Below are 144,179 nucleotides of genomic sequence, written 5' to 3'. Positions count from 1 at the left end.
AGTTAGAATAAATGTTTCTTACCACTGAACCAAACAAATAACAATGAAATATTTTGCACAATAATTTATTTATTTCTGATTTCGGGGGGGGGGGAGGGGGTGCGGCTAAGCCCCCTGCATCCCCCCAAGAACCGCCCCTGGCATCAAGATTAGTGAATAGTGTAGAAAATATATAAGAATTAATTCAAGAACTCACCAGCTGATTAATGTTCTAGGAGTTGAGATATAAACAGTGCATTGAGGAGGAGATAAACTTGAAATATAATGGTGAAATGATGAGTTTTTGAGGTTGTATTTCTTTAGGTAATGAGTGTTGCCCAAATCGTAGTTAAATTTTGAGCTTTAGTCAACTGACAAGATTGTTTTTCTACTGCTACGTTAGGAATAGAATTGACGGAAATGGACGTGAGTGACACGGCGCAAATTGCAATCTAGATCATGTAAGGATCATACTTCAAGCAATGTGACTGTTCTGAAATTTTGTTTCCGCTTTGTTTTACCTGAATCCGGATTTTTGGGCTTTCTTGTGTTCTACAGGCGTATTTAGCATATGGAATTCCACATAGCTCACTAAGAAGAGGAGAATTTCAGAAGGTGCTGCACTTTTACTGGACTTGTTACATATTTGGTAAACATGCTGATATAGCCTTTGTCTTCTAAAAACTAAGAGTAATTTACATGGTGACCCTTGTTTGACAACATTGAGGTTGTTTGAACTCGAGTCATAAGTACAACCCCTCAAAAGCTTTTACATCTGCTTATAACTCTGATCATAGTATTTAGAAGGTTGAAAATATTGTCTTATAGTCTGATTTCTGGTGTTACATTTTAGACGGTGAATTGACAGGTTTTCCGGTAAGTGCAAGCAGCCTACAACATAGGGGGTCTGATCATAAGTGCAGATGCCATAGAGCATTCGATATTTGGCTTGTTTACTACTCGAGTTGGAGGGGTAATCGCTTCTAACTTTCATCCTTGATTAACAAATTTATCTTATGCTAAATGGTTTTGAGTCTTAAACCAAGGTCGTGAGTACAACCACTCTACTACATCATATTATGCGGGTCACAATTTCATCTGTCTTTATGACCAGCAATCCTGAGCAATTTCTTGCTCCAAGATAATGGCCGTAATTATAAGGTTGTTGATGTTCGGGAGTCGGATAAAAGACTGAACACAAATGTAGTTAACTATCATTTTTACTATAACTACCGTGGCTTAAAACCATACTATCAGAAAGAAATGTGAAGAAGAATAGCAACTCACCAGTTTAAAACTCGGTCTTCCTAAGTCACAGTCTGCTCTTTGTTTTGCATAATGCACCGGCACCTTTTCTGACCCTGTGGTAAATTTCCTTGTTGAAACAGCGGCCCTTCTTAAACTGTTATCAGTATAAAATGAGTTATACTGAATCACATGGAACTAAAATAAAACGAACTCAATTAAATTGATGTGCAGTTGAAGATTTACACAGCTGTTGTATTCACAGACTGTGATCATACAACGTAGAACAACAACCATGTAGAGCTTGTGTCGCTACAAGTATTGGTTTTAGGGTGCAATTGAAAATTTATGTGTGGGATTATAGTGTTGGGTGTGTCAGGCTTAGAATTGGGTTGTAGGATGCATATACTATTATACGCGTTTAAGGGTGGGATTATAGTGTGGCAGATGATTGTAGGGTGTAAGTCTCCATTAATTTTGCAGTGAGGGCCAAACTGGTTATCGAAGGTTGCAAATTTAATGGATCTCGATAATTTAGTAGGCTATGTGTGGAGATTAGCTTGGCTATATGGCCATCTTCTCAAAAACTTGAAAGCTCATATATCGGGATTATGATGGATGTTCTATCCCTGGATTTTGGGACAACCATATAATGGACGTAAGAATAAGCTAAACTCTAAAGTAAGAATAGTCTGGCCAATTCGATACAACATGTCGCAACCAAGGATAGTTAGTGTCATCTACCTTTTCCCCTCGCGGTCATAACTTAGGAAAGTGTTGTGTATTCACCTGGTTTGTTCATCTCTGGTCCTGAACCCCATTAAGTACACCTGTTGCACATCTCTAGAAATTATATACTAAGCATCAAGAAAGAAATTCAAGAAGTAAAACTCACAATAAGTTAAACATTTCTCACAACTATATACTGTACATCAAACTGAAATTCATTTTTTTGCCAAATAATCAAAGACACAAGAAAAAAAATACATACAAGAAGCAAAACCTATGTGCGAAATCGGTGAGAAATAACGGGAAATGTTGATATAATCTCTGATAAAACGAGTGGAAAATAGGAATAAATAAATTGTGTTCTCAAGAAAAAAATCTTACATAAAACCCACTTCCTGTGTCCCGGCTTATAAAAGCTAAAGCTTTAAGCTACACTATTGAACCACCATAACTCACGTTGAATTTATATAATCTCTCCCCCAAATCTAACTACTTATTGTCATTCGAACGCCACTCTAATGTTACTCTCGCACCTTTCAAAAGTAAAAGACTATAAAACATTAGATCACTAAAAGTTTAAAGCTCCATTGCTATTTTCTAAAATTTCAGATTCAGCATTAGGTTCATCAACTACAAGGTAAAATATGGTCTCATCTCAATTGGCTTATATTTGTTTGGTGAAGACTTTTACGCTTAAGAAAACTTGCCCATCCCAACCAACTTCCATAACATATATGGCAATATAACTGATGTACCTTATGGAGGTAAAGATTATCTTCTATTTATTCCAATCATATTGCTTTGACATTCATAGAGATCATTAGTGTTTGCTTAAACATTGTCATTTACTTGATATCCAAATGATAGCAAAGATATCTGGGATGATAATTTCTCTTAATCCGAAGCCAGGCAAGGTTTATTCTTGTTGGTCTTATTATATTCAAGAACTTGTGATGTATATGATTTATGATATTTTTTTGATAATATGTACTTTATGCTCTTGATTTTTAACAGCAAATAGGGTGACTGGAATGACCCCGGTGCTGACACCAACTACAGGTTACAGTGCAGTCTTAGATTTAAACATAGTACAAAAAATAAAAATTTGACTAAAGTATATTTGCTTTATCTGATTGTTTTGAACCTGAAATGCTATTTAGCATTAAATCAATGAGAGGAGGAGGAATATAGGCGATAAAGAAAGCAATGGAGAAGTTAGGGGAGCGTCACAAAGAGCACATTGTAGCTTATGGAGAGAGCAAGGAGAGGAGGCTCACTGGTCATCACGAGAAGACAGATCAACACCTTCTCTTGGGTACATATATAGTCATTCTTTCAATTTGTCTACTCGTGATAGTTAATTCTTTCACTTTGCGTTGAACTTTCCAAACTTTCTTAGTTAGGCAATATAAATGCCAAGAGTACAAAAGTGTATGTAAGGAATGGTAGAGTGTTCTCTCCTTTTAGGATACTGTTGATTGATTCTTTCTCGAGTAGCTTATTAGTTCCATGTAACATTGAGTTTGCCCTCGTCCAATGTCATTATTCATGTCTCGCATTTTGTTTATATTCTTTTCCCAGTGTGAACTCCGCAAGTTTGATGAACCCATTGTGGTGAATCTTATTAAATTTTGTGCAGATGGATAGTCAATGGAGCAAGTTGTTTTGATGATTTAATCGTGTTAAAGTGTGTGGATTGAATCTCATGATGGTTACTATCTATAAAGAAGACTTCAGCTCAAAGATTGCTATATGCTCTTAAAATTTGTGGCAGTAATGAACTACACTATGTTGGATACCATACATACATCAATACTCTATAGTCCAACCGGATTGGAACGGATCAGATTGCTATGTGCTCTAAGAATTTGTAAGAGTAATGAACTACAGTATGTTGAATACCAAACATACATCAATACTCTATAGCTCAAACGGATTTAAGCGAATCGATCACAGCCTCGATAAATGTGGAACTAACCTTTCACATGCATCAATACTCTATAGTCCAAACAAAATTTTGGGCTGAATGTAACCCTAAGAAATGGTCACAAAAAAATCTCAATTACGCGTTGTTTTTGTAGTGACTTTCGTGAGTTCGCTACGTTTAAAAACTAAAACTATGTTAATATAAAAAACAGAGTGTCGCACGCATACTATGAGTAACTACTTTAGCATCTTTCCTAGCATCTTTCCTAGCAAATGTCAAACTTTGTATATTCATCAATGGTTTACAAATCACCAAAACTATTAAGAGCTAATTTAATGTAGGTTCTTAGCAATTAAGTTGTCAAAAGAAACCACTAAAATAAAGTTCGTCCCATTGCAAAGAAAAGTTTGTTCTTAAATGATCAAGCTCGGTTTGATATTAAGAATTAAGTTCTTTGAAAAAAAAAACAAGAATCTTTTTGGCACAAAAGTAAATTAACCAATTAATTTCATTAAATAATTAATATTGATTTTATGGAAAACCATCAAATAAAATTCTTGCGTTGTAACCAAAAATGTTTAATTCTTGAGATTGTAAAAAAATGACGTGGTAAAGGAAAAACTTTATAAAAAGTTTTTCAATTGCACTTGCCTTAAGAGTGAACAAGTCGACTCTTCAGCTAAAAATACTTTGTGAACGCCATTTCTCACCTCCAAATATATCCACAAGTGACAAAATATAAAACCCGATAATTATAAGTGAGATGCTGATTTATATAGGACAACAATAAGTTCCCAATGAGATGCAACTTGGTGAAGCCTATGAACCAGAGTACCTGCCGAAAACCATAGTCGATAAACATTATGTACAACACTAAACTCACATAACACCATCACATGAAGGGATATGGAAGATAAAGGGGGGAAGATATGGAGAAATGGTACGAAGAAAAATGGGAAGAGGAGGAGTAACATGAGAGCATATGGAAGAGATGTGAAAATGGAGGACATATAAGAAGAGAATGGGGGGGATATGGAAATTATAGGGGAGGAGCAAGGGAAAAGGGAAAGAAGAGGACCATGAAGATGAAATAGACAGACGGTATAGAATGCAGCGACGTAAGAGAGAAAGAGGAAGACGAAGGAGAAGAAGTAGGAAATGAATAGGAAGGAGGGAAAGAGAGGGAGGAGTAGGATGGGGTCGGGGAGAAGGAGAGTACTATGTGGAAAAAGGGGATGAGGAGAGGAGGTGGTTGAGGACGTGAGAGAGAGAGAGAGAGAGAGAGAGAGAGAGAGAGAGAGAGAGAGAGAGAGAGAGAGAAAATATATGAAAAAATGTTAAAATTTGAAGAAAGCTAGACTAAAAAATAGAATTTATTAAATTTTTTTGGACTTCAGTTTCATTAATGTATCAGTTAATAGAGACAATCTTAATCAAAATGACAATTTCTTAGAAACGGCATGAGTAACTGATGGAGGAGACCCAAGAGAAGGTGGGGGAGACAAGAAAATAAAAGAGGGAAGAATAGGAAACGGGACAAGGAGGATGAGAAGCGGGAGGAGGAGGTAACATTAAAGAGACAAGAAAGATAGAAAGAGGGAACGAGGAAACGAGGGGGAGAGGGAGACAAATGAGGGGAAAAGAAGCACAAAGGGGTAAGAGGAGGACAACATGTAGTAGGAGGAGAATGCGGATGAACCGTCTTATACTCTTATGGTTTATCTAAAAATGGTTTATAAACATACGTTTTGAGTGAAAACGGTTAAAGCTTTATGAAAAAACCGTGGTTAAGAATATCGATGTGTAGTTGTACAGAATGTCTTATGGTTGATCTGAAACATGTTAATTTATTTGGGTGCAGTGTGTTTATAAACCTAGGTTCTGACTGAAATTGTTTAGAACTTTCTGAAAAAACCGTGTTTAAGAATATCTATGTGTAGTTGGACAGAATATGTTTTATGTGTTTACGTTATTTTGCAAGTTACAATATAATACTATGTCTTATGTATTCCATGTAATTGTGTTATTTAATAATCTAAGCAAAAAGCGCTATTATATTCGAATAATAATGCTCTCGGGAAAATAAAATACGAATTACTTAGAAATGGTTGTAATTTGGTTTGCTAAAAAAAAAACAATATAACAAGAGTTTCAGTGTGATAGACACTCAACATGTACAAACAGCCGAAACAACTAAATATACGCTAACATGCACATGAAACGTCAATGATCAAAATATCAATTAAGATAAGCATAATGCGACTATGAAAGCTAAGCATAATGCGACTATGCAAGCTAAAAATACATGCATACGAGGAAAAATTGGAGGAGTAATAATACGAGAGGAAGTGGAGGAGGAGGGAAAATGGAAGGTATAAAGGAGGAGGAAGGGGAAAGGGATGAAGGTCGACAAAGAGAGTAAGGGTAAAGAATAAGAGGTAGAGAGGGGAAAAGGAAAGGATGCGGACGATAAGAGAAAAGGGAAAGAGGAAGGGAGGGGGAGGAAAGTGAAAGATATGGAGAAGGAGTACTTGAAAAAATAGGAGAAGTAATATGAGAGCAAGTGGAGGAGAAGGGGAAATAAATAATACATAAGAGGAAGATAGGAAAACATAGAAGGTATATGTAAGGAGAAAGGGGAAAGGGAAGGAGGACTACGAGGTTGAAGAAAAGAAGGTGGTTTAGGATGCGACGGCGTTGAAAAGAAAAGAGGGAGATAAAGAGGATGACGAAGTAGAGGGTAAGGAAGGTTAGGGAAAAGGAGAAGGAAGAGGAAGAGCGGTCAGTATGGGGAGGAAGAGGAGGAGGAGATGTGATGTTTATGTTATTTGTAAAGTACAATATAATACTAATGTCTTATGTATTCCATGTAATTGTGTTATTTAACAATTAACCATCTAAGCAAAAAGTGTAGTTATATTCGGATATTCATGCTCCAAGCAAAGTTAAATACAAATTATTTACGAATGGTTATAATTTTGTAAGCAATTGATTCAACCATCAAAATAATATAACAACAAGAGTTTCATTGTGACACTCAACATGTACAGACAACTGAACCAGATCATATATTCATGTTCCCAACAAAGTTAGATAAGAATTTTTTTTTTGAATGTGATCTTGTTTGCAATCGATTCGAACAACCAAAAAATTGTAACGACAAGACTTTCATTGTGACCGCCCTTCAAAATGTATAGAAAACTAAACCAAATCAAGATTCGCTACTACGCATTTGGAATGTAAGCGATTAAAATAACTTGGGGGACGGCGCGCATCGCGTGTCGTACAACCAACTAGTATAAAGAAAGATCCAATAACACAACATCAACTAGAGTATTCATAAGAGTATTTGTGGATGTTAAATGACAAACTAAGGGATAGATGGCTGATTAGCTCCATGATCGGACGGGCTTACAGTGCTACGTCTATAGCTACTGCTAATCTACTCTACGACTAAGAATCTAAGATCTAAGGATAGACTAAGTTGTAGTTGTAGTTGTTGTTGTTTGAGTTGGTTCGTTATTCCTTGGACAGTGCCTCCTTATATATATATATATATATATATATATATATATATATATATATATATATATATATATATATATACGAGAGAGAGAGAGAGAGGTTCAGATGAGTCCATAAATTTGGTTGAGTCCCTAAGTCCTCATATAAACCATTAGATCCTATAAGATGGATGGATGAGATTTAAAGTATAAACACACTCACCTACTACTAATTAATGCGTCTTTCTCATAGTTTCAATTCCCAATTACCTAATCATTACATTCTCTTTCTTATCAACTAATTTATTCAATTAATATCTTGTAATTTATATTTTAAATATCAAAATATATTTGATTTAAAAATCAAATTTCAAACCCGCGTAAAATAATATCGGGTTTATAAAAGACTCCGTAAATTTTCGTTTGGACTCCGATTTAGGTGAAACAAAATCCTAAATTTATTATTTTTTCGAGCCCGTTGCAATGGTCATATTTTCGTATAGCATTAAGTTTTCGAAATTGTAAGTACTGTTAATTACTCGAAATTACAACTTTTTTTGCTTGAAGTTAATACCCTTTTTGCTTAAAATTATACCATCTGTTTGAAGTTAAACTCAATTTACTTGAAATTAATTAATCAATTTACCCATATACTTGAAATTACATCCATCTAGTTGAAGTTTCCTCATAGCAGACTAAAATTACACTAATAGTGTATTGAAGTTACACCGGTTGAGTATTGAAGTTACACTGATTGTGAATTAAAGTTACACTGATTGTGAATTGAAGTTACGCTAATTGTGTACTAAAGTTACACTAATTGTGATTGAAGTTACGCTGCTTGTGAATTGAAGTTACACTGATTGTGAATTACAGTTACACACTATTACTTGAAATTACACCCTTTAAAAATAATATTACACCCTTTAAAACTTAACGTTACACCCTTACAAACTTGAAGTTACACCTTTTAATAGCTACTATTGTGTTATACGGAGTACATAATGTTATATGTACATACAAGTATATGAACAACATAAACCACCTCTTAGATTTAACATAGATACTTTTCAAAGGAACTCACTTTAACAATTAAAATTACACACTTTACACTTACTAACCTTTAAAATTACACGTTGTATAACTGAAGTTACACATTATATATCCTTGAAGTTACACCTTTTAACACCGAAGTTACACCCTTTAAACAATAAAATTACACTCTTACAAACTCGAAGTTACACCCTTTAATAATAGCTGCTAATGTGTTATACGAAGGACATGAGAAATTAAAATTACACATAAAAAGATATGTGATCCTAGAAACGAAAAGATAGTTACTATTCTTCAAACCCTTGCTTCCGTTAATTTTGTTGTTGTGTTTGCAAACTTCAGTCAGCAACAACAAATAAAAGAGAAAAATTAGGCCCTTCATAGTTTGGTAAACATAACTTGCAACTATATGCAGGTGAAATAATTCGTACAAAAACTCGATCTTCTGAAAAACGATCATAAAAAAACTCGCTAATGCATGAATATACATTATCTACTTCATTAAAGTGACTAACCAATTAGAATAAAGTAAATGATAATGCACTCAGACCGACATTTTATGTCAAATTGAAATAATTACAACTTGATTATTTTAACTAACTATACATGAAACCCAAACAATTAGCCAATATCAATTAACATCGCAAAAGAACGCCCAAGTTTAGTATATTGGAATCAATTGATTTAATTATATAGAGGATGAAATTGATATATTTTTTAGCCCAGTATTTATATATAATAAAGATGAATGAAAAAAAACATTAATTTTTAACCGAAATAAAGAGCAGAAATGATAAAATGTGAAAATAATTGATCTCAAACATCATCTAGAACATATGAAAATAATAGTAGAGGTAGCAATATTACCATGCAACACCTCCTTGTTACCAAATTTGAGGGTGTCAAATCATCTATGACATAAGCAACAAATTAATGTTCAAATTTGTGGTCGACATGGATGAACATGGAGAAGAATATTTAGGTTTTCAGATTTGGATAATTAGGAGAATAATAAGGTTAGATGGAGGATTAATTAGTACATAGAAAATTGCATTATGAGAGAGAAAAGTTTACACTGATACACATGATTACATAGTGAGTTGTGTTTTTTCTTTTAATCTCAGCCACCCATTTTGTATGATCTAATGGCTTAGATTAGGACTCAAGGACTCAACCTAAATAGTAGGACTTATATGATCTCATCTATATATATATATATATATATATATATATAGAGAGAGAGAGAGAGAGAGATGAGTTCAAATGAGTCCACCTAAAATGGTGAGTCAACTAAGTCCTAATCCTAGTCATTGATCTTCTAAGATTGATGGTTGAGATTTTAAAATTTTAAGATGAAAACTTTAATGTTTTATAATTGAAACTTTAATTTATGAGTGTAACTTTAATTCTTTACAATTATAACTTTAATATTTAAAGTCATTATATAAATAAAAATTTAAATTTATGTTATAAAATTTTATTTTAATGATTTATAAATGTAACTTTACTGTTTTAGGAGTGAAATTTTAATTCTAAAAATTGAAAGTTTAATATTTTTAGCTGATTTCTAATATAAAAATTTGAATTTTTTAAATTTTACTAATTTATAAATGTAACTTTAATATTTTACGACTGAAAATTTAATGCTAAAAATTAAAACTTTAATTTTTTTAGACAATTTCTAATATAAAAATTTGAATTTTTTTAATTTTATTGATTTATAAATGTAACTTTAATGTTTTACGACTGAAACTTTAATGCTAAAAATTGAAACTTTATTTTTTTAGATAATATCTAATATAAAAATTTGAATTAAATTAATTTTACTGGTTTATAAATTTTATGTAAATATTGTCATTTTATGAATGTAACTTTAATGTTTTACGATTGTAACTTTAGTTATAATTTTTGAAACTTTATTTTTTTTAGGATTGTAACTTTATATTAATTTGAATTTATGTAATGTAATTTTAACAGTTTATGAAACTTTATTCTCTTAGGAATGAAACTTTAGTCCATGTCATGTGAAAGTTTAAACTACTATACGTGAAATAAATTTTAGTGCGGGTCAAGTGAAACTTTAGTCAATATCAATGAAACTTTAGTCCATATCCTTGAAACTTTAATCCATATCACCCATCATTACCACCAAAATGACCCCGTTGCCACCTCCACAACAACCAAACCAACCACCACCATCCCACCAGCCACCATGACGTCCCCCCTGCAACAACCGCCACCACGCACCACCAATCTGAAAAAAAAAAAAGAGAGAGAAAAGGCCAAGACATGACCACCACCACGTCCCGCCGCATCACCTTCCCCGTCGCCATATTGGTCATTTTTAATTAAATTTTCGATTGAATATGAAAGATCTCATATTTTTGACACAAAAGATAAAAAAAAATTAGTAAATTTTCGAAAAAAAAATGAAAGATTTCATAAATTTATTTGTAGATCTGAAATTTTCGAAACAAAAGAGAGAAAAAGGAAAATTTTTGAAAAAAAAAAAAAAGAATGGAGGCGGCGGCCTGACCCACCACCCCCACGACATCACCACTCCCACCAGCCCCACACATGCAAACAACAACCAACAATCACTCCATTTCTTAGATCTAGAAAAAAAAAACAAAAAAAGACAAAAAAAAAGAGGCGGCAGAAATGGTGAAGCGGTTGTGTCGGGTGGAGGCCGAGGGAGGCAGAAGAGCCGAGATATGAGGCGGCGGGAGGAGAGGAGATGCAAAGGGCGGCGGGAAAGAGGGGAGGCAGACGGGATGGTGATGGCGCGGGCGGTGGTGGGGAGGCTCGGTGGTGGTGCCGCCAAAGGGAAGAGAAGTGGTGATGACTGATAAAAGCTTTAGGGTTTAGAGAGAGATAGGGAGTGTTTAGAGAGAAGAAATGAAGAGAGGAAATGAAATGGGAGGTATTGAGTATTTAGGGTTTGTAGTCTTTTATATGCCAGCATTTTATTTGACTCTAATCCTAGCCATTCATTTTTTAGATCCAATGGCTTATATTAGGACTCATGGGACTCACCTATACTAAGGGGACTCACTTGAAGCCATTTATATATATATATATATATATATACAACGTCTGGATCCTTGAAAACTACTCCTTAGTGGCGAGGCGGTTGAATAACCGCCAAGTGTTCTTGAAGCTTTGTTCAGGCGCTTGATATAGCATTCCCAAGTTCAGCGTTCTTCTTTCAGGACCTCGTTCATCTTTCGTGTGGATCAACATAACTCGGCCCAATAATTTGTTCATTATTATATAGGCCCACATACTCTTAAAGTATTTAATTTATTACCTTAACTAAATTAGGCGCCAACACTTTGACTATCCATAACTCTTGGTTAGGAGTTTAAAAAATGATGTATTTTTTCAAACCAAATATCTCATAAAGGCAGTGATTTTGGAAAATAAATAAAAAGTACCGCTTTCTGAACTCGTAATTAGGTATTATGGTTAGTCCTTTTTTACCGAATAAACTTAGGCTGACCGTAATTCCTAGCTATGAATCCAGACAAACGTGACTTTTTTTTTTCAAATTGAAGATATCGTAAAGTCGATCTTTATTAAAAAAAAGAAGAAGAAAAAAATGCCTTTTTTTTTGAACTCGTAACCGAGAGCTATGGACGGTCTAAGTTATTTTGCTAAAAATAGGGGGCTATACCTTAGAAAACGAAAAAAATTAAGGGGTACAAGTGAGTAAATCCCAAAAAGTTATAAAATGAAATCATGTTTTTTTGTGGTAGATAAACTCTCCATGCATCACTCAATTCTCTTGATTAGTTTTATAGTGTAGTTTTTTTTTTCTTTAAATCAAAATATAAAATTATGTGAAATGCGAAAAATTAACAAACTGTAATTTAGAGTTTGTAAGTATACTCCCTCCATTCAAATGAATTTCATACGCTTCGTATATTTTAATCAAACTTATGAAATTCCTTTGATTATAGGATGAAGTATATATATATCTTAATAAATAATTTTTTTATATATATCGTGCACGCATTGCGCGAGATTTATACTAATTAAAGATTAAACATTTAGTTTTGTTTAATGATAACGTTTTAACCATTTTTATATATATATATATATAGATATATCGTCCCGATGGTTTCCAAGCTCTCTTTTATCAAAAAAAATTGGCATCTTATTTCATCTTCTCTATGTGACATGGTCATAAATGCACTCGAAGGTAAAGGTATGCCCGAAAGCCTCAACGACACGCACCTAGTACTTATTCCAAAGGTGAATACTCCTGAAACGATTACACAGTTTCGACCGATCAGCTTATGTAACGTTGCCTACAAGATTATAAGCAAAACAATTGCGAATCGGGTAAATCGAGTCTTACCCCATGTCATCTTGGAAACACAAAGCGGGTTTGTCTCAGGTCGTCAAATAACATATAATATAGTTGTTTTCCAGGAAGCAATCCACTCTATGCGTCGAAAGAAGGGTCGAAAAGGTTATATGGCTATTAAAATCGATCTAGAAAAGGCTTATGACCATCTTCGGTGGAGCTTTATTCACGCGACACTTAATGATATGGGTTTTCCCCAACTTCTAGTGGACGTTATAATGGAATGTGTATCATCTGCCCGAATGCGAATATTATGGAAAGGAGAGCCCACTGGACAATTTAATCCTTCGAGAGGAATTAGACAAGGGGATCCCTTATCATCATATTTATTTGTTATGTGCTTGGAGAAACTACAACAAGCTATCGATCTTGAGGTACGCAATAAAAATTGGAGACCGTTTCTACTTTGTCGTAATGGTCCAAGCATCACCAACTTATTTTTTGCGGATGACATGGTACTATTTGCTGAAGCTACCGAGGAACATGCCTTAATAATAAAATATGTACTCGATAATTTCTGTAAAGCTTCGGGGGAAAAAATAAGTGAAGCCAAATCTCGAGTCTTCTTCTCCAGTAATACGGATCAAGTCACCAAAAACGCGGTTAGTACTAGTCTTAACTTCGAAGAAATCGACGACCTTTGTGTTTATCTGGGTATGCCTACCTTTAATGGAAGAGTTACTCGTCCTACCTTCGCTCATCTCGAAGGAAAAATTAATAAAAGGCTGGCGGGATGGGCTACTAAACGACTATCACTGGCTGGGAGAACCACTCTTGTACAATCGACCCTTAGCACAATTGCAAACTATAGCATGCAATCAGCGAAAATTCCGCACTCTATATGCGATACCATTGATAGAAAAACTCGTAGATTTCTTAGGGACGGAGATGACAATAAAAAATCGATTCATCTTATTTCTTGGGAGAGTTTACGAAAACCGAAATGAATTGGAGGTCTAGGTATTCTTTCAGCTAGACAGGCCAACGCGGCCTTTCTCACTAAACTCGGATGGAGAGTTTTAGCCGAACCCACAAGTCTTTGGTCACGGGTACTTCGCGCGAAGTACTGTAATAACTGATGCAATATTGACATTTTTCAACCGAGAACCAACATGTCTAATGTGTGGGCAGGTATCTTGGAACAATCTAAAACCATAGTCTGAGGCACAGCAACCGCCGTCGGTAATGGCAGACGTACATCCTTCTGGAACCATGCGTGGGTTGACGGCCTACGGTTGTCCGATTAAATATTAGCTCCTATTCCGGACCAAATGCTTGAGGTGTGAGAGCAATGGTTGGAAATGGGATGAGTTTTCTAATTTTTTGCCGCAAGAAATTCTACAAAAAATTGCTTCGATTTATCTTGTCATGGATCCCGACCTTGAAGATACGCTATATTGGAGTGGAACGTCATCCGGTAAATTTTCTATCAAGTCTGCTTTGGGTTTATTGAAAGGTTTTGATCCATCGTCATCGCCTCAACCTACAGTTTGGCGAACGATTTGGCGAATACCAGTCGAACAGCATATTAGAATGTTCATTTGGTTCGCAGCCCTTAGTCGTCTCATGGTGAATGTGAACCGTGTGCATCGAAATATGGAGATAACCCCATGTGCCCCCGCTGTGATAACCGAGAGGAAACCACGGAGCACCTGGTTCGTTCCTGCCCCATTTCTCCGGCACATTTGGAGTTTGATCGGTATTCAAGCTTCGCACACCTCCTTTTATAACTCTCCTTTCTCTCTGTGGTTGTCTAAAATGCTAGTAATGATGTATCTACATCCGTAGCGGACTGGCCAATGCACTTTGCGATTACGTGTTGGTGGATTTGGAGGTGGCGGAATAATGTGGTCTTTGGCAAGGATAATGAAAATCAGGTCGATCCTCAAGAATTTCTATTTAGACAATTTACGAGTTCGAAGAAAGCATTTGATTTACACAACATTTTCATTCCTCAACCAAGGAATTCAAACGTCGAGATATATGTCCGTTGGCTCCCCCCTCCACATGGCTGGGTCCAATTGAATACAGAAGGAGTATCTAAAGGAAACCCGGGTCCAGCAGGAGGAGGCGGTATATTTCGTGATGAGACGGGTAACTTCATTACTGCTTATTACTTCTCTTGTGGTAATTGTTCGTCTATGAAAGCTGAGCTCCTAGCCCTCTTAGCCGGACTACAAAGGGTGAAATCGTTGGGTTTGAAGAAGTTATTGATTCACATGGATAACTTGCCTTGTGTTAAGCTCGTTCTTGAAGATCAACTCGTAAGTAATAGCCTCAAATTCATAGTCCAGAGTTGCAAGAAGCTTATAGCAGAGCCACATTGGATGGTTATGTTGTAGCCGGTGTCCTCCAGTTAGTGCGGATAACGTTATTGCACGTACACTTGTACGGACAAGTGGGAGCTTGTTGGGGCTGGTGTCCTCCACAGTTAGTGCAATGACATATAAATCTCTAAAAGGATCAAAGGGTATACTTTTGTATTATTATCAGTTAGTCCACGTTTATCAATAACGGTTGGCTTGCTAGATAAGTTTGACGTTATTGTCATACAGATGGCGGTGATCAACTGGTCCCTAAAAGTCACACCTATAGGATACGTTTGAGAGATGTGGCGGTATAAAAATACAGTCATGTTGATGCCTAATATGACTAAGCGGTTAGTCGGAGTTATTGACTAATAATTAGTCAAACGCGATGTTGAGATAATTATTTAATACGGATTAAATAATACTAGCTAAGGTGAATTAAGCGGTTAATTCGTAAATTGAATATAAACGGTTATATTTAATTAATGTATATTGAATTAATTAATTATACAATATTGTTATTGTCGGGCAAGTATTAATATGTCGACTAATTCATGTTACTAGTCGATATTTTATTATCCGATAACGAGTGACGATTTATAATTAAAACCCGTCATATACATTTTAGCGAAACGAGTCGGACCACGAGTTAAATAAGGAGAAAGTGGAAAGCCCACTCCCCCCTTGAGCTCACGGTTTGGCCGAGATGAACAAAAGGAGAGACCTTCTCTCCTTTTGACCTAATCATCATCATTTGCACAAAAAATAGGGTTTTGGAGCATTTCTCTCTAAAATTCTAGATCTCACATCAGAAAACTCACAAATAGCTCTCTCAATATTGCAAGGCAATTAGAGAGTAATTTCTAGCACAAGGGGCATAGTCTCAGACGATCTTGGGTGCAACAATTAGGAGGAAATCTATATTGATTTCTGTTCTTAGGCCGAAATTCACAGGACCCGAGGTTGATTCTTGTTCTTTTATCGTTTCTCTTGTTTTTCATTTATGACAATTAATCACATGATAAAATTGCGTTATAGTCCTTAATTTTAAGCGGTTTTATACGGATATTACCCTACAAGTGATATCAGAGCGAGGCCACGTAAATTTTTCATCGTGATTTTCATAAAACGATTTGAATCGATAGTTTTTACCTTGAAAACCGTGCGGCCGAAATTTTTTTACACGGCTGTTTTGTTTTTTTGTGTTGTTTACAGTCGGCCGAAATGTTCAATCATTTGGTTTTGTTTTCGATTTGTTTTTGCATATTGTTATTATAAACGATTATTAAAAGCAATATGTTTAAGGTTTTGTCAATTGAAGTTTTAATTTAATACGGATTAGATCAAAATTGCAATTGGTTTTTTGTTCCATTGTTGAATGCCGCGCTGAAAGATAAAAAAAAATTTCATGTTTTTTTTTTTCGGCCATATAGTGTAAACAATACGGATTTTGTGCACTCGCTTGATTGTGAAACGGTTCACACACGTACCATTTAGTTATTTTGAAGCGGTTTAAAGTAACGGATTGTAATGGATTAAAATTAAGTTGATAAAAGCGGTTTTGTCATATAATTTTAAGTGATAAAAGGTGGTTTGAATAAATTTAACATAATTACGGAATTATGTCACGAATAAATTTTGTTTTAGTTGATGCATCTTTTATTTATCGTTACTTTTGAATGCCATGAATGTTTTTATTACGTATTTAATTTTACAAACGGTTGTAACTTAGTGTGGCCTTAGTAGAACGTGTTACCGTAATGATGGAACACGGTCTTGGTTGTATTTTGAGATCTCGCATCTCCGTTTTGGTTTTTTCCTTGTAATTACAGTTTTAATTTAGAATGTAAATAGGTTTATATTTTGTAAATTTTAAATTGTAATTTTGTGAAGACCAAAGTTGGAGATCGGATGCTCACTCCCGCTGCATGGATCAAGATGGAACATCAAGACAAGCTTCTCGGGTCCAACGGTGGATTCCAAAGTTGTATTATGTTTTATTTTACTAGGATAGGCCACACTAGGACCTTTATTTACGTTTTGCATTTTTTTTATGTTTTTCATCGTAACGATAGTTTGCATCATATTCCGCCTAAAACCAAACCACCTAATATTTGCATGAAAACTGACTCATATAGAGGTTACGCGTTAGTTTTCTATGACATTCAGATGTCACACGGTCATATTAAGCCATCACCTAAGTTAATTCATTCACGTAATGCTAGATTTTGTTCACTTAAAATGAATTAAAACTAAGTTGATGGGATCTTCCTCGTATAACCAAAAATTGAGAATAGTCTTTATAGGTCAAACTCCAATGAATCCCTTCTTCGTCGGTAGGCATAATATGACCCCTTCTACGTCGGGTAAGTTGGAACTGATTGACCTATTTTATCTCAACACTATGGTCACTCGTACGATCCTGTGATTATGGTGGACTAAAAGATAGGATTTACGGAAATCTATCGACCAAGAGTTCTAACGGTAGAACTAGCCAAACAGTTGGCTTATCAATTTACAGAAATTGAGTCTTGGGATCATTTGTATAATTCTTGAGGTAGATCGATTATACAAGTGCAATGAGTCTACACGTTAAAATGAATTTTAATTAGACTTAAATCACCTCGATGAGTTGCTTATTTCGTTTTGTTTTTCTTTCTTTTTCAGTGTCGAACACGATCATTTAAACTGCTAATAACAAAATGGCTGGCCGTATGAACGACCCAATGCCAAGTGCCACATTGGACCGTGAGTCCTGACTTCGGATCTTCATGAATCAGATGAATCGATCTACTAGGCAAGAATGATGGATCAAACTTCATGGACCGGGAGGCGGCATTACGGAATGCTTGCCATTGCTTGACGGAAGCTCAAATATCGATAGAGCCCATCCCGCCAAACCCAGGCCCCACGGCTGGAGCTAAGGAGATCGCCACGTATAGCGATTTCGTCATGGAAGCGGGTGCGATAAAGAACGTACTCATTTTTGCAATGGAATCCAATTTGCAGAAACGCTTTATAGCCCAAGGTGCAAACAAGATTTTCACCACGCTCACTATGGAATTCTCGAAAGCACGGAGAATCGTGACCTATGAGCATACCTGTCGCTTCTTTGAGGCGAAACTCCGTAAGGGCCAACCGGTTAGCCCACACATTCTCAAAGATGATTGAGAATGTCGAGAAACTGGAGGCGCTTGATTGTAAAATCGGCGAGAACATCGTGATTGACCGCATGCTTCATTCACTCCACGATGGTTTTGCGCTCTTTAGAGCCAATTACTATATGAATGATTTGAAGAAAAGTCCTCATGCACTACAGTCCCTTCTCGTACAGACCGAGAAGGACATGAAGTTTAGTGGGAGCATGAAACAGGATGTTCTCATTGTGTCAAACAAGGGCAAGGGTAAGGGCAAAGCTCGAGCGGACCTAGCGAGGGTGCCGAAGTTTAAGAAGTCGGGATCAGGTAAGAGTGGGCCTGGTGAGTCGAGCACCTCACTAGGCGTGACAAAGAGCAAGACCGGTAACATGGAATGCCATCATTGCCACAAGACTGGGCATTGGAGGCGTACATGTCCTGTATACCATGAGGACATAAAAGCAGGTCGCGTTACTCCTGTTGGTATGTCTACTTCTTCTTCTTTTATTCATATGATTGAGATTAACCACGCAAGTTACGGAACTTGGGTACTAGATACTGGTTGTGGTACTCATCTGTGCAATCATGTGCAGGGGCTCCGAAACATCGAACCCCTCGTAAAGGGTGAGGTGGACCTGCGTGTTGGGAATGGAGCACGAGTGGCTGCCGTCTCGAGGGGAACATATGTGATCCAGCTTCCTAGCGATTTGAGTTATTTTTATATAATTGCTATTATGTACCCAGTCTATCCAAAAATATTATTTCAGTTTCTGCACTTGACAAACTTGGTTTTTCATTTGTAATAGAGAATAATAGCTGCATTTTCTCATTACACGATATGATTTATGGCAAGGCAGTCTCAATGAATGGAATTTATGTTTTAGATCAGACCACTGAAATATTGCACGTAACGACTAAAAGGATAAAGGTTGGTGACAAAGATCAAACTTATCTATGGCACTGCCGTATGAGACACATTAATGAGAAACGCGTTAAACAGCTCATAAAGAATGGAGCTATCTCGGCCTTTGATTTTCAATCATTTGGCACGTGTGAATCATGTCTCATTGGTAAGATGACTCGAATTTCCTTCAAAGGTGTTGGAATGCGCGCTGCTGACCTATTAGGACTCATACATACGGATGTGTGTGGACCTATGTCAATCACCGCACGAGAAGGCTATTGGTATTTTATCACTTTCACGGACGATTTAAGTAGATATGGCTATGTCTACTTAATGAAGCATAAAAGTGAGTCCTTTGAGAAATTCAAAGAATACCAGAATCGGGTACAGAACCAACTGGGCAGAAAGATTAAAACACTACGATCAGACCGTGGTGGCGAGTATCTTTCACACGAGTTTGATCAACACCTTAAGGACTGTGGGATTGCCTTACAGTTAACTCCACCTGGAACACCTCAGTTGAATGGTGTGTCCGAACGGAGAAATTGAACACTACTTGATATGGTTCGATCCATGATGAGTCACACCGTATTGCCTGATTCATTGTGGGGTTATGCTCTTCTATCAGCTGCTCTAATACTTAACCGAAGTCCGTCTAAAGCTGTTGACAAGACACCATATGAACTATGGAAGGGAACGGTCCCTAACTTGTCCTTTATACGGGTTTGGGGTTGCGAGGCTTATGTCAAGTGGAGACACGAGGATAAGCTCGGCCCGCGATCGGTCAAGACATACTTTATAGGTTATCCTAAAGGAACATTTGGTCATTACTTGTATTCGCCAACCGAACAACGTGTATTTGTTGCGGCTAGTGCGACATTCTTAGAGAAGGAGTTTCTCGAGAATGCAAAGAGTGATAGAACCTTCGAGCTGTCGGAGATTCCAGAACCAAATGCCGAGCAACCATTGGAGGAACCAGTTCCTTCAATCCCGGCTGCGGTTAGTATTCCTGAGGAACCTAGGAGGTCGGGAAGAGTCTCTATTCCACCGGACAGATACATTGGTATGGTCGAGAAACATGACATAGATGATATTCTGCTCTTAACGAGTAGTGAACCCGGAACCTATAAAGGTGCCATGACTAGTTCCGACTCAAAGCTATGGCTTGAGGCCATGCAATCCGAGATGGACTCCATGTATGAGAACAACGTATGGGATCTTGTTGACTTGCCTGCTAAGGTTCGTCCCCTTCAATGCAAATGGCTTTACAAGATAAAACATTCTGTGGAAGGTCAACAAGATATCTATAAAGCACGACTAGTTGCTAAAGGTTTCACCCAAGTGCCAGGTTTGCACTACGATGAAATCTTTGGACCCGTAGTCATGCTGCGTTCCATTCGGATTATCTTAGCGATTGCTGCTTTTCATGACTATGAAATTTGGCAGATGGATGTGAAAACCGCCTTCTTAAACGGTTATTTGGAGGAAGAGTTGTACATGGTACAACCCGAAGGTTTCATCGATCCTGAACATCCTAAGAAAGTGCGCAAGCTTAAGCGTTCCATTTATGGACTTAAGCAAGCTTCTCGGAGTTGGAATCATCGTTTCGACCAAGTGATAAAAGAAAATGGATTTACTCGATCGGTCGAGGAACCATGTCTATATATCAAGTCGAGTGGGAGCAAGATTGTCTTCCTAATATTGTATGTTGATGACATACTCCTGATTGGGAATGACATACCTCTCTTAACTTCGGTAAAAGTATAGTTGAAGAACCATTTCCAGATGAAAGATCTGGGTGAGGCACAAAGAATTTTGGGCATCCGTATCTATCGAGATAGATCACGTCGGATGTTATCTCTCGATCGAGTCTTATATAGACAAGATTCAAGAGAGATTCAAAGATGACTAACTCCAAAAAAGGGGTTTCTTCCTATGGCTCCAGGGGTGCATTTGAGCAAGTCTCGGGCACCGAGACACACGAAGAGAAAGAGCGCATGACCCAGATTCCTTATGCTTCGGCTATAGGATCAATCATGTATGCCATGATATGCACACGTCCGGACGTGGCATATGCATTGAGTATGACGAGTCGATTCCAACAGCATCCAGGTGAATCACATTGGATGGCTGTCAAGAACATTCTTAAGTACCTACGGAGGACTAAAGATTGGGCATTGACTTATGGAGGCGATCAAAAGCTATGCGCAACCTTCACGTAGATGCTAGCTTCCAAACGGATCGAGATGACTCGAAATCTCGATCCGGATTCGTTTTTACTCTTAATGGCGCTGCAGTCACTGGAAGAGTTCCAAACAAAGTGTTACAAAGAGATTCTACGACGAGTCCGAGTACTATGCCGCGTCCTCGAAGGCTGCAAAGGAAGCGATATGGATGCGTCAATTCCTACAAGGACTATCTGTAGTGCCTAGTTCGAATGACCCGATCACCATCTATTGCGACAATAGAGGGGACATCTTCCAGGCTAAGGAGCCTAAGTCTAGCAACAAGTCTAGACACGTACAACGGAAAGCTCATCTAATCCGAGATTACGTGGAGCAAAAGGAGGTAGTGATAGAAAAGATTGCTACAGATGATAATATAGCAGATCCTCTCACTAAACCATTACGACAAGATAAGCATGAAGGGCATGTTATTTCCATGGGAATTAAACGTGTTCCTGAGTTGTAGTACTCTTTTATGGATTAGATTCTTTTTCTCGTGTACTCTATACGACATCATCGTTTTGATATTTATATATTTTGTTTTTCATGTGGAGTTGTACGACTATCTTGAACACCACAAAGTGAACTGGCAAACATTATATTTTTGGTCCTTAATTGCCCAAGTGAGCTGATAACTCTGGCAATTATTTTGTGACATTGGTTGATGGTGGGTTCAACGAGCCATAAGTCAAACGGTTGACTGACCAATCACAGAGGCGAGTTATACGGATATCTCGTAGGACACAATTGTGACAACGACGTGGAGTCCTAAATGTTTTATAACATTCGGTGCCAGGTCGTGGATAGGACCTCCATGGTGATCCTAAGAGTCGATTCTTTTGACTATCGACTGTCTCTTGAGACTAAGGCAGATTTTGGGTGATTTTGGTTTCTTTCTCACGGTCATCCGTAACAGGGGGCCAAGTAGATTTTTTCTGGGTCATTTCATACTGTGCTTAGATCGGCAGGAGTCGAGTTGAAGGAAATATTCAGCCTTTATCGTACTCGATATTTCTCGGGGCCACTCGAGGAGTCAGAATCGAAATGCATGGCCATGCTCGAATACGGATTCGTTTTATCAGTTAAGTTACTCTCTAGTCGGGGAAACCACTCTTGATACAGATCGATTGCAAAATACGACCTTTGCGGATGCAGATCTGCAAATTGTTTTACATTGAGTGGGAGAAATTTTTAAATGGATATGAGAATCGGTTATCGCACATACACTTGTACGGACAAGTGGGAGTTTGTTGGAGCCGGTGTCCTCCAGTTAGTGCGGATAACGTTATTGCACGTACACTTGTACGGACAAGTGGGAGCTTGTTGGGGCTGGTGTCCTCCACAGTTAGTGCAATGACATATAAATCTCTAAAAGGATCAAAGGGTATACTTTTGTATTATTATCAGTTGGTCCACGTTTATCAATAACGGTTGGCTTGCTAGATAAGTTTGACGTTATTGTCATACAGATGGTGGTGATCAACTGGTCCCTAAAAGTCACACCTATAGGATACGTTTGAGAGATGTGACGGTATGAAAATACAGTCATGTTGATGCCTAATATGACTAAGCGGTTAGTCGGAGATATTGACTAATAATTAGTCAAACGCGATGTTGAGATAATTATTTAATACGGATTAAATAATACTAGCTAAGGTGAATTAAGCGGTTAATTCGTAAATTGAATATAAACGGTTATATTTAATTAATGTATATTGAATTAATTAATTATACAATATTGTTATTGTCGGGCAAGTATTAATATGTCGACTAATTCATGTTACTAGTCGATATTTTATTATCCGATAACGAGTGACGATTTATAATTAAAACCCGTCATATACATTTTAGCGAAACGAGTCGGACCACGAGTTAAATAAGGAGAAAGTGGAAAGCCCAATCCCCCCTTGAGCTCACGGTTTGGCCGAGATGAACAAAAGGAGAGACCTTCTCTCCTTTTGACCTAATCATCATCATTTGCACAAAAATTATGGTTTTGGAGCATTTCTCTCTAAAATTCTAGATCTCACATCAGAAAACTCACAAATAGCTCTCTCAATATTGCAAGGCAATTAGAGAGTAATTTCTAGCACAAGGGGCATAGTCTCAGACGATCTTGGGTGCAACAATTAGGAGAAAATCTATATTGATTTCTGTTCTTAGGCCGAAATTCACAGGACCCGAGGTTGATTCTTGTTCTTTTATCGTTTCTCTTGTTTTTCGTTTATGACAATTAATCACATGATAAAATTGCGTTATAGTCCTTAATTTTAAGGGGTTTTATACGGATATTACCCTACAGGTTAGACTTGAACATACCTACCGGGAAGCAAATAGGGCAGCTGACCTCCTCGCCAATCGAGGTGTTCTGTCTAGCACGGAAGTACTACATTTCGATTCTCCTTTTAATGTTCTCCGTACTATTCTTAGAGAAGATATTTTTGGGGTGGTTGTTCCCGTGTAATAGCTAGTAGTTAGTTTCATCGGAGCTTTCCCCTCTTAAGTACCAAAAAAAAATTAAAAAAAAAATTTCTAAACTGATTCTTATAACGTTAACCCCACTTTTGTCAACATAACTGTTCTAAACAAATCACGTCATCATGAACAAGTAGTTTTAATCCCGTAGACTCTTTTGAGCAATCCAATTACCATCATGCCCCACGTGGAACCACTCACATGAAACATGGAGTAACTGTTTGTGTGTACGAAGCATAATAACATGGTACGCGGGAGATGGTATTTATCCTCCTAAACTTTGTGAACCTCCCTGAATATGAAGGCCTTGTGCCACCGAAGATTACAATGGTCAATTAAAGGTGATTACTTAATTGTACAAGTAACGCTTATATATCATGAAATATCAAATGTACATATAAGATTGCTAGAGTTCATAAAAGATTGTTTGGAACTAGGAAATTACATGCCCTAAAGGATAAAATGGCTAATTATCTTCAAGATAGGAAGGAATGGTCGTAATTGCTACTATGAACTAAGATGATAAGAAAGATAGATTAACTAATTGTTGTAGTTTATTTCGTTGTGTCTGTTATTCTTCTTCCTGATGGCATATTTATATAGAAATTCCTCGCTCGTTCCATCCAAGTAGTTGTAATACTACGGTTTTACGAGTCTTTGGGTACCTTATCGAGTGGGGCTTACTCTGTCGAGTAAGTATGTTTTTATACGAAACAGTATTCTGTCTGATGGGTACTCGATCGAGTATGTATGGCACTCGATCGAGTAAGGGGCACTCGATCGAGTAAGTTACTTACTCGATCGAGTAAGTTACTTTTACGGGTTGTTTTAGTCGGGTTTTGTTAGTAACGCGTGATTGATACATTAAGCTTTCTGTCACTTTCTTCATCATTTGTACTTTTTTATAAAAACCTTTCAAAAGAGAAAAGAAGTTACGTTGTCTACGTCGTCGCGTTACCATCAAATCCCAAGGGCTAAGGTTGTCGGATCGTCACGTTCTTTACACCGTTGAGTTCGTCGTGTCGAGGGTAAGATCCTTATATAGTTTTCAATGATGTCAAGAGGGGGAATTGTTTTTATGATTTGCGACCGTCTCAAGTTAATTCTCTCTAGGCGTTCTATAGTTATAACTTTGAAAAGATTATTAGTTTCTGCGCTCAAGTGTTCTATAATTTGGGAAGTATTATGTTGAGAGGGAACTAGACTTAGACACAAATCATAGGAGACTTGTCATCATCAAAAAGGGGGAATTTGGTGGACCTTTAGTCCTAATTAGTTGTTTTGATAATGACAGTAATAATTTGTATGTGGACTTAATATTATAAACATATGCGTGTAATTGTGTGCTTAAGTCTTTATTTAGAAAGGAACAATTACAATGACGCAAGCTTGAAGTATTGGACCAAGGAGGTTTTACTTCAAAGACATTTGATCGTAATATTCAAGATCAAGACCAAATAACAACCACGAGACTCAAGATGAGAGACTTGTGAAGAGACGATTCATTTACTGAAGATCTACTGAAGATTAGATAGTATAGGTCGTCATCCGGTAATGGTTTTACTTTGTTTGATTTAAAGGTTAGTGAAGTTATGACCTCATAGCCATAACTTCATTGCTAGACAAAAATGATGCGTTAATTTTTGGAAAATATATTTTTAGTGATTTATAAAAATAAGAGAGTATTTATTTTAATTGGAATTAATTAATAAGAATTTAAGTTGAATAAACTATTGGTTTGTAACACGATATTTATGTCGTCATGCAACCTAGGGTTTTAACTAAATTCTATCTCGATTTGTTGTGGACTATGGAGGCCGATTGGACCGAATGGGCCGGCCGAACCCTAGTGGCCGAAACCCTAGGAGGCCGAATTCCTCCATTCCTTGCCTCTTACTTGTTCATCAAGTCGTTTAGGGTTTTATACATTCCAGAATATTCTAAACCCTAATTCTCTACAACTATAAATACTCTCATTCATTCAACAATTAAAAGTGACACACACATCTACACTTTTAGAGAGTTAGAGAGAAAAATATTTTAAGCAAAATTCTTTGAGCTTTAATTCTTATTTTACAATTTGCTTATACAAAAGTTGCGCATCATATTTGTCAATCACTCGAAGAGAAATCGTTATAGGATACTAAGTACACAAGATATTGTACTCACTCGCATAACGTGAGATTAGTATTTATCGTTGTACTTTTCTTATTAACGTAAGAGCAACCTAGAGTATTTAGCGATACTCAATCTGAGTTATAATCATATAGTTGATTATACGAGTGGATTGATAATTTTTGTAATCCGGAGAAAGGTACTAAAAATTATTAATCGAGAATAGTGGACGTAGGTTTCGACTTGTCAAACTGAACCACTTCAAAAATCCTGTGTGTCTCTCTTTATTTTTGTTATTTCGATTTTGCGCTTATTATTAGTAAATTAATTAGTTGATTTTAATCTATAAAATCAAACAATTAATTTTACATCATATATTTCGAAAAAGTGGTCATCGTTTTAATACTCAATTCACCCCCCCTCTTTCGTATTCGATCAATAGACTCCTCAATTGGTATCAGAGCCTCGTGCTCTTGATAAGCCTAACGGCTAGAGTTTGTTCTATTTTTTTTGAGTCTATTTATCTTTTTTCCGCTGCATTTATTTTTTATCAAATAGATTCCAAACACCTTAAGTGTCCTATATTCAATGGGAAGAACTATGGTTTATGGAAAAATATGATGACCCATTTCATTAAAGGAAACGACTGGGAGTGTTGGTTGATTATCAAGAATGGTCCGAATAAGATCTTACTTGTAACCAATAATGGCACTACCGTCTAAAAGAAAGAAGAAGATTATATTGAGGCGGATTATAAAAAGGCTGAGAAGAATTCAAAAGCAATAAGCTTATTGCAAAACGGTATGATTGCTACTGAATTCGATCGTTTCTCAACCAGTTCATCTGCCAAAGAAATATGGGATGGTCTAGAATTAGCCTATGAGGGAACCACTGTTGTCAAAAAGCAATGTATGGCATTACTAATGCGAAAATACGAGCTGTTGGCCATGGAGCAAAACGAGTCAGTTGATAGCATGTCCTCTCGCTTTTCTAGCATCATCAATGAGCTAAAGAATTTAGGAAGAACTTTTGACTCCGAGGAAATTGCTAGAAAAATTCTCAGAAGTATGTCTCGCAGATGGAGACATAAAGTATATGTCATAGAGGAATGTAAGGACCTAACTTCGTTATCCTATCAGGAGCTACTCGGAACCTTAATGGCTCACGAGATTACTCTGAATCAGGATGAGGAGGAAGCTGGCACAAGCAAAAAGATGGCCTTACAAGCTGAGTCTAGCAAGATTAATGATTCTTCAGATATTGAAGATGAAACCGTATTGTTTGTTAAACGTTTTAGGAAAAAGGCTTTCAATCAAAATCAAAATAAAACAAATAACAAATCAAAACAAACTCCCAAGAAAAATTCTGAGTCAAAATGGTCTTTCTCTAATCGTGGATGCTTCAAGTGTGGTGATAATGATCACATGATCAAAGATTGCCCTACATGGAAGAAAATTAAAGACAAAAATCAACGTGACAAAACAAAGAAAGAATTCAAGCAAGTTATGATGGCATATTGTTGGGGAGACTTGGACTCTGAAGATGGCGAATCCGAAGATGATGAAGAGATCGCAATCTTTGCCTAAGCGGCGTCGATCTTGACCTATTCTCCGACAAAATGACAATGAAAGTAATGCTTCAAATGCTGAGATGTGTCTTGTTGGAAATTCAAATTCAGATTCAGAGGATGAAGAGGTAAGTTTTCTTGAACTCAAAAAGCAAGTTAAGAAACTTTCTAAGGATAATTTAATTAAGTATTTTGAACAGTCCGTTGATCATTGTCATGAACAAAGTCTGGAGTTAAAAGACCTTAAGGAACAAATTCTAGACATTGCTGAGGAAAACCAACTTCTAAAAGCCAAAGCCAAAAAGCTCAAATCTAAAGTTATGGCTACCCCAGCTATAACTTCAGACATGACAAATGCTGAGAAAAACGCTCTTGAATCAAAAGTTAAGGCCAGTGATGCCATAACTTCAGAGCTCAAACTCAACATTAAGCATCTTCAAGCTAAAGTTACAGCTAGTGATGCTATAACTTCTGAGTTGAAGAAAGTCAATGAGATTTTAAAAGATGAACTTAATGGCAAAAATAGTGTGGTTTCCGAACACAAGAGAGAAATTACATTTCTCTCTAAGCAATTGGAAGAAGCTAGTAATAGTATGTCTGACCTTAAGGAAAAATATGAAAATGAGAAACGTGTCTTGAATGAACGTTTTGATAAATTTCGTGAAGATTTTGAGAAAGGTAACTCTTCCAAGGATTCAAGTGTAGATCATTCGAAATGTGAAAAAGAAATTGAGTCTTTGAAAGAATTACTCTTACATGCACGAAAAGTTCATGATAAATGGGAAGGAAGCACAAAAGTTTTAAACTTCCTTACTGAACAGTCTGATAAAAACATGAAGATGGGACTTGGTCATGAATGCTATAGCCGTAGAGACCATGATAAATGCAAATCTAATCCTTCTGATCACGATTTCAGAAAAAGAAAATATGTTAATCTTCCAGAATACTTGATTTGCAATTACTGTGGCTCTACTGGACATATTCAAGTCAATTGTGTCAAACTTGCTTTGGATAAGCAAAAGAATGTCGAAACTGTTAAGACTTGTGATTTCATAGTTGAAGATGATGTCTAACTATAGATGAATCTAACGACAACGAAGAACGCAATAATGAGCTTAGATGGACTTATGATATGGCTTTTGATTACTCATCTGTTCCTTCAAAATCAAACAAAATAAATGAGAATCGAAAGCATACATTCAAGCCTAAAGTTCATAACTCTAAACCTAGAGCGTCTCATGAAGGTACTAGACCTAGAGCTACTTTTGTTAGAACAAAACCTAGAGAACCTTATGTTCCGATTGTTAGACAAAGACCAAGACAACCCAATGTTAAAGCCAAAACAATAATAAGACAAGTATGGGTTAGAAAGGATCAAATATATAGAGTCACTAACCATAAAGGACCCAACTTAGCTTGGGTACCTAAAAGTTGTATTTGATTCATTTGCAGGTAGTAGTGAAAGAAAATAATCTATGGTATCTCGACAGTGGATGCTCGAGACACATGACAGGAGACCGAAATTTTTTTCTTTCACTAGAGCCCTTCTTTGGTGGCAAGGTTACTTTTGGAGATAATAAGAAGGGTAGGATTATTGGAGTAGGAAAAATTGGAATTTCAACCTCCCATTCAATCGATAAAGTATATCTGGTAAGTGGTCTTAAACATAACTTACTTAGTATTTCTCAATTATGTGACAAAGGAAATAGAGTTGTTTTTCATGCCGATGTTTGTCGTATCATAATTGAAGGTACTAGTAATGTTTTACTTGAGGGTCACCGTATGAGGAATGTGTATATGATTGACTTAAATGTTGTCAATACAAATTCCTTCTCGTGTATGAAAGCAACCTCAGATGAGTCTTGCTTGTGGCACAGTACAAGAGGTTTGCACACATTAGTCCAACTATTTTAAAGAAACTTAAGTCTATGGATTTAGTTGAAGGCTTGCCCTCAATTAAATTCGAGCAAGAGACAATGTGTGACTCATGTGCCCGTTGCAAACATGTTAGATCCTCATTTAAACCTAAAAGAGTAGTTAGCACTAAACGACCACTTGAGATGGTACACATGGATTTATGTGGACCTATGAAAGTTAGAAGCCGTGGTGGATCAAAGTATATATTTGTTCTAGTCGACGATTACTCAAGGTATCTCTGGCCAATCTTTCTTTCCTCTAAAGATGAAACTTTCGATGAATTTGTGGTATTAATGAAGCTTGCCCAAAATAGATATGATAAAAAGCTTATTTCGATTCGGACGGATCACGGCACAGAATTTGATAATCAATTGTTTATAGAATTTTGTAGGGATAATGGTGTGGGGCATAACTTCTCCGCACCACGTACCCCATAACAAAATGGTGTCGTGGAACGTATGAATCGAACCCTAGAGGATATGGCTCGTACTATGCTTTTGTGTAGTGGCCTGCCTAGAAGTTTTTGGGCAGAAGCTGTTAGTACCGCATGCTATGTGCATAATAGAGCTATGATCCGACCTATTTTGAAAAAGACTCCCTATGAACTCTTAAGAGGGAGAAAACCCAATATATCACATCTCCGTTGCTTCGGGAGCAAATGCTTTGTTCACAATAATGGAAAAGACAATTTAGGAAAATTTGACCCCGAAGTGACGAAGCTGTTTTTTTGGGATATTCGGATCATAGTAAAGCTTACAAAGTGTTCAATAAAAGAACCTTGCGCATAGAAGAAAGTGTTCATGTTCGCTTTGACGAAGATAATGTGTTTGATAAAGTTGAACAGGAAGAAGAGGATCCAGATGAGCCCGATTTCTTTTTAGCAAGAAATGGGCCCTTAAATGAAGATGAAAATATTCAAGGTATCAATGATGAACTAGATAATTCTGCAAACGATTCTAAGAGAAGTGATGAGTCCGTAGTTAATAATACTATTGACCCTTCCTTAGATAAGGAAAAAGATCTTGAAGTTATACCTAATGATGTTGTAACTTCCGATCCAAATCATGAAATTTCTAATGAAGTTAGTGATACATCTGAAGAATATCCCGAGTCCAACTCAGGGGGAACAAATCATGATTCCTCGTCTGCAGATGGTGCAAGTCCATCAAATGATAATGAGCCTAGAGTTCTCAAAAAGTGGAAACATCAAGGCTCCCACCCTTTGGACAAAATCCTAGGGGATCTAGAACAAGGCATTAAAACTAGAAGGTCCTTGAATAATTTCTGCTCGTTCTTTTCGTTTCTATCAACCATTGAACCTACCAATATTAAAGAAGCTCTTGCGGAACCTGATTGGATAACTGCTATGCAAGATGAGCTTCAACAATTCGAAAGCAATAAGGTATGGCACTTAGTGCCACGACCTAGTGATCGAACTGTTATTGGTACAAGATGGGTGTTCAGAAATAAACTAGACGATGCAGGACTTATTACAAGAAACAAGGCACGACTAGTTGTCCAAGGCTACAATCAACAAGAAGGGATCGATTATGACGAGACCTTTGCACCCGTAGCAAGACTTGAGGCTATTCGTCTCATTATTGCCTTTGCTGCTCATAAAGGAATGAAATTATTCCAAATGGACGTTAAGACTGCATTTCTTAATGGTTATTTGGAAGAAGAAGTTTATGTAGAACAACCTCCCGGATTTTTAGATAGCAAGTTTCAAAACCACGTTTATAAATTAGACAAAGCTTTATATGGTCTGAAACAAGCTCCAAGGGTATGGTATGACAGATTATCCAAGTTTTTATTACAAAATAATTTTATAAGAGGATCTGTCGATAAAACCTTGTTTCTAAAATCCGAGGGTTCTAATTTACTTGTTGTGCAAATTTATGTAGACGATGATGCGTGTCATTTATATGATGTTCTACATCTCTTTTTACACGCATTTCAGAGCTCAATTGTGCTATATATGCCCATATTTCTCTATTTTCCTCTACTTTCGTGCTTTTGTACTTTATTGCAGAAATGTGGAGAATTTAGCGGGAAATCAAGCCAAATCTGTTTCCGAGTAAGCTGCATTGCAAATGACGTAAAGGAACCGCTTAAGGAACAAGCTTGGTGCGCAATCCAAGGCCCGAAAGACAAGTCCACGAGTTAAAAGAAGTCAAGTAAGCGGCTCGGCCCGATCGACCGACCAACCTAGTCGATCGATCGACCAAGGCTCGGTTCCCGAAGCTACTGTTTTGCGATATTCATCGATCGACCGGCATCTTGATCGATCGACGGACTTCGATTCCAGACGAGATTTAGAAAGCCCGTGAAGTTTTAGGTTTTGGAATAAGTTGTTGCGTTAGTTCCTATATAACGTAATAGCAGCATATCGAACAGGGGGATCTAGCTTTTATCAGAGTTTTTACATCAAGTTTTATTTAAGTTTCTCTTCATAATAACTTAGCTTAATTTCGCAATTAGGGTTTGATATATCGACTTTGCATCGGATCTTTCAGTTCTTAATCTTAATCTTCCTCTGAATTTTCGGTATTCATTCTGCCCTATTTCCGTTTATTGCTTTTAGTAGTATAGAATTGATAGTTAGCGTTCCCCAAAGCCAATTATCGCTTCATTATTATTGTTATTTACATCAAACATGAATTCCATAATTGTCATTAGTTTATATGTTGTTTTTACCTTTGTCATGAGTAGCTAAACCTGTAGTGCTAGGATGTAGGCGAGTTATGGCTAGGCGGCAATAGGTTAGATATGGAATGAACCCGCGTGTCAGTCGATCGACTGACATAGTTGGTCGATCGACTGACCTTGTAAGGTTACTTTCGTTTTAATTGTTTTTAATCTTGTATCTGACGAGTTGAATGCATGCGACCAGTTAGATACCTCTTTTGTGACTGACCCATTAGACCGAGAGGTAGGGTAGTTATTTGACCATCAATTAATTCGACTAAACTGTGCTAAAGATCGAAAGATAGGTATAGTTTAGACCATTAGTCACTTTTCAGGACGAAAGTTAGTATTAGTGACATTAGGGACCTATAGCGAGATCGAGAGATGCTATCTGTTAGGAGTGGACCGAGAGGACCTCTTATTTCCCGCCTTACTTGTGTTTGATTCAGACCGACCTAGTTTGCTGCCGCCGAAGCTGTAATGACCCGACCATCCTAGTACCTTCCTTTTATCTGTTTAATCCACATCTTTAGTTTATTTTCTTCTTATTGTTATTAGTTATAGACCAATTCAACCAACCCCCACAATAGTTACCTTAGACTGATCATAGAACAACCAAAGTTTACAACTGCCTCCTTGTGGATCGACCCTGTTACCACTAGCCTAGGTTAGTCTTAATAGGAGTTTATAAATATTATCTTTGGTACTCACAGCGACGGGTATCAAATTTTGGCGCCGTTGCCGGGGAGGCAGCGCAGTTTTATCTGTTTTTTTATTTAGTTTATTTCTTGTCTTAAGGAGCTTCGGTTCCTTGAGACCGTTATTATGTCTTTCGTTCTTCTCTTTCCGCAGGAAGAGAACGAAATCTTTGGTGTTTATTTAGCCAGACTTTGGGAGTTTATTGAGCCCAGACGAGATGCATTTTCTGAACTCCAATTGTGCTGGACTATCTTCCGGGGTGTGAATGACCCTACGCGAGCATACCTAGAATCTATTGGTAAGTGGGATTTCGAAGGAATCCCCGTAAATGAGGTATTAGAATTCTTTAATTGGTTTGCTGCTGAATCTCTTAAACCCAACTTTTCTCTTCATGTTGACTCAAATGAGGGGGTGGGTGAGACCTTAGAAACCAATCTAGGAAATGCTGACGGAGACATAGAGGAGACCATTAGCGTGGTTGACAATCCTTTTTATGAGGATAGTTTAGAACCCATTTATGATTCTTGCACTGATAGTGAGGCCGATTTGGAGGATCTCTTTGAGAATCTCCAACTTGACGAGTCTAGCGATAAGGAGAGTGAGGAGGAAAATTTTGAGAGTCTTGAGGTTAATTGGGATGTGTATGACGATATTATAGATGAACCTATTATAGAGGACCCGATTGACCCATTTGACTTTACCGCCCCATGCATTTGGGACGATTATCCACCTTCTCCCTTAGTAGACCAGACTCCTCCACCTCACAGTTCATACCCGTCTGAGCATCTTAATTCTACTCGCGTTATTTTTGAGTTAATTGCTCCTGAGCTCTTTAATTTTCCACCTGCGGATAATTTGAGCTTTTATATTCTCGCCCTTAGGCGGAGGGCGAATTATTTTGTGAATGATTTTAGGAGCCATCATAGGAAATTTGTTAGACTTAAATGTTATTACATTTTAATTTCCTATACTATCACTTTTTTTATGGTGCTACTTACATTTTTGTGTAGCACATGCGCAAATATTTGACAGGTTGTTGCGCGCTTTGAGCTGTTTTGATTGTGATTAATTAGAGAGCCTCAAAGAAAAGAAGGTCGAGCTGGGACCTGACTGAAGCTAGCGCTACCCGGGAGGCAACCCGGCGATTTTATTTTGCTTTTTATTTTATTTCAGTTGTAATAAATGGTTTTATACCATAGACTATCTCAGTAAGCTTAATTTTGTTAGTTTGCGGGCTGTTTTCATTGCATTTTGCAGGAATTCATCGAGGACCAGTCGATCGAGTAGTCATTCTACTCGATCGAGCACCTTAGCTGAGAGATCCTCTCGATCGAACAGATAACCCACTCGATCGACCCCCTGCAGAACTGAAACCACTCGATCGACCTAGTTTCCATTCGATCGAGCAGTTTTTGAGCGCCCATTCATTCGATCGACCACTGTTGGACGGCCATCGAGTGTTTTTGACTCGGATTAGTTTCCTGAGACGGTTTTCCGGGCCCTTAGCAACCTCCCATGTTCATGGTCGGTTTGGGGAGGTCCCCTTATTCGCGCATTTTGTGAGTTGTCCGCTTTTTACTCTCTCTTTCTCCTTTAGTTTGCATTTCCTTTCCATGTTTTGGTACAATGGGGGCATTGTACGGTTTGGTTTGGGGAGGTTATGCATCCATATCTGCGTCTGCATATTGTTTTTATTGCATTTCAGTTATCACGTTTTATTTATGTTTGCATTGTTGTTTATTTTTGTTTAAATGCATAAAAATCTCATAAAAATTAAAAAATTCATAAAAATTCAAAAAAAAAAATTTTATGTTTAATTTAGCATATAGGTTGAGTCGGAACGGTAGATTTCCATGATGATATTGCTCTATAACTGTCTTTTTGCTTAAGCCTTGCATTGAACTGTTATCTTTTAGCTTTGTCTTATTGCATAATCTACGAGTTAATGTTTAATTAAGCTGAACGAATAGACTTGACCTGAAATTTTGGCAACCTACTTATAATTTCTAAGATTTAGAGCCTTATAAACTGGTGTCATTTGTGACCAGTTTCATGTAGGATTGTGAGTAGTTACTCCTTGCATATCATGTATCATTAATTTGCACATATATGAAATTCAATTGCTTTTTGCCGTCATACATTCGGGTTAGTGGTTGGTGTCACATGCAGGGAGGTGCTTACATTTTCCCTTTCTTTCATTTTTACCCATAAACTCCACATTAGCCAAATTTGCCTGTTGACCCTTAACTACATTCCAAATTTAGCCTGCCTTGTCAAGCTAGTTTAGATTGTTCTGCGGTATATTGTCTATTGTATCAAATGTTGGCGCATATTCTGTTAATTCTTTTCCTTTGCTTTAATTTCTAGTTTAGTTGAATCAATTCAAAACCCCCAGTTCTGTGACACCCTGACAGACCGAATTAAACAGATAATTAGCAAAATAGCCTCCCTGTGGAGATCGACCCTACTTACTGCTAGCTTCTGTTAGTTGTTTTTAGGTATTTTATTTTTGGTGTAGAAACGACCGCATCAAATTTTGGCGCCGTTGCCGGGGAGGCAATAGTCCTAACTTTAGTTGTTTTTGTTTTCAGTCTTTCTCAGTTTAAGGGACTTTTGTTCCTTAAACTTTTCTTATATTCTTGTTGTAGTTTCATCTTATGCGCAGTCACGGGGTGGAGAATTACTACCATTTGACTCTGGGTAGAGAAATCTTTGCGCGGGTTGAGACGAGCACGAAGGATATTGTCGACAGAGGAAGAGCTGAGTACTCTGTCAAGCTATCTAGAGCACGATCTGTTTGAAGAAGACCAACAGTCTTCACCCACCTCTTCGGCTGAAACAGTTACCTCTCCAGAAATCTCAGTCATGGCCGAGGAAGCGAGTATAGCTAGTTTTTCGGAGCCAACAGCCGCCGACTTGTACAAAGGGTTCGAATTACCAGGAGAAGCCAGGAAATTCGAACCAAAGCCTCGCCTACATTACTATGGTCGAGAGAAACCGGTTTGGGGAGCTGCAAATGAAGATGCGGCTAAGCACATGGAGACTTTCATTGACTCTCTTGCAGCGCCATTCCCCCACCAAATGGCGTGACCCGGGATCAAATCAAGGAGACCATGTTCATCTTTTCCCTTCGTGATGCCGCAAGGGAATGGTATAGGGATTTGGATAAGACCGTTCGGAGATCACGATTGGAATACACTGGCATTGGCGTTCTACAAGAAGTACTTCTCTGCTTCAAGGACGATCGCCATTAGAGCTCAAATTACGGGCTTTAAACAAGGGCCAGATGAGAATTTCCACGAGGCATGGGTCCGATTCAAGAAATTGGTGCGGACCATACCGCACCATGGGATTGCAAAATGGAGTTTGTGCAATCATTTCTACAATGGGTTGTACGACGATCGAGGGCCATTTTGGATGCTGCTTGCCATGGGAGATTTGCTGAAAATTTAGGAGCAACCAAGGGGTGGAAGATCATTGACGATCTAGCTACCCACAAGGCCGAGTATGGGAATTCGAGAGGGAACCAGAGGAGAGCTGTTGAATCCTCCTCTGTTGCTGCACTTGAGGCTCTTACCGCGAGATTCGACAAATATGAGCTAGGGGGAGCATCTAAAGGTGGGATCTACCAAGTCAATGCTGTGCAGGACGGTCCCTTCGTCTGTGAAAGGTGTGGAGTTGAGGGCCATGTCTCGAAAAACGCCCTAGCCCTTTTGAATCATGTGTCTTTGCCTTTCAACACTATAGGCAGAACAACTCTTACTACGAGCCACCGCATCCGAACTTGAGTTGGAGAAGCCGAGAATGTCCAAAACCCAACTCAACCTCCGCCACAAAGCAGAATGTAGTATGTTCCGCCTCATCAAAAGCAACAAAAGCGTGCCGAAGCCTCCTTATGTGCCGCAGCAGCAACAATCACAAAATTCTGAGTTTTCTGAGCTCAAGAATCTGCTGCTAAAGGAGTCCCAAGCAAGAGAGGCCGGGATGAAGCTACTTGAGAGCCAAATTGCTCAACTAGCTAGCAAAAGCAACACTCGAACTCCCGGACACTTACCCACTCAACCCGAACAAAAGGAGACCCTAAATGCTATCACCTTGAGGAGCGGGTCTACCCTTGACGGTCCTGCCATGGTTGAGAATGCTGTTGAGAAAGATGAGCCAGAAACAAGCCAAGAGAAAGCTTCAACGAACAATTCAAAGAAAAAGACGTCACAGAAAATCGATCGATCGATCGATATACCTAGTCGATCGATCGAGGTGCGGGTTCTGAGAGCTTCGAATCGGGCATTCCATTCGATCGATCGGCGAGGAGGTTGGTCGATCGACCAATATCGCTGATCTTGAAGAATCTCGTCCTTTAATGCCAAATAATTTACGAGATCACTTGTTCCGGTACCACGATCCGAAGATTTTAGGGCGGGCCGAATGCGATGGGTCGGTCCCGGCTCCGAAGTTCGATCCAATGACGGTCAATGGGTCTCATTTGAGACGGTCTAAGGAAGGGTCTAGCTTCAACAAGGAGAAGGTGACGGACTTTCAGCCAAAGTCCAAGGACGCCGGCGCACGCGAATTAGAAGAGAGGGCTAAGGTGCTCCTTACAGCCCCATATCCGGAGAGACTCGTGCCGACCAAAGAACAGGTATCTTTCAATAAGTTTGAGAAAGTTATCCGTAGTCTTAATGTGCAAGTCCCCTTCCTTGAGTTAGTTAACCAAGTACCCGCTTACACCAAATTTATGAAACAACTGTTGTCAAAAAGCGGTCACTTGAAACAAGTGCACACCTGTTATCGCACTCACAAAGGAGTCTTGTTCTTATCTGTCTCACACCGCGCCCCTCAAGTTAGAGGACCGGCAGCTTTTTCTGTCCCTTGCAAAGTAGGTACCTTCTCAATTGAGAAGGCATTGTGTGACTTAGGGGCCAGTATAAGTGTCATGCCCTTGAGTTTAGCTAGGAGACTCAAGTTGACCCGGTTTGCAATTACTGAGATGACAGTTCAGATGGCTGACCGATCTGCGGTCGAGCCTATAGGAGTCCTAGAGGACATACCCGTCCAGATAGGGAAGTTTTTCTTCCCTGTCGACTTTGTAGTCCTAGATATGCCTGAGGATGAACATATACCGATCATCTTAGGAAGGCCGTTTCTGCACACCGCCGGTGCAGTTATTGACGTCGGTTTAGGAACCTTGACCTTCAAGGTTGGGAAACATTCTATCGTTTTTGCCCAACCTACTAAAAAGAAGGATGCCATGTGGCTCATTACTTGTAATACGGTCTCGAAAAGAGATCGTACTTTGTGCTTCCCGAATTGCTGTCCCTATTCCTATTCTTTGTGTTAACCCCTCCGCCCCGATCGGGAGCAAAAGGAGGAAGAATCATTGTTTTAGACATCGCAGAGCTGGTTTGGGAAGGAAGAGCGCTGGATGCTCCAGTGCGACAGAGCGGTCGTTTCAAGAGGAGGTCTTGGTTGTCTAAGCTATGGGACTGATGAAGAAGTAGAAGATGAGCCGCCCAAGGTGAGATGGGGCTGATTTGGACTCATGGTTCCGAGGGAGTCCTTGATTGGGAAGATGACGACGCCGATCACCAATTCTCCGTCTGTCGAAGCTGGGAAGGGTGCAACTGATAAGATGAGCACCATTGAAGCTACCTCTAGTAGCCAAAAGCCGACGAAGTGGGCCATACCATGGTCCTTTTTGATCAACTACTAGTTGATCAAATTCGTTATAAACTTCATTTTATTGCTTTCGAACCATTTTTTTTATTGCTTTTGTGTGCGCGAAAACTTCGCTTTTATTTTCGTTTGCTTAGGATTTTTAAGTACTATAGACTTCGTTACGGGTTTGCAATTTTGGCGCGTACTATTGTGCATTTGCAGGTATTTAGAGCTTATAAGCTCAAATCATTGAGCAATTACGAAGAAATAAGACATCTGCGAAGAAGTGTTTTCGATCGATCGATTGGTATCTTTGGTCGATCGATCAACTGAGACTTACGAGAGCTCTTGTTCTCGCCATTTAGTCGATCGATCGCCTCTCGTAGGTCGATCGATCGATCTACTCTTCTTGCTATATGCGTCCACGACCTCTCCCCTGCTGTGATTGGTCGATATGCGGATTTAAGGGAGTCTCCTACTCCACTTTATTTTCCGTCGAATTGTCTATTTCTTCTTTTGTCTCATTTATGCACAATATTTACGTTCCAAAATTGCTTTCTTCCGTCTTATGCGTGGTTTTGATTGTCTTTCGGCACTCTTGTCGGTAGCATCTGCTCTGCTCTCTGAACCTCCTAGCTCACGCTGGTTTGGGGAGGTTTCCTTTTGCGCTTAAAGTCTTGTGAGTTCCCAAGTCTTTCCTTTATGTCATTGTGTTTTATTTCCCATTTCTCGCAAATTCCCGTTTCTCCATTTTTCTTCATTACATGATTTTGCACAATGGGGACATTGTGCGATTTGGTTTGGGGAAGGGTTTTGCGTCGCATATCATATGTTTGCATTCACGTTTACTTTTTGTTTTGCATTGTTTATTTCATTTCACATATATATACAGAAAAATCAAAAAAATTGAAAAATTTCAAAAATTTCCATAAAATGCACGTTTATTTTAGCATATAGGTCGAGTCGGAACGGTAGTATTTCTATGATGATTTAGCATTTGCAATTGTTTTGCACTGAGCCTTGCTTGACTTACATGTTACTAGTAGAATCATAAGTGCATACCTACGAGTTTTCGTTAAATTTATTTGCTGAGCCTGAGACTTGACTTTAATAATTGGCAAGCTACATCATATTTCTGAGTTATTAGAGCCTACAACTGGTGTCATTCATGACCAGTTTATTTAGGAATGTGAGTAGTACTCCTTATGAGGCATGTTTCCTTAATTTGCATAATTATGAATTTGATCTACTTAATACCTGTATGCATTCGGTTTGTGGTTAGTTGACACATGTGGTAGAGGTTTCCTTTTCTCATTTTACCCATAAGCTCCACATCTGCCAAAAATATCCCTTTTTGTCCCATTTTCTACATCCTACATTTAGCCTGTCCTTTGTCAAGCTAGTAGTCTGTGTTTTTGGGATTGTTATTCATTTTTGGTGGCATATGCTCTGTTGAGATGAAAAAGGAAAGAAAGAAAAAGAAAAAGAAAGAAAAAAGAAAGAAAAGAAAAAAAAAAAGAGAAAAATGAAAATGAAAAAAAAAAAGAGTTTCTATATCAGCAAAGCGATCGATCGATTGCTCATTCAATCGATCGATCGACGTGTGCGTGAAACAAAAGAAAAAGAAAATCAATTCGCATACTTTATCCTTATCTTTTGGCGATTTTTTGCTCCCATGATTCATTTATATCCTATGGGGAGTTTTATTGATTTGATAGTTGGAGATTGTGAGTTTTGTGCTCGTTATAGCACCGTTTCGTTCGTTATTGAGCAAGAAGTTGGATTTTGTCACTTGGTTCCGTTTTGGTACTAGCTTGATCACCTGTACCTCCACTTTACCATAATATGTTTTGCCTCTTCTTACCCATACCTCACATTTCCATAATTATACCTCGGCATGTGTCAATGGTCATCTGTTTGGTTGGAATGCATATGTACGGTCATAGAGGTCATCTTCATAATTTATTGCTGGCATGTCTTCATAGGTCGTAGTTAGGTGAGAGTCACTACAAAATTAATTCTTTCTATCTTACGAATATATCACCTGTTCTTAATTGAGTGATTTGAGCGACCCGCGAGAGTCCGATTTGATAAGTCTCTATAGTCAACGGTTCAGCAGTTTTTTTGACGACTTTATAATTCGTTTGCATGATTCATATTACTAGTTGATTGTTGGTTATGCATTAAATTGGTTTAGGCCTTACAGTTTGCATTTCGCTCTGAGTTTGAACTCGTTCCATTAGGTCATTAGATCGAGTCTAGTTCTTGCTTGGGGGCAAGCAAGGTTTGGTTTGGGGAGATTTGATGCGTGTCATTTATATGATGTTCTACATCTCTTTTTACACGCATTTCAGAGCTCAATTGTGCTATATATGCCCATATTTCTCTATTTTCCTCTACTTTCGTGCTTTTGTACTTTATTGCAGAAATGTGGAGAATTTAGCGGGAAATCAAGCCAAATCTGTTTCCGAGTAAGCTGCATTGCAAATGACGTAAAGGAACCGCTTAAGGAACAAGCTTGGTGCGCAATCCAAGGCCCGAAAGACAAGTCCACGAGTTAAAAGAAGTCAAGTAAGCAGCTCAGCCAGTCGACCGACCAACCTAGTCAGTCGATCGACCAAGGCTCGGTTCCCGAAGCTACTTTTGTTTGCGATATTGATCGATCGACGCCGCATCTTCAGTCGATCGACCAGACTTCGATTCCAGACGAGATTTAGAAAGCCCGTGAAGTTTTAGGTTTTGGAATAAGTTGTTGCGTTAGTTCCTATATAACGTAATAGCAGCATATCGAACAGGGGGATCTAGCTTTTATCAGAGTTTTTACATCAAGTTTTATTTAAGTTTCTCTTCATAATAACTTAGCTTAATTTCGCAATTAGGGTTTGATATATCGACTTTGCATCGGATCTTTCAGTTCTTAATCTTAATCTTCCTCTGAATTTTCGGTATTCATTCTGCCCTATTTCCGTTTATTGCTTTTAGTAGTATAGAATTGATAGTTAGCGTTCCCCAAAGCCAATTATCGCTTCATTATTATTGTTATTTACATCAAACATGAATTCCATAATTGTCATTAGTTTATATGTTGTTTTTACCTTCGTCATGAGTAGCTAAACCTGTAGTGCTAGGATGTAGGCGAGTTATGGCTAGGCGGCAATAGGTTAGATATGGAATGAACCCGCGTGTCAGTCGATCGACTGACATAGTTGGTCGATCGACTGACCTTGTAAGGTTACTTTCGTTTTAATTGTTTTTAATCTTGTATCGACGAGTTGAATGCATGCGACCATTAGATACCTCTTTTGTGATCGACCCATTAGACCGAGAGGTAGGGTAGTTATTTGACCATCAATTAATTCGACTAAACTGTGCTAAAGATCGAAAGATAGGTATAGTTTAGACCATTAGTCACTTTTCAGGACGAAAGTTAGTATTAGTGACATTAGGGACCTATAGCGAGATCGAGAGATGCTATCTGTTAGGAGTGGACCGAGAGGACCTCTTATTTCCCGCCTTACTTGTGTTTGATTCAGACCGACCTAGTTTGCTGCCGCCGAAGCTGTAATGACCCGACCATCCTAGTACCTTCCTTTTATCTGTTTAATCCACATCTTTAGTTTATTTTCTTCTTATTGTTATTAGTTATAGACCAATTCAACCAACCCCCACAATAGTTACCTTAGACTGATCATAGAACAACCAAAGTTTACAACTGCCTCCTTGTGGATCGACCCTGTTACCACTAGCCTAGGTTAGTCTTAATAGGAGTTTATAAATATTATCTTTGGTACTCACAGCGACGGGTATCAGACGATATTATATTCGGTTCTACTAATGAAAAATTGTGCAAGTATTTTTCAGATCTAATGACTTCTGAGTTTGAAATGAGCATGATGGGAGAATTGAAGTACTTTCTAGGCTTACAAATTCAACAAACAAAGGATGGTATAAAGATACACCAACAGAAATATATCAAGGAACTGATTCGAAAATTCGGTATGGAAAATGCAAAATCTTACGATACACCTATGGTACCTGAAAAGAAGATAACTATAGATGAACATGGTAAGTGTGTCAATGAGACTACATATCGATGTATGATTGGTTCACTTTTATATTTAACTGCAAGTCGTCCTGATATAATGTATAGTGTATGTGTTTGTGCGCGATATCAATCGTGTCCTAAAGAGTCACATATGATTGCAGTTAAACGTATCTTGAGATATTTAATTGGTACATCTAATTTTTACTTATGGTATCCACTTGAGTGTAATTTCGATCTAGTAGGGTATTCAGATGCAGATTATGCAGGATGCTCTTTAGATAGGAAAAACACTTCTGGGTATGCAACGTTTGTTGGACCTTGTATTATCACATGGGGATCAAAGAAACAAAATTCAGTTGCAATGTCTACTGCTGAAGCCGAATATGTATCTGCTGGACTGGTATGTTCTCAATTACTTTGGTTAAAGCAACAACTATGTGATTATGGTATAAATGTAGGTCGTATGCCTATTATGTGTGACAATACGAGTGCTATAGTAATTTCTAAGAACCCTACTCAGCACTCGAGGACCAAACATATAGATATTCGACACCATTTTCTACGAGATCATGTAGAGAAAGGCAACATTTCACTTGAATTTTGTAGTACCGAAAGGCAATGGGCTGATATCTTGACTAAGCCATTAGCTAGAAAACGCTTTGAGTTATTGAGACTTGAGATTGGTTTAATTAGCGATAATTAAATCCGTCATACTTATGTCTGGGAATCTGAATGACTGACTAGGAAGATGAGATTGTACGATTGTGTCCGTATATTTTTGTTGCAAGTTTAATTATGTTAAATAATGTTTATTTTACGTGTTATATCTTGCTTATGTGTATGGTAATATTTTATATTCTGTATGATCACATATTCTTACAAAAATTCGACAAAATCTACAATAAAATGCCTAAATATAATAAAGATAATTCTATCTTATTATATTCCTACACAAATTTCTATCCTTGCTATATCTTGTAACCACCTCTTACAATCCTGCCTAAACACAAACTAGAGGATTCTTATCTTATTCCTATCATATAAGAATTAGGGGATAATACCAAAAACGAAAAAAAAAAAAAAGTGCCGGAAAAATAAAATAAAAAAGCACGAAAAAAAAAGTTGCGAAAAAAAAGCACGAAAAAAAAAGAAAAGAAAAGCACGAAAAAAAAAGGGAAAGTGCGAAAAAAAAAAGAGGAAAGTGCGAAAAAAAAAGGAAAGGAAGGCACCGAAAGAAAAAAAAATAATAAGGAAATTGGTATTATTCTCTATCTTTAAGTATTCTATTGTTACCAAAACACAAATTCCTTATGCTATTTAAACCCTTTTAATCTCTCCATAATTCTCATCAATTCAATTATCTTCTTCCCTAATACTTTTTCAAAACATTCAAGATTAATAATGACAAATCAACCTACAACCCGTTTTCAATCCAAGAAACATGTTGTTGTTAGAAAGAAGGTAACCCAATCACCCCCGAGAACCACGCGCTCCGTCACACCGCCCGAAACCCCTCGCTCCCCACGGTCCGCCGTCGACCTACCCGACAACCTCACAAAAAGACGAAAATTGATTAAGGGTAAGGGAAAATTAGTTTCGGAAACTGAGGTAAGCTCGAAAACTGAGAGCTATATACTTCAAGATGGTTCTTCACGTGTTCTTTACGCACAGCATATGGATGATTACACCAACAATGGACTGAATAATCTTCGATTAACTCAAATAGAACGAAGGAATATCAATCAAGTTGCTCAATATCGCATTCACGCAGGACGAGTATATTCGATTGATTGGTTAAAGAAATATAAAGCACTTGGGTTTTTCAGGAATTTTCTCAAAGATCAAGGATGGGAAAATATTGTTGCTGTAAGTGGTCCAGTCTTTCCTATTGAGGTATATCAATTTTATGCTACTGTTCAATTTAAGGAAGGAAATTTATTTGCTGTGGTTAATGAGACATCTATACGTGTCTCACCTGGTGATTTCTGTGACTTGGCTCGAGTTCCTGAAGGAGGAATCGAAATTAATCCAAGCGTAGAATGGGGAAGTATGTCACCTGATGACAGGTTAATAGTGAAACGGTATTTCAAACAAGATGCGACTTCGTCTGAGACTATTTTAACAACTAAATTGTCGCCATCTTTGAGGTTCTTTTTGAACTTTCTTTGGACTACCATTGTTCCTCGAAAAGAAGGTAGAGATAAATTCGGGGTTCATGAGATGATTATTATGAAGGCTTGGCTTGAAGGAGAAAAGGTTAGTCTACCTATGCTTGTGTTTCATAAAATTATACAAGCTAGTGTAACGGCTAAGATGGATGATTTAGCTTCTACTTTAAGTTTGCCTTATGGGAATTGGATCTCACGAATTTTAGAGAAGAAAGGAGTTATTGGGAAGCATAGTTGTGGATTTATAACAAATGACGAGATGAGCGATCCTTATTTATATTATATGAAGCTCGTTATTAATGGCCCGGAATTATGTTTTGAAACAAAAGGAGAAAAAGGAGAAAAAGGAGGAAAAAGCAATATAAGTTTTGAGATGTTGGATTCTAAGATGGAATCAAATTTTACTTCTATTCTTGGAAGGATTAATGAGCAAGACAAGAAATTAGGTGAGTTGTTTGAGCTTATTAAAAAGGAAAGAAGAGTTGATACTAGTGGACCAAGTAGTATTAGCCCGGCTCATCTAAACACCGTGTTAACACGATTTGACACGAAAATCGATAATGCTCTTAAGGCTGCCGTGCGAACACACTCCGAGTCTACTCTTATGAGGGAAGGTTTGGATAGTTTGGTTAAGTTTGGTGATGAGCTCTTGCAATCTGGAAAGGAGATGAGGTCTGAGATGCATACGATATATGAAGCAGTTAAAGCTATGGCTTTGAGGATTGGTAACTTCGATACTCGATTGACTGCTGAAGCTGCACTCCTAGACCATTGTCACGCGCGACTCGAGGACTTGGAATTTCGGACCCGTCCTAGGTCACAACCGCCGAGCCCACACTACCCGTGACCATCTCGCCCTAACCAATCCAACCTAGCCTTATCTTTTTAATTCCTTTGCTCACAATAAAAATCCATTCTTATGGATATTAGCTCTTTCAATTCCGCATTTTATTCCTTGTGTGATTGCAGGTTTATAATATTATTATGCTAATTAAGAACTAGATTGCGTTAAATATAATATGTTTTTCATGATTAATTCTTGTCTCATAATATATTATTCTAGTCGTTTTATGTTTGTTCTCATCTTTTCAATGATGCCAAGAGGGGGAATTGTTTTTATGATTTGCGACCGTCTCAAGTTAATTCTCTCTAGGCGTTCTATAGTTATAACTTTGAAAAGATTATTAGTTTCTGCGCTCAAGTGTTCTATAATTTGGGAAGTATTATGTTGAGGGGGAACTAGACTTAGACACAAATCATAGGAGACTTGTCATCATCAAAAAGGGGGAATTTGTTGGACCTTTAGTCCTAATTAGTTGTTTTGATAATGACAGTAATGATTTGTATGTGGACTTAATATTATAAACATATGCGTGTAATTGTGTGCTTAAGTCTTTATTTAGAAAGGAACAATTACAATGACGCAAGCTTGAAGTATTGGACCAAGGAGGTTTTACTTCAAAGACATTTGATCGTAATGTTCAAGATCAAGACCAAATAACAACCACGAGACTCAAGATGAGAGACTTGTGAAGAGACGATTCGTTTACTGAAGATCTACTGAAGATTAGATAGTATAGGTCGTCATCCGGTAATGGTTTTACTTTGTTTGATTTAAAGGTTAGTGAAGTTATGACCTCATAGCCATAACTTCATTGCTAGACAAAAATGATGCGTTAATTTTTGGAAAATATATTTTTAGTGATTTATAAAAATAAGAGAGTATTTATTTTAATTGGAATTAATTAATAAGAATTTAAGTTGAATAAACTATTGGTTTGTAACACGATATTTATGTCGTCATGCAACCTAGGGTTTTAACTAAATTCTATCTCGATTTGTTGTGGACTATGGAGGCCGATTGGACCGAATGGGCCGGCCGAACCCTAGTGGCCGAAACCCTAGGAGGCCGAATTCCTCCATTCCTTGCCTCTTACTTGTTCATCAAGTCGTTTAGGGTTTTATACATTCCAGAATATTCTAAACCCTAATTCTCTACAACTATAAATACTCTCATTCATTCAACAATTAAAAGTGACACACACATCTACACTTAGAGAGTTAGAGAGAAAAATATTTTAAGCAAAATTCTTTGAGCTTTAATTCTTATTTTACAATTTGCTTATACAAAAGTTGCGCATCATATTTGTCAATCACTCGAAGAGAAATCGTTATAGGATACTAAGTACACAAGATATTGTACTCACTCGTATAACGTGAGATTTGTATTTATCGTTGTACTTTTCTTATTAACGTAAGAGCAACCTAGAGTATTTAGTGATACTCAATCTGAGTTATAATCATATAGTTGATTATACGAGTGGATTGATAATTTTTGTAATCCGGAGAAAGGTACTAAAAATTATTAATCGAGAATAGTGGACGTAGGTTTCGACTTGTGAAACTGAACCACTTCAAAAATCCTGTGTGTCTCTCTTCTCTCTCTCTTTATTTTTGTTATTTCGATTTTGCGCTTATTATTAGTAAATTAATTAGTTAATTTTAATCAATAAAATCAAACAATTAATTTTACATCATATATTTCGAAAAAGTGGTCATCGTTTTAATACTCAATTCACCCCCCTCTTTCGTATTCGATCAATAGACTCCTCAGAACTCTTGCTCTGACTCCACCATCTCTATATAACCATCATAAATATATCGAGGATTGGGGTCCCAAATAATTCCCTGCACATACAATTATAATTACCATAGTGCCCTAAGGTAGCAAGGTCTACCAATAGTAGTAAAATAAGGAAGGGGTGAGATCAATATCATCCAAGACATCTTGTACATGAATTAACTGGTGGCGATCTTGGACGAAAATTGAAGTAGCAAATATTTGGCGGCCTTGGGCCAGTAGAAGCCAAATACCAATTCATGTACTCCCTCCTTTCAGGCCATTTGTTTATCAATTTCATTTTTGGGTGTCTCAGTCAATTGTTTAACTTTCTATTTTAATACGACACCCTACTCTTTCCTTGTCTTTGTGTGTCAAAACAAATATGTAGAAAATGAAAAAGCAATGGGGAGTACATACTAACCTCTGGAAATCCAAGTGTTTCTAAGACAGGTGAGCAATTCAGAAGTTCCAACACCACTTCTACCCATTCGTCTTCTGACTTCTCACCTAGCTTCAGATGTGTAAGATTATGGAACACTGGCAGTTGATTCCTTGAGTCCTGGTGACACAAAACCTTCATGCAAAGAGCAACGGACACAATCAGACCAAAATTTAAAGGTATCTTGGCAGGCACCCAACCTTGACGACTCTCACTCTCATCTATGATGATGGATCACTGGTTGGGTCAGCTGATAGAGTAGGATGCACACGCTCTTAACCGCGTGCATGGTATTGAATCAAGACCGACTCACCAAAATACCACAATTTTGAAAAGGTTAGTGAAGATTATTTTGCATAATTTCAACGTACTTTAAAGCCAAAGAATTTTTACATCTTTGCATTCATTTGAACTGAAAAATTTAGTGGTACGTAATCACAAATAAGGTAACAGTTGAAACGATCAAATATAACGTAAGAGTTCTAGAGATCTACTAACCGTCATGCATACGCACTGCAAACTTAGACGCTGAACATTTGACACAGCTCTTAGTAGTGTAAGGATGCTATTAGAAGATTCTTCACCAGTGATGATACGGTCCGAAATGTGAAACGAAGCTCCAACAAGAGCCTCCATACTTGCAACAGAGTACTTCATTGCTAAGTAATCACAATATTTAAAATACTGTAAATTACGAGTATCAATACTGCAAATGGCATCGTTGCTAATGCATTCGCTTTCCGTACTCACATATAGAGTCAATTTCTTGAGTGAAGGTGACGATATGATAATCGATTTCCCATACACCCACCAGCAATCCATATAAAGTTCTTCAAGTACAGGGCAGTTTGAAACTAGCCTAGTCACAAAGTCATCCTCGAGTATGGTAATCGAACACAACTCAAGTTCTTTCAAGTTTGGAAAACTAAAGGACGGCATACTAGAAATTACTTCAAAACCAAGATTTGTATCGAGCTTCAACACCTCTAATGTTTCACAAGTAAAAAGAGCTGAGGGAAGCTTATCAGGTTTCCTCACATGAAAACACAATTCAATCTCCTTAACACCACGACAACTTAACGGAAAGCTTATCCATGCATTAACATGGGTAGATTCCAAATCAGGGAAACAATGTACACCGCAAGTTTTAGGCCGTTGATAATGGTGATGCGCCTTGATTGACACGTCTCCTCCAAATGTAAGTGTAAACTTGCTAAGATGAATGGTTTGGGATGCTTGGAGTACATTATCCACAAACAGCTTAAAAATTTGAAAACGTTCAATAAGTTGGGGATTATTATCGGCACAATGAGATATAGGTGAATCGTCAAAATCAAGGGTTGTCCTCCGCATAAAAGCAGCTCTCATCCTCCTTGATGATAGGCTAGCAACAGCAGCATCTTTCGTCGCAAGTAATGAAAGTATTTGACAAATCAGATCATCTGGTATACTAGATAACCCATTTCTACAACTTTCACTTAAGCTCAAGCCCATGATATTTTTTAATTCTAGATCAGAAAAGAAAAATAAATAAATGAGTTTCATTGTATTGAGGACTTATATCATCAAATTTAACAAACTTTAACACCATAAATTAAATTTTTATAATTTTGTTATTACATATGTTACATGTAATTTTAGAATCAAGATATCTTATCAAAAAAACTACTCCCTCCGTCCCGGTCAATTGTTGTCCTTTCGTTTTGGCACAAACACCAAGGAATGAGGAAAAGGCCAATAACTAAATGACAAGTGGAACAAATTGAATGAGAATGATCAAATTACTCATCAAGTTCATTCTTAAAATAGAAAGGACAACAAATGACTGAGACATCCCAAAATGGAAATGGACAACAAATGACCGGGACAGAGGGAGTATAAATTGCAGACTCAGTTTGAGATTGGTCACGTGGAATGAGCCTAAAATTAGTAAGTATCCCTATTATGCTTACAAAGGGTCAAAACATATCACTTGTGTATATAAGAATGTATAAAAAAAAAAACAATATAGTTGTCTCATTTATACACAAGTGATATGATACTTTCCCGGTTGTCTCATATACAAACAAGTGATATGATACTTGACCGTTTAAGCTTAAGACGGTAGTGCCGTCTTAAATAAGAATTTGTGGCCTAAAAATTCCTCTTTCCCGTACGACCTAATTGTAGGAATGAATAGAATAAAAGGACGATAAATTATGAACTACAAGACCTTGTAGGTATTAGATAAAAACTAAATCTTTTGATGAAATTAATAGAGTCCGAGAAGTTGTAAAAATCTTGTTGGATTTGGACTTCCATTAGTCGGTTTTCTTATTTATGAAAACGGGTTGAATGTGACCGGTAAAGCCCACTAAAGTTATATGATCCATTGGGCATAGGTCATGCTCGATCGATGCGTTAAGTACATAGTGTGATGTGATGATCTTGATAAGTGTAGAAAACTGCTTTATTATACGATGGGCGGCTGATGGGGGCCCAAATACGGTTCTATTATGGCTAGGTCTCTTTCCTCGTCTAGAATACCTCTAACCTATATAAATAGGTTATTGGGTTGACATGCCCCATTGATTGTCAACATAAGGAAAACCTAGAAGAGGGAGGAGAAGATCCTAGTATACTAATCATCTTATTACTTATTATTATTATACGCTTCAGACGATCTGACTATTGCTTCCGCTAAAGGTATGTACCCTATACAATGATCCTTATAATTTATCTTACATGTGGTATCAGAGCTAGATTGTATTAGGGTTTATTGTTCAATAATTATTTTTCCCTCTTCTCCTGATCGGCAATAATTATTGATGATTATCTAAATTTTCATCCGATCACTTTTAACACGCTTATGATTGATATTTGTCAAATAAATTACACGTGGTTCATGTTTCATGTTTAATGAGGAATTCTAATGAATACACATGTTTTCCTATAAAGTTAATAGCTAAGCAATAAGTCGTTTTTATCAAAGACGTCATAGTGGCTTGTACTTTTGGTTTACTTCTAGTCTATCTTTCCATATATTCTCACTGCAAGCTTACCAAAATTCCCAAACTTCATAGTGGCGTTGTATTGTGTTTTCACAAAACACCTTCTAATGCTTTTGATCTGATTTGTTTAATGCAAAACGGATAGTGAATTGTTATTATTGAGTAAGTCAAAATCTTATTGATGGTTGGATTTAGTGCATCCAAATTCCGGAAAATATAAACACGTACACCATTAATTGTTACTTTTCGGATATAGGTAAAAGACATAATAAAAGTTTGTTGTCGATACAAAGTTTCAATGGTACATGATTCTATAGTTTCTGTATGTTTGTTTACTCATATATATAACTTGTACTTAATATCATGTAATCGTGTGTATGTCAACAACAAACGATAGATTACATAGGTTTTGTAATAGCATGTGTAAATATATGGGTATTGTTTCGGTGATTTATTTTAATTGCGGTGGGTAGCTTGGCCAAAGCGGGCTATCTATCAATATTTAAAATAATTCATAAGGATTCCTAATGTTTGTGCTTCTTAAATTAGTTTCTATAATTTTCTGCCCAAAGGGGGAAGTTGTATAAGTTAATTTAAGTAAGTGGTTGAGTAAATACAAGTGTAATAATTTGATTTCTTGGAAATTTATCTGCCCAAAGGTGATTTATTTTTGAGAAATTTCCTTGTCTATTTACTTGGAGGTAGTTATTATGTCTTGTGTATTCTGCCCAAAGGGGAATGCATAAGGTATAATATGATTCCTGTTGGAGGTAGTTATTGTGTTTTGTGTATTCTGCCCAAAGGTGAATGCATAAAATATAATATGAATTCCTGTGAGAATATTGCGACTCCCCTAGCATATTCTTGTGTAAAGTTATGAAAAAGTTATACCCATATCATGCTAATAGTGGCCTTGATCTATTGTTTCAGTCATTTTCTTTGAGCAATGAAAGTTGTGCTATTAAGAGTATAAATGAGAATACTTTTGTTAAGTGGAAAATGATGTTAAGTTGGCCATTGGTTTATTTGATTAATATATGTATATATCGACTTAACTGGGCACAAACCTCTTGCACTCGTACATGAGAGTACTCAAGCTTAAAATGACTATCACCTTTATAGGTGGGAATTGGTACATGAATTATGTATGTTGACATTGAAGAATTCGATGTCTGGGAATTTCAAGGTTTTCTAATGGGAATTGATGCTAAAGAATTTAAAAAAGTCTGAAAATTGCGGAATTGATGGACTGTCTCATTAATTTAAATCATGTATGATGTGATTAGTAGTATTGAAGTGCATATCATCTTACTAAAGACAAAGTACCCGTTGTTGAGTTTATTCCTTGTCGGTTAAATTCTTAATTCTCTTCCCGGAAAGGAGTCACTTCAAATAGCTTATCGCCCAAACCGATACATGGACCGACAAGAACTTATTTTATATGGGTGAGTATTGAAAAGGAAATAAGGGAATGAGATAAAGGAAAAGCAGTGAACTTATTCATTAAGCAACTTTTTTCGAAGGGGAAGTCAGGTAACATTTATACAAGAATATTTGTAAAAGGTCTTGAGGTTAAGACTTAAGAGTAATAAAGAATCTAGTATTACTACTGGAGTTACTTGTTGGTTTTGCGACCAGACTAACCATAAATTGAGAAAGTGTTTAAAATACAAAATCTGGTTAGCAAGGATAATAAAGACATGTAATTTATTGGCCTCAGTTTGTTTTGAATCATGTTTAGTAGATGTGTCACCTCATTTTTGATGATTAGATAGTGGATCATTTGTTTATATTTGTATTTTCCTTAAAGGGTCCCAAAATAAATAAACACCAAGTAAGGTTATAGTCAGCGTGTCCGCAATGAATGGCGAGAAACTTGATGTGGATTTCATCGAAGTTGTCTTAAAGCTTAGTTCAGGATTTTATTTGACTCTAGAAAATTTTCTTTATGTGTCGTATATGAGACGATATTTGATTCTATTTCGCAATTTGACATGTGTGGATTTCGTTTGGTTACTTGTAATTAAAGGTTGAATTATTTCATAACTCTCATATGATTGAAAATGCTTTCCTTTGTGATGTTTTGCATTAATTGGATTGGATTTGATTTTCCATTACATTTTCTTGAATGTTGAGAGTGTTGGAACTAAAGTAGATTGACCAAAGATTTTTTTTTTATTTTATTTTATTTTATGGCATAGGATTCTTAGCCATGTTTCCAAAGAGAAAATTCATGGATTTGTCAAATGTGAAATTGTATCTGAACTTAATTTTTAAGGAACTCTTAAAGGATATTCACACTAACATTAGTGAACCACTACTATTTGTGGAAATACGTCATATATCATGTTCATTGATGGTGATTCTAGATGTGGTTATGTTTACCTTATAAGTGGTAACTCTAAGGCTCTTGTTAAGTTTAAAGTATTAAGGTTTAGAGCTTCTTATGTATGACCATTATTAAGACTGAAAGATGATACCGAGTTGGAAAGTTGTTATGTCAAATTAAACATGATGATTCATAGTTGTATATGAGTTTTTTTTTTGTTTTATACTTATTGTTGGACAATATATGATGCCAAGTCTTCTTGAACAAAACGGTGTGAATAAAACCATGTGACTGAGCGTTGTAATTGTACCAATAAGGATAGGGTGAGGAGTTTGCTTCGAAATACAAATTAACAGCTTATAGCTAAAGTAAAGCTTTTAAATCTGCCCTATATATCTTGGACCCAGTACCTGAAAACTTTTTTTAAGTGTCTTATGAACTATGGATGGATGAAAGCCAAGTTTGAACTTTTTTTTTTTTTTTTTGGGTGTGGGGCTGACAGTTAAGTTGGGAATTTATATTTATAATCTTTCTGGAAAATTTTGATCCTAAAACCACTCCTAAATCCTTTTGTTACTTATCCTACTGTAGATTTTAAAGATTAAAATTTGTAGAGTATATAACAGTTAAATTTTCTAGAGAATGGCTTAGAGACCTGTTGTTGTAACAGAAGGCTTATTTGTCTCATCATGAGTTTGTTGGTCTTTTATTTATGCATTAGAAAAATATTTATTTATTTTTTTCTAATGGGGGAAGTATGATGACCAATAATGTCATTTCACAACCCTTATGTTGTTGTACATTTTAAAGTGTTTTAAAAAAGGCTTTAAGCATTTAACTATGGTGATTTTGTTATCTATATAGGGGAAGTTGATTATGTCTTGAGTGAAATAGTTTAGATTATAACTTATAAACAAGGTATTTATTTTGTGCAAGCAGATAAATCATAAGGAGGTTATATATGTATGATGAGATGCAATCGATAAGATACCTAATAAAGTTTAGGAGTTAATTGTTACTCCAGTGAGTTTTGTTTTTTAATCCAGTCGGTTGTAAAGTGAATCTCTAAAATAAAGTTGGATTTTGAAGGTGTTGTTAGAAACATAAGGAGAGATTTGTGACACAGGGTTATACTAAAGAGAAGGTGTGAATATCAAATGAAACAGTTTTACCTATCACTTCAAAGGATTCTTAGGTCTTTCACTGTTCATGATTTAAAGTTATACTAAAATGGATATTCTCATTGTTCTGTTTTGAATGATTTTGTTGAGAAAGTTAAAGAACATATGGTATGTAAATTGAAGGAATCAATTTATGAATTGAAACAAGGTTTTTTGTCAGTGGTATATGAAGTTTTATAAGTTTGTGAAGTTTAATGGACTTGTTGAAATGTTAATGATAATTGCACATTGTGGACAGCGGGCCGCCCACGGGGGCGCTTGGTGAAGGGGCTCGAAAACAAGCGTTTGCATTTTGTATGGAGTCGCCACCAATTTTTATGGGAAATTGGAACCGTTCGAATACCTCGTGTCATGTCAAGACACAAAGTAGTGACATGAACACTAAGCAATCGTTACCCTTAGCATTCTATGTCTAGAATGACTCTCGTGGATGCCAATGAACACGGGTGCTCACGGAGATCTGGAGTAAGGGGTGAGGGTACGTATTAGGAAGCTCTTTTGATCGAACACCTAGTCCCGCCCGCCTCGATAGCGGCCTCTACTAATGATTAGGGAAGTTATTCGTACTTGATATATCGTCGGCTATATGCATGCAATGCAACATCCAAGTTTTAATCCTAGCATGTGAGAATTAACTAAGTCGGTTGACACACGTAATTAGCACACAATTGGGTCGAAGTTGGATTTAATGCTCATTTACATGTGAAAGCATACAAGCAATGAAAGAAATAACTAAAAATTATAAATTACAATAATGAAAATTACATTAATTACATTGGAATAGGCGATTTATGTCGAAAATACCTTTAAAACGGACAATTTGAGAAAAAGAAATAAAAGAAGGAATTACGAACGAATGAAGGTGATAATACGAATAATAGTTGATTAATACGTAAACTAATTAAACTACGTCAAGGCAAAAAAGGAGTTCGAGAGACAGAACTCATCCTGAACAGCGCAAAGAACACTGCGCCCTTTGGAAGAGGCGCGGCCGATTCTTTGCGTCTGTTCCCAAGGGTGAGTTCTCAGGCTGTGTGGCCGAATCGCAAAACCGTTAATGTTAATTGGTAAATTTTAATGGATTGATTAGATTATTACTCGGATGAAAGTGATTTAATGGATTAATTACATGTGAATGATGGTCATAAAAACAGTAAAACATGGATGAGACGGAAATAAACGGATTAATTATGTGAAGGGTCGATGTTAATGAATAATTAATTAAACTAACTAACTAAACGAATTATTAACTAAACATGATGAATTGACGACGGATTAAGGACTAAACAGATGAAAATATATCAACAATGAATCCCAGAAACTCAACATGAACGAATTGAATCTCTAAAACTCGAATTGAATATTAATGACGAAAACCCGCAAATATTGATTACTTGGGATTTGAGGCGGATTTATGACGATTAAAACATGTGGATGAATGATACATAATATACATATGAATTATTGATGACTATCATGCGAACGAATTAAAGAACAAACAGAAAACAAAAAGGAAAGACGAATTACAGGAGACGGAGGAAGAAGAAAAGAAGCTGAATCTGGCGGCCCTCACGAAGAGGCGCAGCAGGCGCGCGCGCTCCCTTCGAAGAGGCGCAGCGGTTGCTGCGTCTTTTCTCGACGTCTGTCTACTGGAAATCCGCAAAAAAGGTTTTAAAGACGGTTTTAGAAATCGGTTTTAATGAGGTACTTTCGACATAAACCTTACAATTGTTATACAATAATAATAAAATACAATAAATAAAAGAGAGATTAATACACCCTCAGACTTACATGTTGACGGAACGAGAAGAACTAAGAAGATCGATTAGTGATGCTCGACGCGAATGCAAGGAAAGAGTGCCCTCGAAAGAGGAAAACGATTTAACAAGTTGATTAATTAGATTGATTGAGTGTAGTGGTCAAATTGGTCGGTCATACAACGGAGAGGCTGGTACCCGGAAGGATCCGAGCTTACGTGGTCGAATGTTCAAGCACGTAGGCGCCAATTAGTAAGAACGAAGTCTAGAATGCAAAGGGAGAAGAGAAGGGCGGACACTCGCGTGAGAAATATGAGGAACGAAGGCTCCTATTTATACTAATCACACGGAGGAATAGGGTTTCGGAGACTCTTTGGAAGTGAATCTCGGAAAGATATAAAAAAGATACGTAAATCATGCAAAGAAGGGCACTGGGAAGAGGCGCAGCAGCCCACGTCTCTTGGAAGAGGCGCGACACTGCTTGCGTCTGTTCCCAGAGGTTTCCTCTGTTTAAGAAAGATTTCCGTGTTTAAGTTATGGTAGGACGGAATTAATTCGATTATCTTTAATATCTTATGTAAATATTACGGGATATTATTTGCCAAAAGATAAAATTTGAGAAATATGGAATAGAATTATCCGGAACATTCCGAACATTCGACTCGGGATTTAACATTGCATCGAAAAATGGAGACGGTTTTTGATCCGGACTCCGAATGTACTCTAATTACTGCCAAAACGACCGTATCGGGACGTAGATGACAACTAAGAGGTTGACATTAATATTTGAGCAATAACTTGACGATAATCTTACGAATTATCACAAATCGTTCCGCGAACCAAACATGCGGCCCAATCATCACCGGGTGGTCTCGCGAGGGGTGCGAAACGAGGTGTCTCTGAGCCCCCACTTTGACCGAGGCTTGGACAAGGCGAAAGTCAAAGTATAGCCATCAGGTCAATCGAAGATTACAACCTGACGACTATGGCGACGCGAGGCGGCTCAAGGGGTCTGAGCCAAGGACCTATCGTCGGGAACATTTTAGAGTCTGTCGACTATCGGGGAGGGTCGTTTAAAGTCCATTAGACTACGTAAGGAAGCTCGCCAGCCATAAGAAGAGACCATACCTGAGACTTCTTCTCGAGATGCTTTCGGAGGTGCATAGGAGCTAAGGTTTGAGCTTGGGAGCTAAGGGTAAGACCTAAAAGATATATAAGGATTGTGCTAGGGTGTGGGACCCTAAAGGAAAGCATTGACGGGAAGGAGGCCAAATATGAGTTTCGACCTAAGGGTAACTAAGGTTTGAGTATAGGAACTTCCGGAGAACGACACCCTGTCGAACTCCGCGGGGAAACAAGAAATATTGAAAGCAGCAGGACGTCGGTAGAAACTGCTGGGGGAATCCGCTTGCGTCGGTCTCAAACGAACTCAGGCAAGAAAACTTGAGGTTGAATCTGCTTGCGTTGGTCTCAAGCGAACTCTTGTTGGGGAATATACTGACGACTAGGAACATCTTGATCGTCGGGGAAGAAGTCTTGCGTGAGCGATCTTTGCAAAATACTCTTTGCTACCGGGCAAAACAAACTGAGCAATACTGCAAAATACTGCTGCGCGGGATAAAACGGGTTTGGACAATACTGCAAAATACTGTCGCGCTGGATAAAATGCGGGCCGAAGCGAAAGAAAATCGTCGAAACGGACCAAAAAGGATAAAATAGCATTGAAGAAGAGGCGCACCAAAGATGGGCCCACAAATAACGAACTCATAACGAATTTTCGAAAATTCGTGTGGAGGGAACAAAAGGAAGAGGCGCAGCAAGAGCTGCGTCTCTTGGAAGAGGCGCAGCGCCTGCTGCGTCTTTTCCCCAATTTGGCAATTCCTGCGTAAAAACGCGAAATCAGAAGGTTTATGTTTCATTATTTCGAAACTCATTTTTCTTCAATTTCTCTCTCAAATCTTCACCATTTCCGTCGAGGTTGGATTCAAAAGCTTGCTTTAAATATGACTAATCGAGGTATGTGTCTTAATCTTGCATTAATCATCCGTATTTGTCGAATTTTGAGCCGCGATATCTAGGGTTTTCGACCCTTTTGATCGAAAATTTGGGCCTTTTCCCCCAAATGGATTTGTCTTGCCAAATTGATGCTAGGAATGGATAATAGGTAATGTTAGGAACATAACCATGTATTTGCTTTGAATTCTCATCGAGTTTTGAGCCCTTGAGCGAATTTTGAGACGGTTTCACAGCTAGATCGTAAATTGCTTCGAAAATGGCCTTAGGATTGCCCATTTGTGATGAAATTTGATATTTGGGATCCTTGGATGATGGGTAAACTTCCTACCATCTCGAAAGTTTGGTTTGTGACAACTTTTTCAGGGCACCTTTCTAGGGCATAACCGCCATTATAGCGAAATGCTGCCGAATTTTCGACTTGAACCCGAGACTAGGCTTTGACTCGGACTTGACTTGACCCAATTTGTCACATGAGTGATTGAATTGGCGAGAACATGGCCAAAGATGGCCAGAAAGGACAGTTTTCAGGGCTCCGGAGGCTCGAAAACTTCTTAACAAAGGCTCGCCGTCATGTGACGCGGCCTAAATTTACTTTATCGTTGCAGGTGATGAGGCTTCCACTTCCGGGAGGACTCCCATGGAGGTAGACGCCAGTGTGGTTGAGGAGGCTTTGGAGCAGGCTTTCACCGACGCGGTGATGGCCGCTGCAGACGAGGTTCCCGAGGAGGAGGCCGCTGATGAGGAGGAGATTCCGAGACGGGCCCACCTCGGACGAGGGGGTCGTCAGCTGAGAGGAGCTCCCGCGTGGGCTGAGACCTGGGAGAGTAGGCACCTTGTGTGGGCTGCAGAGGGTCATTTGTCCTACAGGACGGTGAAGAGCTTGGTAAATAGGAATTCCCTAACTCATTACCTACCCCTTTCTACTTTTGTTCAAATTTCCTTTCAAATTTACTCAAAACTAAAGATAGCTTTATTTCGAATCATAATAGGAGGCTGGGAACATCCGGTCGTTCTCGGGGTACACGACGGCGATGGAGCACTACGAGCGGCTGTCGGCGGAGGAGAGAGCCATGATCGAGCGTGGAGCGTTCGGTCCTCCTGGTTCAGTCCGGAGGGATATCGTGAAGAGGAAGTTGCGGGCCAACCTTAGCCTGGTCCGCGCTTTCTTGGATCGATTTTGGGATACGACTTCCACGTTTCACCTGCCTTTTGGTGAGGTGGGAGTCACCTTGGAGGACTACGGCATGATTTCTGGTCTGCCGTGTGGGACTGAGGAGATGGTGTGGCCGGAGACTGGCATGAGGGCGGATTCGGCCGAGGCGAGGAGGTTGATCGGTGGAACCCGTCGCCGAAGGTGTTGCGGTGCTTAGGTTTGGTACCCGTACCTCGTTCGAGATTACTTTGCGGGGAAGACCCCGGCATCGGTGGTGATCGATGGGAGGGAGACGGCTCCCCCTCCTTGTACAGCTGAGCAGAGGGCTCGTCTGTGGCTTTGGTGGTTCTTGTCTTCGATTTACCTCGGAGACAAGGGTGAGAGGTCACGTCGACGAAGCTTCTCCCCTTTCTTTCGACCCGAGCTCCCTAGGGCGTTGGGGCCGGTCATCTTGGTTTTGCGGTCCTCATCCGCTTTATGAGGGCCATGGTTCGTCCGGGAGTTGATGGAGAAGGGACTTCTCCTGGTGCCGTCGGACACAGGCTCTGTTGGAGGTATGAACCTTCCTTTAGACCAGAGTCAATTTCTTTCTTTATTGACGACCGACAGATCGTCATTGATTATTATGCTTTGTAGGCGTGGGTATACTCTTACTTTCCGGGCCTCGCGCCCAAGAGGACGGAGCCGCTGGAGAGGGCCTACCCCGTGGTGAGGGATTGGGTCCTGTGCCGGACGAAGAGCAAGCGTTCTTCTCACAATGTCTACCGGCGGGATGTGAACGCTCTTCAGCTGATCAGCGTGAGTATCATATTTGTATGCATTTATTCTTCTCATACTTTGTTTTAAATTGATCATAGGAATGACCTTTGCCTTTATATTGTCGCAGTGGGTGCCCAGACCTTGGGCGGAGTACGCTGGAGCGCCTCCTTTTGTCGTTGAGGTCCTTCAACCTAGGAGCTCGAGTTGGCTGCTGTTGTGGACGTCGATGGGTCATGTGTGGTATTTGGGCGAGCGGTTAGCTCGTCAGTGTTTTCGGGGCGCGTTGACGGTTCTCGTCGATCCTCCTAGGACGATGTTTAGGGAGCCTTCTGAGGCTGAGAGGGAGGCGGACTTGGCTGATGCTAGTGGCGACGACCTTCTTCTCCCTGACGAGGATTACTCGGCGTTCCTTTATGGGATGTTGGCGTATTGGCCGGTAGTGGTGAGTATCTCTTGTTTCTTGTTGGATTTTGATTTTCGAGAACCGCGACGAAAGATCATCGATTAACGAGAGCCATTGGTCTTTGCAGGAGGTTGAGGCGGCGGGCATCGAGCCCCCAGAGTTCCCCGAGACCCTCGAGTACACTGACGTTACTGGGAGGACGACGATCTCCGAGCCGCGTGACTTTGACGTGGGCGTGACGGATCTTGGCCTAGATGATCGGCAAAAGATCGATTCGGAGGGTGAGTTCTTATTTTGCATAGTTTTCGTGTAAGAACACATTTGATTGAACTTGTTCGATTTCGAGAATTCTTTTGAAACGCAGGTCGCGCCATCCCGGTTTGTGGCACTATGGAGGGTGGCCAACCGGCTACGAGCTGCGGCCATCGAGGCACTCGTCGGCGGTCGAGGTCGTCAGGTATGAACCTCATTTGTTTTTCCTTGGTCTTTGGTTTTTCAGTTTTGTTTGAATTGATTGACATGAGCCAATTTCTTGTTGTCCACAGGCCGATCGTGAGCTGGAGCGAGAGTTGACCCAGTCTCGGGAGGAGGCGGCTCGTTTGTCGAGGGAGCTCGAGTTTCGGGACGCCGAGATCGCCGTTCTTATGGCGAGGGTTGCCGAGCTGGAGGGTGCCCAGTAGTCTGCGTGGTTTTGTAGACTTGATTTTGAACATTTTTGGATTTGTTTGGGGCGCAAGCCCCCGCTTTTTTTGGACTTGTTTGGGGCGAAGCCCCCAGCTTGCTTGTATATTTGCTTTTTTGTTGTATATACGACGGCCCGAGTGCCTTTTCTTTTTGGTTGTGTTATTTGTACCTGCAGTTAGCTTTTGAACAGTTTGTAGACAACGGTTTACGCCGTCATCATCTTTGCCGAAATTTACATAGAAAATCACGTAACACATACATTTTTATATACACATAAGGCCTTTAATTAGTGCAAAATGAGACTCGAAAGGACGTGAAAATGCAAAAAATTTTGTCGAAAATGACCGGACGGTAGGGAGGGTTACCCCCGAAAAAAAAAGAAAAAGAGAAATCTGTAAGTTAGAAAATGGAAAAGATAGAAATTAAGAAAATGAAATGACTAAGCAAATGTTGAAATAAAAAAGAATTAAAATGAAAACTAAATATAAAAAGTGTGAGAAAAATGGCGGAAAATGTTGATGTCGCCTCGAAATGCGCGTTTGCGGATTAAGGCAACCTGAAGCATGGTAAATTTCTCGGATTTACCAAAATAAAATCCCGTAGGAATAGGAAATTATTCGTTTATAGAATTAGGAAAGATCCAAACGCGAAATCACGAGAAGTGAGGTCAGGAAGAGGCGCAGCATGAGCTGCGTCCCTTTGAAGAGGCGCAAAGGCGTGCCGCGCTGTTCCCAAGCCTCGGTTCGACAGATTTTTGGAAACAGCAATTAGTATAAATAAAAGCGTCGACGAAGCTTTAAATCATATAATTCTTCCATCTCTTCTTCGTCGATTCACACATAAAAACTCCCAATAAATTTTCAAGAGAAAATTATCATCATGAATACCTTAGAGATTCGCTTGAAGGAATGGACTAATGAGTTTTCGAACATTGAGAAACATGACATGGGTGCTTATAACCTTGGGTCTTTGTTGAGTTTGAAACTTATTAAGGTTGTAAAACCGTTCTTGGATGCTTGCCTTGATTATTGGGACCCAAACTATCATGTTTTTGCGTTCCCAGGAGGTGATATTTGTCCTTTTCCGGAGGAAATTGCTGCTATTGGCGGGTGGGACCCCGAACATTTACCTGCCATCCCTTCTACTGCTCAAGGGTATAAGAGCAAGTTTAGAGATTTGCTTGGACTTACTAGACTTGAGGTAGATCGTCTCGTTACTTCGAAAGGCGTGAGGATGCTAGATTTTATAGACCGATTCATCAACAGGGCCGACCCTACTGTCTCTTATGTTGCTAGGAGGAGAGCATTTGGCTTCTGTTTGCTTCATGTTTATGTCTTTCATGGGCATGTTGACGAAGATTTGAGAGGTGATCCCCGTCTATTGGGTCTTATTGAGCAAATGGAGCTGCGCAGGAGCCCAGCTTGTCTATGCTTAGGAGAGATTATCCCGGGTTTGGATAATAGGAAATCCAACCGCGATCTACCGTTTTTGGGGAGTCCCGTTATCCTACCGGTAAAAGACACCCGTCTTTCTTTCCTTTTTGTTTTTTTTTTTTTTTTTTTTTTTTTTTTTTTTTTTTTTTTTTTTTTTTTTTTTTTTTTTTTTTTCGTTTTTTTGCGGGTGTCTAATACCTGTTTTTTTTGGTAGGTTTGGCTTATGGAACGGCTCCGATTGCTCGAGCCCCCAGTACATGCACTTTCCTATCATGCCCGTATGATTTCGATGAGGACACGGCTGTACATGGTGGACTTCACCCGGTCTGCGATCGGAAGAACAAGTCAAGAATGATGATGGCCCGCCGATCGGTGGGTCGTTCCGTGGTGGCACCTCAAGTCCGTCACTGGAGTGTCTTCTTTGGATCCTACTAGGTCCGTGCGCATTCCCGGATTGGAGTTTATGGTATGCATCTTTCCTGAGAGATTGATGAGGCAAGTCGGGTTGAAGCAGATGATCCCTAGGCTTGACACCGTTCCGCAGACCGCTATGGCGCCGACTACGAGAGCCGAAGAGAGTGGGCTATGAAGTGGGCCCAAAGAAACATGTGGTTCTTGAACTTCTCCTCCAATGCCTTGTGGGTGTCGGACTCTTATCCGAGGTGGAGGAAGGCCGCAACTTTGGAAGAGCGCGAAGATCGAGGAAGCGCGAGCCCGTTGACTACAAGGTGCGCGAGGGAGAGAAAGAGAAGGAGAAGCATCTGATCAAGGAGAAGAAGAAGCCGGGTTCCAAGTCATTCATCCTTCGAAGAAATCGAAGACTACTCTGTCGCGCAGAGATGGTGGTTGGCAAGAATGGAAGAGTCAGGCCTCTAGAAAGACCGTTGGTGATTAGGTCTGAAGTGGTGCAAGAGCGCCCGGCTCGAGGTCGTGACAAGAAATATGACAAGAACGACAAGGGCAAGGGAAAGATGGAGGAATAGCCCAAGTCTTATTTATTATTTGATTATTATTATTGTTGTTGTAATAAGAAAGGAGGGATTTTTAGAATCCTAGCCTAGTCTATTTTTATTATTTGCCGTATTATTATTATTAGAAATTGAATGAAATAAAAAGGTTAAGTGGTTATGAAACCGTTGTGATTTTCTTTAATTATTCTTGTCGAATTTCAAATGCAATGCAAATGTCCTTCTATTTACATTTTGAATATAATGGTGGGTTGAATCCCGTGAAGGATTGCCTACGTATTCACTTAAAAAGCGAAATCAAACCCTTGCGCGTAGTTCGAGTAAATGTAAAAGAATAATTGTTCGAAGCAAGAGCTTGTAATGAACATAGAAAATAAGCATGAGCCTTTGCTTACTCTGGAGGTGCGAATTTAGTTTGTTTGATGATATGAGGATGACAAGATTGCCAAGATGCAAGAGCATAGTGACATTCAAATGGGCCAAGGGCCGTTTATTTAGTGCCACAAGAGTGACACGTAGGTTTACGCGAGGCGCGTTTTTGTTCCTGTTCTAGGCATAGTATCGTTTCAGTTGGTCGAGATTTGTGGGGTTTGAGAACTCATTCCCGTCTAGATCTGTGATTCTAACCGCACCCCCTGGGAGTATTGATTTGACTAGATATGGTCCGGCCCAGTTAGGTTTGAATTTTCCCCTTGGGTCGACAGGTAAAAGAGCTCTGACCGATTTGAGAACTAAATCTCCTTCTTTGATGTTTCTTGGCCTGACCCTTTTGTTGAAATCTCGTTTGATACGTGCTTGATATGTTTGGACATTATGTAAGGCACGAAGCCTACGTTCATCCAGGAGGATGAGTTCTTCATATCTATCCCTCTTCCAATCGGCCTCCGGGATTTGACTCTCTAGTAGAATACGCAAGGATGGTATTTCTAGCTCGACTGGTTGTACGGCTTCCATGCCGTAAGTCAAATACAAAGGAGTAGCCCCAGTGGGCGTCCTGACGGATGTTCGATACCCCCACAAAGCGAATGGTATTTTGCTTGGCCAATCTCTATAATTGTCAGTCATTTTCTTGAGGATTGTGACGACATTCTTGTTAGCCGCTTCTACCGCGTCGTTAGTCTGTGGTCTATAGGGCGATGAGTGATGATGCTTGATCTTGTACTTGGCTAGCAATTGTTCGGTTTCGGCTTGGAAGTGGGACCTATTATCGCTAATGATCTCATGTGGGCAACCATATCGACAGATGATGTTATTTTGTATGAATTTGGCTACATTTTTGGCCGTAAGAGCGGTGTAGGAAGCCGCTTCTACCCACTTGGTGAAGTAGTCAATTGCTACTAGGATGAAACAGTGACCTCCTGTTCCAGCTGGGGTTATTTTCCCAATTATGTCAATTCCCCATGCGGAGAATGGCCATGGAGATGTCATCGTATAGAGCAACGAAGGAGGGACATGTTGTACATTCCCGAAGATTTGGCAATTGTGGCAATGTCTCACATATTTGATGCAATCGGATTCAATTGTGGTCCAATAGTACCCTAGACGTGTGATTTTCTTTGCCATCATAGGTCCACTCATATGAGGACCGCATTCTCCGTCGTGGACTTCTTCCATCACCTTTCGTGCCTGTGAATGATCAAGGCAACGTAGGACTACACCAAGAGGTGTTCTTTTGTATAATTCTCCTTGCATGAGAACGTATTGTGAAGACAATAGGCGTATAGCTCGTTGTCCCCTCTTGTCCATATCTGGTGGATAGGTACCATTAAGCTTGAAGTTCAGGATTGCTTGGAACCAGGGTTCCTATGCAACTTCTTTTTCATCGGTAATTTGATGGACATAAGCCGGCTCCGACCGTCGTTCGATACACAAAGGCATTTCCATCATGTAATCTGGCATGTTTATCAAAGATGCAAGTTTCGCAAGAGCGTCTGCAAATTGGTTTTCTTCTCGAGGTAGGTGTAAGTAGGTTACGTGATCAAAGAATTGAGCGACTTGGTCTATCCTAGCCTGATAGGGTGCTAGGCTTTCACTTCGGATTTTCCAGGATCCCGTAACTTGGTTGATGATTAGTGACGAATCTCCATGCACTCGGAGGTTTTTAATGCCTAAGCTTACTGCCGCTTGTAGTCCAATTAGACAAGCCTCATACTCTGCGGCGTTGTTTGTCACCTCGAAGTCGAGTTTGACAGCAATCGGTGTATGCTCACCTTCAGGAGAAATGAGCAACACTCCTATCCCGAATACTCTTAGGTTTGATGCTCCATCAAAGTATAGGTCCCAGGAGTCTACATCTGTTTGAAGTATATCCTCGTCGGGAAATGACCAAGTATCTATGGTTTGTGCGTCGTTGATGGGATTTTCTGCGAAGAATTCGGCGACGGCGCGACCCTTTATTACTTTCAGTGGCACGTATTTGAGGTCAAATTCCGAGAGCATCATGGTCCATCTTGCCAGGCGTCCGTTGAGGACAGGTTTCTCGAAGAGGTATTTGACTGGATCCATTTTGGAGAATATCTTGACGGAGTAGCTAAGCATGTAATGACGTAGCTTCTTTGTTGCCCACACAAGAGCGAGGCATGTCTTTTCGAGTTGTGAGTATTTGCACTCGTATTCCAAGAACTTCTTACTTAGATAGTAAATAGCTCTTTCTTCACTTCCTACGGTTTGAGCTAGCATGGTACCCATGGCGGTTTCGTTTACCGTGAGATACAAACCAAGAGGTTGATCTTGTTGTGGTGGCATGAGCACTGGTGGTTTAGCCAATATCTCCTTGATTCGGTCGAACGCCTTTTGACAATCATCATCCCACATGGCGTGGTCTGTTTTCTTGAGTTTCTTGAAGATAGGCTCGCAAATCATCGTAAGTTTCGATATGAATCGACTTATGTATTGAACTTTTCCCAGGAATCCTCTGACTTCTTTTTCTGTTTGAGGTTGTGGCATTTCAATCAGAGCTTTGATTTTGGAAGGATCTATTTCTATACCTCGTTGGCTAACGACGTATCCTAGGAGTTTGCCAGACGTTACCCCAAATGTGCATTTCTGAGGATTGAGTCTCATGTTGTACTTTCGTAGCCTTGCGAAGAACTTGCGAAGGTTCGCAATATGTCCCTCTCTCTCCTTGGATTTGACGATCATGTCATCTACATATACCTCAACTTCTTTGTGCATCATGTCATGTAGGAGTGTAGTTGCGGTGCGTTGGTATGTAGCTCCGGCGTTGATCAATCCGAACGGCATTCTCAGTATAGCAATAGGTTCCCCATTGGGTGACGAATGTGGTCTTATGCATGTCTTCCATGGCCATTTTGATTTGGTTGTAACCCGCATATCCATCCATGAAGGATAGTAATGCATGGTCTGCAAATATTGTCCACTAATATGTCGATGTGAGGCGGAGGAAGTCATCTTTTGGACTCGCTTTGTTCAAATCCCTAAAGTCAACACAAACTCGGATTCTCCCATCCTTTTTGGGTACGGGTACTATGTTAGCTACCCAGTCAGAATACTCGGAAACTTTGATGAACCCGGCTTTGAATTGTTTGTCAACTTCTTCCTTAATCTTTAGAGCCCACTCTGTTCTCATTCGTCGAAGCTTCATTTCACGGAGTTTGAAACCCGGCTTAATCGGAATTCTATGTTCGGCAATATCCCTGTCGATCCCCGGCATGTCTTTGTAGGACCAAGCGAAGACGTCTTTGAATTCATTTAGGAGGTCTATGAGGTCGGCCCGTTCGGTAGAGCTCAAGGTAGTCCCTATCCTAAGTTCTTTGGGTTCTAGTTCAGTTCCTACATTGATGGGTTCGGTGTCCTCAATTACTGGTCCCCCTTCCCTTTCCTGTAGTATTTCTTTGGCTACGTAGGGAGGTATTTCGGTCAAGTCTGGGTTTTGGTCATCCTCAGTATCATCATAAACAGAATTGCACTCAAGATAACGCAAAGAGTAAGCAGAACCTGATTTATTCATATTAAGATTCGAGTAAAGTTGAAACAAAGAAGCCAACTGATCCATGGTCAAGGCGGCAAAGGAACGATGTTGGGGCATTCCCAAACTACCGTGACTACTCGATGCTAGGCTAGGATGAACGAAGGGAGTGGGGATGACGGTGAGGAGTAGACTCTCTAATGACTTCTCTAGACTCCGACTCCGACTCCGACTCCGACTCGAACTCGTCGTCTTCTGGTTCTCCTTTGAACATCTCTCCTTCTCCAGTAGTGAGCTTGAAGAGTCTTCCTTGGTTGTTGGTCCATTTGATGGATTTCCTCCATCCTTTCTGCTGCTTTGTGTCGATTTCTGTGATCAACGCGGTGGGGTTGAAGCGATCGTCCTGAAGTATCATAGTAATGATCTCATCCTGCGCGGCCCTAATGAATCGGTCCTCTCCAAATAATAGGCTAACGGCTTGTTCGTCGAAGCAGGGTGCTTGACGGGTTTTGACGGTAGGAACCGTTTCGGGAGGGATGAAGTAGCAATCGTGAAAGATCTCGATTCCGGCTAACTTCCTCTCAAGATAATGCCAAGGTTCGGGAAACCCATGAAAGAGTTCTGAACTTCCTTCTTGGACGAAGTATCCATTTAAGGTGGGGAGATATGGCCTCATTTGGGCTCCTACATACTTGCGATTTTGGACTTGAGCAAGCATTTCGAGAACTTCTTCTGTTGTGGGTTTGTACCCTAGTCCAAGTGGTATTCTCGATGAGTTGCCTTTCTTGTATGGTGCAAAGGTGTTCTCTCGAATCGGGTTCAAAGGCATTCCAGGGAAGTATCCCTGATTTTTGAGTATGTGGTTGACCACCAAGTTAGAGTAGGGATTATAGTACAAGGGTGCCAACTCACTTTCTATGACATTTACACTTTGGAAGCCCCCAAGTTCGTATATGGGATCTGCAAGGACTTGATTGTTTGATTGCTTCTCAATTATTGCCTTGATAGGCGACGAAGTGATCGTCACTACTTTGCCATTGAGTGGGATCTTGATCTTTTGGTGAAGGGTGGATGTTACCGCTTTGGAAGCGTGAATCCAAGGCCTTCCCAGAAGTATGTTGAATGAAGCTTCGATGTCTACTATTTGGAAGTTGACTTTTCGCTCGATTGGTCCCGTGGCTATGGTTAGGCTAGCAAGTCCAACCACTTTTCGTCGTGTACCGTCATATGCACGTACACCTTGGTTGGTGGGAGTCCAATCCGACTCTTTCATGCCTAGTTTGTATGCCGTTTTGAGGGGTATGACGTTGACCGCGGAGCCATCATCTACCAAAGTCATTGGCACATTCTTCTTTAGACAGATGACAGTGATGTATAGAGCAAGGTTGTGACTAGCGCCAAAAGGTGGCAAGTCTTCATCTGAGAAAGTAATAGGATTACTTAGCTTCGGTGATTCTTGGAAGACCAAGTTGACTACATCTTCGGGAGTAGAGTTATGCGCTACATTCAATTTGGCCAAAGCTTGCAGTAAAGCTTGGCGATGCGGAAATGAGCTTGCCACTAGTTGCCGTGAAAAAGATCAGCCTTGGTTTTCTGTAATTGCTTGAGCAAATGATCAGTGGGGTCGTCTTCGTTGTCATTTGGTGTGATGACATTGGTTGGACCGTTTTGAGTGGTGCTTTGGTATGGGCGACCCGAACGAGTTAGGTGATCCACATCTTGGTCTTCACCATTTTGGACTATTTCTTTGACTAAGGAGTTTTCAATGAGGTATTCGTCTTCATCGTCATCGGCCCACACCCCATTGATTGCAGCTAGTTCCTTCATCCTCATGATGTCACTTTCTAGTTGTATGATTTGATTGACTAGCTTGTCGACCACGGCGACTACTTCTTGCATAGTGGCATTTTGAGAGAAGGTCAATGGTACGCGTTCTTTAGGCGTTGCCTTGGGATCGCGTAAGGTCGTTACCATGTTTTCTAGTTCCCACACTTGTCTATCTACACTCCTTGCCCATGCGATGAAGTCGGAAATGGTAGGGGAGATGGTAGAGTAGAGTCTTTCTTTCTCAATTGCATGAATTTCATTTTCGGTGGGAGAAATGAGATGTGAGCAATCTAAGGTAGATTCGTCACTTGTAATCACTAGAACTCCAAGAGGATTCTGAGTGTTGTTGGGTTTACCTCCTGGTGGAATTGGAAGTCGACCGTCTTCAATCATATCCTGAAGCACGTGTTTCAACTTGTAGCATTTTTCTGTGTCGTGCCCTTTGCCCCTATGGTATTCACAGTAGGAGTTTTCATCCCAGAATTTGGACTTTCTTTCAGGTTCGGGAGTAGGTCCAATGGGTTGGAGTTTACCTTGCTTCATTAGCCTTTTTAGAGCGTTGGAGTATGTGTCCCCAAGGTTCGTGAACTTCCTTGGTGGGCTAGTCTTCTTGGATGGCTCGAGAAGGTTAACTTCGTCGGTCTTGCTAGTAGAGCTGTATGAACGACTTGTGGACCCTTGGTATCCTCGACCTACCGTTTTGGACAAGAGTCCTTTACGGATGTCGTCTTCAATTCGTGTTCCTAGTACAGTTAAGTCCTTGAAGGTCTTGATGTTTTGATATCTCAAATGGTTGGCATATATGGGTTTGAGATTATCCACGAACTTTTCCACGAGGGTGGCCTCATCCGGGCGTTCAACTAGTTGGGTACTAGTCTTCCTCCACCTACTTAGGAAGTCGGTGAATCCTTCTTTGTCATTTTGGGTAAGAACCTCTAGAGTGCGCATGTTGACTTGGATCTCGGCATTATCCGCGTATTGTTTCAAGAACTCGATGGCGGCGTCCTCCCAAGTAGCGACCTTTTTGTGATCTAAAGTGTAGAACCATTGCTTTGGGATGGTGTCAAGAGATGAAGGAAAGATCCTTAAGAACATCTCGGGTTTGATGCCTTTGATAGACATGTAGTCCTTGAAGGCGCGGATGTGGTTCAAAGGGTTCTCATGTCCTTTAAACTTAGGGATATCCGTCATGCTAAAGTTAGTGGGCAATTTGGAATTGACGGCTTCATACTTGCGATTGTTCTCCCCCAGAAATGTCATCCCCCTTAAGGTACATCAATTGCTCCTCTAGGTATTGGAGTCTTTTCTCATTGCATTGTTCCTAGGACAGGATTCTCATCTTTAGATTCGTCATCGGAAAATTGTAGCACTCCACCTTTAGGGGGAGGTAGCTTTCCCTCTACATCAAAGATACGGCCTTCGATAAGCTCAAGGCGGTCATAGGTTTGTTCTTGGGTAATTTGCATTTGGGCTATCGCGGCTAGGATTCGATCATTACTTTCTTGAATTTGCTGGAGGTTCGTATCATCACTTGACCCAGGCATCTTGGAAACTGGATAAGAGATCGGCGACGAATCAAAACACGATCGACCATTCTATCACACTTGCTAAAAGAGGAAAAGTTTTGACTCGTGAAGTGGGTGTGTGCCACTTGTGTTGAGTGAGTTTTGAAGAAAGACAAGGTCTTTGAAAATGTGTGTCCTAGCCAACTGTAGTGTAGTTGTAGGAGTGGACTCGAGGTGAGGTTTGAAATGGGCTTGTGGCCCGAATTTTGACACGACAAACGGACAGAGTTTTGACCGGATTTTGCGCTAATTAAAGGCCTAAATTTTCGAAATTCTTGATTGAAATTGGGTTTTTATTTTTTTGAAAATTCGTCATGACTTGTTTTGAAATGGTGATCATGTAAGGTTTACATATTTATACAAGCATTATAACGGGATGCTGAGTGCATTTAAGAGGGTTTTGGTTTAAAGGGTGGGTTGCCATACCGAACCATCAAACCCGAAGTCTGTGGAGAGGCTCGTGCCAAACAAGAGTAAGGCCGATTCCTAGTCCATTTCCTCAAGTAGTGAAGGCCCTTGATACAAACAAGAGTAAGCATCATGGTATGGATGACGTCAATCGCTATCCGTCCTTAGGCCCAAATAAGAATTAGGACCGTTTAGACGGGACGATTGGTCGAATGGGTTGGGTTGGGCCTAGGAAGGCCGATTTAAACGGTCTAGGAAGACCGAGTTATGAAAACTGACAATTGTCTTGTACAAACTATTCCCTAACCTTGTTCAAGTTTCACCCTTTTGGCTACACGTAAGTGTATTATCCCCAGCGGAGTCGCCAAACTGTGGACAGCGGGCCGCCCACGGGGGCGCTTGGTGAAGGGGCTCGAAAACAAGCGTTTGCATTTTGTATGGAGTCGCCACCAATTTTTATGGGAAATTGGAACCGTTCGAATACCTCGTGTCATGTCAAGACACAAAGTAGTGACATGAACACTAAGCAATCGTTACCCTTAGCATTCTATGTCTACAATGACTCTCGTGGATGCCAATGAACACGGGTGCTCACGGAGATCTGGAGTAAGGGGTGAGGGTACGTATTAGGAAGCTCTTTTGATCGAACACCTAGTCCCGCCCGCCTCGATAGCGGCCTCTACTAATGATTAGGGAAGTTATTCGTACTTGATATATCGTCGGCTATATGCATGCAATGCAACATCCAAGTTTTAATCCTAGCATGTGAGAATTAACTAAGTCGGTTGACACACGTAATTAGCACACAATTGGGTCGAAGTTGGATTTAATGCTCATTTACATGTGAAAGCATACAAGCAATGAAAGAAATAACTAAAAATTATAAATTACAATAATGAAAATTACATTAATTACATTGGAATAGGCGATTTATGTCGAAAATACCTTTAAAACGGACAATTTGAGAAAAAGAAATAAAAGAAGGAATTACGAACGAATGAAAGGTGATAATACGAATAATAGTTGATTAATACGTAAACTAATTAAACTACGTCAAGGCAAAAAAGGAGTTCGAGAGACAGAACTCATCCGAACAGCGCAGGCACATCGCGCCCTTTGGAAGAGGCGCGGCAGCTTTGCGTCATTCCAAGGGTGAGTTCTCAGTTGTGAAGCCGGAATCGCAAACCGTTAATGTTAATTGGTAAATTTTAATGGATTGATTAGATTATTACTCGGATGAAAGTGATTTAATGGATTAATTACATGTGAATGATGGTCATAAAAACAGTAAAACATGGATGAGACGGAAATAAACGGATTAATTATGTGAAGGGTCGATGTTAATGAATAATTAATTAAACTAACTAACTAAACGAATTATTAACTAAACATGATGAATTGACGACGGATTAAGGACTAAACAGATGAAAATATATCAACAATGAATCCCAGAAACTCAACATGAACGAATTGAATCTCTAAAACTCGAATTGAATATTAATGACGAAAACCCGCAAATATTGATTACTTGGGATTTGAGGCAGATTTATGACGATTAAAACATGTGGATGAATGATACATAATATACATATGAATTATTGATGACTATCATGCGAACGAATTAAAGAACAAACAGAAAACAAAAAGAAAAGACGAATTACAGGAGACGGAGGAAGAAGAAAAGAAGCGAGAATCGGCGGCCTCACGAAGAGGCGCGGCGGCGCGCCTGCGCTCCTTCGAAGAGGCGCAGCGGTTGCTGCGTCTTTTCTCGACGTCTGTCTACTGGAAATCCGCAAAAAAGGTTTTAAAGACGGTTTTAGAAATCGGTTTTAATGAGGTACTTTCGACATAAACCTTACAATTGTTATACAATAATAAAATACAATAAATAAAAGAGAGATTAATACACCCTCAGACTTACATGTTGACGGAACGAGAAGAACTAAGAAGATCGATTAGTGATGCTCGACGCGAATGCAAGGAAAGAGTGCCCTCGAAAGAGGAAAACGATTTAACAAGTTGATTAATTAGATTGATTGAGTGTAGTGGTCAAATTGGTCGGTCATGCAACGGAGAGGCTGGTACCCGGAAGGATCCGAGCTTACGTGGCCGAATGTTCAAGCACGTAGGCGCCAATTAGTAAGAACGAAGTCTAGAATGCAAAGGGAGAAGAGAAGGGCGGACACTCGCGTGAGAAATATGAGGAACGAAGGCTCCTATTTATACTAATCACACGGAGGAATAGGGTTTCGGAGACTCTTTGGAAGTGAATCTCGGAAAGATATAAAAAAGATACGTAAATCATGCAAAGAAGGGCACTGGGAAGAGGCGCAGCGAGCCACTGCGTCTCTTGGAAGAGGCGCAGACTCCTGGCTGCGTCTGTTCCCGGAGGTTTCCTCTGTTTAAGAAAGATTTCCGTGTTTAAGTTATGGTAGGACGGAATTAATTCGATTATCTTTAATATCTTATGTAAATATTACGGGATATTATTTGCCAAAAGATAAAATTTGAGAAATATGGAATAGAAATATCCGGAACATTCCAGAACATTCTGACTCGGGATTTAACAGTTATCAGAAAATGGAGACGGTTTTTGACCCGGACTCCGAATGTACTCTAATTACTGCCAAAACGACCGTATCGGGACGTAGATGACAACTAAGAGGTTGACATTAATATTTGAGCAATCACTTGACGATAATCTTACGAACTGTCACAAATCGTTCCGCGAACCAAACATGCGGCCCAATCATCACCGGGTGGTCTGCGAGGGGTGCAGAAACGAGGTGTCTACACACATATATTACAAGATCAGTGGGAGGATATTGAATTGATATTCCTCATTCTTTATGTTGATGCTATTTTACTTGGTAGTAATGATCTTGGATTGTTGCATGACACAAAAGCAAATCTTTTCATTCTCTTCGACATGAACGATTTGGGGGAAGAATGTTTTGTGCTTGGCATTAAGATTGTGTGTGACATGTCTAACAGAATGTTGGCTAGGATTATCTTAAGGGAGAAATAAAGTTGAATAACCTGGTGTAACTCTCATATCTAAAAGTGACAATTTAAGTAAGAAAGAATGTCGTCCTTAAAGTATACTTGATGAGAACACTATGTAGGAAATTCTTTATGATAGTGTTATTTATAATTTGATGTATACTGAAGTGTGTATTAGACCTTCGAGGCTGTGTTTGATGATGTGAAATCCGGTACAGGATTTGTTTCTATGTTAACTGGTGGTGTTATCTCTTGAAAGAATATATCTAGTTGTCTACCTATGTTATGGAGGCAAAGATTACAGCCTGTTATACATCCACTCATCATGTCAAGAAATTGAGAGATTACATTTATAGCTTTATGGTCATTCTTCATATCACACAAGCTATCACTATTAGTTGTGATAATAGGGGTTTAGCCTTATGCACTAAGAAGAATGTAAAATCTGGCAAATCTAAGTTTTTGATTTGAAAATTCATAAAGTTAAAGAATGGGTTGAACTTGAAAATGTCGAGTTTGTGTCTCTTTTAAACTAAGGAGATGATTGCGGACCCATTTGAAGGAAATGTAAATCTATATACATATTTAACATACTCATATATGTCTAATTAATTTGTCATAAAATTAAAACGGATTTTATGCATGCAAACATTAATAAAAGAGAAGAGAAATAATGTCCTTACATTGTAGTATTTCGGTTTAGAGGGCACAAAAGAGATCACCTTTCTCTCTTGTTCTTGAGCTTATCCTTATGGCAGAACAAAGATCTAAGTATAAGATCTCTCCCTATGTATTATACCCAAGGCTTCTCTTAATTTGATTAATATTGCAAATACTAGTATAATATTAATCTTATGAAAAATTGAACCAAAATTATTTGGTTTTATGCTCCTAAAACCGGGTAGGAGAGGAGAGATTATGGAGGATTTTCTCTTTCTAAAACTCTTATTTTTTGATGAATAAGAATAATGATTCACTAGTTTTTCTCTAAGTGAATAATAGGTAAAATAAGAAGAAAAATCACTAGGATTTTTCTCTTCCCAAAACCGGTGGGAGTGGAGGAGAAGGAGAGCCAATGCATGCCCATATTTGTCTTCACAAGATGAATAGGGTTGCATGGCTATTATAGCTTTTTCATCATTGTGTTTTCCATTTTAAATATAAACATAATGTTAGCCTAATGCTCCTCCATTATTTCGGCATTTTGACATAATATGGATTCCATATTATTTTGTCAATTGTCAATATGTCACATGTCATGTGTGACATAAATTTGTTATGTATTTTTAACATATTAAAAATCAACGTATTAATAAAAATACGTCACATACAAAAATCGACTTAGTAATTTCATAATTACTTGTGCCAAAATATTTTACCAATTTATAAATCGTATTTATAATAATTCATTCAAATCCAATTGTCACATTAAACAATTTATTTCATCCGAGTAATTATACAGTTTAATTACTCAGACCGTATCTCATTTAATCACATTTCAATTTGATACGTAAATTTCACTTCCAAAATCGTCCGTCAATTTTCAAGTAATTTAATTAACTCGTAACATTATACGATTAATTAAATGATCAATTAAGAGTATCGCCCTATAGGTATGACCTAGGGGGTCAACTGATCACCACCGTCACACGACAGTAATGTCAAACTCTAGTCAGCCAATCATTACCGATATATGTTGACCAGTTGACAGTAACAATATTACTTCCCAATTGTATTCTTTAAAATGAGATTTAATAATGATATTTAAATCATGTGATCGCACTATCGTTGAGGACATATTTCCCAACAATCTCCCACTTGTCCTCGACAAGTGTGCGTCACCAATTCTCTTGTCCTATTACTATCTCCCACTCAATGCAAGGTGTCTTTCAGGTCGTACTTGCAAGTGATCATATCGAGAGTGGTTTCCTCGATCTGGAGAATAACTGATTGACCGGATTTATCCACTCTGGATACCTTCCGAGCGTGGCCACGCATTTCCAGTTCATTACTCCTCGAGTGGCCCTGAGATATTGTTATAACCCTGACTAGGGGTGGACAATTCCTATCGCACTCATTCCCTTCGACTAGCCACAGCCATCATAACCCAAAATATGCCCATTTGACCCCATTTACGAAGGTCGTAGTAACACAAATCAAAGTTAATCTGAAACTGTGCCATCTTAGGAGAATAGTCTTTAGTCAAAAGAATCGACTCATTTTGAATACTATAGTAGCTCTCGCCACGACCAGGCTATATAAATTTGCCAGAACTCTATAAGCGGTCATAAGGCCCGACAAAATGTTCCTAACAGTCTGCCTATGTGATCGACTAGTCATCTCACATGACTCTATGGCACTTGAACTTGCCATCAATCGCCTCACACTCTAGTCACTTCGAGACGTCACCTCATACAAGTGACTATGGGCAAATACGATGTTAATCCATGTTCACTTTAACGGGGTTCAATTGTCTCTACAACCCGTTGGGATGTAACAAAGTATAAATTAAAGATAAAAGACAAATGAGATTATGAACATGAACAAAAACCACACTTTTATTTCATTTCAAAATCTAACAAAAACTTGGTACACGTTTAAGTCCCATGGACGTAACATGTCCATCATGCTTAGCCTGCGATAAAGGCTTGGTGAGCGGATCGGCTATGTTGTCATCCGTCCCAACCTTACAAATCGCAATTTCCTTTCTTTCAATGAAATCTCTTATTACATGATACTTTCTAAGTACATGTCTAGATCTATTACTAGACTTTGGCTCCTTAGCTTGGAAGATCGTCCCACTATTATCACAATAGAGAGTGATGGGATCATTGGCGGTAGGTACTACTTTTAGACCTTCCGTGAATTGCTTGATCCACATAGCTTCCTTGGCAGCCTCGATGCCGCAATGTACTCACCTCCGTTGTTGAATCCGCGATTCTGACTTCCTTGAAGCTTCTCCAGCTTACGGCACCACCATTGAGCATGAAAACAAAACCAGCTTGTGATTTCATGTCATCTCTATCTGTTTGAAAACTTGAGTCCGTGTATCCATTAACACGCAACTCAGTGTCTCCTCCAAACACAAGGATAGAATCCTTAGTTCTTCTCAAGTACTTAAGGATGTTCTTGACAGCAATCCAGTGACTCTCACCTGGATTTCCTTGATATCTACTCGTCATGCTCAAGGCATACGAGACATCAGGACGTGTGCATATCATGGCATACATGATTGATCCAACAACGGAAGCGTAAGGGATCAACTTCATGCGTTCAACATCATGGGGTACGAAGGGACATTGAGTCTTGCTCAATATCGTTCCCGTCACCATAGGTACCAAACCCCTTTTGGATTTGTCCATGCTGAATCGTCGAAGAATCTTATCAACATAAGACTCTTGACTTAGTGCCAATATCCTCTTGGATCTATCTCTATAGATTCGGATACCTAATATGCGTTGTGCCTCTCCTAAATCCTTCATTTGGAAGTGGTTACCTAACCACTTCTTAACAGAAGACAACATTGGAATATCATTTCCAATGAGTAGTATGTCATCGACATACAAGATTAGGAACACAACATTGCTCCCACTAAATTTCATGTATAAACATGGTTCCTCAACGTTTCGAGTAAAACCATTTTCCTTTATTACATTATTGAATCGATGATTCCAACTTCTTGATGCTTGCTTAAGACCATAAATGGATCTCTTAAGCTTGCACACTTTGTTAGGATTTTTAGAATCAACAAAACCTTCGGGTTGTATCATGTACACCTCCTCTTCTAAATGCCCATTTAGAAAAGCGGTTTTGACATCCATTTGCCAAATTTCATAATCATGAAATGCGGCGATCGCTAACAAAATCCGTATGGATCTTAGCATGGCTACGGGGGCGAAGGTCTCATCATAATGGAGACCTTGGACTTGGGTAAATCCTTTTGCCACTAGCCTAGCTTTGTAGACATCGTCATGTCCTTCTATGCCATTTTTGACCTTGAATATCCATTTGCATTGGAGGGTCTTGCCCCTTTAGGCAAATCTACCAAGTCCCAAACTTGGTTTTCAAGCATAGAATCCATTTCGGACTTCATGGCTTCAAGCCATAAGGTGGAATTAGGACTAGAGATTGCGGCCTTGTAGGTGGCGGGCTCGTCACTTTCCATAAGCAACACATCGAGTGTTCCATCTTCCTCGATAAGTCCCACATATCGATCGGGATGGCGAATTACTCTGCCCGTCCTTCTTAGTGGAGGAGGTACTACCGCGTTAGACGACGAAGGAACATCTTCTTGCGTCTCTACCTCGGTTTGTGGCTCTTGAACTTCATCAAGTTCAAAATTTCTCCCACTCTGTCTCTTAGAAATAAATTGACTTTCTAAGAAGACAGCCTCACTAGACACAAACACTTTGTTTTCTTGAGGTTTGTAGAAGTAGTATCCTCGACAATGCGAGGGGTAACCTACAAAGGTGCATTTTTCGGATCTTGGGGCAAGCTTATTGTCGGCTTTAGTCTTGACGTAAGCATCACATCCCCAAATTCTCATATAGGATATATTAGGAACTTTTCCCGTCCACATCTCATATGGAGTCTTTTCGGTGGATTTAGTGGGACTATTGTTCAAAGATCTAATTGCGGTTTGAAGCGCAAATCCCCAAAACGAGTTCGGTAACTCGGTTTGGCTCATCATGGATCGAACCATATCAAGTAGGGTTCGATTCCTCCTTTCGGCAACACCATTGAGTTGTGGTGTTCCGGGTGGAGAAAGTTGTGATATAATACCACAACCTTTCAAGTGTGAATCAAATTCAAGGCTTAGGTATTCACCACCACGATCGGAACGTAGTGCTTTTACCTTTTTGTTCAATTGGTTCTCTACTTTGTTTTGAAATTCCTTGAATTTCTCAAACGCTTCACTCTTATGTTTCATTAAATAGACATGCCCATGTCTACTTAAGTCATCGGTGAAGGTTATAAAGTAGTCATAATTACCACGAGCGGTGATACTCATTGGTCCACATACATCGGTGTGTATGAGTCCCAATAGCTCACTAGCTCGTGTCCCTTTACCACTAAAAGGATTACGAGTCATTTTGCCAAGTAGGCAATATTCGCATGTACCAAATGATTGATAATCAAATGGTGTAATCACATTAGTAGAAATTAATCTTTTGATGCGATTCTCGTTTATGTGACCTAATCGACAATGCCAAATGAACGCTTCACTTGGGTCACTTGTTTTGAGTTTCTTTGATTGAATGTTATAAATATCATTTGTCGGATTTGAGGTCTCTAAAATGTAAATGCCATTTATGGAAGAAGCTTGGCCAATAACCAAATCATTCCTAGAAATAGAGCAACGATTGTTCTTAATGACAAAACAAAAACCGTCCATGTCTAGCATGGCGATTGAAATAATATTTTTAGAGAGCGTAGGAACATAAAAACAATTATGCAAATACAACTCAAAACCGTTTGGCAAAGCTAGAACATAAGTTCCTTTGGATTCGGCCGCTACTCGAGCTCCATTTCCAAGTCGAAGATCCACATCTCCCTTGCTAAGCTTCTCCACATCTCTTAAACCCTGTAAAAGATTACAAAGGTGAGAACCACAACCGGTATCTAGTACCCATGTCGTAGTGGAAGTATAATTTATATCAATAACATAAATTTCTTTAGGAATTGTACCTTTTGGAGTAATGAGTCCCTCCCTTATATTTCGCAAATACATAGGGCAATTCCTTAGCCAATGTCCCATGCCATAGCAATAATGGCACTCATCATTAACTTGCTTGAAGTTCTTGATTTTCTTTCCCTTCTTCTTGAACCTCTTGCCCTTTGAAGCAAGAACTTGATTGCTAGAGCTCCCACTAACTTTGGCATCTTTATCTTCCAGAGACAAAGACCCTATAGATTGTGTGAGGTAGTCTTCCTGAGACGGACTCACACGAGGTCTAGTAGTAGTGGGTGGTTTAGAAGTGGTGATGAAATTAAGGTTTCCATCCGAACCTATCCCGAAATGAAGTTCTCTAGTTGTATCGAAATTATTGTTGGAGCATACGTCGTCAAGAACATGGTGATATGACTCAATAGTAATTGGTGCGGTAGCATTTGATGGATTCATTGCACTACAAATATGGAGGAAAGGAAATATCAACATTTGTCTTTTTAAATCATACTTGCAAATTTAACAAGATATGAACATTTATATAGTGACCTCTACCCAACTATAATAAATGATTCCAAGACCCAAATTCATATCGACTTAGGCACGGTATGGCCGATGAAACCCTTATCAATATAACTCGGTGGATTAACTTTTAATCGATTCTACTTTTAGAACTCTTGGTCGATAAAATTACTCTAATATTTATCTATAGCCCGGAACACATGCAACTACGGTCGCGAATACTTCCGTTGAGCTCAATCCAAATTTCGAATAAATGTGTCCATAATCCAAATCCATATCAACTTGGGCACGGTATGGCCGATGAAACCCTCATTAATATGAACTCGGTGGATTAACACTCATCACCCACTTCCCCTACGTAACAAGGTTTGTACCCCGGTAGGGCCGAGTGCACTCCCTCGCGAAATAGGTTTTCATGGTTTCTACTATTTGGTAAGGCTATGTCTCAATTGTTTATTTTAGCGAGAGGTCATGTCAATTTATTATCTATCACGTTTTAAGTGAACTAAAGCGGTGAACTACGATAATTTGAATTGACACGGTCGATAAACTCGATAAAATAAGGATGCATGTTTTAGTTATGGCGATTTAGCGATGCATGTGACATAAAATAAAATGCAAGCATAAAGATAAATAAATCCTAGTATGGCCTTTCCTAAAATAGAAAAACTATTAATCTATTACATATTCGGAAACCAACTCCATTGGTCCCTTGAACTTCGGTTGTGGCACGCATCTCGAGGTAACACCGTCTTTATGTATCGCCATTCTTGAAGAAATCCGTCTTTTGGAACTCCGGAATGAATAAAATTACATAATAAATTACATAATTTCCTATTATACATTTGTAACTAAAATAAAATAAATCTATTAAATTACAAAACGGTGATACGAGATCACAATAAAAATTACAACGGAATCGATATTCCCATACATTTCGGGAAATACCAATTAAAATCTAAGGCCATACTAAGTAAAATTACATAATTCAAAATTACATAAATTAAAAATTATGACAATCATAAAGAAAAATGCAGCATTATAATATGTATGAACATGCTCAATTTTATGCTAAATCGCCTTTTAATTAGCCAATATCGTATATTACTCGGTTTTTACGGATTTGCGTGATTTCAACATTTTATAATCACAAAAATACATAAACTCATATTTATGCATAAGTTAATTACCCTAACCTCTTAGGACTCAAAATATAGTCTTCACTAATAATTTGACCATAATTAACTTTTATTTACAAAATTGTTCATAAATGGACCAAAAATTACCAAAAATAAGCTATTAAACTTCAAATAAATCCAAAATTTCAAATAAATTTGAAATTTGAAATTTAAATTCATGAACATTCTGGAAAAATTCCATGACACTCATAATGTTCAAAATCTTAGGTTAAAAATTTCGAAATTTTTCCGGAAAAACAATGTTGCGGTTTATCGATATTTAATATAATAATCATAAAATCATGGAAAAATTATTTTCATTAACTTTTCAATTTTAGATCTGAAAAATATAATAAAATGCAACATTAGACGTTTTTCCTAAGTCATAGGTTATGTTTTATTAATTTTCAACTAATAATGTCACTATTTATGCCATTTTTCTTCAAAAATTCATAAATCATGCTAAAAGACTTCTTTATAGCCAATTATTTTACACACATCTTGTAAAATTTCATGTGACAACATATTAATTTTCTATGACCAGATTCGAAATTTAACTCATATTAACCCATTTTTCTCTTAAATCCGAATTTAATGATGAAAAATTCATTTTTCGAGCATAACAAGTCCAAAAATTATGAAAATTTACAGGTTATCTCAAAATAATATATGTAACAACATATCCAAAAACCAAGTGAAAATTCGAAGTATAGCTATTTTTAGACCAAAAATGACATTTTTACTCATAAAATCACATTTAAATGCCATTATTGTAAATTATGAACAATAAAAATCCGAAAAATTAACCAAAATATCCTAAAACACTTTAGGACCAGAAATATTAACATGCATGTAATTATTTCGTGATATATCATAATAACACAAATTTTACAAGTTTTATTTTGTTATTCATATAACTCGGAAAAACTTTTAACCAATTTGCATGCAAACAACCGTGGCTCTTGATACCGATTGAAGGAAATGTAAATCTATATACATATTTAACATACTCATATATGTCTAATTAATTTGTCATAAAATTAAAACGGATTTTATGCATGCAAACATTAATAAAAGAGAAGAGAAATAATGTCCTTACATTGTAGTATTTCGGTTTAGAGGGCACAAAAGAGATCACCTTTCTCTCTTGTTCTTGAGCTTATCCTTATGGAAGAACAAAGATCTAAGTATAAGATCTCTCCCTATGTATTATACCCAAGGCTTCTCTTAATTTGATTAATATTGCAAATACTAGTATAATATTAATCTTATGAAAAATTGAACCAAAATTATTTGGTTTTATGCTCCTAAAACCGGGTAGGAGAGGAGAGATTATGGAGGATTTTATCTTTCTAAAACTCTTATTTTTGATGAATAAGAATAATGATTCACTAGTTTTTCTCTAAGTGAATAATAGGTAAAATAAGAAGAAAAATCACTAGGATTTTTCTCTTCCCAAAACCGGTGGGAGTGGAGGAGAAGGAGAGCCAATGCATGCCCATATTTGTCTTCACAAGATGAATAGGGTTGCATGGCTATTATAGCTTTTTCATCATTGTGTTTTCCATTTTAAATATAAACATAATGTTAGCCTAATGCTCCTCCATTATTTCGGCATTTTGACATAATATGGATTCCATATTATTTTGTCAATTGTCAATATGTCACATGTCATGTGTGACATAAATTTGTTATGTATTTTTAACATATTAAAAATCAACGTATTAATAAAAATACGTCACATACAAAAATCGACTTAGTAATTTCATAATTACTTGTGCCAAAATATTTTACCAATTTATAAATCGTATTTATAATAATTCATTCAAATCCAATTGTCACATTAAACAATTTATTTCATCCGAGTAATTATACAGTTTAATTACTCAGACCGTATCTCATTTAATCACATTTCAATTTGATACGTAAATTTCACTTCCAAAATCGTCCGTCAATTTTCAAGTAATTTAATTAACTCGTAACATTATACGATTAATTAAATGATCAATTAAGAGTATCGCCCTATAGGTATGACCTAGGGGGTCAACTGATCACCACCGTCACACGACAGTAATGTCAAACTCTAGTCAGCCAATCATTACCGATATATGTTGACCAGTTGACAGTAACAATATTACTTCCCAATTGTATTCTTTAAAATGAGATTTAATAATGATATTTAAATCATGTGATCGCACTATCGTTGAGGACACATTTCCCAACACCATTGACTAAAGTACTCATGGTTATTGAGTTTTGAAAAGTATGTTAAAGATATGAGTATTATGAGTTTTATGATGCATTGAATTAGTGGGAGTTGTAATTGAGATATTTTGGTACTTGAGGTACTGTATATATGTTTTCAGTAATAAGGTTGATGTTTTAATTCTCACTAAATGTATGCATGTTAAATATAAGCTTAATGCATGTATGATTATTGTTATAGTTCAATTTGTGTCTCGTTAAGAGATGTTCCTGCATTAAAGCTTTTGCCCTTAGTGGGTGTATTTTGTCCTGTAATGCATGTTGGCCTTTGAGCCATTGCCAGTTGTGGTGTATTCGACCTTTAGGGGTGAAGTTATCCTTTAATGGATTTTGGCGGTTTAGCCATTGCCTGTTTTTGGTGTATTTACCCTTTATTGGGTGGTTTAATCTCTAATGAGTATAAATATACCTTAAGTGGTATTTACCTTTAAGGTAATTAAGGGGAATACTTCTTCAGAAGTGGGTCTTGTTTGAGACTGTGACCGAATGTGGTTAAGCATGCTCATCTTAAAGTTTGGATCTATTATGCTAAAACCACACTACACTTTGTCACACTTGGGACTCATGTCGGTAAGCTTTTGGTGTTGTGATCATGGAAGGTCTTGTATGACTTTAATTGTACTATGTCCGCTATGATTCACATTAAATTGCGTATTGGACCGAGTTCTGTTGATTGAGATGTTTTTAATGGCCATGTTGTTCAACCCGAGAGTCGTTTTACAAAATAAAAGTTTTCGAAATGTTTTCTTGAAACAAAATATTTTAATAAAACAACAATGTCGCCCAAGTGGGAGAATGTTGGATTTGGACTTCCATTAGTCGGTTTTCTTATTTATGAAAACGGGTTGAATGTGACCGGTAAAGCCCACTAAAGTTATATGATCCATTGGGCCTAGGTCTGTCTCAGTCAGTACGGTTAAGTACATAGTGTGATGGTACTGATAAGTGTAGGGCCATTTATTATACGATGGGCGGCTGATGGGGGGCCCAAATACAGTTCTATTATGGCTAGGTCTCTCTTCCTGTCTAGAATACCTCTAACCTATATAAATAGGTTATTGGGTTGACATGCCCCATTGATTGTCAACATAAGGAAAACCTAGAAGAGGGAGGAGAAGATCCTAGTATACTAATCATCTTATTACTTATTATTATTATACGCTTCAGACGATCTGACTGTTGCTTCCGCTAAAGGTATGTACCCTATACAATGATCCTTATAATTTATCTTACAAATCTTTCAACCAAAAATCCAGATAAAACAACTCTGTCTCATACACTGTGAGACGGACGGTTACGTTCACTTTTATAAAAAGGGTATTCATTTATCCCTAATAAATAAGTTGCCTTTTTACACTATGGAACCTTCTCATTGCGTAAGACCGTTTCATACAATAGTTATTAATTACAGTATATTTTTGTATGGTTTACATAGAATATTTGCGCCACATTCACCGTGGTAAGTGAACAGAGATAGATAAATTAAGATAACCCCATGGAACCAAAAGGCACAACATTGCATAGATAAATTATTTTCAACATGCCGGAATTCTCACAAATGGCGTATGGATCGGAGACGGAGCAACAAACACAATAATAATTACGATAATACTGGGAGGAAAATCAATGATTAAAAAACTAGAGAGAAGATAAAAGCAGACAGAATTTTCTCACCTTCAAGGTTTTAGAGTCTGCAATTGATGAATAGAAAAGAGTGCTGCCTAAGTCTTCCAATTTTTCTTGTGTTTTTATATGTAGTTCCCGTGTCTTTGACCCTATTCCAAATTTCTATAATAATTGGAGTATGTTATAACTTATAATTATTGAAGTCCTTTTTTTTTCCTCAAAAAAAATTATGGAAGTCCATATTTTATATTTTATATTTTATCTTTTTTGTTAGACAACGTGTACTACTTTATAGAAACGTAAAAAAAGGAGATTACATATCATCCGATTACATATCAAAAACTAGCTACCATACAAACTAGAGGTAATTAATACTACAAACCGACTCATTAACACGAAGACGACGTTTCTTTTGAAAGCCACGCTCGGCGGCGAGCCACCTACCGGTCTGTAGTCACGGGCCACCTGCACGCCAAACCAATTTGTGGACATGCAACGGTCTTTTGAAAGCCACGCTCGGCGGCGTAAAAAATACTTTCGACCGGATCGTTATAGATCGGCCGGTTTCGTCTCGGTCAAGGTCTCGAAACGATGCAGAGATGTTCGGAGTCGCCACCAAGCATTTGTGGGATGCTTGGAACCCGTTCGAATCCACTTTATACTTAGGTCAATCAAGGCAAAAAGCGGTGTTTGCCATAGGTACTAAAGATAAGGAATCGTCCCCTTTTAGCATCATATCGCTAGAATGACTCTCGTACGCCCTGGATAAGGCCATCCACTATCCAAAGATTTTGAGTAAGGGGTGAGGGTACGTATTGGGAAGCCCTTTAATCGGACACCCACTACGCCAAATAAGACCTTCAATAACGGTCAAATAATGCAATTACCGTTATTAAATAGAAACACGGAACCGTTATTGCAACGACTGTTGTTAAATATATACCATGGTTGTATACAAACACGCGACCGTTATATAAGATCAATAACGGATCTATGATACCGTTATCACAACTCAAGAACCGTTATAAAACTATTGTTAAATATTTTTATGGCAACGGGTATACTTTTAAGAAACCGTTATTAAATATTAATAACGGTTTCGAACCTGTTGTCCTAGTTTACTAATGACAACGGTTTAGTGGTTCCAAAACCGTTGTTAAATATTATATATGATAACGGTTCATTTCGTTATCTTATTTAATTAAATGTCAAAATTTAACAACGGTTTTATTGCGTGCTAAACCGTTGTTATATTTATCAATTGGTGAAACTTTGACAACGGTTCTTCTTAAATAAACCGTTTTTAACAATTCGAAGTCGACAACGATTATCGTTCGTTATCTTATATTTTTGGCGGTTTAAATGGGAGGGAAAAGATGTCAACGGTTATTTATATAAATAAAACCGTTGTCAAATAATTGTTTGCAACGGGTTGTTTTTAACCGTTACCGTTTTTAATTTTTTTTTTTTTTAAAAAAATTGATTTTAGCTTGTTCTAGCAAATTCTTTGAAATACTATTTTTTCAAAGAATATTTAGCTAGCCTTTGGAATGCTAGTTTTCAAATTTCTTCTGAAAATAGCATTCCAAAGAAATTTGTACAATCGCAAAAATTCAATCCTGCATCAAAATATTACACACCGTGATCAATTAAACCCAGTTTCAAAACAGTACAAACAGGATGATCAAAAGCCAAAACACAACTTCCTCAAAAAAACAAAAGAAGCAATACACAATGGCTATATATATACACACACACACACACACGTACATAAAGCATGAGCAAACTATTGAGACTCCGCTAATGAAACAACATAACTGGCTCACATATTTCTCATCTGATTGATGTCCTCTAGCGAATATTCTGGGGCTTTGTTGAGTATTAGTGGAAATTAAAATTCAAAAAATATATAATCAAAATAGATATAATACATGGAAGTATACAAAATTGAACTCAATTTACGTCTGAAATAGTTTTTAAGTCACATTAACCCGTATCGGAATGGTAGAAAGTTTTTCGTTGATAACCTTCCACATGGACTGACAAACGTAAAAGGCGCATTGTTTGTCGTCTGGTGCTTTAGGAGACTATTATATAAATCACACACAAATCAGCTGAATTAGATAATCAACCTCTCGCATAAACAATAATTAAATGATACGAGTAATTATTAAGAATAAACTTACTATTGGCGTGATAAAATTGGTATCAGTGTTGCTTTCATATTTCCCAAGTGGACATAATCTTTTTTTTTCCTTCAAAAACACTAATTCATAAATATACACACATGCCATTATTATTTGCATATATATGGCTCAAGTCATACGATAACAAATGACATTATTGAAGGTTGTAAACTTACTCAGTTATCATCCTTACACAACTGTCAGAGGGGCTGCCTTCGTGAGAGTCAATCCAGTACACTGTTTTTGTTTCTACTGGATTGCCAGTAGCACCCAATACTTCTTATTCATTTTGGGACATTGAAATGTTAGTTCATTTACACGCATTTAAGCATGTTAATAATAAATTTATAGAACTGTGATTCATTACAATAATCAAGTACTATACATACATATTCTCATTGTAGAGGGCAAGCCATAGTTTTTTGGACGACATCAACCGACGAGCGATACTATTGATTTGTTCTTCGTATGAAATTCTGTGCACAGAGAACGCCTTAGGATTCAAGAATCCATAGGCGTGAATTGGGACCTTCCACTCAGCAAGCTGATTATTGAGGTATCTATTACGCCACATGGAACGAAGATTGTTATTGTAATTGATAATTTAAACAAACATCATTATTCGTAAAGGGAAATGACTAAATAGTTTTATTAATAAAACTTACTTCATCCAAAATAAAATGTGAACAACATCTAAACTGTCAAGGTCGACAAATTCCATCAGTTGCTTCGGGTCTAGTATGGCTATATCAGCTGCGCCCATAACTTCATTTTCAATGTTAATCATGACTACATCACCTGTAGGTGACCTCTTTACAGCCAGGTTATGTAAAGCCTTCAGTGAAGCAGTTTTCATATTTTTCTTATATTCGCACGATTCATAATAAGAATCATAAGTAGGCTTGACTGCAACAACTTTCGTTAACGTATTAGTAATTGCTTTAGCTGCCATCATGGCTTTGCTTAAGATCTGCAAATGTAAAGATTAAAGTACTTATGATATGTTAATTTTCGTAGCCTAATATATTTAAAGAACAAGTAATAATTAACGTCTGTATATAGGTACCTCGGGGATGACAACATTGATGAGTTTGTCAGGCCATTGCACATAAGAGCTTAGGGCTTCTTTCAAATAAGTGACCTCCTCATTAGGAATGGTACTTTTACTTCCCCATACTCGTCTTTATATAACTGGGACACTTCCACTTTCCTGAAATTGTGACGAAGGGGTATACCATGAACCTTAACTTGCTGAAACCGGTCGTAATAGAACACGTATCCCCTAGCAACAACAACTTTCTGTTTCCCCTGTAAATAGGACAGACGACAAGCCACCTTGCAATCGCCCTTCACATCAGCTTTAATCAATTAGTACACATACATTCACTACCTTTAATAAATTTCCTAAGTAAATAACGTGTATGATATGAATAATTATAAATTAAACTAGCAGCTATTACCTTTTTCGGTGTTGAGAAGAACATCTGATCATCAACTACCTCCACTTCATCCTGTGTCACGGCCTTCCTGGCATCCTCTTCCTCTTCGACTGCCTGATAACGATCCTCGGCTCCCACTTCAGTCTCCTTTCCCATTTCCGTCTCCCTTGTCATGTCATCCTCGGCTTCCTTCTGTAAATTAACACTTGTCCATATAACACGTACTGATTTTCCAAATCATATAACACACTGTATATAAGACATAAATATTATTACCTCTTTTTCCTCCTCCTCCTCCTCCTCCCCTTCCTCCTCCTCCTCCTCCTTCTTCTTCTCCTCCTTCTCTTGCTCCTCCTCCTCCTCCTCCGCTGCTTCCTTTATGACTTCTTAAACTATATCCAACTCCTTTTCTGATGGCGTTTCCCCAGTTTCCAACATTCTCACCATCAACTTGGCTAGTTTCTGTAGCTGTGTAGTAGAAATTAATGTCAGCATATATAGTTGTAAATTAATTACGTTGGTTCAAATACAGTATTTATAGATTACCTTCTTGGAATCATCACCACGTCGAGTAGTTTTCCCAAAATACTTAGTGATACCAACATGCGTTCCTACCCCTCTCACACGACCTGGATGCTCTGCTTTGCCGATTGCCCTAGCAAGAATGTCATCAAGTCCTTCAGGCTTCCATTTCCCTTGATGTACCTCCTTCTCACAGATCCTCTACATACACATAAAACCATTAAGCAACTCACAATTATATAACTCCGACTACCAGTGGTAGGAGTGACATATTTATGCAAACTTACAATTTTCTCTTTGATGTCCTTATCATATTCAGTTTCCGTCTTTCCATTCTTAGGAGTGTGACCTTCCACCCAAGCGTCGTGACGACTGAATTTTCCAAGCTTTGCCTACAATTCATTCATCATATTGATATCCTCTCAAAATATGTATGATTACTATGAACATATATAACATCCGACTAAAACACCTAATAGTCTAATACTATAAGAATAATGTACTTACAAGTTTCTTCTTAATCAATCTATAACCACCTCGGGAGCCGTAAAAGACGGTCTTTTTCTTTGAAATATTCGCCTTATTCCTCTCACTCATAGCCTTCATCAAATAAATTGTATCAAGAAACGCAAGCATGACCAAACACTAAACTTAGTATACTTCTTTACTTATTATTATTAAGTTACCTTAAACTTGTCAGACTGCCTATAAGCGATATTGCTATCCCAATGGTCCTGACTGACATACGGATACTTCTTTTTTGGTGGTTTCTTGTTCATCTCCCCGGTTTCCATGTTGAACAAGTGGTTCTCAGCAATCTTTAACTTCCAAGATCTGAGGGCTTCCCCTGTCTTTTTTTTAGGTACTTATCATACATTTCGGGGACAACGTAAGCTAACTGCATATATGATGAGCATAGTTGGTACAAGTGTTTCGGCTAATACACATATCAAGTAGTAACTTAATTTCAGCAAAAATATTTATTATTGTATATACATACCTTTATTCTGTTTATTAGCATAGTGTTCCGTATTTTACTCAATTCACTGATACGCGGCGTACCGAGAGGCACATATTGTCTTACACAACAACCAATCCAACTCGCAAAATACCCGACATACTCACCATATGGCAGCCTCGTGTCTTTATCCCATTGTAAATGATTAGGTATCTTTGAATTTATTGCTTCTAGGGAAATCCTGTGGCGCATTCGACCCGCAGTGTGTTGCAAATTATTCTCATTACCTGAGTCGTCGCCTGGCGCATTTCCATCGTTTCTTTTGCGCTTTTCGACCATATCTAAAGCAGAAATTAATAAACAAATAATAATAATGCATACTTATAATAACAAACAAATCTCTAGATAGGAGGTTTTATTACTTCTTTAAAAAGGAGAATCCGGATTGATCTGGCGGCGGCAATGACGATGATGACGATGACTGCGACAGCGATGGGGTAGGCTGGTGGTTGAGGGAAAGCTCAATGTTTGAGAATATTATATGGGGGAGGGGAAGCTCAGAGTATATATGTGTGAATAATACAACACTTGCAAGACCTTGTTTATTGGAAAGTAATATACACGGTATAAGAAAAACCGTTATATTTTTTTTCCAAACAGACAACGGTTTTGTTTGAAACCGTAATTGATTCGTACTATCTACAACGGGTTAGAAATAACCGTTGTCTGTAATATTTTCATTTTGTTTGATTTTCCGCCAAGAAATAAAGCAACATTTTTATATACATAACAACGGCCTGAACCAATATTACTGTACACGTCCAGAACAACGGTTTGGGTACAACCGTTTTACTTTATATGTCATTTTGTTTGATTTTACCGCCAAGAAATAAAGCATCATTTTCATATAGATAACTACAGCCTGCACCGTTATAACTGTACACGTCCTGAACAACGGTTTAGGTATAACTGTTTTATTTAATAATTCATTTTGTTTGATACGATTTTTCCCTAACCCGCCCGCTGCAACAGCAGAAAAAGTTTACAACAGCAGTTTGATATATAACAGCAAGACAATAATTACATATGACGTAAGATATCTTGATTGGATTGCTGATATTTTCACGGCTGCCGGGAACGTTGTTTTTTGGATTTGCTAGTCTCTTCATTAACCCAAATACCTTCATCATGATCATCCCGTTTATATATGTTTGGAATGTTAACATTTTCAACATTATTACCAAATTGTGATATAGCACTGTGATCAAGTCTTTTAAATTTGACGTCTTCATCATCTGGAATTCGGCGATGGCAAGATAGAACAACTGACCACTTCTTATCCATAGGATCGGTAACATAAAACACTTGTTTTGCTGGTGACGCTAATATAAAAGGATCGTCATTGTTTCCAACCTTGTCAAAATTTACTAATGTGAATCCTAAATCATCCTTTCTAACACCATTGTTGTTGTCAACCCACTTGCACCGAAATAGAGGTATCTCAAAATCCATGTAGTCTAAAACCAATATCTCTTGAATAACTCCATAATATTGCATTGTACCTAAAATAGGATTTTTATCCTTTGAACTAGCAAAGTATATTGCCTCAGAATCTACGCAAACTCCACTGTTTTGCATTGTGCTCGCCTCATCTTGAATGCGGGCCGGGTGTAGAAAGTGTACCCATTGATCGCATACCCGCTATAAAAAGTTGCACGAGCATCAAGACCGAAAGCAAGATGTCGTAGGCTGGTTGAGCAGTCATCAATTGGGTTGTCATCATCGTAAATAGTATCCTTAAACCAGTCACTAAATTGCTTGTAATGCTCATTTGCATACCACCTTTCGTTCTTATGAGGGTGTTTTCCCTTAAGGTAACTCTGGTGTTCCATACTGTAAGGCTGGACATGATCATCGTTACATAGAACGTATGTATGAGCTCTATGTCGCATGTCAGATGACATATCATTGGAAACACGACCCCTTACACCTTTTCCATCCATCCAGTCGCTACGACGATTCATAGGAGCTCTAATTAACTCATCCAAGGAGAGGTACGCGTAACAATACGAAAGAGCTTCATCGATAATTGCTCGCTCAGCAATACACCCTTCTGGACGATACCTATTAGATGTGTAATCCTTTTAAACTTTCATCAATCGTTCGAATGGGTACTGATATCTCAAATACACTTTCATCAAACCTCCCGGACTAGGTGGACAGTCAAATGAACCATGATAGTGAAAAATGAGGGAGGAAAATACATTTCAAACTGACAAAGACTGGTGACGAGGATCTCCTGCAAAGTTTTAGCTTCATCGGGATCAATGACTTTACTGTTGATTGATTTGAAGAAATTGCAAAATCTAATTAAAGCATGTCGAACCTTTGGAGGTAGAATGGAATGAACGGCCACAGCTAGTAGTTGTTGCATCAATGTATGACAGTCATGTGATTTTAAACCAGTAAGTTTTAGGTCCTGCAACGAAACAACGCTTCTAATATTAGATGAATAGCCCTCTGGCACCATAATACCATGCAAGCATTCGCAAAACTCTTTTTTCTCCTTTTTTGAAAGAGTATGAGATGCAGGCGGCAAAAAAGTCCGATTTCCTTTTGTTTTAGCTGCCAGCTCGGGCCTAATACCCATCTCAACCATCTCAACCATATCATCCCTAGCTGCCTTGTTGTCTTTTGTTCTACCCGGAACATTCAGCAGAGTATTGATTATATTATCACAAACGTTCTTTTCAATGTCCATTAAATCTAGGCAATGTCTAATCGGGTGGTCACGCCAGTACGAAAGTTTGGTAAAAAATATGATTTTTTTTATAACCACGAGTAGACAACTTAGGTCCCTTCTTCCCATACGTTATCTCAATATCTTTCACTTTCTCATACACTTCATGACATTCAAAATCTGAGGACTCCCACGTTGCTCAGGACACCCATTAAACGCCTTGTGAAGCTTACGATAATGATGATCAAGGCATAAGCATCGACGATTTCTCCTGTACACATGCTTGCGAGAATGCTTCAAATATTCTGATTCAACATCCCCCCTCCCCCAACACCATGGGCAAGCCTCTTTCTCATGTACAGTATGTCCAGAAAGATCGCCGTACGCCGGAGAGTCAGTTATTGTACACAATAACATAGCTCTCAGATTGAAACTTTCCTTCTTATAACCATCAAACACTGGTATCTCTCTTTCCCACAGAATCTTCAGATCATCTAGAAGTGGTTCCAAATACACATCTATGTCATTTCCAGGTTGTCGAGGGCCAGATATCAACAAAGACAACATCAGATACTTCCGTTTCATGCAAACCCATGGGGGCAAATTATGGATGGCCAACACAACTGGCCAAGTACTGTGTTGGGTACTCATGTTTCCATGAGGGTTCATTCTATCTGTGGAGAGCGCTAGACGCAAGTTCCTTACTTCTTTGGCGAAATCAGGATATTTAGCGTCAAACTCTTTCCACTGTTGACCATCCCCTGGGTGTCTTAACTTTCCATCTTCAATCCTTCCACTATTATGCCAAGTCAACATTCTTGCATCTTTTTCATTCAAATAAATCCTTATGAATCTTGGTATTATTGGAAAATACCACAACACCTTAGCTAGGATCCCTTCCTTAGTCTTATAACGCCATACAGAGCAGCGCGGACAATATGATAAATTCTCATAATCTTTACGGTACAATATGCAGTCATTGAGACAAGCATGTATTTTCTCATATTCCATGCCCAATTCTCTAATCATTTTTTTAGCCTCATATGTTCGACTCGGAAGAACATTACCGTCAGGAAGCATGTCACATAGCAAAGCTAGAAGATCCGTAAAACTCTTATCACTCCACCCATTTGCCTCCTTCAAGTTATATAACTTTACCACCGCGGACAATTTGGTATACTTCTTACAATAAGTAAATAAAGGCATTTCAGATTGACTCAACTTCTCAATTAAATCATCAGCATTTATTTCCCCATCACCGGTAGCTTCAAAATGATCGAATCCATCATCTTAAGCAAACTTCTCACCTAAAACAACTTCAGGTGTAGGTGAACGATTGTTTACACACACATCATATGCCCCATCCCTTATATCTAAACCAGCAGCTTCAGGTGTATGATTATTTACCTCTACATCAGATTCCCCATCCTCATCCTCTAATTCTCCATGAAAAATCCAACGCCTATAATCTCTACTGAAACTATTTTTTTAAGTGTATTTTGACATCTGGGATAGGCAAAACCCTAATTTTACCACATCTATTACAAGGGCAGGGGATTGATGAGTGGAGATGAAAATTTTCACTAACGAAATTGTAAAATTCAGCAATTCCATCATTATAAATGGGATCACCCATTTCACCATCAATCATCAAAGTACGACCCATATATAAGCCAGTAGCTATGAAAATGAGATTACCTTTTTTAAGCTATAAAGATTAATGACGGCGACGACCACAAAGATGACTTGTTCACCATCAGTCATTCTATTATTAATACCTTTGAAATTTCATTTATTTTTAGAGTTGCATAATCTAAGACGGTTCTTATAAGTACCGTTGTAATTATGCAAGCATGCATGAGGTGAATAATGGTCAAACAACCAATAAATACGACATGCATTAGTAAACTAAAATCACAAACTTAAGTAGATATGAAAACCCTAATGAGAGAAAAAACCCTAATGAGAGAAAAAACCCTAATGACAATTTAATGCACTTTAATTTTGATTTTTGATTTGATTTTCGAGCCAATGGCTAGGAAATCAATCCATCAGAAGCAGCGTGAGATGACATTAAGAGGACGTAGTATTCAAGTTACTGCAGAGGCATCATCGCTTGTTGAAGAGATAGAGGAAACCGATGGTAAAACAAACCCTAATGAATTTCAAACAGGCCCGGATGGTGAGAATGCAGGGAAAACAAAAAATATTAATGAGATAACAGGAATTCCTGAATTGGAAGTAGAAACTGAGGATGAAGAAGAAGATGTGGAAGATATAGAGGATGAGGAGGAAGTTGTAAGACAAACGGTAGAACAGAGTACTGAAACTCCTGAGGAGAATCCAGAAACAGAGCATGATGATTTAATGCAGATTGAACATGAGGATGTAGAGGAGGAGATTGAATACTGGAGTCAGGCTGTTGTCTGCTATATCTTAGGAGCTAATCCTCATTGGGAGGTGATAGAAGGTTTTATTAGGAGGATTTGGACCAAGTTCAACATTGATAAAATCTCGTTTATGCCAAATGGTGTGTTTTTGGTTCGATTCAAGTCTGTAGAAATGAAGGACAAGGTGCTGAACTCAGGCTATTATATGTTTGACAATAAACCTATGATTGTGAAGTCCTGGACACGAGATTTAGAGATGAAAAAAGAGGAGGTAAGCTCAGTTCCTGCGTGGATTAAGATGCATAATTTACCTCTGAAATTTTGGGGAAAGGGGCTGCCTAAGATAACTTCTTTGGTTGGCAAATACATCAAGAGTGATGTAGCTACTGAGGAAAAAACACGACTAGGTTATGCAAGGGTGATGGCAGTGTTAATGGTGGATCAAGAATTGCCAGAAAAGATAAAATTCAAAGATGAAAATGGCAATGTGATTCAAATTGAGGTAGAATATGAATGGAGGCCAGTTAAGTGTAAAAAGTGTATGGGAATGGGACATATGGAGGAAAATTGCAGGAAGAGTGATCAAAAGAAGGGTCATAAAACTCAGCTGGTTTGGAGACCTGTGGTGAAGAAGGCTTCTTTACCTCCTCCTGCTAATCCTCCTGGGAGTATGCAAGGCCCAATTCAGAATACAGATGCTAGGAATGTTACTCCTGTTAAAAGGCTAGTTCAGTTGCAGAGACAGGATTACAGTGGAGGTGGATACAGCTCTGACTCATTTGGTGCACATTCATACAAAGAGGTGGTCTTATCTCCTCCTAGAAGAAGTGGTGGTTCAAATGGTAACAGTCCTCAACTTAAAATTTCCAATGGATAAGATAGGCTTCTGGAATGTGAGAGGTATGAATAGAGTAGGAAAACAAAAAGCTATTAATTTTTTCTTACATAATAAAGAGATCAGATTGTTTGGTCTGCTAGAAACTAAAATAAAGAGTAAGGTTCTGAAGAAAGCTGTAAATAATTTCAATAACTGGTGCATATCAACTAATAATGGTCATCACAATGGTGGGAGGATCTGGATTTTGTGGCAACCACAAGCTGTGAAGATTCATTTTCTAGAGTATAATGCACAATTCATCCATATGAGAGTTGAATCAGTTGAGACTAGAAGCATATTTTATATGACAATGGTCTATGCTTTCAACTCTATTCTTGATAGGGCTCCTCTATGGGATCATTTAAGAAGAATTGCTAGTCAGGTCAGTGGTCCTTGGGCTATTGCTGGAGACTTTAATTGTGTTTTATCAGCTACTGAGAGGGTTGGTGGCAACACACCTTCAGGTGAGATGGAGCCTTTTAGGCAATGTGTGGCAGATTGTGGAGTCATTGATATAGATGCTACAGGTTCTCTTTTTACATAGAACAATAAACAAAAACTTGAGGAGAGGATTTATAGTAGGATTGATAGGTTCTTGATCAATAAGGATTGGTGTGATCATATGCCTGATCTCTATGCTCATTTCTTGCCTGAGGGTTTAATGGATCATACTCCTTATATTGTAAGCAGCTCTAAGAATTCCCAGAGGAAACGTTGCTTCAAATATTTCAACATGTGGGGAGATGCAATGGAATTCTTGCCCACTGTTAGAAGTAATTGGGACAAGGATATTATGGGCACTAGCATGTTCAGGCTGGTAAAAAACCTAAAAAACCTGAAACCAGCTCTGAAAAGTTTGAATAAAGAGGGGTATAATGATATTGAGCATTCAACTAGCAGGCTCGAGAAACAGGTCCATGATCTGCAGGAACAACTTGGAAGGAATCCCACTGATATTCAATTGCTTAATGCAGAATATTAGGCCTCTCAGGAATTAAAAAAGTTAAGCATTGCTAGGGATAACTACTTGGCACAAAAGACAAAGCAGTTTTGGATGAAAGAGGGGGATATAAATAGTGCCTATTTTCATGGTATTCTCAAAATGAGAAGGAATGGGAATAGGGTGATCATGATAGAGGACATGAATGGCAAGATGTGTGATAGTCCAGAGCAGGTTCAGACAGCATTCCTGGAATACTATATGCAGCTCCTTGGGACTAAACAGGCCACCACTAAAATACACAGGAAGATCATTGATCAAGGACAAAGGTGCAGGGAGGAGCACAGTTCTATCTTACTGAGACTGTCACTGGGGAGGAAGTTAGAGCAACCGTGTTTAGTATCCCTGATAACAAATCACCGGGTCCTGATGGATACACAAGCAAGTTCTTTAAGGATGCTTGGAATGAGATAGGAGGGGAGGTAATTAATGCTGTCTAAGATTTATTCAAAACTAGGCAGCTGCTGAAGCAAGTGAATGCAACAAATGTGACTCTGATCCCTAAGTGTGATAGGCCCCAAACTGTGCTCCAATTTCGTCCTATAGCCTGCTGCAATGTAGTCTACAAGGTAATACCTAAGCTGATATGTGCAAGACTAGCTGAAGTGTTGCCTCTTATCATTGATCTTAATCAGGGAGCTTCTATACAAAATAGGAGCATACAGGAGAATATCCTTATATGTCAAGATTTAATTAGGTGCTATGAAAAGCCTAATGCATCTCCTAGATGCATGTTTAAAATAGATCTCCAAAAGGCATATGATACTGTGGAGTGGATTTTTGTCGAGAAGCTTCTTGATGAGCTAAGGTTTCCTGTGGAGTTTCAGGAAATGGTGATGCAATGTATAACTACAGCCTCCTTTTCCTTATCCCTCAATGGGGAAATGTTTGGGTATTTCCAAGGCAGGAGAGGTCTCAGGCAGGGAGACCCCCTCTCCCCTTTAATTTTTACATTATGTATGGAATATCTGACAAGAACCATTAAGTATGCTGCTGCTAAATATGATTTCAAGTATCATCCTATGTGCAAGCAAGTGCAATTGGCTAATTTGATGTTTGCAGATGATGTGCTCCTATTCTGCAATGGGGATGCCAAGTCTATAATGTTACTCCTCCAATCTTATTCTACATTTTCTAAAGCAACAGGTCTAAAAATAAGTGCTGCAAAGTCTAATGCTTATTTTAGAGGGGTTCCTGATCAGCTCAAACAAGACATCCTGAGCGTGTCTGGTTTTGCAGAGGGTAAGCTGCCTTTTAAGTATCTTGGCATGCCAATTCAAACTACTAGATTGCAAAAACAAGATTGTGAATGCTTAGTTGAGAAGATCTGTAGCAGAATACATGGTTATGGAGCAAAGAAATTTTCATATGCTGGGAGACTTGTCTTGGTGAAAGCTGTTTTGACTACCTTATACTCCTATTGGGCATCTTTGTTTGTTCTGCCAAAGGGAATTCTTGCAAAGGTTGAGGCTACTTGCAGAAATTTCCTATGGGATAACTGTGCTGAGTACTATAGGGCTCCACTGGTGGCATGGGACACTGTGTGTAGGCCTAAAGCAGAGGGTGGTCTAGGGATTAAAAACTTGGAAATGATGAACAAGGCTCTGATAGGTAAGCTGGCCAATTGGATTGCTGAGGATAAGGACACTATTTGGGTCAACTGGGTAAAGCATAACCATCTTAAAGGATAGACCTGGTGGCAGTATAAGCCTGGTACTAACACAAGCTGGGTGTGGAGGAGAGTTTATAGAGTGAAACAAGACTTGGCTGCTGCTTACACAAATGGGGCATGGGATATACAGGGGGCAGGATTCTCTACTGCTAGCTGTTATCAATGGCTCCTGGGTGCTCGACCTAAGGTTAGCTGGGATGGGGTGGTATGGAATGAATGGGTGGTCCCAAAGCACCAATTCATGGGCTGGCTTCTTGCCCATGGAGCTTTCAGAACCAAAGATAAGCTGATCAGGTATGGGTTGGACATTGATGACAGTTGCTACTTATGTGGACAGGCACCTGAAGACTAGGAACATCTATTCTTTAGGTGTGATTACAGCTCCAGGATCGTTCAATGTATGCAGCAGAAAATTGGCCTATTTTTACCAGTTGACAATATGCTTGAATGGTGTATACAAGCTACTGGAACTAAGATGCAGAAAGGGGTGCAAGCATGACTGGTCTTGGGAGCTATATACCGTGTATGGCATCATAGAAATAAGTGCAGGGCTAATGGTGTACTACTAAGGCCTGAGAAGGTTGCAGCAAACATTGTTGATGACATGAAGATGAGAGTTCGAGGAAGAGACAGCAGCAAGCTTGCTTTCCTAGAACTAGAATGGCTTAAGAAAATTGGTATTATGTAACTGGTTTTAGTTGATATGTACCCATGAATTTTATTTTTTTATACATATATATATACATCTCACATTTCACCAAAAAAAAAAAAAATCACAAACTTTTCAGTTTTCACAGTGGATTTGTTTTTACAACGGTTTTAAGAAACATCGTTGTTAATTGGTGTAATATGACAATGTCTTTAAAATAACCGTTGTTGATATATGTAATATGATAACGGCTTAACAAAGAACCGTTATCATTTTGTCTTATTATTATTACAACGGTTCCAATTATTATTATCTTATTATGCCGTTTCCATTCTTTTTTATTATTATAAGTAGAAAGTTAGTCATTATAATATTTTATTTGGTGGATTGCATTTGAGTGTAAGGACTTAAATAAAACGTAGTAACAAATAACATAAATAATTAAACTTAAATTCAAATAACCACCATAATCAGAATACAACTCATAATGTCAGATAATAATTAAAAATTTAATTAGAATCCGATGAAGAATTAGGATAGTCTTCATGCCCAATTTCGGCATAGATCAAGTCGTAGATCGACTCTTCATCATCAACGAGCAGCGCAGGTGGAATGGCCTCTTTCTCCCATGACATAGGCACGGTGGCAGGAATGTGATGCCTCCTGTAATGTGTCAGCAGACGATGATCAACATGGGTTGCAACCCATATATAAGGGCCCTTTTGTTTAGCATCCGAATAGAAGTCCTCTTTCCCCGCATCTTTCCCCGCAAATCTAGCCCCTAATGTTCTTGCCTGACGAAAACTATCATGGCAGTTGGCTTCGTCAAACTCGATAAAAGCAAATCCTACAAAACCTTGCTTGTTTGTAGACACAGGGTACACTTTTTTAACCGGAGTCATGAAGCATTTGCGTCAACCACCCAAAATTAGGGTTTAAACCCTTTCCATTCCCATCATAACGAACCGGGAGATTATGGAGAATGCAAGTAAAAGGCTGTGTGTAACGATTACATGATTGTAGCTCCGATACACCGGCCATATTTTTTTAGAGAGAAATTAAAGAGTAAATGTTTGATAATTTAGATTTTGACCTAAAACATTAAGAAGACATATTTATAGAAGTATTTTGGTCAAATTGAATATTATTGGTCAAATTGAATATTTATTAAAGTTCTGATAAAGTTTTGCATGCAGTGGTCAAACTGAGAAATCTAATCAAATAGTGACAACGCTTGAATTGAAAAGCCGTTCTTTCATAATTAAAATTGATAACGGTTACAAGAAACCCGTATCTATAACATAACAACGGGTACCACAAACCGTTGCTGGTGCTAATTTAGTAACGGTTTTCAAAATGCTGTTTTCTTAAACTGGTAACGGTTGTCTAACAACCGTTGATAAGAGCGATTTTATAACGAGCTTTTGGAAACCGTTAAACGTTTTTTATAACGGTTTGTTAAGTAGCCGTTGTCACATTATAATAACAAAGGTTTTCGTGGGAAACCATTATTCTCATTATCGCGGTCTAGGTTTCCGCCAATATTTGGAAAACGGTAATCTAAGTGTCGTTATTAAATGCATTAAACCGTTGTGATACGCTCCATATTGATTGCCAGATTTGGCGTAGTGTACCCAATCCCGCCCGCATTAGTGGCCTCTACTGATCGTTCGTGGTTGTTTAAGTGCAAAAGTTGATAAGAAGGTTTAAATGCATGAATGCGCATTCAAAAGTCTTAACTTAACATGTGAAAGTTTCCTAAGTCAGTTTGTTAATCCAAATATCAAGTAATTGATGTAGAGTTGGATTTAGATTGATTTGCATTGAAAACAGAAATTAAACATCCATTTACCAAAGTGGAATTATGATGCTTAACACGGTCCATTTATTTGAAAAAGTGTGTTTAAAGGACAAAGTGTAAAAATGTAAACTTGTCAATCTGATCCGTCATGTATTCGGGTTAACCGTGATCGGGATCATCCTAGACAAGTGCTTAAATAAGACAGAACAAGGCCAGGCAACCCCATTGGGGCGCGAGCCTATTGGCGAGGGAAAGTGCTCTGCCCAGGTTTTAAAATATGAAAACAGACAGCCTCTTGGGGCGCGAGTCAGACGACGACCCAAGGGGCGTCTCTTGGTTGTTAAAAAGGTTGTTTAAAACCATTTTTTGTGATTAAGTGATTTGCACGACTCGGAATAATTACTATTATCTTAGTAATAATCGTTGTCGGATTTGCTAGTTTGAAAAGTATAGTTTATAAATAAAAACGTAAAATGTTTGATATGAACTAATATGTTCAGTTCATTCTTTGTAATTACTCAAGTTTGTCATCGTACTCGGATTGAACCAACATGGTATAAGGAACCAAGGATGATTATGAATTATGACTAATATGCTTGCAAATGTAAATAAATGAGAAAAAAGCTAAGTAAAAGAAAAGGGGGTTAAAATATCCATTAAAATGTAATTAACCAATAATATCACCGAGTCATGAATTAAACCGTCATGGTATAAGGAACCAAGGTTGATTACGATTTATGGTTAAAATATTTATCCTAAAAATGAATTAAAATGGTAAAAGCCGTAATAGAAACGAAGTAAAAATAAAAGAAAGTGTTGAAGGAAGATGAACTCAAACACGTTTGAGTCTGACCCGAGAAGCCATAAGAGGCGCGAGCCTCTTTGCATAGCAAAGAACTTCTGTCTCATGCCAAAATTCGGTTTTGGCTCATCTAACTATATTTGAATCGTGTTATGCATTGTTCATACTTATAAACTCATAAAAACAATAAAGATATGAAATAAATGGAATATTTACACCCTCAAACTTACGTGTATTGATGTTTGCGAGGTAAACGACTTTAGAGACGGTTTTCTCGTTGTGACTACTCGCGATCAATGAAGTTTAAAAGAGTGCCTTAAAAAAGGATTTTGTTTTGAAAATAAGTTGAAAATATGTTGTTGAAAAACATGTTGATTAATGTTGAGTTGGTCGAATCGGCCGGTCGCATGCACGGTGACGGTACCAAACAAAATGTGTAAGGCTTGTGTTTTCGATCGGTAGGTCGAAAACACGTGTCGATTTTGTGACTTAGGAAGTCGAGTATATAAGTTTAAGGGAGCTGTGAGGGGGCGGACTCTCGCGTGAAGATTATGGTGTGTGAAGGTTGATATTTATAGAGAAATGTGGGGTGGTAGGTCAGTTGAGTTTGCTTGGAGGCTAAGGAGGTAGCCCATTGAGGCGCGAGCCACCCAGTGATTGAAAGGGGTGTACCGTCCCTTTCAATTTGGACGTGGCCTTTGCTCTATCCATTGTTTGGTTGGTTTAATTTGTGGTAATCAAATAGGATATCATGTAACAATATGGGCACCTAATAAGATGATTTTGGGTGTTACTCGAGGTAGGTATTTTGTGTGCTTGACTCGGGTTTAACTCGTGTGAGTCGGGATTTGAATTTGGGGTCGGTTTTTGGCCCGGTGTCGGTTTTGACTCTAATTAGGGTCATTTTAATGGAAATGACATGATAAAGACATTCATGGCATTATTTTTGACATTCGAGACTTGGGTTGACTCGGGTTGACTCAGATTGACTCGGTTTGCGGGTTTTTGAGTCGGTTTTGAGTCCGAAGACGGTTCTAACTTTAAATAGTGTTATTTTAATGCAAATGAAGTTAGAAAACCATTTTTGAAATCATTTTTCATATCCGAGTACTGCATTAAACCGTCTCATGAATAGCCAATCCACGCACGTATATCAAAAACACGTTATAATCCGATCATCATCGGGTGGTTTTTGGAAGGCGCAGATACTGGGTATCTACAGAGCCCCCACTTTGACTGAGGCTTGGACGGGCGAAAGTGAAAGTATAGCCTCCTGGTCAATCGAAGATTACAACCTGAAGACCATTGCGACGTCGAGGCGACTCAAAAGGGTTTGAGCCAAGGACCTGCCGTCGGGAAGCGCGACGTCGAGGCGACTCGGAGATTCGAGTTAAGGACCTGCCGTCGAGAACATTTTCGAGTCTGTCGACTTCCAATTCGGGTCATTTAAAGTCCATTAGACTACGTATAAAAGCTCGCCAGCCATAGGAAGGAGTCATACCTGAGGCATCTTTGGGATACGTCCTTGAATCATTTGCGCGCAAAGGCCCGCCAGCCGTGTTGAAAGTGCATTTTGAGGCTCACCTGCCATACCAATGAGTCATACCTGAGGCATCTTCGGGATATGTCCTTGAATTGTTTGCGCGTAAAGGCTCGCCAGCCGTGTTGAAGGTGCGTTTTGAGGCTCGCCAGCCATTGGAAGGTGCATTTTGGGGCTCGCCAGCCATGTTGAAGGTGCGATGTGAGGCTCGCCAGCCATGTTGAATGTGCGTTTTGAGGCTCGCCAGCCATCGATGGTCGAAAGATCGATTGTGGGAAATAGCCTGAAACGTCGGGCTTATTTCAAGATATTGTCTGATAATGACTTCCAACCAAGTTGACGTTGATACGTTCGGCTAGGGAGCAACAAACTCCAACTTGCTGGAGGTCCTAAATGAACTCCTTGGGGATAAATCATCTAAGCAAGGCTCTCTGGAAAACCATTTAAGTAGAGCGCTGCGTTGGGATCATGAACGATGTTGTGAGGATCTTTGAAAGACCTATGTGACTTTTATTTGAAAATCGGCAATCGTTGGGGAGTTAGAAACTTCTCAGGACTCGCCGGGGATATGAGTTGCCGCTCATTGGGAGGTAGCGTATGCCATCTAATCGACGCGGTTAAAGCCCTTGAACTTATTGGGCCGGCGTTTGTTGGGAAGAACCTAGTACTCAATTGGAGTGCGTTTTTCTTCTCAAGATTATCTGCATGGTTAGTGACCACACAAATCCGCAGTCGCATAGACAAGCACGTAACATGCAAGCATATAAGTACGCAAGCACATAAGCATGTGAGCAATTAGCATATAAGAACCTAGCATGTAATATCTCACGTGAGGGGAGATAGAAGCTTCGAAAGTTTTGAAGCTTAAAATTGAGTCTTGTTGCTAGTAGATCCGTGATTTGATGGATTGAAGACATGTGACCATTGCGACATTAACTCACAGAGACGCATACTGACAGACTGACAAAGAGGCAGTCGTGAACGTGATACAAAGTCGGTATTGACACGACACGAGGGTGACTCTGACAGACTTTGCTTATGTGTGTGCAACTCCTTAGCCAAGAAAGGGTGACAACGCGTATCAAATGCCCGAGGTAGAAGATCCGCTCGGCTGGGGAACACGAATTGATTATCTTCTCCAGACATCTTTGCCCATGTTTGCTTGTTTGAGATCCTTTCTTGAGGTATGATGATTCGGAGAGTGGAACCAAGACCTTGTCATCATCCGAACCGAGCACTAGGCTATAGGCGGTTTTATTTTGGACAGTAGTTGAGACTTAAAAGATGTTTGAGGATAAAGAACGGGTGGCGTCTTGAAAGAGAAGACTCAGAGTGAGAAGGTGAGAATTTGACAAAACAAGGAATGGGCGACGTCTTAAGGAAGAAGCCCCCAGTAAAGAGGTATAAGATTAATTTTTGCAGGTGGGTGGGCTGGTATTGAGGATCGATGCTGATGGTTGAGATCGAAATGGGTATGCGGTTGTGTCCTTGTTGGGGGACTGCCTACGTATTCGCGTGTTTGCCAAATCAAACCAGATCGTAGTTCTAAGCTGGTTTTTGAGGATTGGAAATGTTGTGAAAAGGGTGTGCGGTTGTGCTCTCGTAATAGGACTGCCTACGTATTCGCGTGTTTGCGAAATCAAACCAGATCGTAGTTCAGCAGGGTGTGAAATGAGTTAGAAATTGAAGATGTTAAAATTGAATGTGTGTGGGGGTGTGGTTGTGTCCTAGTAATAGGACTGCCTACGTATTCGCGTGTGTGCGAAATCAAACCAGATCGTAGTTCTGCATGTGTATTGATAATTGATTTTGAGGTGTATAGTTGGGTCCTTGAAGGACTGCCTACGTATTCACGTGAAGTGAAATCAAACCAGATCGTAGTTCTGAGGTGGGTGCCTAAGCTAGCTGTTAGGGCCTTAAAGCGTGAGGGTCACGACGGTAAATGCCGTTTGGTGATTGATTTAAGAGAATTCCTCCTTGATCATGAATCGAAGAGATATAATTTGTGAAAATGTTCGTTATCATGTGAGCACACTAAAAAGTGGACCCTAAGGGTAAAATGGGTATGTCCCGTTCTCGGTAGCAAAGCATTCGAGGACTCTGTATCAGGGTCAGGGTGAAAATGGCTTCGACATTATCGAATGTAAATCTTGGTAATGATAGGTTTGTTCGACAGATGAAAATATGGAGCTTAGGGCCACGACGGTAAATTCCATTTGGTGACTCGAAGGTTGATTGGAGAGAAATCCTTCTTGATCATAAATCGAAGAGGCATAGTTTGTGAAAATGTTTCTTGTTACATGAGCACACTAAAAAGTGGACTATAAGAATGAAATGGGCATGTCCCATTCCAGGGAGCAATGTTTTTTGAAGACTCTGTATCAAGGTCAGGGTGAAAATGGCTTCGACATTATGAAATGTGGAGCCTGGTAATAGTAGGTTTGTTTGATAGATAAAAATTTGGGGCTTGTATTTGTGGTGTTTAAGCCTATGTGTTACGACTTGTAATGTGGTTCGGAATGGGGTCTCAAGCTTGATGTGGCCCGAGCACGAAAGGGTTGGTAAATAATTTGGGATAAGAATCCCATGTCTGGACCTTAAAGGTTGAGGTGTGATATTACGAGCTTGAGGGAAATCCTCAGAAGCCTAGATAGAGGTCCCTGTAGCAGTCTCTAGAAGGACTTAGGGGTGAAGCAGTGTTGGTTGAGGTTTTGGTGTTTGGTGTTTTGGACTCATCGGTCCGAGATTTGGTGTGATGGACTCATTGGTCCTGGACTTTGGACTTGTTGGTCTTGGACTTGGTGTTTTGGACTTATTGGTCCTGGGCTTTGGACTTATTGGTCCTTCACCATCGTGTTTTGGACCCATTGGTCGGGGATTTTGTGTGTTGGACTTATGGGTCCTGGGCTTTGGACTCGTTGGTCCTAGACTTGGTGTTTTGGACTTATTGGTCCTGGGCTTTGGACTCGTTGGTCCCGTACTTGGGCTTTTGGACTCATTGGTCTGGGATTTTGTGTGTTGGACTCATGGGTCCGAGGTTTTGGTGTTGGACTCGTTGGTCTGAGGTTTGAAAAGTGAAGGTTTTTAATTCTGTCGTTTGACATTGTGTGTAAATAACAAATTTGAATTTCGCTATTTCGTTTTTTTGTTTGAAAAAGACGGTTTTTAATTCCGTCGTTTGGAATTATGAGAAAATAACGAATTTTGAATTCCGTTATTTTATTTTCTTGAAAAGTGACGGTTTTTTAATTCCGTCATTAGAAATTGTGGGAAAATACCGAATTTGAATTTCGCTATTTCGTTTTTTGTTCGAAAAGGGCGGTTTTTAATTCCGTCGTGAGAAATTGTGAGAATATAACGAATTTTGAATTCCATTATTTTATTTTCTTGAAAAGTGACGGTTTTTTAATTCCGTCATTTGAAATTGTGGGAAAATAACGAATTTGAACTTCGCTATTTCGTTTTTTGTTTGAAAAAGGACGGTTTTTAATTCCGTCGTTTGGAATTGTGAGTAAATAACGAATTTTGAATTCCGTTATTTCATTTTCTTCAAATTTGAATAATTTTTGTGCCCATTCCCTTTGATGACAAAATGTATGGTAGAACATGGATGAATGATGGTTGCATGGTTTCAAGGGTCACCTTGTAATAAACGGTAGCCAAGGAGTTATCACACCACAAGGTACTCTTGACTAGGCCTTAATCCATGGGTCAAAGGATACTAGCATGACACATCCTAGGGTGTTTTACAAGTATTCTAACAAGCAAAGTCTTAAGAAGAAAAAACATCTACTAGGGCCTACGTACACTTGTCAAGCTTCCCAAATAGACGGTTTCGCAATTTTTTTCCTAAATGCAACTATATGCCATGATGCAACTAATATTTATGTAACACCCCGTAAATTTGAAGACCTTTATTATATTTTAAAAGTAATATTTTAATCTATTTTAATTTAATATTAATTTATTTGAAATAAAATTTATTTGATAAAATATAATCTTATTTTATTTTGAAGAAATGTAATTATTTTTGATAGTTTAGAAATGTTTAAAAGCAATTTAAACTATATTTAAACCTTTTCCTTTGATAAAATAGATTTCGGATAAAAGTCGTAAAATTGGGATTTTCCCATTTCTTACGGTCGTTGGGTAAACGAGTTTGGATATTGGGCATATGAGTACTTAATCTTTTAGTAAAATCGTGTTTAAGAACTTTAATATTCTCGAAAATCGTGTTCGATGAATATATCTAATTACCGTCGAAGCAAACCCAAAACGTAAACAATTGACACCCTCCCCTTACCTAATGGACCGGCCACCTCCCTCCAATTGTCGCCTCTTTCAATTTTCATTTCCTCCATAATTCACTCTCTCTCTTCCTTTCATCAAACACCAAATTCCTCTCAAAAATCCTCCTTACAAACCCTAAATCCTTCATAAATCCTTCATTCCTCCACCAATTTGCTTAAAACTTATATATTTGGAATCCTCTCTTCAATCCTCATCTACTAGTAAGTTTTATTTTCATTTCCCCAAATTTGTTTTAAGGCTTATCTTTTTAGGGTTTCGAATTTAAGCTTAATAATTATGTTTTTGTTGTTCTTATAGGTGAAGAATTTGAAGATGAGTTAGGTGACTCATATGTTGTTGAAGATGAAGAGTAATTTTGGGTTTTAGAAGCTTTCTCAAGTTATTACTTGTCTCTTTGCTAGCTTATGGTAACTATTCCGAGTCACTCGACAAATTAATGTCACATTAGTAGTTGTATTTGTTGTTTGTGGTTGTTTGTTGTCGTTTGTTGTTGTTTGTGGTTGTTTGTGGTTGTTTGAGACGATCTTGTTGATAAATGAATGAATGGAGTAAGATGAGTATGCTTATGTTTAATTTATGTTACCCATTTGTATACTATTGTTTGGAACAAATTTGGATGAGGAATTATGTGTTGTGACAAGTCCGTGTTTTGGCTGGAACGCGTCAGTACCGGACCGAGACGGTTTCCAATATTTCCAAAAATATGACAGATTGAACGGCATCGAAAAATTAGGTGGTTTAGCCACTTGAATCACTCAATTCGGAGTCCGTATGAGTAAATGGCGTCGTTTTATCGATTAAAAATTTATAGAAAAGTTTACCCTTGTGTGAGACGGTTATTTATGCTATTTTATTATGCGAGAATTTTGTGGAATTAGTTATTTTGTAAGTTGGAATATATTTCCTTATGTTGATAGTTTTTCACATGATAGAAATTAGAAATGGCATAAGAATGATACTGTGATGAATTTTGTGATTTGGGCCAAAGTAGGCCAAGACTCTGAGCTGGGCCAATTTGACCAAATGAGTTTGGTCAAGCTAGGTTTAAACCGGTCAGCCTCGATTTGACCGATGACCCGTCGCGGGACTAGGGTCGAGGATTTGTCTTTGAGTATGATTGTCTTTTCATATATTGGTTGTAGGATGGATTGATTGCCTTATACTTGAGTCTTACTGCCTCTTTGCCATTTTAGCTTGTTCTCATGGATTATGGTACGGTTGGTTAGCTGGAATTTGGATTATTATTGATATTGGAGATATTGTTGGATTGTCAGCTGAATATGCTCTGGCGTAGCCTTTCATATGCTAGGGTGTGTATGATCATTTGTGTGTGCAAGTTTGGACTCTTTGCCCCTCTTATGGTTAATTGGGTGTCCTACTTGTCTTGTGTGGCGTGGGCTAAAGTATTTGATGTGGCTAAAGTCGTATTACCAAATCAAAGTAAAACTATCTCAGGACTAACAAGAATAGCTAGTGATAAGACAGGTATCGAATCCACAGGGAGGCGGTAAAAGCTAAGTCTAAGAGTATTTAAGCTGTCTAGAAGTAACCGATTTCTGGGGGTTTGTTTGTTTTGATTCTATTAAACTAACTGCAAGTAATTAAATGAAGGTTTAACAATATTATTAAAAGTCTAGGAATTAGGTTCACTAAGTCAACCAGTCGGGGATTATCAATCAATTACTAAATCTATCAAGTTGTTAAGGTCATAAGATCGGTCGACTCCATTATGCCCTTTACATCGATTCTAACATGCGGTCGCTATGATTAGATACTCTCTATTCGATTATCGCAGCCTATATCAATTCTAACCCGGTCGGCGATAGGATCGATTCGCTACACTAATTAATAACTCAGGCCTCAAGTTGATTAACTAGAAGAATTACAATAATCAACCAACAACTTTAATGATATCAATAGCAACTAATTGATTTTCCCTTTTAATTAACCTAGATCCCCTTCATCCTAGATGAGGGGATTAGCTACTCATAATTATAATAACAACAATAAATATGATTAAAGATGAAAACATGATTGAAAGCATAAAACAATAATTGATGAACATAAAACAATAATGATTAATTAATGAGGAAAGATTAGTACCATACAAGGGAAAGATTAGGGTTCTAAGAGAGTTTTCCAGCCGTATCCAAGCAAAATATAACGTAGTCCAACAATAAAAACACGAGTTTCTAATTTATAATAAAAGATAAACGTTTTAGGAAATTCCGGAAATTAGTTTGCCAGATAGGATCCTCGATCGAGTCGCAGGTGACTCGATCGAGGGCAGTTGCTCGATCGAGTCAGTGGTGACTCGATCGAGGAACCTGCTTCACAGACGGTTTCTCTTCTCCTTTCACTTCCAGTCTTCGTACTTCCTCGTTTCCCGTGCCATGCTTCGTGTATTCTTCCGTGCCGTCGCCACCATGCTAATCTTAGCTTGATCATACTCGTATTCAGTCATTTCTGCATCAAAACACAAAATAGCGGCAGTATCGACAATTCATTGAAATAAAGCATATAAATGATATAATAGGCACAAAACGGTAAGTAAAATGGTATAAAGGGAGCTATAAAAGTATATATGAAAGTGATACATCAAACTCCCCCAAACCAAACCTTTGCTTGTCCTCAAGCAAAGCAATCAGGCCAAAACAAAGGACAACAAACATATGGTGAATGAATAACTCAGAGCAAATGTCTAGGCACATACAAGTCTCAGCTATCTATATCTATAACAAAGTAATGACCAAAGTTGTGCTAATAAAACAAATTCAAAAGCACGGGTAATAGACTCACGCAGCTCTTACTCAAGATGTGACATGATACCGAGACTCAGCCGAATACTTTTCAACCTTGCAAGACAATTCTGTTGGATTCTCGCGGTTTCACTCATGCACTCATAATGGGTGATATATATGTAAGATAGAAAGAGATAAGACTCTCACTCAACTTATGAGATATGCATGCAATCTAATGTGATAAGAGATTCTCCAACTAATACGCCTTCACGAAATAGACCAAGTACATGTATCAAGGACAGAATGGTGGTAAAGTGGCATGGGTATAGAAGTGGCTTGTGCAAAAGCACGTATGGGAAATGTGAGGCTCAGACGGTAGTCGCAGCGCTAGACCAATAGCCAAATCTAATAAATAATAAAACAATCATCCAGCTGGAGAAATAATCTCAACTTTGACAACATATGAGAGAAAATGAAGAAGCTCTCCAAATGTGCATTAGACTCCAGAAATTACCACACACGACCTCCTAACATAATTCAATGAAGCAAACATTATTCATCTTTTCTTTTTCCTTCTCTTTTCTTTCTCTTTTTTTTTTTTCTTCTGAACTCTTTTTTCGAAGCTTTTTTTTTCTTTCTTTTTTTTTTCTTTCTTTCTTTTTCTTTTTTTTTTCTTTTCTTTTGCTTCATAATACTTCTTTTTAAACATAAGAGGTCACACAATTGTTACAAAAAGATAGCTACTACCCACATGACAATTAAAAGTCCCAACCCAACCAAAGTAGCTATAACAATAAGGCTCAAACAACTGCGACTGTCCCGAAAAAGGTAGGCAAATTCTAGAATGTAGCTAAGAAATAGGATATAAAGTGGCTACATGGTTCAAACGGGCTAACAAAACTGGGTAATGTAAGGCTTATTTGAACGATAAGAATCGCCTATCCACATGTACTTAATCAAATGAACGCGCAAAAGCTAAGAAACTAATGCCACACTTATGCAGTTTGATATTACATATACCACAAGGAGACCACACTCATCAGCCTAAATAACAATGAGACCGGTTTATTAATGTTCCCGGCCTAGGAAGCTCTAAAGACCTCAGAAATTTAAGTGGTTTACCAACAAAATAAAGTCAAATCTACTCGGCATAAGGCATAAGGCATATTGTGATGGTCAAGACTTGAGTAAAGAGCTTTGTTTATCATAGCTAACAGGTCAAAACAATGTACATGAACAACTAAATGAGACTCAAATGCAAAGACAAAGCAAGTTATCATCATTGCTATACAATTCACCAAGACTCGACTCAAAATAAATAAAAGTAAATAAAAACATGTTTTTGTATTTTATAATTTTTCAATTTTTTTTTTTGAATTTTTGATTTTTTCACACAACAATAAATAAAAGCACACAACAGAAATAAACACACAACAGAAATAAACACACTCCCCCAAACCTAAATGTCACAGTGTCCTCATTGTGACGCCTACAGCACAACAATCACACAAAAATCCAGCAACCTATAGGACACTACTAACAAAGGGAAGAGGGTAAAAAGGAAATGCAATAAAAACAAAACAAGAAAGATAATACCAGCTGTAATGCAGAAGCCTCCCCCAAACCAGCTGGAAAGAAGGGGATGTAGTAACGAGCCGTCACTACTGGGCGTCATCAGTATCATCAAAACCATCAATCTCAGCATATAAGGACATAAGCTCAGGATCAGGGACGACACTGCGGCCACGGCCTCTACCACGGGTGGGTCTCCTAAGACGACCTCGACCACGAGTGCCTCCAGTAGCAGCAGCAGTGGAAGTAGAAGCACTAAACTGGCCAAACGGGCCTCTCTGGGAACAAGGGATACCGGTGTCCTCCGTAAAAACAGAAGTAGGCTGAGGGGGGCGGACTGGAGTGTAGAAGGGACGGCCTAATGCACCATACTCGGTGCTAAACTGTCCAAACTCCGTAGGAGTTACTCCGTAAAGATGGAACACACGGCTGTCGTCACCAGGAGTGGTGTAATAAGAAGGTGACACACCTTGATACTGCCCCCCGGAAGCTAAAGTCATAGCCTCCATCTGTTCCCACATCCTCCTCTCTGTCAAAGCAGTGTTGATGCCCGTATGCATCCTCACTTCCCGTTCAATAATGGGATCAAAATTGTAACCTGAAGCATAGCCTGAAGTGGTATAGGCTGAAGGAGGTGGAGGAGGAGCAGGCTGGAAGGAGCCTGGCAGATGGGTAGTGGGTGCACGACGTCTCCGGCACCCGCCGGTAGTGGTAGTAGTACTAGACCCACGAAAAGTGACCAGAAGGTCCTCAGGAATCAGATAAGTAACGGGTGGGGGTCGCTCGACAGCCGTACTCTCCTCTAGAGGGTCAACAGCAGGTAAACGGGCGCAAGGTAGAAGCATGTAAGACTCACCCCGGACCCTCCAGTAATGGTCCGTCCCATTCTTAATATCAAGATAAGAAATATCATAACGAAGGTGGTCATCATCAACAAGTGGCTCATAGTCAGCCATGGGCTCATATGGGTCATCACCCTCAAAGTCACAAACAGCCCTAGCAATCTTGGTGACAAGAGCACCGCAGTCAAAATTCCCATACCTCCCAATCATTCGGTCAAAAGCCATACACACAAGAGCAGGGGGAGAGAACTGAAATGTCTCCTCCCTATAAGGATTCAAGTAACTAGCAAGGATTAGGACCTCAATAGTGGAGGTCTTGCTCTTGTCTGTCCGGCCAAACAACAAATAGCTCAAATACCTCAAAAACATACGAAGACAAACGTGTTGGACGTCCAACAAAGCCATAGCACTGACGTCGGCGTCCGCATAACCAGTAAATAATGGAAAATAACGAACAGCGGACAACCCACCAACACCGTACAAGTCCCCGTCAGTATGCTTATCGAGTCCCAGGATTTCAGACAGACGGTCAAAGGTTAAAGACCGTTCAACATTAAGCAAACGAAATTTGATTAGATGTTCACTGGGAAAATATGTAAAAGAGCTCAGAAATTCAAGAGTTAGAGCAGGGTAAGATAACTCGTGGAGCGTGAAAAGACCCTGTAACCCGATTTCATTAAACATGCCAAACATAATGTCATCGATCTTCAATGTGCGCAAAATTTTCCTATCAACACATCGAGTGGCACTCATAGACTTAGTTAACAGATACTCAAACCTGTCCTTCTGTGCTTTGTCACGGAAGTCGATAAAGGGATAATCGTCTAAAGGAGACAAATCATCCTCCGAAGACACAACCTCTTCAGGAATCATCTCGGGTTGCTGAACCGGGGCTCTCCTTTCTCTAGTCCTCTTATTTCCTTGCCTGGAAGTCGACATTATCTACATAAAAGCAAGTAGACAATTAAACTTCAACCTTATGCAAAACAGTCCCGTTTTTGGCAATAATGGGTCCAAAAAATCAATTTTTAAGACTCCAAATGACAATGAAAGCATCCAAAAACATAGGGGAACATGAGTATGTATCAAATATGGAAGATTCCAAGCAATAGAATACAATTCTAACCAATTTAATGCAAAATTTCTACCCGGATTTTGAAGAACCCTAATTCCCAAATTAGCAAATTAGGCATGAATTTAAACAATTAAGGGGCTAGAAAGCAAGGAAATAGCAATTGTAATACTAGCAATGGAAGATTCAATACAATAAACTCAAGTAATAACCAAGAAATTTCAGAATTTTCGAGACACAAATAAGCAATTCGTGACATACCTTAGCAATTTAAGCAATGGAATTGAGAAAATAAGCACAAGAGAATGATTCAAACAAGTAATAAGCAATTAAGCACAAGTTTTAAGTGAGTTTTGATGATGATTTATGATGAATATAGAGAGAATGAGTAGTAGAGGAGAAAGAATGCAGGGAAGAAGCACGAAAGGAAGAAGAGCATTGAAAGAAATTTGAGTAATAAAAGCACAAAACCGGTCAAAGAAAAGCGCGGAACCCGGTCCAATTTGGATCCTCGATCGAGTCGAAGCTGGCTCGATCGAGGAACCAATTTCAGAAATACCCAACTTTCGTTTTAAACTTTTCTAAATTCTTCAGAGGTTCCTCGATCGAGTCGCAGCTGAATCGATCGATCTGATAGGTTCCTCGATCGAGTCGCAGCTGACTCGATCGAGGAAGCAGGCTGGGGCTCCTTTCTTCGTCTTTTGTTACTCATAGCTTCAAATCCCGTCGAAACTCCTGCAAAAGACACTTGAAAGCATATCAAGTGCCCTCTCCTCATCTCTCAAAGTTCAAGGAACATAAAAGTAAAAACAAAACTTAAATTTAAAATCCTAATTACAAATTAATAATTTACAAAATCTGAGCTGCCTCTCGGTAGCGCTGGTTTTTGCGGTCCCGCACGACCGTAATTCTTCATCAGCAAGAAGAATCAATGGGGAAGAGGTCAAGAGCCTCTATTATCCCCACAAAAGCACCTTCATAGTATGTCTTCAAGCGTTGCCCATTCACTTTGAAGGTCTTTCCTGTGTCAGAATGCAGTGTAACTGACCCAAATTTGTTCACATCAGTAACAGTGAACGGTCCAGACCATCTACTCTTCAATTTACCTGGAAACAAGCGCAAACGAGAGTTAAATAGGAGAACTTTATCACCAACATGAAATTCTCTTTGCAAGATATGCTTGTCATGCCACTTCTTCGTTCGCTCCTTGTAAACTTGAGCACTATCATAGGCATACAGTCGAAATTCATCTAGCTCATTCAACTGCATCAGTCGTTTCTCACCCGCCAGTAAGGGATCCATATTCAGCTCTTTAATGGCCCACAAAGCCTTGTACTCAAGCTCCACAGGTAAATGACAGGACTTGCCATAGACAAGTCGGTAAGGTGAGGTTCCAATCGGCGTTTTGAAAGCAGTACGGTAAGCCCACAAAGTATCATCGAGCTTCCTACTCTAATCCTTTCTGTTCTTGCTTACTACCTTTTCCAAGATCTGTTTCAGCTCTCTGTTGGAAACCTCTACTTGTCCACTGGTTTGAGGATGATAAGCCAATCCTCTTCGGTGTGTAACGCCATATTTCTTCAAGAGAGAATTGAGATGACGCTCATTGAAATGCTTGCCTCCATCACTGATCACTGCGCGAGGCACTCCAAACCGTGGAAAGATAGTCTTCTGAAACAGCTTAACAACAGTTTTAGCATCACAAGTGGGGGTGGCAATTGCCTCCACCCGTTTAGAAACATAATCTACAGCTACTAATATGTATTGGTTCCTAAAAGATGTAGGGAACGGCCCTTGATAATCAATGCCCCAAACATCAAAAATCTCTACTTCGGAGATTCCAGTTTGAGGCATCTCATGCCTTTGCGAGATATTGCTAGTTCTTTGACAAGCATCACAAGAACGGACAAAGTTAGTAGCATCCTTAAGGATAGTAGGCCAATAAAAACCCGATTGCATTACCTTAGCAAATGTCCGAGAAGGACCATGATGACCACCATATGAAGAAGAGTGACAATGAGAAAGGATGGCACGTACCTCACCCTCTGGGATACATCGTCTGTATATACCATCGGCACACTCTCGGAACAGATATGGGTCGTCCCAGAAGTACCTCTTCACATCATGCATAAATCTCTTCTTCTGCTGATAAGATATGTCAAGAGGAAGTTTACCTCCTACCAAATAATTGGCATAATCTGCAAACCATGGGGTATTTGCAGCTACGGCTAGAAGATGGTCGTCTGGAAAAGAATCATCGATGGGCAAAATCTCTCTTCCGGAGAATCTCAATCTGGACAAATGATCTGCAACAACATTTTCAGCACCAGACTTATCACGGATTTTTAAATCAAATTCTTGCAATAATAAAATCCATCTAATAAGTCTGGGTTTAGCCTCTTGTTTGGTTAAAAGATACTTTAAAGCTGCATGGTCAGTGTGAACAATAACTTTAGAACCAACAAGATAAGCTCTAAATTTGTCTAAAGAATAGACAACTGCAAGAAGCTCCTTCTCTGTAGTAGCATAGTTGATTTGTGCATCGTCGAGAGTCTTGCTTGCATAGTAAATGGCATGTAACACCTTGTCCTTTCGCTGCCCTAAAACAGCTCCAACTGCATAGTCACTGGCATCGCACATAATCTCGAAAGGAAGGCTCCAATACGGAGATCGGATAATAGGAGCTGAGATAAGTGCTTGTTTGATCCTGTCGAAGGCTTGAATACACTTGTCAGTAAACACAAAAGGAGCATCTTTATGAAGAAGCTGAGTTAGAGGTTGAGCAATTTTAGAAAAATCCTTAATAAAGCGGCGATAGAACCCTGCATGACCAAGAAAACTACGCACACTTTTAACATTAACCGGGTACGGGAGTTGCTCAATTACCTCAACCTTAGCTCTATCCACTTGAATCCCCTTACCTGACACCAAATGACCAAGTACCACCCCTTCAGTAACCATGAAGTGGCACTTCTCCCAGTTGAGAACAAGGTTGCTCTCCTCGCAGCGCTGCAAAACTTTAGTCAATTTTCTCAAGCAAATATCAAAATCAGTACCATATACACTGAAATCATCCATAAAGACCTCCATGATAGACTCTATGTAATCAGAAAATATGGCCATCATACAACGCTGAAAGGTAGCAGGAGCATTACATAAACCAAAGGGCATTCTCCTATATGCAAATACACCATACGGACAAGTGAAACTGGTCTTTTCCTGATCCTCAGGATGAATGGGTATCTGAAAGAAACCGGAGTAGCCATCTAGGTAACAGAAATAACTATGACATGCTAATCTCTCTAACATTTGGTCAATGTAAGGAAGTGGGAAATGGTCCTTTTTAGTGGCCGTGTTCAACTTCCTATAGTCAATGCACATCCTCCATCCTGTAACAAGTCTAGTAGCAATCAATTCATTTTTATCATTCTTTACTACTGTAGTACCTCCCTTCTTAGGTACAACTTGGACAGGACTGGCCCATTTAGAATCAGAAATAGAGAAAATAATACCAGCATCAAGTAATTTCTGTACCTCTTTTCTTACCACCTCCTGCATTGGAGGATTTAGTCGTCTCTGACCTTGCGCAAAGGACTTGTGGCCCTCTTCCAAATGAATTCTATGCATACAAAAGTCAGGACTAATACCTTTGAGATCATCAATGCTATACCCAATTGCCTTTTTATGAGTTCTCAAAACAGTCAACAAAGCAGATAGTTGACCTTCAGTTAGGCTAGCATTGACGATCACTGGGTTCATTTCACATTCATCAAGAAATTCATTTTTGAGATGAGAGGGAAGAGGTTTTAATTCAGGTTTCTTTACCTCAGTTACCTTAGGCGTGACACCCAAACTGTATACCTTCTGATGTGGGCATTCCTCTCAAGTTAGAAGCCTCTCAATCTGATGAACTTCTGGACTCCATGAACTCGTCTGATCAGCTGGATCCGTGACAAGGGCAATCTCTAAGGGATCCTTGTCCAAACACATAGGAAGACACTCATCAATAGTAAAATCAACAACATCTATACTATGACAAGTCTCTTCTATCATGGGGTTTTTCAATGCTTTTTCTAAGTTAAAAATAATCATATCATCCCCCACAGCTAAGGTCAATCTCCCTTGCCTAACATCTATGACCGCCCCTGCAGTATGTAAGAACGGTATGCCCAAGATGATAGGGATTTGGTTGTCTTCAGCCATGTCCATGACAACAAAATCAACGGGGATGAAAAACTTCCCTATTCGAACGGGAACATCCTCTAACACCCCCAGTGGGTGTTTAACAGATCTATCGGCCATCTGAAGTGTCATATTAGTAACTGTCAACGGACCCATATTTAACTTTTTACAGATAAAATACGGCATAACACTGACACTAGCTCCTAAATCACAAAGAGTTTTACTAATAGAAAGATGACCAATTTGACAAGGGATAGAAAAACTTCCTGGATCCTTTAATTTCGGTGGTGAGTTAATTGGCAACATGGCACTGCACTTCTGAGTGTAAGCAATAGTTTCCACCGCGTCAAAGGATCCCTTCCTTGTCAAAATCTCCTTCATGAATTTTGCATAAGCCGGCACTTGAGTAATTAATTCAGTAAAAGGGACACTTACCTATAGATTCTTCACGACCTCCATAAACTTACTGAACTGCTTATCCAGCTTAGATTTTTGTTGTCGGTGAGGAAAAGGTAGTGCAATAGTTATGGGCTCGGCTTGCTTCTCCTTAGAAATAACTTTTGAAACACCGCCAGTTGTCAATTTGGGATCCTCGATCGAGTCAGGGGTGACTCGATCGAGCTGGCTGGATCCTCGATCGAGTCGCCTCTGACTCGATCGAGGAACCTTTACAGTTCACCGCTTCGTCTTTTTTACTTTTATCGTCACTCGTGTTTCAACTTCACGGTTCTTTCTCATCATCACTAAGCTCCAAATTACCCAATCCTTTGGGATGCATATAAGGGACCTCATCAATAATAATGGGCACGTCTTTCTCAAGGCTTTGTAGGTCGGGATTCACATAAGAAGTACCGCTCCTCAGCTGAATAACATTAGCCTGCTCATGAGCTTGCTTACCTTGAGGAGGAAGACCTACGGCCTGTTTTGATGGGTTTTGAAGTGCCATCTGAGCCACTTGATTATCTAGCATCTTGTTATGGGCAATCACTCGAAATTTGAGTGTTCTGCATTTCCGCATCGACAAAGTTTGTTGCAAAAGATTGCGCAACTCTGCCATATCATTATTCGGAGCTTGTTGAGGAATTTGTTGAGGAGTTTGCTGAGGAGGCTGCTGATATTGATTGTTGAACTGCTGGTCTCCTTGATTTTGCCTTTGATATCCCCTTTGTTGTTGATTACCGCGATTGTTGGGAGGGATATAAGGATTCTTTTGCGGTTGTGACTGCTGCGGGTTTTGCACATTCTGGCTAGACCATTGAAGGAACGGATACTCCTTCGTTCTTTCATTGTAAAACATAGAGAAAGGTGTACCTTGTGCACCTTGTCTGTAAGCCTGAAAGGCATTAACCTGCTCCAATGTGCTCATACAATCAGCTGCACCATGACCATCCAAACCGCATCTAGCACAAGGCTCCTCTACTTGCTGACTCATAGCATGAACTCTCTCTTTGCTACCCAATGATTGGGTAGTCTTTTTCTCAAAGAATCTGGGCGAAAATAGTCTCCACTGTGCCGCCAAAGCACTATCAACTCCAGTACCGCGCGTGCTTCCCCTAGGATTTCCATACCTTGCGGTATGGGTAGCAATCTGATCAATCAACTTCCACCCGTCACCATCATTGGTGTTATCTTGAAACCTCCCATTCGCAGATGAATCCAAAAGGGCACGATGATCGTCAAACAACCTGTTATAAAACTGGTTGCAAAGAAACCACTTTGGGAAACCATGATGGGGAACTGATCGAACTAAACGCTTGAAGCGAGTCCAAGCTTCATTCAAATCTTCAGTAGCTCCTTGCTTGAAACTAGTAATTTGATTCCTCAAAGCATTAGTCTTCTGAGGTGGGAAGTACCTCTTGTAGAAAGCAAGGGCCAAGGAATTCCAGTCAGAACTCCTTCAAGATCCATATCCATATCTCTCAACCACTCAAATAGCTCTCCATCTTTCGGAGAGAAAGGAAAGAGCACCGCTAACTTGATCTTGTGTCACTCCAGTGATAATAGAATAGAACAGCAAAGAAGTGACAAATTTCTCCATATGCGTCGCAGATCCTCGGCACTGTCCCTCCAAACATGTTTCGTTCCACCAAATTGATGTAAGATGGCCGAATCTCGAATGTTCCATTGGTAGTAGTGGGCGCTTGAATCCTTGTGGAATAGAAGCCAAGGTTGGCTCGAGTGACCGGCTAGAGTAGGCATGATGATAGTTTCGGGAATATCGTCTGTGGATCGGAATTTCGGAATAGGAATTTCTTCCTCCTCCTCTTCGTAAGACCGACCGGCTGACTCAGTGGAGCTCGCCGTTTCGACGTCAAGTATACTCAAGTCTTCTACTTGACCCACTTCTTGATTAAATTTCCGTCTGTAGCGAAAAGTCTTCTCAGGTTCAGGATCAAAAGGAATAATCTCGGACCTATTAGACTTGGGCATAAACGGAACTAACAAGAAAGTGTGAGAACGGTCTCATGGAACTGGGTTCCATGAGATAAAAAGACAAAATAAACACAAAAAAACTAAACAATTGTTGCCTCCCCGGCAACGGCGCCAAATTTGATGTGGCTAAAGTCGTATTACCAAATCAAAGTAAAACTATCTCAGGACTAACAAGAATAGCTAGTGATAAGACAGGTATCGAATCCACAGGGAGGCGGTAAAAGCTAAGTCTAAGAGTATTTAAGCTGTCTAGAAGTAACCGATTTCTGGGGGTTTGTTTGTTTTGATCCTATTAAACTAACTGCAAGTAATTAAATGAAGGTTTAACAATATTATTAAAAGTCTAGGAATTAGGTTCACTAGGTCAATCAGTCGGGGATTATCAATCAATTACTAAATCTATCAAGTTGTTTAAGGTCATAAGATCGGTCGACTCCATTATGCCCTTTACATCGATTCTAACATGCGGTCGCTATGATTAGATACTCTCTATTCGATTATCGCAGCCTATATCAATTCTAACCCGGTCGGCGATAGGATCGATTCGCTACACTAATTAATAACTCAGGCCTCAAGTTGATTAACTAGAAGAATTACAATAATCAAACAACAACTTTAATGATATCAATAGCAACTAATTGATTTTCCCTTTTAATTAACCTAGATCCCCTTCATTCTAGATGAGGGGATTAGCTACTCATAATTATAATAACAACAACAAATATGATTAAAGATGAAAACATGATTGAAAGCATAAAACAATAATTGATGAACATAAAACAATAATGATTAATTAATGAGGAAAGATTAGTACCATACAAGGGAAAGATTAGGGTTCTAAGAGAGTTTTCCAGCCGTATCCAAGCAAAATATAACATAGTCCAACAATAAAAACACGAGTTTCTAATATATAATAAAAGATAAACGTTTTAGGAAATTCCGGAAATTAGTCTGCCAGATAGGATCCTCGATCGAGTCGCAGGTGACTCGATCGAGGACAGTTGCTCGATCGAGTCAGTGGTGACTCGATCGAGGAACCTGCTTCACAGACGGTTTCTCTTCTCCTTTCACTTCCAGTCTTCGTACTTCCTCGTTTCCCGTGCCATGCTTCCTGTATTCTTCTGTGTCGTCGCCGCCATGCTAATCTTAGCTTGATCATACTCGTATTGTGTCATTTCTGCATCAAAACACAAAATAGCGGCAGTATCGACAATTCATTGAAATAAAGCATATAAATGATATAATAGGCACGAAACGGTAAGTAAAATGGTATAAAGGGAGCTATAAAAGTATATATGAAAGTGATACATCAGTATTCAAGCTGCGACTAGGTCCTAGGTGAGTATTTCGGCCTTCGTCATAGATAAGCCCTTATAGTCTTTGACGAGTGTATGTTCACAGCTTAATAGGCTTTGTGTCTTAGCTTGGTGGGTTTATATCCAAGTTAGGGCATGACTTCCTGACGTACGCTTAGAAGTATGTAGTCAGCTTAAGTACTAGCCAACTCTTTGGTGGACTCCTTAGGGGTACTCATGTGTTGTTATCATGGGTCTTGGATGCGGTAGTTTTCCGCATGTCGCTAGGTCTGCGCAGGTTTAGGACTAGGGTGTTTACCTTACCTCGTGGTATAGACTCGAGTTACAGAGTGACTATTGATTGTACTAGGAACTTATGCCTGTCTCTAGATATATTGTCCTTTCTTGTTGATGATTCTATGAATCATAGAAGGTGAGATGCAAGCCGGCTATGGTTGATAGAGTTTGGATTCATGGATGTTATGTGATTCACATGATAGTGTAGTATGAGTCGGTCTAGTATTCATATGCTAGGACTATGTGTTGTTATATTGTGGTTCACATGATAAGAACGATTGTCTAGCATCTATATGCTATGGCTATGTGTCATTCATATTCATATTCTTATGTTTACATGTTATATTAATTATGACATTTCGTGGCTGGGAGAACTCGGAGTTACTCCCCACTGACTGTGGCTTTCGTATTTGTATAAAATGTGATTGACAGGTAGGTGATGCATATATGGGGTACATGGACGAGCTAGCGAGCAAAGTAACCTTGGGACCTAGATTGGCTTTATTTTATTGTGACCCTTAAACACTTTTTATGTCATATACTTTTTAGGGACATATGTCTCCCTTTTTCATATTTGGGTTGTATAACTTTGTTTCGCGACTTTAGCGATGTTTTATTTATGATATTTACTTTAGACCTTGCATGTTTGACACCTTCCCATTTGGATATTTTTATAACAGGTTCAGGTTTCGTTTTCAGGTTTGAAAAATTACAGGTTTATACCCAAATGAACCTATTACAAACATATCCATGCAGTTTTTATCTAGAATTATATGTTTACTTTTCCGCAATGAATGAGGGTGTCACAGTTGGTATCAGAGCATATTTGCTCCCGACGCACGTTTGTGCACCCCAATATAAATAACTTGACCTTAAAATAATAAACTTGAGAGATGGGTAGGATGGGTATACTTAGGACCTTATGTTGTAGTCTCTTTGTAATTGCTCCTTGTTAGGTTCTAACATGTTTGTTGATGGCAATGTAATATTTGTTATGCCTTGTAATAATAACCGTAAACCTACCAACGTGAAGATCAAGATTTGGTGCCTATTGCCGAGGACTGAAGATTTGTTTACCTTTGAAGAATGCTTCTACTTCCTCGAAGATGTTTCTCATTCTTTGTGTACTTTGTCTTATTCTTTATCTCTTGGTGCTTATTCTCCTTCTAAACTCTCTTTTCTCTTTCCTTGAAAGTTACTCTTGTACCCTCCTAACTTGTCCTTTGTTCCTTGCTTATCCTACCTTAACGCCTTTTTGATAGTACTCTTTCTTTTGAGGAACGTTGACCTTGGTTTGGAAAATTCGAATTTTGAGGAGATTGTTTGTGGTTAACCCATAACCCTGGTTTTAAGAGATTGTGATGTTGGAAAGACTTAGGTGGAATTGAGTGGTGGAATCGAAGGTGTAAGATTGAGAGAGTAAGTAAGTTGAATTTACGATTGGCTTTCGTAATCACTTTGGATATGAGGGTTTTATAAGGTATATGTTACCATATGAGAAATACTAATTTTGGGATTATTAGTTGGTCTAAGTGAGTGATCTTAATTACTACTTGAGGTATGGAATGAGAATGAGACTAAGCTACATTGTTGGGAAATCTTAGCACTTGTTTTAGTAACTAGAAATGATAATGGTATGGTTGACGCCAATTGTTAAGTTGAAGGACATAGTTTTAATTTATGGTGTTAGAATGTGGGAATTTAGAGATTGGAATTAGGACCCTTGATTGAAGATTTTATCATTTTGAGAAACCCATGGTTGACACTAGTTGGATATGAGTATAGCTTTGTTGGAAACCCTGACCTGGATCTTGTGGAAGTTGTTTGTGGATGTTTGAGGATTTGAAGTGATGAGACCACACTTATAGTGGAGTACCTTGTTTCACGGAATTGCTTAGGATGAAGTAACATGAGTGTTTTGAGGAAATCCTTGGGAGTGTTTTGGTCATAAGTTTTGTTGTTGGGAAGTTTTCGGAACCGTTTAGGCTGATGTTGTAATTTAGAATTCGAGTACTTGGCGTTTCCTTCTTGTCTAATTCCCTTCTTCCTTGACCATGAGCGTTACCGTTCATACCTCCTCCCCTCGCTTCATCTTGCTCCTCCCTTAAGTTTGATGCTAGTGACCTATAAAAACTCTATCTTTGACATCCTTGTTGACCTTACCTGAGGATGGTGTGGACTACGATGTTTATTATGATGTTTCAAAGCATGGCCTAGGTTGTGTCTTGATGCAAAACCGAAGGGTTATTGCTTATGCTTCTCGACAACTGAGGGTTCACGAGGTGAACTATCCGACTCATGATCTCGAATTAGCCGCCGTGGTACATGCCTTGAAGACATGGAGGCATTACCTTATTGGAGTTCACTGCCGCATTTACACCGATCATAAGAGTTTGAGGTGTATCTTTACCCAGAAAGAATTGAATATGAGGCAAAGAAGATGGCTAGAGTTGGTGAATGATTATGATGCCGAGTTGATTTATCATGAAGGGAAAGCAAATGTGGTGGCCGATGCTTTGAGTAGGAAGACTAGTCACTCTTTGAGCACTATCCGTGTGTTACCTGATGAACTTACCACGGAATTTCAAAAGTTAGGGATAAGCCTTGTTGGGAAGGGTTTTGACTATCTTAGTGCCTTGAGTGCAGAACCCGACTTTTACCGTGAGATCCGTACTTGCCTACCTGAGGATGCTACTTTCAAGTCCATTCAAGCAAAAATCCAACTTGGGCAAGCTGAGGATTGTGTGGTGGATAGTGATGGATACCTTCGTTACCAATGTAGGATGTATGTTCCGAGAGTAGCCGAATTGAGGAAGAAGATCCTTGATTAAGCTCACCTTTCTCCTTACTCTATTCATCCTGGTGGTGACAAGATGTATAAAGACTTGAGATTACAGTTTTGGTTGCCTAGGATGAAGATTGATGTCCTAGAGTATGTTAGCAAGTGTCTTACACATCGAAAAGTGAAGATTGAGCATCGAAACCCGGGGGTTTGCTACAACCTTTGGATGTTCCCCTTTGGAAATGGGAGTCCATCTCCATGGACTTTGTGATGGCTTTACCTAAGACTGCTAGCGGAAAAGATGCGGTTTGGGTGGTTGTAGATCGATTGACCAAATGTGCTAGGTTCATACCTATCAAGGAGACGTGGAAAATTAGATGTCCTAGCTGGTGCCTACGTGAAAGAGATAGTACGCTACCATGGAGTGCCTAAGGATATAGTTTCAGATCGTGACCCTAGATTCTGTTCCCGTTTCTGGACTGCTTTGCAAGAAGCCATGGGTAGTAAGCTACTGATGAGTATCGCTTTTCATGCCGCTACAGATGGACAGACTGAGAGGACTATCCAGACTTTAGAGGACCTCCTCCGTGCTTGTGCTTTAGACTTCCACACTTCTTGGGAGAAGTGCTTACCTCTTGTTGAATTCTCCTACAACAATAGCTATCATACTTCTATCAAGATGTCACCTTATGAAGCTTTGTATGGTAGGAAGTGTCGTAGTCCGGTCTGTTTGGATCAAGTCCAAGATGCTCATGTGTTTGGGACCCGATTTGGTGACGAGACCATCAATCGAGTTCGAGATCATTCGAGAGCGTATGAAAACCGCTCAAGACCGACAGAAATCTTATGCCGATGTCCGTCGTCGACCACTTGCCTTTGAGGTTGATGATCGAGTGTTCCTTAAGGTATCACCTATGAAAGGGGTGAAACGGTTTGGTGTGAAAGGAAAGTTGAATCCCAAATACATTGGACCTTTCCGTGTGCTTGAGAAGATTGGTCCCGTTGCTTACCGTTTAGAGTTGCTTCCGAATTTGAGCAAGGTTCATGATGTCTTCCATGTATCTCAGTTCAGGAAGTACATTAGTGATCTGAGCCATGTCATTCAAGAAGAAATCCCAGATTTGGAGCCTAACTTGACTTTGGAAGAAAGGCCAATCCGAATCCTCGAAAGAGCAAACAAGCAACTTAGAAACACAGTTGTGCCCCTAGTTCGTATCCTTTGGCGTTGTGGAAATGTTGAAGAAGAAACTTGGGAGCCTGAATCTTCTATGTTAGCTAAATATCCCGAACTTTTCTCGCGAGGTAATCCTCTTTCCTTTATCTAATTCTTTTGAGTTTTAGCTATCCTTTCGAGTGTTCCTCTCCTTCTCTTAAATACTCTTCGCGTTAGTAGTCCTTGCTTAGTTGTTTAAAAGTCGTAGTTAGAGTTTGGTCATAGCTAGTAGAGTTATTATCCTTATTATAGAGTTTCGAACTAAAGATTTTGAAAATGTTTTAATGTTTTCCACTGGTTTTAACGTCAATGAGTGGTAAAGCTCGTTATTGGAGACGTCCGATAATTGGTTTTCTCATTTGTTGGTGTAAAAATATATATTTTTATGTCTTTGATTTGGAATGTTGATGTTCTTGAACGGCCGACGAGGATATTCCGTTCCATTGAAAAGACACTTATATTTCATACATTCATATTCTGAATATTTTGTTTACTTGATTTTAAAGAGATAGACCTACATATATACAATGTTCCTTCTTCTAAGTTTCGAGGACGAAACTTCTTAAAAGGAGGGATGATTGTAACACCCCGTAAATTTGAAGACCTTTATTATATTTTAAAAGTAATATTTTAATCTATTTTAATTTAATATTAATTTATTTGAAATAAAATTTATTTGATAAAATATAATCTTATTTTATTTTGAAGAAATGTAATTATTTTTGATAGTTTAGAAATGTTTAAAAGTGATTTAAACTATATTTAAACCTTTTCCTTTGATAAAATAGATTTCGGATAAAAGTCGTAAAATTGGGATTTTCCCATTTCTTACGGTCGTTGGGTAAACGAGTTTGGATATTGGGCATATGAGTACTTAATCTTTTAGTAAAATCGTGTTTAAGAACTTTAATATTCTCGGAAATCGCGTTCGACGAATATTTCTAATTATCGTCGAAGCGAACCCAAAACGTAAACAATTGACCACCTTCCTACACCATTTGGACTGACCACCTACCCCCATTTGTCCCCTCTTTCAATTCTCATTTCCTCCATAATTCACTCTCTCTCTTCCTTTCATCAAACACCAAATTCATCTCAAAAATCCTCCTTACAATCCCTAAATCCACCATAAATCCTTCATTTCTCCACCAAATCTCATAAAAATTATATATTTGGAATCCTCTCTTCAATTCTCATCTACTAGTAAGCTTTATTTTCATTTCTCCCAATTTTGTTTTAAGGCTCATCTTTTAGGGTTTTCGAATTTAAGCTTAATAATTGTGTTTTTGTTGTTCTTATATGTGAAGAATTTGAAGATGGGTTAGGTGACTTATATGTGGTTGAAGATGAAGAGTAATTTTGGGTTTTAGAAGCTTTCTCAAGTTATTACTTGTCTCTTTGCTAGCTTAAGGTAACTATTCCGAGTCACTCGACGAATTAATGTCACATTAGTAGTTGTATTTGTTGTTTGTTGTCGTTTGTTGTTGTTTGTTGTTGTTTGTGGTTGTTTGAGACGATCTTGTTGATAAATGAATGAATGGAGTAAGATGAGTATGCTTATGTTTAATTTATGTTACCCATTTGTATACTATTGTTTGGAACAAATTTGGATGAGGAATTATGTGTTGTGACAAGTCCGTGTTTTGGCTGGAACGCGTCAGTACCGGACCGAGACGGTTTCCAATGTTTCCAAAAATATGACAGATTGAACGGCATCGAAAAATTATGTGGTTTAGCCACTTGAATCACTCAATTCGGAGTCCGTATGAGTAAATGGCGTCGTTTTATCGATTAAAAATTTATAGAAAAGTTTACCCTTGTGTGAGACGGTTATTTATGCTATTTTATTATGCGAGAATTTTGTGGAATTAGTTATTTTGTATGTTGGAATATATTTCCTTATGTTGATAGTTTTTCACATGATAGAAATTAGAAATGGCATAAGAATGATACTGTGATGAATTTTGTGATTTGGGCCAAAGTAGGCCAAGACTCTGAGTTGGGCCAATTTGACCAAATGAGTTTGGTCAAGCTAGGTTTAAACCGGTCAGCCTCGATTTGACCGATGACCCGTCGCGGGACTAGGGTCGAGGATTTGTCTTTGAGTATGATTGTCTTTTCATATATTGGTTGTTGGATGAATTGGTTGCCTTATACTTGAGTCTTACTGCCTCTTTGCCATTTTAGCTTGTTCTCATGGATTATGGTACGGTTGGTTAGCTGGAATTTGGATTATTATTGATATTGGAGATATTGTTGGATTGTCAGCTGAATATGCTCTTGCGTAGCCTTTCATATGCTAGGGTGTGTATGATCATTTGTGTGTGCAAGTTTGGACTCTTTGCCCCTCTTATGGTTAATTGGGTGTCCTACTTGTCTTGTGTGGCGTGGGCTAAAGTATTTGATGTGGCTAAAGTCGTATTACCAAATCAAAGTAAAACTATCTCACGACTAACAAGAATAGCTAGTGATAAGACAGGTATCGAATCCACAGGGAGGCGGTAAAAGCTAAGTCTAAGAGTATTTAAGCTGTCTAGAAGTAACCGATTTCTGGGGGTTTGTTTGTTTTGATTCTATTAAACTAACTGCAAGTAATTAAATGAAGGTTTAACAATATTATTAAAAGTCTAGGAATTAGGCTATGTGCTATGGCTATGGCTATGTGTCATTCATATTCATATTCTTATATTTACATGTTATATTAATTATGACATTTCGTGGCTGGGAAAACTCGGAGTTACTCCCCACTGACTGTGGCTTTCGTATTTGTATAAAATGCGATTGACAGGTAGGTGATGTATATATGGGGTACATGGACGAGCTAGCGAGCAAAGTAACCTTGGGACCTAGATTGGCTTTATTTTATTGTGACCCATAAACACTTTTTATGTCATATACTTTTTAGGGACATATGTCTCCCTTTTTCATATTTGGGTTATATAACTTTGTTTCGCGACTTTAGCGATGTTTTATTTATGAGATTTACTTTAGACCTTGCATGTTTGACACCTTCCCATTTGGATATTTTTATAACGAGTTCGGTTTTCGTTTTTCGTGTTTTAAAATTACAGGTTTTTACCCAAATGAACCTATTACAAACATATCCATGCAGTTTTTATCTAGAATTATATGTTTACTTTTCCGCAATGAATGAGGGTGTCACAATTTATACATCCTAATGCGTATACTTCTACCAACTAGTATGCCAAATAATCTAAATGCAATCCTAAATTCACATTGTTTATACCGCATCAATCAAAATAAAGTCACATAGTCATTAACATAAAGAGGAAAAAGGAGATTGGAAAGATCATACCATGCGGTCTTCAATATCTTTATGTCTCGGATGTGGCGTAGTCAATCAATGTGAACAAGGATGAACAAACACAGTATATACAAGTCTACACTACAAAGGAAATGAACTTGTTTTTGGATTTTCAATTTTTAAATTTTTTTGGATTTTTCGAAATTTTTGATTTTTTTTTATTTTGATATAAAAGTCAAGTTAGAATTTCCCATCCCCACACTGGTATGGGCATTGTCCTCAATGGCCAATACGATAGGAAATTATGCAATGAAAATGCATGATTTCTAAACTAAATGCAAACTATACTACATGATGCATGTTTTTTTGTTATGGTGGAGAGCATAATTTAAATTAGCTCCCAATGCATATGCATAGACTTCCCCAAACCAAAATAGACATTATTTCTAATGTCATGAATTTCAGGGGGCTCATGCACATGGAATGCAATGCATGAAACTAAAGATTGTCATTTTGGATTTTACTAGTCGGGAACAAAGATAATGAACACCTTAATGAAGCCAAGGTGTTAGTCCTCCAATGTTGCTAGGACTCCACAAAATGATCAAAATAAATATGGTACAACAAATTATGAAAACATCAAATTCTTTTCATGAAAATTAAAGAGAGAAGGGATAAAGGAAACTTCACTTAAGCCTTGATGGGTGCCTCTTGCCCGCTCCATCAAACTATGAAGAGATCTGTAGAGATCGCCATCATCCCCGTCTAAGTCACTATCCCAAGCTTCTTTGGATGCATCACTCGTATTGAAGTCCATAAACTCATCTCCCTCACTATTGAGCTCCACCGTATCTCCACCACAAGATTTATCACTCCCTTCGCCTTCTTGCCCATTTGCTCCTTCATTGGCCCTTGCCGAGTTTGGGAAGAGAATGTCCATTTGGGCCCAAGAGGGAAACATTCCCTCCTCGCTAACCTTCCCTTATTGAACCAAATGGTGGAATGTGGGTATAGAGCATAGCAGCTATCCACGGCGGCTTCATATTGACGGAGATGCATGTCTTGGAGAATTCCCGTCATAAAATCGACTCGGGGAAGGATGAAGGGGTTAGGGTGATTGTATGGTTGGTATTGAAAAGGGTAGGGAGGTATCTTGATCTTTTCATTTTGTTGTTGTGGCTCGTTTTGTTGTTGTTGGGTTTGTGGTGGTGCTTGATTTGCTTGGTTCGGGTTTGTGGGGATGAGGTATGACGGGATTGGGGATAGAGGGCCCCTCCTTGGTGAAATTCTCGGTAAACCGTTCATTGGCAAGTAGAGAGGATTGCTCCCTTTTGTTATCCATTTGATTTTCTTTTCAAAACCCTCGTGGGTTATCCAATGATGTTGCACAAGGATTAGCTCCTCATTTATCGTTGTATTTCCCGAAAGGGGAGTGTACTCAGTGTTCTCATTGAACCTTGGATTGAAGTGTTTCGCGAGTCTTGTAATGAGTCCTCTGTTGACGATATGCTTCATCCCATCGTCGTCCCCATTTCGAAACTTAGTCCATTTCTCAAGGAGTACAAGTGGTGCATTAAAATGATATCCACTTCTTCCTTGGATCTCAAGATATGATTCCATGAATACGAGATCAAGCTCATTCACAATTGCCGGGTCTCGGCGTGCAAGAATAGTTCCGGATAAGAACCGGTAAGTGAGCCTTAGAATAGGGTTTTGGATGTGAAATGCCAAACATTCCTTGATATACAAAAAGTCTCGACCGGTCATGGCTCTCCACAATGGTGCCACACTATACTTCTTTGGTCTTGATGTTCGGGTAGGCGAAACATCTAAACCGAGCACATTTGCAAACTCAACAAGAGTCATCATCCTTGTTACATTCTCCAATCTAAACTCTATGCAAATCGTTTTGTTCAAAGTTGTGATCTTTAAGAAACTTAAGAACTCAAGGACAAGAGGTCGGTAGGTTTGCTCATGTAAGTGAAACAAGGTAGAAAGACTGAACAACTCAAAAAGGGCTTCCGTTTGATGGTATATTCCAAGCTTTCTTAATGTTTTATGGCATAGAAATTTGGTAGGAAGAATATTCTTACCAAGTAGTCGGTGAAAGACAAGCCTTTGAACATCGTTTACAAACTCAATGTTGGAAAAATCGTCAAGCTTGGTGAGATCCACAATCTCTTCATGTTCCGTTCTTAGAGTTTTGATGTGAGAAGTAGATGAGCTTCCTCTCACTCTTGGTCTTCTTCTTTGCCTAAATAAAGATCCTCTTGGTCCCATCCTTTGATTGTAGATTTGGAATTTGATTTGTTGAAATATGGAGATGCTCTTTGTGAATTAGATCTTGCTTTTGAAACCCTAGAATTTGGGGGTTTTTGTTTTTGTGGAGTGAATGAGTGCTTGAGATATGTTTTGGAGTCATAAGAGAGGGGGTTTTTATATTATAAGTGGAAAGAAGGATGAGGTGTCACAAATTGTGTGGTGGGGGAGAAATTAGATTGCGAAAATCGGGAATAAAAGACGCAGGGGGACAAGCGGATTTGTCATCAGGACGCTCGGATTTCTAGGTACTGGGACGAGCGGATTCTACGTGGGACGCTCAGATTCTCTTACAGAGAGAAATTCCATATTTTGAAGTAGCCAGGACGAGCATCTTTAGGTCGGGACGAGCGTCTTGCAATAGTAGGACGAGCGGCTTCTCTGGGAGACGCTCGGATTTTCTTTCAGCGAGAAATCCTTGAAATTATTGCTAACGGGACGAGCGGATTCCCAACGCGACGGGCGTCCTGAACAAGACGAGCGGATTAGCACTTGAGACGCTCGGATTTTGGATCAAAACAAAACAGCTGCTTGTCAGCTCCAGTAGGACGAGCGGATTCCCTGTGCGACGCTCGGATTCTCTGCTTGGACGAGCGTCTTCCTCTCGGGACGCTCGGATTCATCCTGCCTTTCTTTCACTCGGATAGAAATGTTTCCCCACACTTGAAAATTAGTTCCTTCATTCATCAAAATGATTAGTGACCCTCCCTCACTTACTCTCATGGAAAGAATCATGTTTATGATATAAATGCAATAAAATTAAAAGTACAAGTAAGAAGGGTTAGTATATTTACAAGTGGTGGTTTAGGGAGGACTCCACCAAACTCTCCTTTTGATGATCTCTTCAAGGATGAGGAGGCCCGAGGTAGGTGACCTCGACCTCTCCAATGAATGCTCCCTCATAATATGGCTTCAATCTTTGGCCATTGACCTTGAATTTGCTTCCATCTTCCGATTTGATCTCAAAGTCTCCATACTTTCCTACCTCGGTGATCGCATAAGGACCCATCCACCTAGAGTTCAACTTCCCGGGAAAGAGTCGATATCGGGAATTGAATAGAAGGACTTTATCTCCTTTGTGCAAGGCCTTTTGCTTGATTCTCTTGTCATGAAGCAACTTTGTCCTTTCCTTGTAGATCTTGGCGTTCTCATAAGATTGTAGTTGGAATTCTTCCAACTCTTGGATTTGTATCATCCTCCTCTGACCACTTAATTTGAGATCAAGGTTGAGAGCTTTGATTGCCCAAAAAGCTTTGTATTCTAACTCAATTGGCAAGTGGCATGCCTTCCCATAGACAAGTTTGTAAGGGGAATCTCCTATGGGAGTCTTATAGGCCGTCCTATAAGCCCAAAGAGTGTCATCAAGCTTCATGCTCCAATCTTTACGAGTCTTGTTTACGACTTTCTCAAGAATTTGCTTGATCTCTCTATTTGAAACTTCAACTTGACCGCTAGTTTGAGGATGGTAGCCTAAGCCGGTTCTATGTTGAACACCATATTTGGTCAAAAGGGATGTGAGCTTCTTTTCGTGAAAATGTGTTCCTCCATCACTTATGATTGATCTAGGGACTCCGAATCTTGGGAAGATTATTTTCTTAAAGAGCTTAGTGACCGTTTTTACATCATCGGTTGGGGTGGCAATTGTCTCCACCCATTTTGAGACGTAGTCTACGGCCACAAGGATATATTTGTTTCCTTTGGATGTCACTAATGGCCCTTGGTAGTCGATCCCCCAAACTTCGAAGATCTCCACCTCTAGTATGCCCCTTTGTGGCATTTCATTCCTCCAAGAGATATTCCCCGTCCTTTGACAAGCATCACAATGAAGGATAAATTCCCTCGCATCTTGGAACATCGTAGGCCAATAGAAGCCCGATTGAAGAATTTTTGCAATGGTTCTCCTTGCTCCATGGTGTCCACCGTAAGGTGATGAGTGGCATCCTTCCAAATCTCCTTGAATTTCCCATTGAGGGATGCACCTTCGATAGAGCCCATCACTACTCTCTTTATAAAGATTTGGGTCATCCCAAAAATACCTCTTTACTTCGAATAAGAACCTCTTCCTTTGGTTGTAGTTTAAGTTTGGAGGGAGCACTCTTCCAACAATATAGTTGGCATAATCGGCAAACCATGGGGTGATATGTCTCTCAAGTTGTGTTTGAATAGCCATCAAGATATCATCGGGGAAATAGTCATTGATCGGTGTTTCTCCTTCTTCATCATGAAACCGGATCCTTGACAAGTGATCCGCCACTACATTTTCGGCTCCTTTCTTGTCTCTTATTTCCAAGTCGAATTCTTGAAGAAGCAAAATCCATCTCAACAACCTTGGTTTCGCCTCTTTCTTTATCAAGAGATGTCGAAGGGCACGGTGATCCGAAAAGACAATCACTTTGGATCCAAGTAAGTAGGAACAAAATTTGTCCAAAGCATAGATAATGGCAAGAAGCTCTTTCTCGGTGGTATCATAGCTCACTTGGTAAGAATCAAGGGTCTTGCTTATATAGTAGATAGCATGTAGAGCTCGCCCTACCCATTGGCCAAGAACCGCTCCAACGGCGTAGTTACTAGCATCACACATAATCTCGAACGGTAGTTCCCAATTTAGTGGTTGAATGATCGGTGCCGAGATTAGTGCTTCCTTGATTCTATTAAAGGCTTCAACACACTCATTAGTGAAATGGAATTGGGCATCTTTAAGTAAGAGTTGAGTGAGGGGTTTTGCGATTTTTGAGAAATCTTTTATGAAACGGCGATAGAAACCAGCGTGACCGAGAAAACTTCTCACCCCTCTAACATTCACGGGAGGTGGGAGTTTCTCTATCACCTCAACCTTAGCTTTATCGACCTCGATTCCCTTTTCCGAGATTAAATGACCCAAAACGATTCCTTCATTGACCATGAAGTGACACTTTTCCCAATTTAAAACGAGATTAACATCTTCACATTTTTGCAATACAAGAGAAAGATTATGCAAGCATGAGTCAAAGTCTTTTCCATAAACGCTAAAATCATCCATAAAAACTTCCATTATGGTCTTTAGGTAGTTGGAGAAGACACTCATCATGCATCTTTGAAAAGTGGCGGGGGCATTACACAAGCCAAAAGGCATCCTCCTATATGCAAAAGTACCATAAGGGCATGTGAAGGTGGTCTTGTGTTGGTCATCCGGGTGTATAGGGATTTGAAAGAATCCCGAATACTCGTCAAGGTAGCAAAAGAACTTGTTGGAGGCTAGCCTTTCAAGCATTTGGTCAATGAATGGCAGGGGAAATGATCTTTTCTTGTTGCGGAATTCAATTTTCGATAGTCAATACACATACGCCAACCGGTGATCTTCCTTGTGGGTATTAGCTCGTTCTTTTCATTTGTTACTACCGTGGTACCTCCTTTCTTAGGTACCACTTGAATGGGGCTAACCCACAAAGAGTCCGATATGGGATATATGATTCCCGCATCAAGTAATTTCATAACCTCTCCTTTAACAACTTCTTGCATGTAGGGGTTTAATCTCCTTTGAGATTGGATGGTAGGTCTATGGTCCTCCTCTAGATGAATTCTATGCATAAAAAAGTTGGGACTTATCCCCTTAAGGTCATCTAGACTATAACCTATAGCCTTTTCATGTTGTTTCAACACATCAAGCAATTTTCCCAATTGGTTTCCATCAAGTTTGTCATTAACAATCACGGGTTTGGTCTTAGATTCATCAAGATAAGCATATTTCAAATTTGGGGGAAGGGGTTTTAAAGTTGGGACTTGTACCTCGCTTTCCTCCATTGAAGGTTCATTGAGAACTTGCTCCATTTTCATTAGACACTCCATTCTCATGGCATATTCAACTTGTTCTTCAAGCTCAATAATCTCATCATACTCAAACTCCATGACAGATTCTTCTTGCTCTTCGGTTTGTATGATGTCTTATATGATTGCTTGCTCTTGTTCCATAGGTTTATATGCTTCCACAAGGATGTTATGTACTAATTCGGATTGCTCATGAGTAAGTTCTTTGTCAGCTAGAGCGGCCTCAAGAAGATCTACCTCCAATCCCCAATGCATATTTTTGGCCTCACTTGCTTCCAAGGCTTCCAATGCTTGCATGGGGTCTTTGAAGAAAGGTATACTCAAGTGGTCCTCAACAAAACAATCTATAATATCCATCTTGCAAACTATCGAACAACTTAAAAATAATTAGAACAAACCTTGAGGAGTTTTACTTCCCCAAAGCAAAGAAAGACACGACTAATAACAATCAAAGAAAATCAAATCAAGTTAACACTGTCCCCAGCAACGGCGCCATTTTTTGGTCGAGTCCGCTTTGAGCTTAGATTTCGGTTACTTGTCGTTAGGAGCACCTAGACCAAAACAATATTTATAACTTCACAAACAACTCTACTACTAGTAAAGAGGCAAGTAAAGGTCGGATCCCAAGGGACGGGTATTGATGTAGGATTTTCGATTGTAACTAGTGGTGTCTAGGGGTGTCACAATTTGGGTTGAGATAAGAAGATCACTAAACTAAATAACAATAAAAGTAAACAAGCAAGATGACTAAAATGAGATGTAAACAATTGATTAAAAGCACTAGGGTGTCATGGGTTCATAGAGGATTCATGGGAATTGATCATACAAACATATTCTCAAATTATAAGCAAGCAATTATTGTTGTGATAGGATCGAGTTGGTTTATATCTTACAATCCTAGGAAGGTTTGGGTCCCGGAGCCGAATCGATTAGATTGTACAACACCTACAAGTCGACTTAATCCTCCCTACTCAACTATATGCATGATCTAATGAGACTCGAGTTGGTTTATGTCTTACAAGTCTCATTGAAAAGGTAAGTAATGGGTAAAAAATGCATGGATTCATAGGCTCGTATTTTATCAAACATAACATGTGCATAAGTTGAGATCACAACAAGCAAGAAAATAAATTATGTGAACATATTAAATTAAGCATGACTCATCCCCCATGTTGGTTTCCCCTAATTCCCCATTAACCCTAGTTAAGGAAACTACTTACTCATTATCAAGTTTGACATGTTAACAAGGTTGTCAATCATATTAACAAAGCAAGACATGATGAATAAATGAAGATGATTAACAATAATTAAAAAGGGATTAAGAGAATTATACCTAATGATGATTCCAAAATAATAATGCAAAGAATAATAGAAGTACTTGATGATTGATGGAAGGTTGTCAATCTCCCAATAAACCCAAATAATCTTCAATTACCCAAAATAAAAGATGAACAATAGAGAAACTACGGAAATGAGATTTGTATTAATACTTGATTAGAAGTTGATTACAAGATTAAAGAGAGATTAGAATAATATAAACTACACTAAGGATTGATAAGAAGAGCATGATAATCTAATTAGACTAATGGGGTATTTATTGTGGGGACTAGGTGCACAAATTAGGGTTACTAAGGGCTTAAATGACGATTAAGTCCTTGAGGAATCGTTCCTCTCAAGAAAAGATGTGGGTCTCCTTTTAGTTAGTCTTCCAAAACTATGCGCATCTCGAATGAAGAAAGAAGGGGGCGTGGTTCTCTGGAGGACAATCCGAGCGTCCAAAGGGTCGGGACGACCGGATTGTGTGGGTGCTGGACGAGCGACCTGGCAGCTTGGACGAGCGGCCTGGGGAGCTTCTGGACGGGCGTCCCGAGGGGTGAGACGCTCGGACCTTGGCTCAGCTTGCCATTTCTTCTTTTCTTCTTTTCTTCTTCCAACAATCCTCCGAGATTTTGTCGGGGATGCAAGGATCTTCTTCATCATTGCCCATCTACTACATTATGTATAAAGGCCTTCTAGTCTTGTCTTCTCTTTGATGCTTGGTCATTAGATTCGATCAATTTAGCTCTATTTTGCCATGAAAATGCAAGGTTTGCACTCCTCTCCTACCAAGGAAACAAAACCTCAAAGAATATGCAAAACAAAGGACTAAAGATAGTAAATGACCCAAATATGCACTAAAAAGCATAGGAACGAGGCTAATTTGGGGACTAAATATGCTCAAATATTGATCACATCAACTTAGTCCAATAGGGTTTTCAGGAAGGTTGTTCTTGTCGTTTGCTGAGGGAGGTAGTGGTAATTTTCCCTTTTCGATCATATCAAGGATGGTGCCTTTTAGGGGGAGACACATTTCAGTGTCATGTCCGCGACCTTGGTGATATTGACAAAACAGTTTTCCGTCGCATCTACGCCCTCGCTTGTTTGGTAGAGGGTCTGGAGTTGGACCAATCGGTTTGAGCTTTCCTTTGGAGATTAGCCTTTCCAAGGCTGTGGCATAAGGCATACCCAAATCAGGGAATGACCTATGAGGCCGTCTGGTTTTGTTTGGTGGATTTCCCATGGGATTTGCTTCAGTGGTTTTGGTAGCCCTCCAACTAGGGTTGGTTTTGTCGTTGGCAAGTAGCCGGCTTTCAAGGAGCTTAACCCTTTGCTCAATATCAGAAGAGGGAAAATTCCCGGTTATCATTTTGTCCTCAACTTGGGAGAGACGAGTGCTCAAGTTTTCCACGGTAGCGAGGAGTCGAAGGACCATGTTGTTAGTTTCAGCAGAAGTCATGGCGGATGCAGATTGATCGGCTTATGGAGTTTCTTGTTGACGATCGATGGCACCCATGGGATTCTTATTTGATATAACGATGGGCGTTATAACTTGTCTTGGCAAGGAATTGCACAAACAAAGGCAAGTGCGACACATATGTATAAAAGGCAGTTAAGTCGTGAAGACGCGACGGTGTGACTAGGTTATGAGTTCATTAAAGATCGTGAATGACCTCTTGTGTTTGAACTCTTGGTGCATGACTTTGAACTTAGACTCGAGTGTCTACTTTGGTATAGTGATGCCTAGAGAGACAACCTCTGACTTAGTTCGGATGTGCGTTTGATGGCGTGACGCGGTTGGACAAGACACGTGCACAAACTTGACCTTTGACCCGTAATATAGGGGAAAGACGGGTTTAATACCCGAGAGGTTTTGACTAAGCTAACGCGCCATTGAATATGTCTCGACAATTAGGCGACATGACTTAGACCAGAAGATAGGTACTAACTTCGGCGGAGATTCGACGTTATCTAGATTACTTAACTTGAAATTGAATGGACTCTAATCGACTCGAGGCTGAATCAAAAAGGTGGAATGAAGTTTTCGAAAAATAGAAATTTTCAAAAAGATTCATTTGTCGTTTTATGGACGGCTTCCGAAGAGTAGGGATCTTTAGAAGGTCGGCCAGTTGAAAGGGTTGTCTTAGGCTTGTTTTCAAAAGACGGTTTAAATTGAGATTGCGGCTTTCAAAACAATGTGTTGTTTCCGAAGACGGTTTTTAAAATTCCGAATCACGGATTTGAAAATCGAGAATTGAAGAATTTGGAATCGTCATCACAATGGCCATGAAAACGGTTAAATATGTTTTCAAAGAATTTGAAATTGGGTTTAAAATTTGAAAACGGTTAAATTTGTTTTCAACCGATTTGATTTTGGAAAATTTGAAAACGGTTAAGTTTGTTTCCAAGCGATTTGAAAATTTGAAAACGGTTAAATTTGTTTTCAAAGATTTTGAAATTAGATTTGAATTTGAAAACGGTTAAATTTGTTTTCAAATGACTGAGTTTTGCTTTAAAATCTGAAAACGGTTAAATTTGTTTTCAAAGAATTGATTTTGAATTGAAATTTGAAAACGGTTAAATTTGTTTCCAAAGATTTGATTTTGAACTGAAATTTGAAAACGGTTAAATTTGTTTTCAAATGATTTGAAATTGGATTTGAAATCTGAAAACGGTTAAATTGGTTTTCAAAGATTTGATTTTGATTTGAAATTTGATTGGAAATTTGGAAACAGTTTAAATTGTTTTCAATGATTTGAAATTGGAAATTATGAGGATTGAATTCGTCAATACGACGGGTTAGAAAAGCCAAATTTGATTTCGAAAACGAGATTTGAAATTTGGAAAGTTGCACGGGTTGAAATCGTCATTACGACGGTTTGAAAAAAGTTTTTGTTTGAAAATTGATTTCGAATTTTGAAAATTCGAGGGTAGAATTCGTCATTACGATTGCGTAAAAGGGCGCTTTGAGAATGCAACGGTCGCCGAGGGACTGAGGTTTAAAACAGTCATTATGACGCATAAAAGGGTATTTTTAAATGGTTTGTGGAAACCAAGGTTTGAAAATTGTTATTACGACGGCCTAAAAAGGCGTGCTTTTTTGAAATTGTTGTAGAAAACCGGGTTTGAAAATCGCCATTACGACGGCATAAAAAGGGTGTTTTTGAAACGGTTATAAAAACTGGTTTTGAAAATTGTCATTACGACGGCATAAAAGGTGAATTATGCTACAGTCGGAAAAGATCGAGGTTTAAAACGGTTGTGAAAAACCGGGTTTGAAAATCGTCATTACGACGGCCTAAAAAGGCGTGCTTTTTTAAATGGTTTTGTGAAAGAACCGGGTTTGAAAATCCTCATTACGACGGCATAAAAAGACGTGCAACGGTCGGCGAAAGACCGAGGTTTGAAACGGTTGTGAAAAACCGGGTTTGAAAATCGTCATTACGACGGCCTAAAAAGGTGCTTTTGAAACGGTTGTAGAAACCGGGTTTGAAATGGCCAATATAACGGCACAAAAGGGTGTTTTGAAAGGTTTGAAATGACACAGAAAGACTTATGATCACATAACATATAAGCACTCGCAGTTCATTATATTATGCATAATGCTGACACGGGTTTTGACTTAAAAGGGTGGGTTAAGCACCAAGCGATCAAACCCCGATTTTCGAGAGGGATACCAATCCAAATAAAATGTGTAAGGAGGGTTCCCTATCCTTGTGCTAGAAGGTGATGAAAGCTCTTTGACGAACCATAAATGTGTAACGTCAATGGTATGCTTAACTCAATCGGGATTCTAAACACGGGGATGAGAAAACTCACGCCGACGAGACGAGCCAATTGGTCGATAAAGGTTAGGTTGTGGGCCCGGACAAGGAACCCGACTTATGACCGTAATATCAATTAATGCACTTTAACTACGACATCGTTCGAGTTTCACCATCTAGGGATCACAAAGACATAAGTGTCCTAGTTTTCCCCAGCGGAGTCGCCAATCTGTGGATATGGGCCACATACCGGTCTATGGGCACGAGCCACCTACCGGTCTGTAGTCACGGGGCACCTGCACGCCAAGCCAATCTGTGGACATGCAGCGGTCTTTTGAAAGCCACGCTCGACGGCGTAAAAAATGCTTTCGACCGGATCGTTTTAGATCGGTCGGTTTCGTCTCGGTCAAGGTCTCGAAATGATGCAGAGATGTTTGGAGTCGCCACCAAGCATTTGTGGGATGCTTGGAACCCGTTCGAATCCACTTTATACCTAGGTCAATCAAGGCAAAAAGCGGTGTTTGTCATAGGTACTAAAGATAAGGAATCGTCCCCCTTTAGCATCCTATCGCTAGAATGACTCTCGTACGCCCTGGATAAGGCCATCCACTATCCAAAGATTCTGAGTAAGGGGTGAGGGTACGTATTGGGAAGCCCTTTAATCTGACACCCAATCCCGCCCACATTAGCGGCCTCTACTGATCGATCGTGGCTGTTTAAGTGCAAAAGTTGATAAGACGGTTTAAATGCGCATCCAAAAGTCTTAACTTAACATGTGAAAGTTTCCTAAGTCGGTTTATTAATCCAAATATCAAGTAATTGATGTCGAGTTGGATTTAGATAGATTTGCATGTGAAAACGGAAATTAAACATTCATTTACCAAATTCGGATTATGATGCTTAACACGATCCATTTATTTGAAAAGGTGTGTTTAAAGGACAAAGTGTAAAAATGTAAACTTGTCAATCTGATCCGTCATGTATTCGGGTTAACCGTGATCGGGATCGTCCTAGACGAGTGCTTAAACGAGATAGAGCAACGCCAGGCAACACCATTGGGGCGCGAGCCCATTGGCGTGGGAAAGGGCTCTGTCCAGGTTTTAAAATATGAAAACAGACAACCTCTTGGGGCGCGAGTAAGACGACAACCCAAGGGGCGTCTCCTGGTTGTTAAAAAGGTAGTTTAAAACCGTTTTTTGGGATTAAGTGATTTGTACGACTCGAAATAATTACTATTATCTTAGTAATACTCGTTGTCGGATTAGCTAGTTTGAAAAGTATAGTTTATAAATAAAAATGTAAAATGTTTGATATGAACTTATATGTTAAGTTCATTCTTTGTAATTAGTCAAGTTTGTCATCGTACTCGGATTAAACCGACATGGTATAAGGAACCAAGGATGATTATGAATTATGACTAATATGCTTGCAAATGTAAATAAATGAGAAAAATGCAAAGTAAAAGAAAAGGGGGTTAAAATACTCATTAAAATGTAATTAACCAATAATATCACCGAGTCACGAATTAAACCGTCATGGTATAAGGAATCAAGGGTGATTACGATTTATGGTTAAAATATTTATCATAAAAATGAATTAAAATGGTAAAAACCATAATAGAAAAGAAGTAAAAATAAAAGAGAGTGCTGAAGGAAGATGAACTCAAACACGTTTGAGTCTGCCCCGAGAAGCCACAAGAGGCGCGAGCCTCTTTGCATAGCAAAGAGCTTCTGTCTCAGGCCAAAACTCGGTTTTGGCTCATCTAACCTATATTTGAATCGTGTTATGCATTGTTGATGCTTATAAACTCATAAAAACAGTAAAGACATGAAATAAATGGAATATTTACACCCTCAAACTTACGTGTATTGATGTTTGCGAGGTAGACGACTTTAGAGACTGTTTTCTCGTTGTGACAACTCGCGATCAAAGAAGTTTAAAAGAGTGCCTTAAAAAAGGATTTTGTTTTGAAAATATGTTGTTAAAAAACATGTTGATTAATGTTGAGTTGGTCGAATGGGTCGGTCGAATGCTCGGCGACGGTACCAAACAAAATATGTAAGGCTTGTGTTTTCGATCGGTAGGTCGAAAACACGTGTCGATTTTGTGACTTAGGAAGTCGAGTATAGAAGTTTAAGGGAGATGTGAGGGGGCGGACTCTCGCATGAAGATTATGGTGTGTGAAGGTTGGTATTTATAGAGAAATGTGGGATGGTAGGTCGGTTGAGTTTGCTTGGAGGCTAAGGAGATAGCCCATTGAGGCGCGAGCCACCTAGTGATTGAAAGGGGTGTACTGTCCCTTTCAATTTGGACGTGGCCTTTGCTCTATCCATTGTTTGGTTGGTTTGATTTTTGGTAATAAAATAGGATGTCGTGTAACAATATGGGCACCTAATAAGATGATTTTGGGTGTTACTTGAGGTAGGTATTTTGTATGCTTGACTCGGGTTTGACCCGCGTGAGTCGGGATTTGAATTTGGGGTTGGTTTTTGGCCCAGTGTCGGTTTTAACTCTAATTAGGGTCATTTTAATGGAAATGACATGATAAAGACATTCATGGAATTATTTTTGACATTCGAGACTCGAGTTGACTTGGGTTGACTCAGATTGACTCGGTTTGCGGGTTTTTGAGTCGGTTTTGGGTCCGAAGATGGTTCTAACTCTAAATAGTGTTATTTTAATGCAAATTAAGTTAGAAAACCATTTTTGAAATCATTTTTCATATCCAAGTAATGCATTAAAGCGTCTCATGTATAGCCAATCCACGCACGTATATCAAAAACACGTTATAGTCCGATCATCATCGGGTGGTTTTTGGAAGGTGCAGATACTGGGTATCTACACATTTTATAGCTCATTGCCGTAGTATTTGTAAACCTGTACACAACAAAATCTCTAACCAGCAATAACTTATGATTTACCTTTAGCTAAGCTCGATCCTCAACCGTACGGTGTTG

At 38.9% G+C, this 144,179-nt stretch overlaps 1 protein-coding gene across 1 annotated transcript; it reads right to left on the bottom strand.

The window, feature by feature from the left end:
• Positions 1-45,898: 45,898 nt before the first annotated feature.
• LOC141614974 (F-box/LRR-repeat protein At3g59210-like) lies at positions 45,899-85,534 on the bottom strand. The gene is made up of 3 exons (XM_074433609.1): positions 85,486-85,534; positions 48,273-49,282; positions 45,899-47,909 (listed from the first exon to the last, which is right to left on the bottom strand). The coding sequence occupies exons 2-3, from the start codon at positions 49,266-49,268 to the stop codon at positions 47,670-47,672; spliced, it is 1,236 nt and encodes a 411-aa protein (XP_074289710.1). The 5' UTR covers positions 49,269-49,282; positions 85,486-85,534; the 3' UTR covers positions 45,899-47,669.
• Positions 85,535-144,179: the final 58,645 nt, after the last annotated feature.

This window comes from Silene latifolia, chromosome 11 (assembly GCF_048544455.1).
Source record: "Silene latifolia isolate original U9 population chromosome 11, ASM4854445v1, whole genome shotgun sequence".
Taxonomy (NCBI): domain Eukaryota; kingdom Viridiplantae; phylum Streptophyta; class Magnoliopsida; order Caryophyllales; family Caryophyllaceae; genus Silene; species Silene latifolia.
The sequence above is the reverse complement of the archived record's forward strand: the minus strand, read 5'-3'. Positions and strand labels throughout refer to the sequence as shown.

Excerpts from the sequence above, each read along its gene's own strand:
- LOC141614974 (XM_074433609.1), bottom strand. The coding sequence starts at position 49,268 with ATGGGCTTGAGCTTAAGTGAAAGTTGTAGAAATGGGTTATCTAGTATA. Across the intron at positions 47,910-48,272 it reads TGCAGTGCGTATGCATGACG|GTTTTGTGTCACCAGGACTC; the intron begins GTTAGTAGATCT and ends CTTTGCATGAAG.